The sequence below is a fragment of the Spodoptera frugiperda genome, chromosome 28, assembly GCF_023101765.2.
Source record: "Spodoptera frugiperda isolate SF20-4 chromosome 28, AGI-APGP_CSIRO_Sfru_2.0, whole genome shotgun sequence".
Classification (NCBI taxonomy): Eukaryota; Metazoa; Arthropoda; class Insecta; order Lepidoptera; family Noctuidae; genus Spodoptera; species Spodoptera frugiperda.
The window spans coordinates 7,377,906-7,504,314 of record NC_064239.1 but is presented as its reverse complement, the minus strand read 5'-3'; the positions used below and the strand labels follow the sequence as shown (position 1 = coordinate 7,504,314).

Genomic DNA, 126,409 nt, shown 5'->3' with positions numbered 1-126,409 from the left:
CTCTTCCGTGCAGGATTCAAATCTGTAGCACATTGAGTGTGACTGACATTGACTGACTGAATAGTCATCAGTTACTAGTTCACAAAGCCAACCATATAAACAACGTACAGTCACTAGGCAATAAAAAGAATAGCTAAAGAGAGTCAAAATCACAATGATGACCATCTCTCTACAAACATTGGCTTTTTAATATTAGTTTAGAATACTAAAGTCTAAATATTATACTAAATTCGTTTACAATCAAAATACTAGTCTTCAGAAATTTTCATGAATCTTCGATAACTCGTTAACTAGTAGTAATTAGTAAATTTCATTTCCAAATCCCTACCAGAACTTTCCAATGTTATTTTTGGGATTGACGTCAAAAGATACTACGCTTCATTTCTGACTAGAACTGGAAAATATTTTACTTAAAATTAATTGTTATTTACTATTTGTTGTTATCGCTCAAATTGTAAAGGATTTCTTCAATGTAAGTGAAACAAAATTCGGGTGTATTGAAATTAAAAACCGCCTGAAAAAGGCAAAGACATTAATGCGTAGTCTAATCAGGGGTGATATAGATAGGTATAGGTATTATTATAACTTCATCGTAGGAGTTCCACGTATTCTTAGCCAAGGCTTCTTGTTTGTCACTCTGCTAATTAATAAACAGACAAAGGAAGATTACCAAGAAATACGATACAGGAATGTATACATATATTTTATAAACATCGACTACGAAATCTCCGTACCGATGTTAGTTCCACATTTTGTACTAACCACATACGAGAACTTCATTCATATTATTGAAATATAAATAATTCATAGATAAACGAGATCATTCATCTATATTCTAGAATGAATTGCGAAATACGGTGAATAAAAACAAAGCCTTTAACAGAGTAATCGTATAATCGTTTCCATTAAAGTACGCACTGGTCACGCGTAACAAGGACTTGTATGTCAAACAGCCCGGCTATGTGTCTTCGTCATTATGTTCATTCGACTAAAAGCACTCGATCTCGCAATGCGATAGGTACTCGTATTTGTTCACATTTCTTACACTTAATTTAGTTTAAGTAGAACGATCCTTTTACTTATACAAGCGTAAAAGATTAAAGTTTTTAGGACATTGAAATATTTTCGCAAATACTAGTGTTTGTTTTTGAATTAGTTAAATTGAATCGTTCTGCGAGGAAAATATGTTTGTTATTTCAATGCGTAGTTTAAAGTGGGTGTATTAATGTTACGCCCACGTTATGCTAAACTAGTTAAACTAATAATTCTATCAGAATAACAGGATACCTAGAGATATATATCTACAATTTACATAATGAAACATCCTTGTTGCGAAGAGCAAATAAGTTTACAAGATGGATGTGAAATTGGTAGAGTTTATATTTGACTGATTTACAAATTGCAAGTGAGTTTATTAACCAGAAGAAAATTAGAATATACAGAGCGGTGGCACCAGAAAGAGATCTAAAGCGATTGCACGAATCTTCTCGATCATACTCGATGATGACCGGGGTTTGCAACGCCCGCAGCCCGCTCGTCGCACCACCTGTCAGGGTTTGATTGCCGAAATCCTTGAACATCGATCTTAAGAATTAATCCTTACTATTGTTATACTACCATGTAACCATTGTTAACAATAAAAGAAAAACAAAATACTAAAGTTTAATCTCGCGTTCAGGTCTCCAATAAAAGCGATAGGAAAGACTAATCTCCTGCGACCAATCAAAACAATTTTAATAAAACTAAATAAATTAGCACCTTCAACAGACCAGGTTTCATAACTGAAGACCTTGAAGACTTATGATCGTAAGTAACTCACAAATTGCTCATCGTTAAGTTTTGTTCGAGTTCTCATCAATTTTTCTTGAAATTGGACACTTCATTGAATTTGTTCGTTGAATAAATAATAGATATTGAGAATGTTAGCAGTTTAATACAGTAATTTGATTTTTAAATCAAGTTACTGGTTGCTCAGAAAAAAATGGTAAAACAGTATTTATCGTTTGTTATGTTTTTCATGCGGCATGGTGAACAATATAAAATTGTGAATGTGACAAATAACTATAAATTACTTATTTATCATAATTACTACATTGATTTCTAGGCTATTTATATTAAGTAATAACGCAATTCAAGTATGATATATAATATGTTCAGTTTTTGTATTTTTCACCATTCATTAGTCTACATCGATATGAAAAAAAAGGATCTGTCTCCTGTTACCTTTATTTTAAGGTAGGTATTTGATTACAGCGACACGTGTATTGTACGTGGTCATTACGCAGCAATTTTCAATATACAGCGCGTTCCATGGCATCCATTCATACAACACAATGTGTTCTATTTCATCCCTTCTAGAGACGTCAGCTATTGTTCTGTGTAAGGCTCGTTACACAGTTTACAATGATATTTGCGCAAATTATCCGTTTCTAAACACAATAAAACATTATCTTGATATTTTAGAAAGAGGTGTAGTGAGCGAGTAACTCGTTCTATAAAGAAAAAAATATATAAGGTGAGGTAAGAAAATGAGAGGTATATTTCTGTAGTACAGTTATTTTAGTTTTATATGTATTTAAAACAATTTTATGACCACCATAAGTACATAAACAACTTCTACCTACCTAGTAGGAAATTAGAAACGCAAATTGTGTGTACAAAGCCCCTAGTTTTGTGTGATTTACGATGTTTACTCAAGCGACGGCGTGTTTAATAACCCACTGAAAGGTATGTACGTATGTAAATGCGGGGAAAGTACCCAATTTACATAGGCAGGTAGGTACATGGTTATGTTTTACTTTCAATTCGGCAGTTGGCAATATCGATGCTAAATTAACACCGCATCTCTCATATTACCGTCCCAATTCCAACTCTTTTCCCTAGGTGTGCCAATTCTTCGACGTTTTCCCCTTTTATCGAATAAATATTTGTTTTTCAGGCCATTGAGGGCCTCTTGTATTTGAGCCATTATTAAAAAACGAGTTCATAAAACGAGCGCACGAGTAACTTTCAAAAGTGAACGGCGTCAAATAAAACTGCCTAGTAACTAATATTCGATTTATGATAAAAAAAACCGAACCGAACACGACGTTATCGTCCGTAAAAAATGACCAAAGTGATATTTGCAGTGACCTCCGAACTTTGGCTCTTGTAAGTTCATAGTAAAATATAATATGCTGAAAAAACTATCCGAAATCTGATGTGGGGCCCATCCATCATGTGAGGCGACAGGGACGAAGGCTTGTCGACCCTAATCGAACCCCATACACATAATATAACCGAGTATACTCTTGTATCTCGCCATATTTAGATGGTTTCATTTGTATCCCTACGATACAACCCGGACTAATACATAATATATGAACGTAGCTTGCTTACCCAAGTGGAAATGTGGGAATCGGTTTATTACGAAACTATTGTCCTTTATGAGTTATTAAAAGCAATTACGAGCAACGAGCAGTCTTGATTCTAATAATTTCAAATTACCAGCACATAATATTACAAGTTCTCTGTAGTTTTACAACCAAATAAACAAAGAAAAGGCTGATAATCTTGCACTAAAATTTCGTGTTATTTATATATCTAATCTGTATCAAGTTAATGTCCGTAAATAACTACAGAGGTGTTATTTACTGACAATAAAAACAGATTTATAACGACGCTGGCTGTTAATCAAGCATAATTGTGGCAGGTAAAATAAAATGGTCATAAAATCACTGTTTATGAATATTAATATCCAGCATCATTCTCGATCATTCTCGAACTAATTCCAACAGCCTATTCATTTGAGGGACTGTTTAAGTTTGACTATCAACAGTTGAACTGAATCCTCATCGCGGTTTGAAACTCCTGTTAAAACACCGTAATATGGACGTATGCAGAACAAACACGCCACGAACTAATCTTTGATGAAACAAATCTGCTTCGTTTGTATGCAGCAGCAATTTATCTGTGGGTTTGCCGTATGTTTTATCAATCTTCCGATTGCTTTGCTTCAAGCGACTTGAGAGCCCCGCCCGAGTACACGCGATTCCTCGACAAATAAACAAGGTAAATACACTGTATTGGAATTAAAATCCCGTGCAATGCTTTCCGAGTGATTCATCTTCTAGATAACGTTGCTTGTTTTCATTTCATTTTACAAGGTTCTATTATGATGGTTGTTAGTTAGTAATGCAACAGTGGAGTGCAATCTACTAGTGAGATCGATTCCCTTGAGCGGGTGACATCAGATGTGATTTATTTTTCTACTACGGTAAATGGAGATAAGCTTTCTAGTAAACATGTATTCGTATTTGAATGGAATATAATGAGAGAAATTTATTTATCAAATTTATTTAACAACGGGATATTTAATAATAATTCCAAATCTAATGTTAGTGACCATGTCAGTTTAAAAACTTATTAACATTTTGCATGTCTTATTTTCAGAACACTATACAATGTACACCTACTTTTTGCAATCAAAGCAATGTTCTATGTTCCATGTGTTAGGTGGTGACCCTATTGGCATATACCGGGTACAATTCCAGACTCCGTGCTACTACTGACGAAATTTTGAAAATCCGAAAAAAGCCCAGCAATACTTCGCCCGACCCAGGACTCAAACCCGAGACCCGTTGCCTAGCTACCCTTTCGGGAATAACAGGCGTAACGATATTTTCAGGAATAGAACAGAATAGAATATTATTTATTTGCAAATATGGGTAATACATAGAAGGTGGTAAGTTTACAATCATCATAGTTCTGGCATATTTCATTATTCGGCATGCAAACATTTACATTATAAATATAACAAGCAAGGACAAGCTAAATTATGCCTACTTACCTACTAAATGTTCTACACTACACAGAAAGCTAATCAAGTAATAATTTAAATGTTAAAAGACTGCCCTGTCCTATTAAACCGTGACCTCATCCCGGCGAACAAAAATTCATAGAGTAACTGTAGTTAGTAGTTTATTCATGTTTCATACAAGTGTCGGCTATTAGTTCTAGCGGTGGGTACCTCTGCACTTCGTTTGCCCCACATTTGGCATTCTTCCCACGACAAAAAAAGGACGACAGACGTATTTTTTAAATTAAAATTTATGCTTGGGGCATGCAAGCTATAATTAACAGTGTAGAGGCCGGAATGTATGTATGTATGTATGTCAAGCTTATCTCTTTTATTTAGTAAAAGTAATTTGGATATCTTTAAAGTTGTAACTGAAGTCGTATTTGATAGAGATGTTGGCAGTAGCACGACTGTTGAGCAGGTTTGGTTCGTTCAGTGTACTGAAAAATTAAATTATATTTCTTATTTCGCATCCCAGTAATACATTACTGGGTATATAAGCGGAATAAGAGGTATAATTTTGATATCTGTGAAAGTAAGTTCATGTGTACTACTTCTACACATATAATTAATGCTGATACTATAATAACAAACACGTTCCATTTTTCTCCTTACTTAATTCTAGCTCACTCTGTATTTTTTCATCTTACAAAAAGGCTGTGTTCTTCCCTAATTAGTTTATTTAGCCATGTGCTCTTTAGTAAATGACGGTCACCATGCCTATTTCTAACTTCATCACAAATTGTTTCCTAAATGAATGATAATATAATAAGTAGATACAGATGCTCATGTTGAGTACAACATCTGAGACTGGAGAAATCAGTCAATTAATTAATAAGACATCACGCTACTATCAGTAGGAACCGAGAAGCAATTTAAAGCGGGAGCTACTCCCGCTAGTTATTATATAAATTTATTAAAGGTTTGTTTCACAATTCCTGACCGAATTGACGGTTTTATTGCGTATTTCGAAACAACAAATGACAGTTAAGCTAACATAAACTTAACCAGACATTGTGGAAAAGGCCTTTAATAGCATTTCAGTTTTAATATAAAAATCCAAAGACGTTTTTCAATTAAAACTTTTTATCATGATGTTTCAGCACTGAGCACCTAGCTGCACGCCCAACTGTGTACTAAATGTGTTAACTGTTTAAATTCTCACGGACGTTAAGTGCGGTAGAGCCGTGCTTCGGCACGAATGGGCCGGCTCGACCGGAGTGATACCACGGCCTCACAGAATACCGACGTGAAAAAACACTTGCGTTGTGCGATAGAGATTACCGGAGGCCCTATTACCCTTCCAATCAATGTTCCCAATCCCCGATTCACCAACAACGCTTTAATTTCTAACCCGTAAAAGACCAGCAATGCACTAACAACACTCTGGGTGTCCATGGGTGATGGCGATTGCTTACCATCAGGTGATGTGTCGGTTTGTTTACTGCCTTATACCAAAGAAAAAGTAATAACAAGAATCGAAAACAGATTCTTCAATCCATTCTGCTTACAATCACAAGCTCAACAAGGCGGTCATCTATCAGTCGCCCCAAAATATATTGTGTACTGTTGAACAAAGTTTGAAAAGCGAATAAGTGCTATTTAAATACAACGATTATTCGGCCACAAAGGCCTTGGTTGTTATACTTGGCAGTGGTGCGCTACTGGGCTGGACATTAACAATCGGGTTGAATGGAAGGGCACGCCCCCTGGCACCACTACAATCGTAAATAAACGTTTTACTTCGAATCCCGGCTGAAGTATGTATGCGCAGTGTTTTTAATGGTGATTGAGCATATCTAGCCTAGTTTAAATATGACTTTGACTTTTAATTTCGATAATGAAATCTTAAATCTCATGAGTAACTCTAACCTACAGTTCTATTATACTTGTGAGTTATCACCAATTGTATAGTTTCAATTGTAATATGTAACCAAACATTAGCCTCGATTCAATCAATCAACCAATGAGCTGTCTACTCTAAGTATACCCATTCCACAGTAACACGTAACGACCATGTATGTGTAATACAATGTAGCCCTTTAAAAGGTCTAACAAAAGTTCAATCCACACGTAGATTAAATTTGTTACTGTCTATTACACTAAGTAATGAATTACATTAGCCGGGCTATTTTCTAAAGTACAATGGCACTTAGTACCTACCTAAAGCCTAGAAATAAATTAATTCTTACGATTCACTTATTGTGATTGGATTTTTATCAAACTTCTTTACACAAGGGTGATTTATTACCATACGTCTGTCTCTTTCTTCGGTCCTTTTATTCTGCTCACATGTAAGAAGAAAAAATAAACATTCTTTATAGCCTTTGTGAAATAAAAAATACAGCAGTATAAAATGGTATTTTAGTTTTAAAATAATGGGTCTCCACTCTAACAATGTGACTAGAATTTTAATGTAAAAGCTTGTAAAATAGTATAATCTGAAATGATATTGTTAATGTATATTTGTTTGTTTGTTTGATAGTTATAAATCCTTAAAGTGGCATTTACTTTCAGGCGCAGTTCTTCATTTTCATGATTTAGTTTGTAATTAATCATCATCATTAATGGACAATATTATGTCCACTACGTAATAAAAAGATTCCTCTTAAGGTACCAACGTCCCTCATGTTGTTGTAATAGAAACAGTTACGTGTTTCCTTGTCAACAGCACACAGATAGCACTACAGTGTTATTAAAACGTTATCATTTAATTTCTTATTGTTCATCCCTTATTTTAACCTACAAGCAAAGCCACGAGTTTAGCACTATATAATCGAACTATAACTCTGTACTTAGCTTAAGATATCACAAGATAATCCTCGGAATATCTTCAGATATGACTTGTGACGTCTAACAATGAGTGAAGAAGGTTCTCGATGCAGCAACCCTCATTACTAAGCTCCTCTATATAAATTACAAAGGGTTTATCAACTCAGCTCCAACAAAACGTAAGTAGGTACATAGATGGTTAACAAACTGGCCCAAAACAGCCCCCATTCCAACTTTAGCTATTATAATTCTATAACAATGGCCATCTCCAATCTAAATGGCGGTCAATACCTTTAATAAATATTAAGGCTTTGGGAATGGAGCCTTTCTGTTCAAACAATGACTGTTCTATCTAGAGTATTTAAAAGTACTTGTAAGCTCACCGCAGACTTCTACTAGTTTGTCTTTCTGACGTCACAATGAGTTGAAGTACGTATGTAGGTATAGATGTCCAATGTTTGGATAGCCAGTTATTTTCTTTGTCCTTATTTTTATGTAGCATGTTGTTATATTCTCTATCAAAACCTTTAACAAATATTTAAAAAAATTATACAATTTTTCATAACTGTATTGATCTATAAAAGCAAAAAGGATTTGTTTGCGAACAGTAAAACAAACAGAATCACATCAACAAAGATCACAAAGGAAACTAAAACAAATCAACACAGCAAATAATCTCTGCGTAATGGGTAATATCGTTGGCAGACACACTAGAAATTGGGATGCATCGAGGCGAGGGGATGTGCGCACACTGTCATGTGTCAAACTGACTGTCCAATTGTTAAATGGATAGCCAACGTCCGCTGAGTGAGACGACCTACCCGGCGGGACGCTAAATCTACCCGCCAATAATACCATTTAATTGAGAGATTAAACCAGCACATACATATACCTATAGTTTAATACACGTACATTACAATAGGAACTAACAATAGTGCGCCACGCTTACAAGAAAATTATCTACAAAGAGGTTCACGCATGAAACCACTTCATAATTACCAAACTACGTACAACTATCAATTTAATTGCGGTTGGAAGTAACATCGAAACGAGTTTCAGCGTAATTACCACAAACATTTGTATCATAATGGCTTACAGGGGAAAATATTTACACAACACGTATTTCATATTATATCTTGCTATCAAATCAGTCGTTATCACTCTCCAAAATCGCGAGCGTGTTCCAAAAATGAGTTCAGTTTATTACCCTACGTATCCGTATAATTTAGGGTTCCAATTAAGGGGGAAAGAAAAAAAAAGATTTTCTTAATTAGATGCCAAGGTGAAGATAACTCGCTCGGAGCCAAATCGTCAGCTCGTTGCGTGACTAACCGACGATTTATGACTTAATAGCCAAGTCCGCGCGTTAAGTAGGCCTTAGATAAGGCGCTTCTAAGTGATTGTCGGCGCTCACAACAATCGTAATTACTCCGAACTATTATCTTCCCTCAGCCACACGCGATCTCTTTCATCGCCTAACTTGAATTGTGCTAATTGCTTCCCAACACTATTTCACAAATCATTGCCATTCGATTTCAAGTTATTTATAGTTTGTTAGCGCGTGCTTTCAAAAGATCGTATTTGTGTTATTGTAGGTAGCCATTTTCACCTAAATATAATGTTGATGTATTTTTAGGCTGTTATCTTAGTCATGCAAAATTGATTCAAATACAGAGAATGAATTCCAAGTATAATTTTATGGACGTTTTGTAATTTCATTTCAGCATTGTCGAGTGGATGTTCGAAGTTAGCAATAATAAAAGAAGGCCTATTAAAACAAAGTTGTTAGTAAAGATGAATGAATTTAGGGTCAGAAAAATAAGAATCAAATGAATTTCAATTAAAAAATAACAAAAATTGCTTTAATTTAATTATGCCAGTGTTGAAAAATGTTATTAAAGAACCGTAAATCTATAAAATTTACTTAAATTTCAGCAGAATTTAATAGTTATAAATAAGTAAAGCTACGTAAAATACAACTACATTTATTACATCGAAACATTCCTCAATCTATAGTATCTTCGGTACTTATTTGTACAACATTATTTATACAGAATCGTAACGAAGTCCGTTTGACGATTCGCGATTAACAAAGTCACTGGAAAGTATCTGCATTTACATTTCCATTCGACATGAAGTTTTAACGAACATCCATCGTTACGGCTGCTAGGAATACAATTTTGTGGGTCCAATTAGTGAGTTACATTGAGTCTCGACTACATTTCTCCTCTCATTTCTATACTTTCAGTCCGGGATGAACAATTGTGTGCAAATTAGCAGTGACAACCCGCGGCGAGGGACCGCGCCCCGCTGTGGACACACGGTCCACTACGATCGCCGACACTCTAGCTCACTCTATTTCTAGGTAAAAGTTTAAACTATACTAGGCCTTCATTTGATTCTAAGTTTATTTATCTTGTGCTAATTTTAATGAATGTGGTTTTAAATTAACTAATGTTGTAGTGGCATAATGTTACAGATGTTCAAGTACATACTGCTAGAAGTCATTCGTGACACCCGTAGTTCTTAGTCTGATTTTTTACGGACAATGCCATCAGTCCCTCACATCAAACCATATTAGTCAGTCGGTCAACACTTGTATTGTAATGCGCGTTATTACACATACTTATTACATTCGTTAACTATTACTACGCAACTAATTTGTCTTATCTTCACCACACAATTCCCTAGGTTCACAAAAAGTTGTCTAGTATTTGTTTGTCTGTGTGTTAAAAGGAATATTAATCGTCCTTGCAAATAGTTGAGACCTTTATAATGAAGTTCCATTTCACCCACCGCGGCTTTTCAATTTTAATTTTCTATACTTAATATTAATAGTTTGCGACGTCCCGGCATTGTTGCGCAAAATGGTGATAAATATTCATAATAATGTCTTGTAGTTTACAGCACAGTGTGAAGAGTTGTTTTAATTATAACTTGTACAACTTTTTAGTACAAAAACATGTACCATGCCATTTTGGTTCTTAAGTAATTGTAGTGGGTATTTATCACAACTTAGTAGTGTTATGAAACCTCTTTTGGTTGGTATGGAATACTGTAATTATGACCACTGTTTGACAAATGTATCGGCCCCATAATTTATGCTTCTCCTTATGTCTCTTACGGTTTTATTATTTATTCTCGAATTTATTTTAATATATGAAATGTATAACGCTTTAGTTTCATGACTGTAATGTTATACTATTTTACTTTAAATAAATTAATAAATTACGTAAGTAATGCTAAAATTGATAATTGCTATGCCAATAACATTTCGGTCAACATTGAGACAAAAGCGATGTCTACTAGACAACACAAATATTTTTAAAGACGAAGTTCAACGTTTTAGTAAGTAAGATCAATTTCTCAAAAAGAAAGACTTAAAACTTTATAAAATTAATCAAGAAGAGTAGCTAAAAGCAAAAAAGCATGTCCAATAGATCCACTTTGACGATAAAAACGTCGCAAAATCGCGCTGCATTAATGTTAGTGGAGAAGTTTACGAGCATTCATAGTGATGAATTTAATCATCTACAAAAGAAACTTCTATACTGAAACGGTTCACGAGATTACTGCGATTAACTACGGCTGCGCGCCATAAAATTGAAAATTTTAATTCAAACACATAAAACTTCAAAAACTTAACAGACAGAAAGAACTCAAAAACTAATTTACTTTAGCACCGAAATAAAACCTGAGCCTAAATCATCTTTGAATGTGACAATTTATTTTATACCGAAATTTAAATTGGAACAATATCACTCCGTATAAGTTATTCAATTTCCTTTTAGGGTCACCCCTTCTAGGCAATCTATCCTAAAATAACATAATACGTAAAGATAGCGGCTTATGGTAATGGAAAGGAATGAATTTTACATTGTCAATCAATATAGGCGAGCGATTGACTTCTGAATAACGATTGGGAAAGGGAGCTCTAATATAAAATACAAAGCTGTTATTCAATATTAAAAGATATTAATGGATATTTTTTTTAGGAAATAAGGAAGCTTAAATATCCATGAGAAAATTATGGTAATGCTTACAATATCCAAAAATAGGTCAGCCCTCTGGCCACCTCCGCTGACCAATCGTTCGACAATTTCCCAAAAACGATTAATATTTTAAGGCGGCTTTCTTTTTAATTACAATTTCATTAATATTAATGGTACACTACAGTATTCTATCAAAAGTGAGTAATAATTCTGATGATAGCTTTATAAAGGGAGCGGTGATACAAAATTAACAGTTGGTACCTAGTAGTCTTCCGTTACCTACCAATTAGCACTAATTACATAAAATTGGATCTTTGTTCATAATTAATGACAAAGGTAATAAAAGTAGCTATTCGATAATAGAGTCGAATAAGTAGTCATCTGATAATAGTGTCGAATTAGTTTCAACCACAATTAAGTTTGGTAATAGGTTTCCTCGTAATTATCCGTTATTGTTAGACAAAAGTTTGGTACTATAAGATATTCATAGAGGCCTAAAAACTGTCGGTCACATTTATTTGTTATATGTTTGTAAGTACAAGATTATTTTGTGGCAAATAGAATGTAAATATGTCGTGGTAGTCCAGTGGTATAAGACGCCCGCGTCTCATGCATGAGGGTGCAGGGTCGTAACCTACCAAAGGCAAGTACCAATGTGACTTTTCCTAGTTATATGTACTTTTTAAGATTATTTAGACACCTCTGAGCTGAACGTCGTCGTCTGAACGCCGTGAGGAAACCTGGGCTTATAATATATATTTATTAGATTTAAAAGCACCAAACCTCATTGAGCAAGCATGATAATTAATGTTCAAACCTTCTTCGTGCGAGAAGAGGCCTATGGTCAGCAGTGACCAATTTATAGGTTGTTGATGTACATATGTATGTAAATAGAATGATCCTTTTTTATGCTTTTTGTACCTATTCATTTTCTTTTTCGTATAATTTTATAGTGAAATAAGAAGCTGTTTCAGCTTATTACATAGTTAGTATAATTTATTATGCCGAGGTATAATATTGTATGTTTATGTTCAGTATCAAAATTATTTATTGCAATTCAACGAAATGTGAGTGTACTTTCGTACCTCTTCAGCTATTATACTTAGTTCTTCAATAAAGTACCTATCAATTATTTTACCCTTATAAAATTCATTTTACATTTAGGTATGAAACAGGGTATGCTTCTAAAAGCATTTACTTACATAAAAACGAAGTGGTATCTAATTATTTGAAGTATTGAGTTTACTTTGTAAAAAGTTCCTTTAATAGCATGTGTGAGTGCACTTCATACCTTCTATTGCTGCGTTTATTTTTTATTACCTCTTTGGTGTTGAGTTCTTGAATACCTAGTACCTACTATGTATTTGAAGTTTAGAAGATAAACAAAATAAACACTTTGTTTAAAATTTTCTTATTTTGAAAGAAAATGTTAGGGATTTATGTTCAAAATCATTTTTTACTAAAACATTAATGAAATTATGCATGTCTGTTTGATGAGCTAACTCAACTAGTTTCAAGTCATGCCAGGGACCCATAATCATGAGCGACAACAGCAGTCAAGTGAGCTATTAACTTAATTATTTTAATATGTCTAGTTATAACATGGTATAGCCAAAATCAAATTGAAATATAGGTATAGTATAGGCATATCCAACAAAATCACTAAGCCTATCCAACAAAATCACTTTGATATTCATAATTTTAGTTAGCTGTGTACACATATAAATAAAATATGAGGATGTAAAGCCATCCATCAACATATTAAACATCAATCACTTCCAATCATGCATAACGTCGACTATGTTTATCAAGTTCAAAGTTGCGTCTTACTGCGCATCAGAGTAAAGTTTTAGCGAATTGCATAACTGATCTAGGATTAAATATTCCATATTGCAAAGGTTTCCGCGAAGTTGGACGAAGCGAACACCAAGTTTGTTCATGAAAAAATATACAGGAGTAATGAAATGTAGTGAAAATGTTTCGGTATACTGAAGGTTAAATAAAATCCATCAAAAATGATAATGGATCAGATACGTTTTTTTAACTATTTGCTTTGTGTGTTAAGTAGTTGGGGACATTAATGTTTGGATTAAAACTGGGTAAAGCAATATAGAACCTTTCTTAAATAAGAAGTTAAGAATTATTTTTACTCTCTTGTTCTTTATGATTTAGTACAAAACGAAATCAAACCAATTCAACAGTAAAAAATGTAGCTATCTCGAATCCACACAGTGACATCACCGCCAATCGTGCACGGCAAAACCAAACGTCCGACCGACGGCTTTTTAAATACTCATTTCATTAAATAAATTAAAAACTTTAAATAAACGGTTTACTGTGACAGGAGAGTCTGCTCTTGAATATTAATCTTACCAAAATAGCCATGCCAGGGGTTGAGGCTCAAATTAACTTGGCTCTTTGTAATGTGGCCTGTCCCTTAGTCGAGTCCACTTCAGACAACCAAAACGTAATCTGAACAAGTAAACTAATAACATTATTTTTGTAACAAGCCCGAAGAGGAATTCTCATTAAAATTTCTCGTTTAAGTCGCTAACATGACGCCAAGAGATAGTAGCCGCATTCTTTAGATCTTCCCACAAATATGAAAATGAGATTTAAGAAAAATAAAACCAAACTTTGTTTGATACGGGCTGCCTCGCCTCATAACTTTACGAGTATAAAGGAAAAACTTTAATTATTCTTTACGCACAACATGAAGTGTTTGAAGTATGCAAACATATTTACTTTGAATTAGTTCGCAGTGTCTGAAGCATACATACACTTATACGTATTTTTCATGCGTTCACATACAAAGTAAAAAATCCATTTAAACTAATTTGTTCTATAATCGCCGCATTAGTTGAATACAATATTTATTTTTAATTATGACAATCTGAAACCACGTTTTCAGCAAGGTAACCTATTTTGAAAATTTCCGCTTCCCGATGTCAAATGGTCGCCAAAGTTTGTAGAAGTGTGCATGCACATTACTTAACTAATTTGAGCACAGCAAGCAACCCGTGCCGCGATTATGTTGGAACCTACAGACGAAAACAATCACGACGTGGAGCGCACTTTAGTTTTTATAAAATTCGAGTAGCGTAAACTGTTAGTATTTTTATATTTATCAGTATACGACGTGCCGTGTTTTATCTGTATGACAATTATACATTTAGCCATCTCCTCACATTAGTGAAATAGCTATAATATCGGTGTATTTCATATAATCGTTGTTTTGTTTACCTTATATAATAATACCTACCTTATATAATTCTTCATAGTATCTATTCACCCTTCGAATTTTATACACCCTGTTTTACCCGGTAGGCTGCTGCAGCCAGATATAACATCCAAAGAAGTACGCATCATCTAAAGAGTGGTTTCCACTACACGAAAGCTAGGTCGGTCGCTAAATTGGCTACAGAACAAGAAGTTATTCTCATTCGTTTGACTGATGCTGGGGTGCCGATGACTTCAAAGATGTTACTTGGGTATTACATGATGAGAAACTCGTTTAGCCTGATGTATAGTGACAAAAATTAATTAATAAGATCTCATTACATTTATTTTAAGCATTGACAAAGTTTTGTTATAATTAAGAAGTTGAATACTTACTAGTTTTTATTGAGGCCTTATTAAGACATAGGGTTCCCAATAAGGCCAAAGTGACACTTTAGTTATTTGTGTTTATAAAATTGTAAATTTTGTTTCTAAAGCCATTTTGATTCCATTATTACAAAGTTTAATAAATAAATATAAGATTTTGAAATTATCAGCCCATTGTCATTTTAAACCTACGAGCTAGGCGGTAATAAAAATAAGGTAGGCCTTATTTGGTTAGGTTACCTTATAATAAAAGTAAAAATTCAACAAATGACACTTTAGTCTTAAAACATTGTATAATACACAGAAACCTCAAAAAGATTTCGAAAGGAACCGAATAAAAAGGAAAAAGAGACCCGAACATCACCAGCCTCCAAAAGTGAAGTTAATTAGACAAAGCCTAGACGTTAATAAGCTATGGTGTTTGCAAACGACGGCTTATTGAGCTGCCACTTGACAATCAGATTATTGCGGATTATGCTTAGCTATTTACAGTTCCTGTGATATGGTCGACGTCTGATTGTTTACGAACAGAAATGGAATTTACGTGTAAACAAGTATACAAGCTGACTCTCCGTTTTCTTAGCAATGGGGTAGTTCCAGATAGACGATAATGATAAAGGAAGTGGTACCATTTATTTCAATTGAAATGAAATGAGACTTGTGGGAGAAGAAAATGATCTTATAGCTGAAAATTCTAGACAGAATAGAAGTAACTCTACGGATAAAAATCCTAATTAGCTCTCATTTTCTCAGTTAAATCTCCTTAAGAAAACACATGCATAGACTCCCACTATCTGTTACAAATCAGATCAAATGATTTCCTCGAACGCTATCCATGTAGATACAGTAAACGGCAACAAAGCCCGCAAGTCGTTCGAAGCTTCATTACTTCGACCGTAAGATCACAAAGCTGAGACAATCCCTACTTAAATGCCTTCCACATAGGCCTGGGTATTAAGGAGATTCTTATAAAAACCAGCAATCAACCGTTTAGTAGAAATGAATTAGTTTTAGTACTATTTTGAACATTTTAACGAATAATGTTACAAAAGAGCCGTAGATTTTACCTAGTTCTAGTTTTATTATTTTTGTGACAAAGCAGGTTTTGTGTAATACTTCTAAATAAATTCCGTCGATGCCAATTAATAAACAAATGACACATCAATAACGTACAGCAAATAACAAAGAAAAACTTATCGCATTCTCTTTCTAAAGCACCCTTTCTTTCTTTTGCTACTTTTGAATCTGAAATACTAAACTGATTTATAAAAAATTGGTTCTCAATACTTGGTTCACAATCTCAGAAATTGGGTACAAAATGGGTAATAGGCGCTAAGTAATAATATGAAATAATGCGCGTGTATGATAGGTTGGTTACCAATAGTTCTTGTCACCCTTTTATCGTTTGTAAAGAAATTGGGATTGATAACTTAAAACATATTACAGAAAACCCTAGGACTATACTGAAGGCGGAAAGCTAGATTACTAGCTAGATACTAGCAAAAAATCTTATATATCAAAACCCATATTTCACAGTTTTTGTTACTTTCATTTATGGGTGTGAAAGAAGAGTTAGGGAAACGGCGAACACGGCCCCGATGGAACAAGAATGAGAAAAAAATCCTTCTCGGGCACGAACTTTGTTAACGATATTTATTGAAATCGGATATTCGGTTGGTGTCGCGAGCTTTTGACCCGCCAAAAGTATTGTATTACAAAACACTCACTGACCCGTATTGTTGTTTATTCCTTTCTTTAAGATTAAAATTATGGGATGAAGGAATATTTTTACTTTCAAAATATTCCTAAAACTCTCTTCGAAGCAAAGACACTGTTAAAATACTGCCGACTCGCTGCAAAGAGGATTTCCGACATATTTTCTTTTTATAAAAAAACGTGGTTGTTTAAAACTGCTCGTTTGTAATTTGAAAACTCACTCTTGCAAATGAAAATCTTCTGAGGCCGATATGAAACTTTACAACTACTTTGGTAATTGCTCCAAAAGTTGGGAAATGAAAAGACCCCGGGGCCGCGGAGTTGAAATGAGGTATTCAATATAGAGCAAGAAGAGGAATGTATTCAAAACCTTAGCAGCTACTTACCTACACTGTGTATTATGTGTACAAAATGGAAACAATGAAGTGGTAACACACAGTTCCTTATAGTACAAGTAAAACTCACTTTTGCACAATAATATGAACACCTTCCAAATGTATTAACCGTCTCATTAATCTACTTTAGTTATATCACAAGTTGTATAACATGTTCTACATTATACTTACCTACCTAACTGTAAATGTCCATACCGTTATAATTGATTTACTCCAATCAAAACGGCATTGAAACTGAGCTCTAATATAGAACATATCACAGTTACACAGGACAATTCCACGAGAAACTGATAGGTAACCACTACGATTGGCAATCGGATCAATTTACTAGATCCTTCATTCGAAGTTTGCATCGCTGGAATTGTTAACCAACTTCATCGAACTTTGTGGAATAGAAAACATATCTTTTCATAACATAAGACAGTTCTATATTCCTTATTGCCTTGTGAAAGAGTTTAAATTTGTAGTTCGCAACTGTAAGAGGGAAATATGATTTGAAAGGTTTCTATAGTTCATTGCGAACTGCTGTTCGATTTATTTACCTGTAAGTATTATTTATGGCTTTCTGCAGTTCCACCAAATATTGTAACGGTACTGCATTATACATCTATTTTATATTGACACCTTATAGAAGTGTTGCATAGATATTTTAATTAGGCTTTTATAATGATGGTTCTAAATGTCAGACCGTAAACACCAATTTATTATGGATCACACAAAGATTTTTTCTGTATGAGAATCAAACTCACGACCAGCCGGCACGTTGACCATGCATAAACTGCAGTAATCAAGCCCTTCGTTACAAAACGGCGTCGTATATCAAACGAAACAATGTTGATTATTGTAATTTTTATTCAGATGTGACATTTATTGTTCGAAATTAACCACAGTTGTCATTCACACATTAAATATCGCATGCATATTCATTACATGTTGTGAATTCATTTTATGCTGTTCTTTAATATAAATGAGTACAAATGTAAATGTTTTTAATGGTTCCCGGGCTTTGCTTTCAAAGCATCTTCGTGAGATGTGGCGAAAACTTTTACCTAAACCGAAGTTACTTACTCGAAAGTCTTTGGAAACTTTTTAAAGGGGAACTCTATTGTAGCAGAAGATTAAAATTAATCCCGGTGAGGCGCTAAGACCAACTGCAATACGGCAAGACAAAGCGCTACGGCACAGATTCTCAAGATACCGCAGTTCCTAGCAATTTAAATGCACATATAATTTTGCTTCAGAATAATTTAATTGTGTAGCCTTGCTTGGAAATTGTTGTTTATGATTGTTGTTGATAATATAACGTTAATAAAGTCTGCGCGGCCATGATTGCATTGAAGTATGAATTTATGGCAAATATATAACGACGTGTAAAGCAATAAGTGCGTATATAAAACAAGAATCAATCCCTAACCAACTAAACCACATTCCGAACTCGATATTATTATAGATTAGATTGGTTACACTCATGAGGGAGTTCTCAGGGATGCAGCCAGCTTTTTGTGACAGCTTTTAATAAGCTCTGGGCTTTTGCGTCCCGCGGCAGCCTCCGCAAACACGTACCTACCAATATAACTTATTTGATCTCCCATAAATTTACCTAAGCGTTCCCTAATTATGTCGTGTGTCGAACTTTTGGGGTTTACATTATTTATACGTATACGCCGCGGTACACAAACTCGTTCAAAATAATATTTGATGTAAGTAATGCGCTTACTACGAGAATTACGCGCTACCTACCTCACTCCCTGCCCTTGACAAGAGTTTACCACTCGTAATGATGGGAATCTTCAAAATGGTGAGTACTTGTCATACTCGTAATTGTTACTAAGCAAACTTGTCACATTTTCCTCTGGAAATAATATTTCATGGAGCAAAACTTGTTAATGATATTTAAACTATAACAAACTAATATGCTTGAACATAAAGTAAAGCTGTTTTCATGTTCGCCTTTATTACTTCGCGTATATTGACTTTCACTAAATTAAAAAAGTTCACAATAAATTCTCAACTAAAACAAATTAAAATACGTCGCGAAGCTTATAACGGCGCGGTGTGCGCTGGTAAAGTTTAGTGGAACGTAACCAAACTGAAGCGTACTCGGCGCTCTGTACGCAGCGCAAACATTTTTTGTGCATTCGCGAAACAACAAATGGGGTGGTATATTCGTCACTGTAACTTTGGATAAAGTTGCAATGTAGCAACTCGAGCAATTAAAATTTGCTGGGACGTACAAGTGAAATTATGCATGAAGCGAGAGCAGTAGCCGTGGGTTCTACCCTCGACTATTAATATTAATGATCTGTGACACGCCGTTCAACCGAGCTCGTCACGAGCTACCGTGTTTCTTTTGATTGTAAATTCAGTTTTGTTGATGTACTTGTTGCATACTGAAGTTGTAGCTTTGTGCTTAAAACCGTCGGCTTCCATATAACTTTGTGACGTAAATTAGAGCAGACGTTAGATCTCGCTGCTGATAATTACGTTTCAGAGGGTTGTGCTGCACAAATTATTCTGTTCTATCTTAGTATTTATCAGCACCTCTTCGTAGCAGTGTTACCGCAACAGCCAGTCTGAGTTCACTATCAGCTGTGGTCGACGGTCGACCGTACGTTATATTAAGTGCTGCGATGAGAACTATGCGACCCATGTGTACTGGAGCGTATGTGACGTTAATTTACTAAATTGCCAAAACTAAACTTTTGCAGTTACACATAAAAGTTTAACTCAAAAGTTTTGTAATTAAAATTTACTGGCGGCTTACATATCATTGCGTATTATACTCGTATGTGAATAATGGAGGACATGTAGGCTCAAGCAAGGTTGTCAGTCTAATATGAGATTTAATAATTATTTTAATCTACATGATATATAGTTATTTTGTCAGATGTACTAAATCGACACCAGCAATTTATACTGCGCTAACTCAAAAAGCGTACTTTACAGTAGAGGCGTTTAAAGGGAAAAACGTGATAACTTTTACATTAATTAAGATACTTTTTTGAAATTTGGTATGCTTAATATTTAATTTATTCATTGTAATATCTCATATTTCTTAATTATTTCTATTTTTTGATTTAGTAGTTAGCCGTATATAAACGTAATTCATCAAAAAAATTTACATCTTATACACGTCTAACTTATGTTAGCGTAGTGTAGTACGGGACGTCGTAGTGCATGATCAATCATCTGATGCATATTTCAATATTTTATAAAGAACATGTACTTACTCACAAAAAGAATAGTCAACGTACCATTAATAAACTAATTAATACGTTAACACATAAGTATTTACTATGTAAAAGTCGCTAAGTCATTCATTTTACAAACGAACAAGTATACACACGAACGCACTAAACTACGCTAACTATGAGTTAGTGCAGTGTTGCACGGACTTTGACCAAAGTGATCCTCGCGCACACTCCGCTAATAATAGTTGGCGTAATATAAATCGAGTGATTTCAAAAAGTACCTTTACTTAGCGTTTTATAAGATTTGTAACTTTCTTATTTTTGCATATTTCTTCTCAATTTTTTATGACGTATGTAAACACACATTTTAAGCAACTTGGCATAAAAAAAGTTTTTTCCAAATTTCGAGTTAGCGTAGTATAAATTGCTGGTGTCGAAATATAAGACAAAAATTACATTGCCATTACGTCAAAATAGATAGGTGAGATAGCGGCCAAACGTCGAACGTTGTAAAAAAAATGACTAAATTAAAAGAATATTATGATTACAACATGATTTTCTCACAAAAACGTTATTCAATGCCACAGGGACAGGCAGTACTATTTTACAGCAATTCTAATAATTTGACATCGTTCACATTCTTACATCTAGTCACATACGCGACGGTTACACGTACCACATGACCTTTCTTGAGATAAATATGTCCTTCTTGTGGTCCCTAACGGTATTACCACTAACATCCATCTTATTTAAACATTTCTTTTGATGTCTGTCTTTCGATCTCACAATAATATGGCCGAAAAACGTATTACTAATAATACAATCACTTACTAATTACTATTTTGTAGTACCCTGTTATAGTAATGGGCGAATTACGTATGATTTTGGCTTTCATTCATTTGGGTATGTAATTTAATGCATACGTACACTGCACCGGCGTACGCCGCGTAAGAATTTTCTGCCAACCTTTAGATTACAAAAGTACAGAGACAGGGCAAGGTGCGGCTTTGATATACATAATACATTTACATGTCATAGTCTTTTCTCCATTTATTTTGGAAATTAAGTAGTTCATAATTAACTTATATAATACAGAGAGAGTTATAAGTTTTCGACTAGAAACTGTATTCTAATTAAATGTAAAATCCTAATATTCGTTTTACATTACTTGAACTGAGAATTGAATCCGGAACATTGTAGAAAATAGTCACTGTACAATTTTTTAACTGTCTATGTAGAACTGTATATGTAAGTACGTCTGAACAAGACAGGAATCCGATAATATGTAAACGGAAAGGCGACTATACTTAGATATGTCTTGTCATAGTGACCAAAGGGGAGACGAATATGACATGCCGTGATACCACGTGGTCACGTCATCATTATCATATCAAGGAGAATACATCCGCCGACGGCTTCTTATTAATTACCATAAAAACCGGTTTCTAACTGACATTTACTTCTTACGGATAGGACACAGTCACTAACATTTGTTATTCAAAATTATCCTTTACTGCTTTCATAATGAAGACGATTTTAGGTTGATATCCTAAAAATATAATATGTCAAGCACAGATAAACCTAAATTAAAGTACTACGTAAAACATGTTAGATACAGGTACAACGCAAAACCCTAAAATACTGGACATGATCGATTAAACATGCGTTGAACCCATTATTTTTGGCTAAAGGGCAAAGGTAACTTATAAGCCAAATTCGGTTTATTAAGGATTCAACACAATCGGCTTAAAACATAGACATAAAACCTTATATCGGATCCTACTGGATTATGTATGTAAGTCACAAAGGGCCTAATTAGGCATACATGATCTAACAAACCACCGAAATAATACAAACAAGTATCTTCTACTTATTGATAAAACCGGTTCAAACAGAATTTATTAATCTAATTATATTTTCCAAGTATTTTGGTTCAAGTCGAAGCAGGTCTTTTATTAGAAACGTCGCTTGTTAAAAAGGATTTTACCTTTAAAGCCCCTTTTTAATGTTAAAATTATAATTATGTAGTCTATCTGCATTCTTTTATTAAAACATTTTCCATGTTAATAAAAGACGTGAAATTATTTAATACCAATGTATAGGTCTCGATTTTTTTTTATGTTAAATGGGCCGACGTTTGGCCGCTATCTCGCCTGATGGTAAGTGATGATGCGGCCTACGATGGAGCACGTCTGCCCATAAGCAACCAAGCGATCTTCCCAATCTCCAATTCCCTAACAACCTTTAAGTTCCTAACCCCCAAAAGACCGGCAACGCACTTGTAACGCCTCTGGTTTTTCGGGTGTCCATGGACGACGGCGATCGCTCACCATCAGGTGATCCGTTTGCTCGTTTACCGGCTTGTACCATCAAAAATAAGTTCTTAAGGAAAAGGTCGGAAAAGTAACTCGCCTAACTTGTTTTTATATTGTACGCCTGTTATATCTAATCATAGTCAAGAATAAACTAAGTAAGATTGTCTGTTGATGAAGAAGAAATTGTGTAGGTTTTTAATTAAAGGAAATTAATAAAAACATCCATCCATGGGCTTTAATTTTCATCCGTCTGTAATAATAGTTCAGTATTTTTCTTTTAAAAATTGCGAGATTTTCATTCTCATTAAAATATTCTCCTGACAAGTTGGAATTCTTAATTAAAAGCAACACCGCAATAATATAAGACCAAAAAATAAATATGGCCGCCGACTCGGTTCGTTTCTGTTCATTTAGCAGTAATAGGTAGCAACTTTAGAAAAAATATTAAAGACGTTCAGACGTCGCCGTTCTCGTAATAAGGTATTTAATTCTGATGTACTAATTATTTTAGCTAATTGAATTAGGTACAGTATGATAATTCTCTATTATACCACACTAGTCTAATTAGTATTTCGTCTAAGTATAAAGCATTTTCGGTATGAAGTTAAAAGGATCTGTACCCTTAGTATGAGTTTCCTTTACGTTTAAAGTAATCGAAACGAGAGCGCGTTCGGCGCTCTGATTGGCCGGCTCGAATAAACCAACCAATCATAAGGGTATTGTAACTGTATCCACAAATACTGTGTTCTATCCACGTACAAAAAATCTGTCATTCTAAAAAAATGTAAACTGCTCGCACAAAAAAAAAGTATCAGAACGAATTTTATGTATGTGAAAAAGTAAGTAAATAAATGTCATGTATTTTTTATAGCTGAAAAACAAAGCGAAAAATCTATTGCGTATATTTTTATGTTAGTACCTACGTAAGTTTATGAAACAACAGTGTTCCTTTTTTAAATGTAATGGCATTTCGTGTACCAAAATTATTTTTTTATCAGGTATCTCTCCCTATTTGTATACTTACCTTTCCCTGGTTTCTTTCTTTCTTCCGATTGGTATAAAAATTTGGATGTTTCTTTAGCAATGAGTAATAATCACTATTTTAAGAATATTTGCCATAGTTCCCATATTAGTGTTTTGTAAGGATCTATTTATCAGTTAGGTCACAAAATTAAGGAGTACCTAAATTTACTTTCAATTTTAGGTAAATTGTTGTTACCGTGAATGAAAACAAAACTGTAATTTATTTTGTTTCCTGTGCTATAAGCTTAGCAAGTAAGATAATGCACAGTGGGCAGTCTTCCAAATTCACGTGAGCATTTATGATGGCATAATGCAAGAATAACGGGTATATAAGATACCTACTTTGTCAGATAGTCTACCTTACATACATACATAACTTCACGCCTGTTTCCCATAGGAGTAGGCAGATACAATGGATCCAATTGCTACGTCTCCAATTGCTATGCATCTTACATACCTCTTTCGCTTCATCAACATTCACTGGTCTTTTAATGCATACTCGTCGGTTAAGAGTACTTTTAATTTGGCCCTTCTTTAATATATCGCCAACCTGGTCGCTATATGTCCGTTTAGGGTGACATAGTCTACCTTTTATTACATTGTTAACTTATAAGTCAATTAATAATCTAAACTTAAATAGATTGCAGCCTTATCATTAGTTTTTAGTATAAATCTCACTAACTATCTTTTGCCTTTACGGGAAACGTGTAGGTAAAGAACATCGGGCATTTTTGTATGGGACACTTACCTACGGCGAACAAAAATAAAATTAGGTACGGTGGATAGGCAATTAAATCTAGTTCACAATGGTATAGTTCCCATATCTGTGGGTCGTGGCAATAAGGAGAAAATGGACATTTAAAAAATATTTATAAATGTTTTTGGGCAATAATTGAAGAGGAAAAAGGGAATCAAAAATAATTAAAAGAACATATTTTTCTCTTAACTTTTGGCGAAGGACTGCGATGATGATGACGAAGGACTGCGATGTAGTAAGATAAGCTAGCTACCTGCGCGAGCGCAACATAATACCAGTTTTAAGACTATGGGCGAGAGTGAGAACGAAACATGCACATCAACTTGACGGATTTAGTCTGATTGGGTTTACAAAAATACCACGGAGTGATATTTTAACTTACTGAGCGGTCGTTTAGTAATTAGGAAAAATAGTCAACTTAAAGTATCATTTTAATTTTACTAATTATTTCCATTTTCCCATTTTTGTGAATCAAAATAACTACACAATATTAAATATGATTGCAAACACTATCATTTAAAAATGTTTTGGTTTATGTTCGCGACTTTTAAAAAATCGGGTAAAAAACGCCCGATGTCCTTTGAAAAAAGTATGTAATTTAATATTACATATTTTATTTTATCAAAAAGAGCACCCAATAATGTAGCCCTTCAAAATTACAGAGAGATACGTTGTCTACTAAAACATCCGTAATAATATAAAAGAAAATATATCTCAATATCGAATCGAAATACAAAGTGTCAAAGCAAAATACAAAAGGAAACTGAAGATGAAGCGAATGGTAATGGCGGTAGGGTGAGCGCGAAGCATGGAAAATAATGTCTTCGAGGGAAATTACTGCGAAGCTTAGGGGATGCTATCTCCACACAGGAAAGGCGTGAGTGTGAGGGCTAAGTGTCTTTTTTCCAAGTTATTTGACGCACCATTCTTTCAGTCATGAGCTCGCAACGAAAGTCGCAAAAAATTGCCAAACGCGAACAATGTCGACAAGAAACGTAATCACTTCCCACATTATCAGCCGTAAAACGTTTATATCGTGTTTTTATTTTCGTATTTTTAACAAATGGTCTGTAACTGCAATGTATCAGTTTTTATCGAGCGAGGCAAATTGAGTTAGAACGAGTGCAATGTACGATTGGCTGCGTTTAAACACGTACAGTGCTGGATTTAAAATAGACTCCAATACGTTGCTCTGGCAGTGACAAGTTACTAAGGAGCTGTCTTCGAGTTCGTAGATAACTGATCACTATTAATTGACTTTCGGTTCTAGTACGGGTAGTTACGGCGTCTATTTATTTTAATTTGTTTCTATTGAGTAGAAATATTCCGTAGCAACAGAGTATTAAATGGATCTTAATTAATAACTTTGAACCTTTGGTACATGAGTAAATCTTTGTATTTAATTAAAACTAGTTCGTTTTTCACTTACCCTCCAGAGGTCGTAAGTGCGATTTCTGGACAAGGGATCTCGGGTTCGATTCCCTGGTCGGGCAAAGCAATGCTGGGCTTTTTTCGGTTTTTCGAAAAATTCTCAGTATATGGCAATAGGCTCACCCCCATTACATGGGACTTATAACACAAATGGTGAAAAATGGTTATACATTGTACAGTGACATTAAGTGCCGTAATGTGCAAGTGTACCTCGCGGTGCATAGAGACTATGCAACGCCAATTGCTACGATGTTTACATACGCTCCATTAACAGCCAATCTTTCATGTCAGTATTTTCATGCATAAATGAAACATTAGATAAAATATTGAAGCTTTTATTTACAAAATTACCAACATATAATATCACTTTGGGAATTTGCAGGTTTACTTGCATAACGCCATAAATATACATAACTATTTATTACTATTTTAATAAAAACAATAGTGATTACAATTCCTCAATTGTTACTTACAGTATGGCCTACTATTATAGTAGGTGTAATCTTACGAAATGTTCATGTATCGATTATTGGAAGTACAATAATTGTAATAATATCTAATTACTATCATGGAAATTATATTAATAATGTAAAAAATGTTTTCCAGTACTTTTATAATCAGATTGTTGCGCCCACACTCATCGAACAACAATTTTAATTATACTAATCAATTTTATTATTTTTATTCAAAGAAGGTACAAGGTAGCTTTCAAAGATAGTTTTTTTTAAACTTAATACAAGTCTAAAATTATAGTAAAGCAAATTATTAACTTAGTTCAGATTTGATTACTTTTCAAATACCTAAGTGGTTTGTAGGTAAACACAGCAATTGGAATTTATTTTCCTTACTTGAAGTTAAAAATAAATTTTCTTAGAAATACTTGATAAGAAAATAGTGAACAAGAAGCTCGTTAGAGAACAGTGTAAAGAGTTTCCTATTTATAAAAATGAAATAACATATTTTTTTAAAGATCACAGTGGGCGCATACATAGAGAAAGAAGGAAAAGTTTCCATATTATTGCAAAATGCTATAAATTGTCAAGAAGCGTACACAATTCTGCAATAGGTAATTAATAGTTAATTCACAATAATTTATGTATTATTCATCTTCAATATAACAATGAATTATATTTAAATTAAAAATAATTAAATTATTTAACACATTTTTAACGTGATTGTATTTATAAAGACGAGGCGAGCTTTGGGGTTTACTAAGAGTATTTTTACAATAACCTTCATTAAAAAATTCTAATATTTATCACTTTTAAGTTATTTTAGGCCTGGTCTATACACACAATCACGTAACTCGTGAAAGATATTTAAATCCCAATGAAATTAAAATACTTTAGTGGATGTATCTTTTAAAGTCTGTATTGGTGTATTCGCGAAAGCTTCTACCAAAATTCTAATATATACAAGAAACTTTTTACGTTAATACCAATGTAATCAGATTAAAAAATGTCCTCTAAAGTATTTAATTTCATTGGAATCAATATTTAATTAAAATATTTGCCCAAGTAACTGAAATCATTTGATTTGGCATTTATCTATGACTACAAAGCGTAATTTACATTTATTGTCACAGGTGTGAGAAATAGATCGACAAAAAATAATAATTAGAAATGTAAAAACCATTTTTATCGTTATACGGCTATCAATTATGCGACTTAAATATTTTTTTATTTACATTTTTTTTTAATTATCATTTTTATACGTAATAACAATTATGTCTGGTTGTATATCTATACAAACACGACATAGATATGTTTCAGACTTCGTAACACAATTAATTGATCAAAAATTTACCATTTAATCACGATAAATTATTGAAATAAACACGTGACTAACCAAAGTGCTTCTCACAAATGTTAATCGAATATTTGGTTTTCGTTTAATCAGTTTACCTATAACATGTATAGACAGATTAACAGTTGTTTCTTCAGTAAACTTTGAGAATAGAAATAATATTTATTTTTGTGCAGCATGTGTATTTTCAGAATAGTCCACAATATATTTTGTCCAGGATATTTCGTCAGCGGCGTACTGATTTATAACGTAACACGATTATCCAATTCCTATCACGTTCTAAATGCAAGCCGTCAGTAACTTATGAATGTTACATGACAATTCAACCGAGAATTCGCGACGCGAATAATCTTTGGAAGCGAGGCTGCAAGTAATGTGGCTCATATACAATTTGAATCAAGCAACATATTTTGTAGCCATTTTCTGAATCCAAGCTCTTTCAACGTACACCAGCAATATTACGAATCCCTTATCAAATATTCCGTATTAACAAAATGGAATTATAATCCTGAAAAGGACATTAATAAATTTTGAAATATAAATCCTTTCATTAAACCCTAAAATTTTCCTATCTACAAAGATTCAATAAAACAATTCCTTTCTCGTTCCTACATTATAAATCAGTACACGGTTTAAAGGGAAAATGCTACTTAACATGTCCATAATTGGTTGGACTATGGCCGGGCGCCTATAATTTATACGTTATAGATAATAGAAGGGATTAAGGGGTAGGCAGGCCGTCCGAAGGCGATCGGTCCCTGTCGATGAATTGAAGCCGCAACACAATTAGAAGGCAATACCGAGGGCTTCCAGTAACGTATTGGCTTTCGGTCCGGTTTGAACAATTAATATCTCATAGGCTCAGTTCTGCAACATGCACCCTGTTTTTTTCTTTGAACCTAGCAATCAACCATCAAAAAAATATTTTATATTATATGATACATAGTTACACACTAGCCTTTCACTTCGCATCCATTGTTTAGGTCCGGCATTCCACAAGGTACAGTACATTTAAAATATAATGGAAGACGAAAATAATAACAATAGAATACCATTATTTTCCATTGAAATAATGGGAATTAACTTTTCATAGATTTATATTTGCACACGTATAAAATTGTTTATTTCAAAAGTCTATTTACAATCATTTCTAACTACTCTTATAACGTTGTCTTAAGACCCTTCAGTGTATTCGTTTGCAACCACAGGTTATTAGAAAACTATAAATTAAGAATTAATCATGTTTGAAACGCACAACAATATATCGTACAGGCAGACAAAACATGATCATTTATTTAAAATAAAATTATTTTCTTTGTATTTATTATCACGACGTGTCGCTTCACTATTTAGTATCACTTTAAACAAAATAGTTAATTGAAGTTTTTCACTTTAGAATTCACCGTTGTGCTTGGAAACCTATAATTACAGATATAATTGAATAATTCAAGGTACATACGTTCCTTTTACGATAATGATATACTCGTACGATTTAAATTTTAATACTTAATGACTATCATGTCTGAAGGAAACTGTCATCAGTTGGTACGTCGACGAAGTGTGAAAATTCGATTTAATCAATTTACACTGTTTTGTGATGAGAATTCGAACTTACCTGCTATGATGATTGTTTGCTGTGGGGTAGGCAGTTACACTACCAGGGTTTGGTCTTCATAACTTTACAAGCACAGGCAAAAGCCTAGTAGGTAGGAATAAATAAACATTTATGGCTTATGTACAAACGCATAAACAAAATGTACTGAGTATCTAACAATACTTTTGGCAATTGACATCCTATTTCGTCTATATGATGTGTCGAAGTACTAGAGGCCTGTTTCGATTATTTTCTGCGTTGTTTGCTCATTAATGCTCTGACTCTTTTGAGGTTAGTGATGGTAATGTCATCGTTGGGTTGTAGTTGCAGCGCTCGCCGGTAAGAGGTCGCTGCTGCCGCGTACTTCCCGTTGAGGTGGAGAATGGCACCAAGATTCGAATGATACTCAGCGTCCTGTAAACAAAGTGATATTCTATTCCCGGTATTTATACATGCTGACATGTCAACATTTCAAAAACCATAATCAACAAATCAGTAAATTCTATACAGCTTTATACCCCAATACATTTTATAACATCTATGTATATTTTCCATAAGAGTGGGGTGGAGATTTTTGAAGCAACTTTAATCCCTCAACCGATCATAAAAATCTAACACAGAACGAACCGAAACGCCTCATATTTTACTAATATTCTTGTACAAAATACAACCTTTAACATTGCACGCACAACTGTTGAAATCAGTGAAAATATAATTCTTACTAACAAAGAATATTACTCATAGAGTGTTTCTGTGCAAACCTTTCACAATTTAGAAATATAAAGGTGGCCAAATCCACGGTTGCGGTGCAGTGGTCACACAGAAACGAACAAAAACGAATAACACGTTCACCATTCGCTCTGTTGATTCATTTTTGTTTATACACCTGGCTTGCTTGTATTCTTTTATTTATTTCGTGCATGTTTTAAGAGATTAACGTGTTTGTGACCACCGGTTATAATAAAGGGTGTAGTTTAATTTCAACGTATCTTGTTTCTCTGAAGAAAATATGGTAGTAGTGAAGATAGTTATAATTTAACACTTTGTCTGTGCACATCTTATTAATATTATAAATGCGAATGTTTGTAGGTTTGTGTGTATGTTTGTTAATCAATCACGTCAAAATGACTGAAGGGATCGGGATGAAATTTGGAACAGGGGTAAATTATGGTCTGGAATATGACTTAGGATATACTTTTTATCTCACAGACAGAGGCTAGTTTTAAATAATATTTGCAAAGGGTATCTTGCACTGCGTTAATTCAACTCTCACCTGAATATACATACAAAAGATTTCAAATCAAAAACTACATTTGACCAAAAGTTTACGTAACCTTTCATAATAGATAACGACATCCAATATGAAATCAATTTGGGAAATTCACGTGGATCATGACTATTCGCACAAACACAACAACGGCCAAAACAAACACACTGGAAACGAATTCAACAAACAACAAAACGTGTCGTATTTCGAAAACCATAATTGGTAGCTCAAAGGTCAGACGAACGGGGAACAAAGAAAACAGCCACCGGCAAGACCTTGATCTGACCATGTTTAACAAACAAACAAGAATGTTCTCTTGCCAACCCATTCCCCTTTGAGCGATACGTTTAAAACCATTTATTTACGAATATAACCCGCCGTAATAAATCAATTCAACAGACAGAGGTCGAACGCGTGATTTTTACATGAATCTGTGAGATATTATTGGTGCAGTAAAAAATGCAACGCCGAAAACGTTTCACAATTTAGACGTAACGTGACTTTTTTGGTCCCATCAAACACGTTTTGAGAGGGATTTCGAATTGTACGTGTTGTATTTTTTGGAATTCAAGTACCGATGGTTTGATTTATAATTTTGATTGCTTGTTGTGGGTAACGATGTTTGTGGAACTGACATGTCACAGGAGATGATAAAAAATAGTTCAGAGGCACCTTTGTTACAAAGAATGATTAATTTTGCCTTAAAATGTAATCCTGTTTATGTTGTCCTACTGTAATTTTGTGAAAATGTTTTACTACTTACATCAGGATTTAACTGTACAGCGCGCGCATACCACCTCTCGGCAGAGCGGCAACGTCGCGCATCCCTCAGCGCCCGCGCAGCCGACGCCGCGCGCGCACTGTCTGTTGGTGACAACTGAGCTGCTGCTACTAACTGCTCTGCTGATTCCCGGAGACGACGTTGTGATCTCAGGAACATACCTATTATAGAACAGGTATACGGCCCATTAAAATAACAAGAATATTACACACACATTCTTATCTGTTTTAAGAATAAACTTTTAAAGAGGCGTAATACTCGTAGCGTTGCATTCGTAGCAATTTTGTAGCCCTTGCTACGAAATAGCTACGACTGCTACGACAGGTCCACATTATGTTTTTTTTGTTCATATAAGAAGCCATGAACCACATTCTGTTAATTAACTAAATAAACACATAAGCCACATTCCTGCAAGAGTCAGTGATTAATGCGCTGCCCAACAAAGCTAAAACTAGTCAAAACTTTTTATTAAATTACAACTTACCGAACTGATCTCTTACTGACGGATCGTTAGGTGCTAAAGTGAGTGCTTTTTTAAACCACATTTCAGCTTCAATACTTCTACTTGCCTGTAACAAAATATATTATTAATGATACTTGGACAAGTAACTTTTGGCGCTGCGATTAGTTCGGCGAGGTACTTAAGCAGTGTTGTAATTCTTGTAAGAGAATAATTGATCAATGCGGCGTCATAACAGGAGCCCCTTAAGGAGTAATAATCTTAAAATACCGCAATCTTGCCGCAGTAGAGAGTAATTTTAGCAGTTATCTTGTTATATGGTTTAATATCTAAGGCGCATGACGAGAAAGAATTAGTTCACGTAATAAATCATATACCACGTAATAATAAAAAATATTTAAGTCTATAAAGTTGTCAAAATACAACAAAGTTTCGAGTTTATATTTTAGGTAAAATTCGAACGCTCGTAGCAGTTGCCGTAGCAGGTCTACGAAAGTGCTACGAGTTTACTACGAGTGCCGCGCGACATGACACGACGGTAGCTTAATTTATTCAAATAAATTTTATTAATTTTGCATTATATAATGACCCAACTGGTTAGTTCATTCAAAAATGGTTCCTTAACGTTAAATACTTAAGCTTATAATAGCTATTAACGAAATAGTTTTATGAAGTAGGATTTTCAGTAAACTAATTAGTACATTTAGAATGGGATATTAACACTTTTAATTTAATTAAAGGATTAAAAAGTATACTAACATTTCTGGCGAGTATTTGAGCTAACGTGACGTGAGTACCAGCGTGATGCGGCGCTGCGGCCAGTGCCGATACTAAACTGTGCTCGGCCATCGGCCATTGTTGTAGCTGCACATAAATCTCGCCCACCATTGAAAGGACACTCTGCAAACAACAAAACCGTAATTAGTCTAACGATATATCACGCTGCTTGTATTGTGGGAGGGAGGAAGGGTGCCAACATCTATTCTCATACATGACGCACCTCAATTCCATTGATAGCTATATTTCAAGCAGATTTACCCTAACCTTTTTCAACATGAATTATGTACTAACTGGAACATTTAACTGAAAATGAACCTTATGGAAATGCATAATGTACTATACTTACATGCCGTGTCCAGCCAACGATCGGTGTATTTGTATCTGGCAGTATTTGCAGCGCTTCTTTATATGCTGACAGCGCTTTATGCCAGTGCCCTCGTTGTGAGTGTAACGCTGCAAGCTGTACTAGGGCTGACACTCGTGCAGCGTCGTGTTCTCTCCGGTCGCGGACACGCACCCCTTCGGCCCGGGATCCAGCACGGAGCGCACTCGCTGCTTCAGCTAAACGCCCGTCCGCCATTAGCGATGTCCCAAGATTCACGTACGCAACTAAAACAAAATTTATTTTTATTCGCGGAACAAAAGTAGCATAATATATCCTAACAATCATTGAACTTTCAACTCAAAAATCAGCCCTAAAATAGACTAAAAGTTGTTGGTTGCTTAGTAATACTAATACCAGCCTAACCGTAGAACTGTTTTTTAGACGCAATCTCCGAACAAAAATAACTCCAACCAAAGTTTGAGTTAAGTATAAAACATTTTAAATATTTATTTCCATCTGTCCATAGCTTACTTCATTAAAAACACTCCATTAAAACTTGTTCTTGTATTTACCTAACAATGAAAATATTATAAACCCCTTTATTTCCAAGACAATAACAAAATTAGAAGAGAATAAAGACTCGGCCGGCCCTCATCTAAAATAATTTGAAAGGACAATCAAATTATTAGTAAGGGCTATGAAGAAATACCAAAGAGGCTTTGTTTTTAATAATTAATTTATCTCAAGTACTTACGAGCCATTGAAGGTCTAAAGTAAATTGCTCTCTCGAAACTTTTGATAGCATCGCTGTAACGTCTTTGGTTTTGTAGCAATATTCCCCTGAAACAAAGATAAACACTCGATTTATTGACGTTTCTACCTTAGAAATATGTTTAGTTCGTCTTTAATAGAATAGACTCATAAAATAAAAACTACCATATTCCTTTAAACGATACAACTTAATTTATTACTCTAACATGGAACTATGAAGTTAGTTTTCAAACGAACCTCATTCATAACATGTGTAAAATAGTCCAAAATTATTTCATTTATAAACAATTTTAGTATCAATATAAATTAACAGGTCGTTCTTGTTTCGGTCTGACACTCATAACTAACTAACCTGTGGTTTTACAACAAATTAAACGACCGCTATATTGATCCCGCTTGTAAAACTATGTATGCAATCGTTTTAAAGTACCTATCGGCGGTCAAGTTAAATGTCACGGTATATACAAAAACAGATAACTACCTATATATAAGTCGGTTAAAAACTGAACATTGCTATGGGATACCTAAATAACAATGCATTTAGAATATATTTATAGTAACAAAACTATGTAGTACTAGGCTAAGCTATTTTAAAATGATTTGCAACTCCTACAGGGGGATTTTATATCAACAAGGGTGTGAAATCTCAAATGCGGCTCCAAGCACGATATCTCGAATTCTCTGAGCCGTTTATAGTCGTAAACCCGCCCACGATCTGATACCAAATGGGTACACTATAGGTACGCATCTGCTTACCCCGGTAAAGAAAAACAAATGTTATGTGATGCGATGTATCAGAAAACAAAATACAAACAAAAGTATAAGATCAATCAAGATACAAATATAAGATCTCCATAGTTGAACAATAATCGTAGACGATTGCCTAAGGCGAGGGCAAAAATAAACATTCCTTTTATAACTACGCCGACCATTATTGTTTACTGTGAAAAGTTTAACAAAGTTTTGTACACAGAGGTTTCACGTGAAGCCTTATATAATTGCAATACAATTTTTAACCGTTTATATAGAAGTACAACGCAATAATTGTTTGGTAGAAACACAAAGAATTGTGATAAAACGTTTGGTTTCAGTACGCAAAATTAGGTGAAACAAATGTAACGAGAACACGGAGGCTGGGCGTGGAGATGACAATCGGTGAATTGTATGCGACGGAGCTTATAAAGAAGAGTATTTGAACAGTGCCTATTTGTCGTACATCCGTTCCATTCACACTATTCATCTTTCACAGCCACATCAGAGTCACCTTTTGTGACGTATTCATATGACGTATGAAATATTGAACCAGCCTTCGTGCAGAACTGAAGCTGCGGAGCCTGACGCTTTCATATTCCACATTAATATTGCGATTCTAGTTTCACATTTGGCGCTAATTAGTGATGAGCACTTGCTGCTCGCAAATTCATAGCTCATCAAACGTTGGTTCCCGCTACACCATCAAATCCCATCATTATTTAGCTTTTGTATACATACCAAAGCTGGATTCGGAATAAAGGTGGATGAACGTTTGTTTTGCGAAAGCATAATAATACATGGTTTCGAGGTATTCACAGAAAAAGTAATTAAGTGTCAAAGAGATCATGAATAAACATTTTCTTTGTAGGTACTAAAACAAGGAAATATATTTAGAATGCGGGAATTCGTGTAATTATGTGAAAACAAAACGTTAAACATAAACACGGCTCATTTTATTGATCAACCATATCTGGAACTATGGAAACAAGGATTAAAATCTTGTTATTTTTGGTATCGTGATATTTATGTCGTAGACCAAAATCATCTTACAAACAACAGAAGCAGAAGTCAACAACATTTGGTTGCCATTATTACAAGCGAACAATGCAAAACGTCAGCCTTAATGAAACATCACCTGATGTAACTGTACAACGTTATAAAAGCTGTATAGATAGATGCGGCAGTGCAATATTGTCCGCATGAATAATGCAGGGCCACAACAAGGCTGCTTCTACGTGGGACCAACGTACACTAATGAGAACCATCCAGCTCGGTCGGGCTATTATACCCTACTCTTCGCGAGCAATAATTTGTTACTAATTCCCTTCTAATTATTGTAACGTTGGCATTGTGAGTGAAATTGCTTTTGTGCGGTTGGTGCAGCCTTACCAAAACTCGTGTTGACGTTCGTCTCGCTGTTGGGCGATATTTAAATGGATGCATGTAACTAATTGCACGAAATGCGCTGAATACGTGTCATCGAGTTGATGGAGGTTTGTTGGATATTTAAATAAACTTGCTAACGGTAGAATTACAGAAATAGGCACAATATAAATTATCGAATTTCTTTGTTCTATGCAGATAAATATGATGATGCCAAATTATGTAAATTTAAAATATAAAGCAACCGGTTTCCCTTTCAACAACAAAATCTTGTAAATATACAAACCGTACAAAATTACGAACTGAATTCCTTCCACGTGCTAAAACAATATTGTTAATAATTCTTCGCCACAATAACTGAGAAAATGCTCGTTTTCCTTTCTATTAAATTGGCTCTTTAATACTAACCACTAACGAGCGAAATACTTAACTATCTTCGGAGCCGTATCTATAAATTAGGAGCGTATCGTCGGCTGTATACTATCGCGATTTTTATTTCTTTCAACGGTTTCCGCAGCCCGTACTTTTTGTCTTTTACTATTTTGTTCTTATCTCTTTGCTCGTATGTGGAAACACAATACGCAAACACGTTGCCTTTTAAACATTTATGGTATTTTTATTGTCTTCTGCTAATTGTGTAAATTTTTAAAACCAAATTATATTAAAAAGTTATAAGTAAAGTATCACTTAAAACATTATTTAATCAGGCTGTAAAACATTTAACAAAAAGGCTACATAAAGAATTTCACTCAAATTGTTACACAACGAGTTGGTTCCCACTGAATGTCAATGTTCCGTTGGAAAATATTGTGCACCAGCAAAATAGGCATTCACACATTTTAGCGACACTCGCAACCAGTCAGCTTTTAACACTACGTGTGATGAAAAGGTTTTTTCCCTCCACTTCGTAAAGGCGCCATCCCCCAACGGCCCAACTGCACAACTTTCGATTAATACGCCTTTTTACTCTGTCATAAGGGTTGAAACACTACGACAAGGGATTTTAAATTTTCTGCGTAACATTTTTAAAGTCGTGTTTCAACTGAAAGTGGGTTACAAGGATCATTCGTACGAAAACAGGTATGGTAATAAGTTTGTGATAGTTTTGAATTAAACACAGTATTGAAACCGAAGTCAATTTGATGTTGGTGTCAGAATATAAAGTGTCCATTATCAGAACTATTTGTCTAACCGAGGTATTTGAATAATGACATTTATCTATTTAAATATAGCCACAATAATAGTTTAAATATCATGATCTGTATCTATAAATTCTGTATCTATTATATAATTATTTTAGGGGTTGAACTCTCGTCTATTTACTTTTAAATTCGAATCCCAACGGTAAGTTGCAAACTTCCATCATAATAGCTAAGTTCCATTCATTTTCATTATGAGAATCGACAAAAATGCAGTGCATAATTTGATCAATTGTGTCTAAAAGCATTTCTGATCAGGAAAACTTTTACGGGCAAACTTTTCCCCCTTCCCCCAGGGAGTGAAACTACAAAAAAGTTGAAACTGAAGCAAAACGTTTTACTGTTGCGTAATATGTTGTGATTGCATTTTCAGTTCGGAATACACACATGTCCAATACATTGAAAAAATATTTTATTTCGTAAAAAGGTCCTCAGAGTTGCACATATGTAGTACGAAGTTACGTTAACTAACGATTACGTGTTTTAGACAACTTTAATTCCTAAAACCTAATAATAATTGGTCTAATCTAGAAATCAAAACATCTTGTTTAATAACCATGCTAGGGACCTTTCTACCAAATCGAAATGCATTCATTTTAACACTTCGTTGTTAAAAAACTTATATTTTGAAAATAAATCTACCGTAGTAAGAAACCTACTCATACTAGATACAAGAATTTTATATGCAAATAGGGGGAGCAAGATTTTTATAACCTAGATCTTCATAGAAAAGAAAGTATGATAATGTTATAATTACTTACTTGTATATTTCCACTAGTTGTATATTAATTTCTTCGAATCCCATTAGACCAATAAAACAATTTAATAACGAAACCGCGATTACAATTCACTGCAAACCATTTTACAGATCGATTCGATAAAATCATGGTAATAGGCAGTTTGCCATCGCCGTTAATACTTTGATTATCGCCTGCATTTTGATACTAGGAACAAAATTAAAAGTTTCACGAAAAATATAGGTAATCAATTTTTATTTTTAGTCCGTTAAAAGCAATTCCATGTCCATTCTCTTTGTAATTTGATGTTATTAACGTTACGGGTCACAATACCAATAATTACTTGTTTAAATTATTGTCTGTATACGATATTCATCAAATTAGAATCCATTACTGCGACAACGAAGTCCCCTTGGCACGTAACGTAAATTAAACTGTGTGTGGAATTTCATTAGCTGGTCGGACACAAAAGTTTTTACTGTTATTATTTCAATGGCACGTTCATTTCATTACGCACTTACGTGTAGCTCACACTGTAATTATGATAAAAAAGATAATTTACTTTTGATTAATGTATAATTCGATCCAAATTGTTTTATTTTGTGTTTATGTAACCTGAATTTAACTATTGAATTGCAACCACCAGTATAAATGAATGGAAATTGTTCATTAGAATAATGCATCCTATTTCCATCTAGCAATTTGTAAATGTATTTCAATTGGGATGATGACGGGGTAAAAAAATTGAAAATCTAATTAGCCCGTCAGTTAGAAAACAAAAAGATATCAGATAATAACATTTGTATATTTTTATTTTGCATGTTTTTTTAACAGTCCTTAGATAAAACGAATCAAATTTAAGGAGTGGGAGCAAATACGTCATTTGTATAAAATATACCTAGAAGTGACGTTATTTGGAAATAATATTTATATCTTCGAAAGTATTTGTTTCTGTAAGAAAATTAAAAAGTCGTATGTATGTTTTAAAACAATCTACAAGACGGACATTAAAATAAAATTTAGTCATCTATTGTATCTAGATTTATTACGTAGCTAGATTTAATAGTATTTTAATTCAAAATGATTCGTTGAAGACCCAAACTAACGGAGGTTTTAAAAGTTTTGTAAGAAAAAGAGATTTATTTACAGTCTAGTGAATTCAAACAAATCGGTTTGATTTAAAACTAAAGACTTTGTTTAAGTAACAGAATATTCAAGCGTGTTTTGTCTTGAGATGGCTAGCCATAATTGAATAGCTGACGTGAATAAAATTGACAATAAACTGATGCAATTCAATTGTTAGTTTTAAATTGTCTTGTGTCAAGAAATATAGAGACAAATGAAAAATGTATTATTGTATTTTTCTTATGAATTCTACGTAATTGCATGCGATTGTAATTTTATATGTAAACTTGACAATATTGGTGTCATTACTGGAAGTCAAAAAAGTAATTAAATCTTGGCTTTATCTTCTCTTTTAATATAACCGCAAGTCTATATACAAATCTGTATGTATTTGATACTAGGTATATGTCTCCACTGTTATCACAGTGTCCTGTAAGGTCGATAGTTATTTGTTTAAATAAAGATATTCTAAACCTAAACCTATTTTCAACAGCATGAAATTCAACAATTTCTACAGCTTCGAAGACTAAGATATATTTTATCAAGATTATGACCGTCAGACCGCCATCTTGGCTAATAAGATCATACTACAATCACTTGCTAAGTGCGGTAATTAGCACAATACTCCCTCGGGTCGGCCGCTGCGTCGGGTTACGCGAGAAAAGCAATTATGAGCTGATTTGAAGAGGCAATGACCTTTATATTAGAAAGATATACGTAGTAGCTACGTACTGTGTTTAAATTATTTTGAAAAGTCTTTTCTGACTTCTTGTGTAGTATTAGTATTAGTGTTGAACCTGGTTGAAGTACACGGGACTAAGGATATAAATAAAACGTTGGATATTGAATCTAAAGGTTCAAACCCGTCGCATTCGAGGTCGCTGGACCAAAAAGGCAGATAGGTCAATGAAATGACAAAAATACCTAAATATACAATCAAGCACGTATTCGGTGCTCGTTATTCCATACTCTGTTTAATTTCGAAAGCGAAACACGACCTATTTGGAATTGAAAACACCTCGAAAGTGACAGCCCGCACATGAGCTTAGTGTACACACCTATACCCTGTAGCTACTACATAGACCTACGTACTTTATGTGTGTGTAAGCTCAGAACAAACGATTTATAAGCGCTGGCCGTGACGGGTGTAACAGTCACACGCGTTTGTAGGTGCGATAAATTAAATACAGATACGGTTTGTTAATGTTAACGTTGCATAAATTATGATGACGGAATGTTTGTTTAATTTGGCACGTTTGAGCGGCGACGCAAACGTTGCTTGGATAAATTGTAGGTAATTTATGCAGTGAATGCTCACGATTCTCACGACACCGGCCCTGCGTCCCCGCCCTGGCGCGGGCGGCCGGGTGCTTCGCACGCGATACCAACATTCCGCGATTTAACCGAGGTGACAAATTGTGAATTGAATTAATGCCTACCACCCCGCGCTTAAATTATAACTTACGCATTATAACACTATCTTTATTGTTGCCATAATTCACAGCTGAATTATCAACTCGTTACACAAAGGGAACGATATTTTACTCCAGATTTATTTGAATAAGCAATTTGTCTGTTTCCATTAACTCGCTTTCCGAAATTTCAGTTTACCGAACCGTTGACCGTGCTTGTATAAATACGACAAGCCCAATTTCATTTTATTGTAATTTTAAGTTTTATCAATGAATAACATTATCCTTTAATATTTTAGTAAGACTAGCTCGTTATTTATTTTCTAGAATAAATTGAATATTTTAGTGCTCATAGCTCGTGTGGGTCTACCTACGCCATTTTCATTCTCTGTTACAAATAACTTACCTAAACGTGTGAGTTACATAGACTGTATGAAGTTTTTAAAAAATAAAACCTGTAACATAACAACTTAACGGTACATCTATTCCTACCCGATATACAGATCACCAGTCACAATTATCAGAATTAATTTAATCGCTGACATGTACCTAATGTACACTAAACACTACATTATTAGGATAATCAATTTCCCAAAATCGGAATCAATTATCAAAAACACAGACTGCACATACAACCCGTACCTATTGACTGGCAGCGTTCAGAACACAAACATTGAGTAAGCGAAGTGTTGCTGATCCCTGCACACAGAGATTGCCAAATTGACCACTTATCTGCGTAACAGAATTATGTTCGCTATGGCATCGCTAGTCGATAGGGACTTGGACCAGCATCCGTCGAGAGTACATACAATATTTTATCACAAATAGATAGGTGTGAATTTGATGCCAGTAGACAAATTTCCAAGTTTTACCAAAAGAAATGCGCGATTTTTTCGGTATTCTTCGATATTTTGATCCATATTTTATTGACATGAAACCAGCATAAACGTATGTCTTCTATGAATTGATCAACTTGTAATAGACAAATAGGATATAAGATTCGGAAATAAAAGGGATATTTTTTGAAAATTTAAGAAAAAATTGAGTGGTACAATGTTTGATAGGTTAAAATCAAAAGGACACTGCAACTATTGGTTCTGATTTGCACTATTTAACAATAATTGTAAACTGTTGATATAACTTTACTTTTTAAATTATAGTGACTGGAATTGAAGTGTCGTAGTTATAGTGCATAGTGTTTAGATTATTACCCATAATCATAGTCAAATATAACATTCCATCGACCAATCAAGGGTATAGAAAATTGTCTATCATACACATTTATCGAGTATATCTATTCTGTCAACGAAATCAATATAATCACTCGCTGCCATCTGAATATATTGAAGCTCCCATACAAAGGGATTACTGATAACTCAAAGCAATTTGGTCCTTTAAGTGCTTATAGAATTAATATTAATAGAATGTGTGGGTTTTTTTCCCAAATGTTCACTATACAAATTCTACTTATTGTTAGCATGTACTCATATTTTGTATTATTATTAAATATTCTTTGGTATCATCACCCCCAATCCCAGTTCTAAGATCTCCAAATTTCGAATCTAACATCTAAAAAAAGAAGTTTGTAGAAAAAAGGATTAAACCGTACGTAAACTGGAAAATAACCGCCATTCTAATAACAGACAAAATGGAAGCAAGCATCCGTGTTTGAAATCTGTTTTATAAATAGGTACCTAATATAATATAATTCCTCTTAATAGGATGCGAGTGAAGGCTAAAGGCTCTTTCTAGTAATTTGCTTTATATCGCCAGACGTCTTTGTACTGTTTTATTACAGCGGATGAATCAAATAAGATTCTGATTTTTATTTCCTCATTCTTTTAATCCCTGTTGTATTGTAGTGTCAGCTAGCTTTAATTTAAAGAATATAAGAATATTTCATTATAAAGAATTATGAATTATGTCTGCAAAGAGAATGTTCATACTTTCATGATTCATTCATAATCAGGAATGAAATTAGGTAATGTTTTCCTCGTAATTAAATTGTAAAGCATAATTCCGCCTTGCTGAGCGTATGACATACTCGTATTTGATTCTCGTACGAAGCAAATATTTGTTTGATAAAAGTTACGGGAATGTGGTACATTTGTAGAATTGTAGGCCAGAACAATTTACCAATCAGAAAGTCATTGGGAGGTACGAATGTCCACGTGAACATACGACTACTGGCGAATGGAATAAATAAAGTCCTGTTTGTTAACGTCTTTATATGAATAAAACTAAGACTAGCAAACAAATAAAACATACTAATATAAGTATAATATTCAGTCAGTCTTTTAGTAACATGAAAATACGGTTAGGTACAATATCGTTTTCCCGAAAATAAAAGATATTGTTATTATAGGTAATCTGATATTACAGCAGTTATATGGATGAATCTGTTGCCGTTTACGTCACACGATAATCCAGATTTGGTGCCAATACTGAGGATTTAGACATTGAAAACCCCAATAATGTCACTGTTTTGCCAATCAAACGCTATATTAGGTAAATCTGCTTCACAATAAATGTGTATTTGTATGAATCAGCTTCTGGTAGATGAAAACTTTCATTTGAATAGAAGGCGATCACGCTATATTGTTGTCTTTGTCTTTTTAAGTGTGACGTCACTATTAAGTCACTTGTTTTTACTTTTTAAATAATAATAGCAATTAAATGCGATGTGAAGAAAAAGCTATGTAGCCGTCTTTATCATTTTGAGCATGACGTAATTGATGTGTCATTTGTTTTGCCTTTTGTATAGATACTGAAATTCTGAAAGAATAATATTTTTATTTCTATTGGAACAAATTTGACTCAATTATCGTCTTTATAATATTATTATTTTATTATCGAAATGAAAATCTTGTAAATCTAATCAGTCTCTCACGACCTACATAAGATGTTAAATGAAATATTTTTTTATACAACGATTGTAAACATACCATTGATACTTATGAATAAAATGTACCAACTGATCCTTAAAATACTTTTGCAACTGAAACCTAACTTACTTATCAGAATTATTAAACGTCACTTCACAGATTCCTGTTAAAACTCGCAGAAAAGAGGGAAGAGCCAAGTTTTCCTCAAGAGTTACCCGCCTTTCTTTTGTTTCAATTTAACTGTTTGATTTATTCTCCAAATGCATTGTGAAATAAAAAAGTTTTTAATGAAACATCGCTGTTCTGACGTAGATAATTAGGTTTGTAATGCATTGCAGAATACGCGCTGTAAATAAACTAATTAACAAGTTCTAGTAGAACTATTAAGTTTGTGTGCAGAAAGGTGTGATTCAATTATCAAAAGCTGGGTGGAATACAAATTATTTTATAATTGAATTGTGCAGATATTATAATTATATTCTTAGCTATTAAGTGATCCTCTTGTATACATAAAAACACTTGCAATAAATTCAAAGACAGTTAAAAAGTAAACGATATAATCATAATGGTACCCATAACAAATACTAGACACAAAACTCACCGTAGGTAATCTAAAAAAAAAACAGAATACACATGCAAACAAAACACACGCTTAACTCGGTTGTGTCGAACACTAAAGGTTAGTGTTGTTCACTAAACCCGTGCCTTCACTTAACATTAATTACATGTCCACCAGGAAAAAAGAGCCAGAAAAATCCCAGTGAATTTACAATTACTCGTAGCAAGTGTTATACGGTCCCGTATAAATTGCATTTGCATGTAGACGCGTCCAGATGTAGACCAAATCGTTTCGCAAACAAGTATGCAAATACCAAGCAAGCGTTGTCGCGAGTCTAGATGGGGAATGTTAAATATGTGTGTGAGCAAACACCAGTTTAATCTACGCCTTATCGCCATTGGGACGTTGTAGTCTCGCCTCGCCTTGCCTCGCTTTCTGTGTATTGCCGATATTACACAGGGTTGATGCGCGTTTTTTATTTTCTTGGCAATTGCTCCGGAATTGAGTTTGTATTGCATTTTTAGAGTAACGATATCTTTGCTTTAAATATTTAAAGAAACCTTGTAATACGAGTACTTTGAATGTTGTGTTAGTCTAGACATACGGGTTAAACCTAATCAACTAAAGTGACATGTAAAGTTAGCGCTTTTAATGAAATTAAACCTGGGGTGACCTGTCAGCTGGTAGACGCGACGCTACATATATACAAATCAATTTATGCTATTTAGGTAATAACCTTAATAAACTAACTTCAATATTTTACTTACAAAAACTAAATCATTCATGAGACCATCGTCAAATCTCATTAGTCGAAGTTCCTCGGTAATAGCCATGTACATGACCTGCTTTCTACATAGAGCATGTTATTTGATAATTGGTTAACGTAGTAACATTGATTTACTTAGACAGGTCTCCGAGAGGCTAAGAGGTCATGCCTGGCTTAAGGAGATTTGGTTAGCTGAAGAGGAGCAACAATGTTATTAACAATTTGTGCATAGAATTACAGCACTATTATTACTGACGTAAATTGGATATTATTACGTGGTGAATTAACATGTTATATTGACCATATTCCTTCATAAAGTGAAAGATAATATTATCTTCTTCATTATCTTAACAAGTGTAATCGTTGTTATACATCATAAATAGAATTAAACTGTAAAGTCCACGCATTTTCAAGACCTATAGCAACGACTGTATGTAGATTTTTAGTTTACAAGTGACAAAAAGTTTTATATATTGATTTACCGTCTCATTTCCACTTTAACAACAATAAAACACATTCTATCTTCTACGATTCTACTACAAACAGACATACAAACGTTATATACGATACTTTATACTTGAACAAGTTCTCTTTCTTTAACCGAGAGCCCTGTAAATACAACGCGACTCGTGCGCCGTCACTACTGCAAATAGCGTCAATTGATTCGGGATTTGTTGGTACAAATCCTTGTCCTGGTTTTATAATACTTCTAGACATAGATCATTCTTTTAAATATGATTTGTAGGTTCATAGCTTAGACTAAAACTTGGCGTTGATGATTTGTAAGAGCACAGTTTATTGATGATTGCAAGATTAGGCCAAAGTATTATTTATATGTTTATTATTATGTTTTGTATCCTAAGGTAGAATAGTCTGGATATAGTCGTGCAACTGGTTAGTAGAGCATCATCTCTACAACCTACATTAAAGTACGTAACGTAGCTACAGAAAACCCATTCAAGGGATAAAGTAAAGTCATTACCAAAAACCATTAACATCTATCAGAAAGCCTAGTTCAATTTCTCGTTAGACTTTAACGACTTACAACCCTAGCCTAGATTGAACAGATTCTATGCCCCGTTTAGCCATTCAACATATGCAAGTAAACACTAGCCTCGCAAATTCCCAAGCGACAAGCAATGCGTTCAAGTGATTTCTTGCCACCACAATTGGAATAATCTAATCTTTGCGAGAAATCCCAGCTCAAGGGCCATTATGTCTGCCTCCAAGTAATAATTCACTCCAATAAGATGACGCTTACGTTTTTACGTCGTCCCTACTTCGTTTCTACTTGAAATAATTATTTTATAAAGAACAATCGTGAATTTCAATTTCATTGTTTCTACGGTAATGAGGGGACTATTCTTATCTCTGAGTACAGCCGACTAAGGGTGACTAACGAGTTACTTGATGGAGGGGTTGATTCTTGTTATCTCAGCACTATGGGGTTTTTAAACCTCCGACAATTATAATTATGTTAACTAAACGCTGTATTAAGACCTTTTAATACCTACTTATATTAGAAAACATGCAATCGTTACTCCATAATTCGATTTATTCGAAAGGTTTAAACAATTCTATAAAAATAAAACTTAACAAATGTTAAATAAACATTACTGTTTTTGAAATCGTTACAAAAGTGAGACAAGATGTTTGTACCGTTCATAAGGGGAAATAAACGAGAAACATTAGTTTATAGACAATTAAATAAAGCATTACGACGTCATCCCAATAACAATCCCATTTGTTAGATCCGTATGTTGGCCATCAGAGGCACATTTTGCAACGACTAACAAGGCATTGTGACCTTTTTATTGTGCCTCGTACGGAACGGATATTCATTCAATCAAAGAAGCCAACCGATCGTAAGAACGTTTCCCCAACTTTATTCCACAACTGTATGACGCTTTATATATATTTATTTATCTAAACCTTCTAGTACCGCCTTTTGTGCGGCAGTACTTTCGATTACAACGCGTGGTATTAGAGATTATATCGAGCACGTGCCTAATATCGTATGACCTTAATAGAATAAGGAGATGCGATGCTCGCCCATTCAGCTTACGTCTGAACGCATGCTCGACTATCATCACGTACGAATAGCTACTTAAACATAGCGACTCACTGCCACTGGGGTTGTCATACAGGGCGAGGAAGTAATAATGAAAAATAATGAACCACTTAGATAAGTATGTGTGGAAAATACAAATGTTCTGCGGGGACTGAACCCCGTACATTTAGTGTATAATGAATGTGCAGAAATAATCCTTTGCTTCTATATATGGTTGGTTGCATTAAGCGAACAAGCAAACAATGGAAGATATAACCGGCAAATACAAGTAATTCACACACGAGCGCCTACCATGACTAGCACAACAATTTTACGACGTTCTATTAGCTCGCTGCCGAGCTAACCCGGACGTCCCACGCCTTTTACATGAACATATTAACAAGGTTTTATTCAAACAAGCTAAGAAGCTGACGTACCAAAATGGAAGGTTAAACAATACCTATTATCTTCATAGGGGCCGAGATTGAAACGATCTTCCTCGTAAACAGGCCGGTTTATGGCGAACATGTTTAGTGCAAAATGGGGATCAGCTAAACCGCCTATCACTACGTACGCATGCTTACTTTGATTAACATTCTTAATTCTTCCAAGTGTTCTACACACTTAGAAGGGAGTAAGTAGATTAAAACAAAACAAAGTTCGGCGTTTACTTATCAAAATGCTGATGATAAGCTACAAAATCTTCCTTAAGATTTATCTCAAAATTATGAAAACAATCCAAAATAAGTTGAGAAGTTAACGAGAAGTTGGTGGATTGATGTAAGAGCGTGTATTGAAGCACACTCACCACACAGATCTTATCAAACCGAGTACATAGTGGCTGTCAGTCCTTTTGACCTCTTCGCGTAATTATATTATGATCGTGTGGCTTGACGTTAATTTGTGAAACTGCTCGGAAACCCAACGCTTAGGTGGCCGAGCAGAGAGCTTCGTACCCGATTAATTCAAAAAGTGGAATCCTCCGTGAATTAATGGGATGGCCCGTCGTTCTGTGCCTATTGATCGAGCGTCTCCTGGGGTAAACGGGACCAGGGAGACGTATTGTTTTCGGGTAAAAGTTTTTAAACGTCAGAGTCTTCATATTTGTGTTTATTCGGTATTTTGATCTTACTAACTGCTTTAATTTGAAGGTATAATCAATTACGCGATTTAATAGCATCATCATTTATGATAGAAGATGGTTTGAGAGGCTTTTCTGACGAAGCACTCCATTTTAGAAGTTAAAATAGCAACCTCATTAAGAATTCGCATCCATTATTTTATGTAATCCTCTTACCCCAAGGGAAAATAATAATAATACAAACAATATAAATACCCACTACGTTACGGAGACATGGCATATTATCTGAAAGAAGTTTCATTACTGATTTTTGTGAAGAATCTTCAAACAAGAGAGATTTAAGAACGACGACGAAGCGAATGCTGTGTGGCTGCCATTTATTATGTTTTATAATATTTTCTTTTCCCGATGTCCTTAATAGGGATCGGACCTTTTGCCTTTTTAGTCCCTTGGGGAAGACATGGCGAATATTATTTCACCCTCCGCTAAGAGCAGTCTCGAACCCTTTGAATGTATTATTAAACTTTTGTTGTCGGTATAATAGTACCCAGTATGTGCTTGTCGGTAATGTCTTTTGTTTTAGGTTACATTTTAGTGTCAATCAAATTAAACTTTTCATTGAATATCGTGGAAATGTTAGTGTTGAGATTTTTTGAACTGAATGTTTTTAGGTACCACTTATTTAACTGTGCGCCTTTTTGGTCATTATGCTTAGAAGATAGCAATTATAAATGTATCTATGAACTTATTGTTCAAGTTGTACTATTTCAATTGTACAACTTGAGCAATAGTACTTTCAAGAGACATGAAGAGTTTTAGTAAACTACAAGAACTTTTAAGAACCTTGATCCATTCATCACTACATAGTATAAAACAAAGTCGCTTTTTCTGTCATGTGTCATGTTGTCCCTATGAACGCTTAAATCTTTAAAACTACGCAACGGATTTTGATGCGGTTTTTTTAATAGATAGAGTAACTCATGAGGAAGGTTTTTATGTATAATACAGGTATAATATATCACCATTGCACCCATGCGAAGCTGGGGCGGGTCGCTAGTAACAAATAAAACTCATACCTACCAAAACAAATAGCATTACAGAACATTTATTACAACATATATATGAAAAGTTACTCACAAATTATAATGCACGTCTGCCATATTCGGGCGGTACTTGAGCGCCCTCTCAAAGGCAACTTCCGCTTCCGCGGTCCGGCCCTGTGTGGTCAGCACACTGCCCAAGTTGCCGTATGCTGTGAAAAACAAAGTTTTATTAGTACTGTGCCAAATTCTTCTTATATTTCTGTATAAATAGAAATATATGTAATAACATTTTGTGTCTGCTTCTTTGGCTGAGCTCTCTTTAGTATATGCAATGAAAAGTAGTATTTTTTTAAGGAGGAGAAAACATCTAATGACTTCTCCCGCCTTGGGCGAGGCGAGAGGGAGTGTCAGACTCTTACTGACTAAAAATATTCCCATACCCCATTCCTACTACTAATTTTCGAGCCGGAGTTCCGGTAAACCCACTAGGTAGTCCGCAGTTCCGGATAATGAAAAGTAGTCTGGATCTTTTGATTTTAGAGGTACCGCGAAGTCCATATTATTAGATGTATTATATAGTTTTTATAGTACATGATACAAACGAGCAGACAGATAAGTAATTAGTGCCATCTATCGACACACAAAGGAGTTACAACTGCGTTGCCAGCCTTTAACAAAGAGTTTGTCATTCGTGCTTGATGATCGGCAATAGATCCATGGACTTATAACATATATTGTTAAATTCTACATAATTATTATAGGTAGATCCAGTTACTGACCAAAGGAAACGTATTTTACAAGTTCTAACCTCGAAGCAGAAAAAATATTACTGGATATTACAATAATATCATTAGAACTTGAAACGGGACATTGACCATGTTTATTAATTTCCATGAGTTTCCGAGATTTCGGCACTGTTGCAAGCGTCATGATCCCATATCCCGTTTCAAGTTTTAATGATATTGTTAGGGACCATTTCAGTTTAAAAACTTATGCAGATATTTCAATTTCGAAATGCTCAGTACAAAGCACATACTTTGGCCTTGCGTTCGCTGTTCGGTAAACCTCTGTTACAAAAGGATTATTAACAAAGCTGGCAAAAGTTGAGTGCACCATTCTGCCTAACACTTCAGAAAATCACAAGCTTACTTTAAATTCAACTTTGTGTGTATTGTACATTGAAACTAAAATACAATGTTTTAAAATCTAGCAACTGCACGGTTTGTGCGGTGGCTGGGCGACCGGCTGCCGCGCAAAGTATAGCGTGTTCGTTTCCCGCACGAAGCAACTCTTTGTGTGATCCAAAAATTGTTGTTTTGGGTCTAGGTGTATGTGAAAATGTATGTTTGTGAACGCACCCTTCTCTTTTTATAAAAAAAAATAATCTACTTCGACAGCCTCGCTCTTAATTACGTCATACTTAGATAAGATAACAAAGTGGAGATATGGTTGTAATTCCTTTGATTACTTCTACAAGTAATAAATACCGTGATGGTATGATGGATGGCTTGTTCTACAATATCGTTTGGAAAGTCCCCAACGTGATGGATTACAAACAATCAAGTTATAGCCTACTTCCCGTTTAAACACTAACTTAATTAAATATAAGAAGCTATGGCAACCCACATGATCCATCATTTTAATCTACTAACGAAGCAGACGACAAAATTTCATTAATTATTCATACTTATGAGCAAGAGTAAGCCGATTTATTATATTATTTTAACACAAAACTGCTTTGAAGTTTATTACTTGACTTACTTAGCGAAATAAAGGAAGAAAATTGAGATGGAATATTTGTTTAAAAAGTACAACTGATGCCCTTGGCTTTGTCCGGAATGGAATGATTTTAATTTGTATAATTGCGTTTTCATAATTAGAATTTAATAACAATGGCGGCCTTTGTTCCGCTTCCTTAGTTATAAGTTATAAGGGGGCTTATTACAGAACTGACAAAAATTAGGAGTAATAAATAATGACATTCATTTACAGAAAAGTAATATTATGTTTCGCACCATTTATGCAACCTCACGCTTTTTTATCCTCGAAGGGGTAGGCAGAGGTGCACATTACAGCACGTAATGTCATTGTACAATGTACACCCATTTTTCACCATTTGTGTTATAAGTCCCATGTAATATTGCCTATTGCCATATAAGTAGCGGGCACAATTCTAGACTTCGTGCTACTACGAAGAAATTTTTGTAAAACCGAAAAAAACCCCAGCAATACTTTGCCCGACACGGAAATCGAACCTAAGGCCCCTTGACTGGTAGTCGCAATTGCGACCACTATCGAATGGTTTAACGAGGCAATAATTTATGTAAATGAATAATTAAAACTACGAATATATAAATATGTAAATTTGAATAGTTTTATTACAATTGTCAACTGTCCAAAACTACGACATGTTACTTGGAAATATACAGACAAAATCACGTAATGGAACTCGATATCAACTAGTGTATCATAATTCTGTCAATGACGAGATGACCTAACATGACTAATATTAGCTTCCCGCAACAGTTGTAGCGGTCTGTGGTGTTGGCTCATGTACACCGAGACGTTTATGTTGTGTCCTATAGTATATTAATAACAAATACTTCAATTAATTATTATGTCGACCTCAAGCAGACCAATATTCTAGGCAATATTAGAGAAAAAGTTAGAGAAACTTTTAACTTAAGCACTTCAAAACTAAACACTTTAAACTTTGAAACTGACCAACTAAATAGCAAAATCCAAGTTCATAAAATGTTCGTTCGCCTCGCAATCTCAACTCGTGGCCAAACAAGCCGCGTCATTTCCTCGTCATATAACGTAGAGTACACACTAAGTCTAAAATAGCGCAAACCAATACATGTTTTAGATTTTAGAAGTTGTTTACGCTTCTATATCTCAGTGTATTAGACGGGTGTCATGTTCGAGTATGATTGGCTGCGCTATCGTCTCGCCGACCCCATCTCCGGTGCACTGCGATCTGCTTTCACCGAATAAACATTAGGCAGCTCTGCGGTCATATGAGCTCCTGGTACCACCCGACGGTTATCAGGCTTTATTATCTTTTGATAGAACCCTTTTCAAATGTACGGTAATGAGTATTTGGACCTTTTATCGTACTCACTTTATGTAAAATGTTGTAAGCTTTATTGGTCTAGGGAATATACGACAAAATACTCGGTCTGAATGGCTGCGAAAGAAAAATACTATTGCGTTCTACTGGCTAAGTCTGGATTTAGTTCAGTGTACGGTAATAGCGTCGCTCCTACCTTAGGTACTACAAATCTATACTGGAAAGAGTTATGTACCTATTCACATCTGTGTAGTCTAACTATGTATAATGTCCTTAAGATACAAACAAAACCGCTTTAAACAGTAGGAGGATATTGAACAGTTTAACTTTGAAATAATAAACAAATAATCATCTCCTAAAACTCTACGTAACTCTTACATTATTATATAATCCAAAAAACGTTTAAATCAAGAGCTACACATGCAGGAATGCTAACATTATGGCCGGGTACTTAACTACACTGAATGCGAAAGCTTAGTCGATTAAATTCGATTCAAGGACCACTCTACGCGTCCGTAGCGATGCCGGTAATATACCCGTAAAATATTTCACTGAAATACTCCATGAATTTTATAAGCGACTTTAAAGTATGAATATGGAATTAGCTTGGTTATATTTTTCTATCAAAATCGGGAAAATATAAAATCATTCACCGCATAAACTGACAAATTTGTTTCGTTTAATAAAAAAGTGTTATGATGAATGACTTACAATAATGAACTGTGCTACCAACAACACATAATACAGTTTCGCTTGACTGGTTTGCGCATTGTACGTTTGTTGAAATAGCTAGGTTTATTTCTTGACTGAAGATAAACGTGTAAAAAGCAGCTTAATCACACTGTTTGTAGGTTTTCGAGACTCACCGACAACTTGTTGATGCTCGTCAACATACATTTATTATGTAATGTAGGTACGTGAATATTTTGATAGTTGTGTAAAAATTCAAGTACCTAATGGTTATGTTTCGAACAATCTTGGGTTGCTTTTGCACCAGAGATGTGCTATGTTACATGCGGTAGATGCGTTTGGCGTCTTATTTATACACATAGCTTAGCACTGGTGGAAACGGACTCAGCTAAGCTATGTTTTTATATGGAAAGATGCGTGCTATGGATGTGTGCTATGAATGGCTTCACTACTATCAATACAGCGCATACTCGAGCTGCTCATCTTCCTCGCAAAGCTACATAGATTAGTATCAATGAAACCGATCACATAATTTTACAGCTTAGCTATTACATCTGCGTAGCTACACAGCACAATACATATTTAGTGGAAAACCTTATTCGAGCTGTTCTTTCTGTAACAATAAACTTATGTACGACCTACAAATCTTTTAATAGAAAATCTCAGCTTTTACCAGGCATCTAATATTCACTAACCATCTAACCATCATCACAAACTTTCACATTTATGGTACTAATAGGATTAAGCCAGTTTTGTTAATAAAATAGAATATAGTCTGTCTGAACTATATAGTTTAATACTTATAAGAACATATTACTTCGGCAAATGAAGAATATAATCTATAATATAAAAATAAGTCGGGTTTTCCTTCCTGACGCTATAACTCCAGAACGCACGAACCTATTTCCACGGTTTTGCATTCGTTGGAAAGGTCTCGGGCTCCGTGAGGTTTATAGCAAAGAAACTTCAGGAAAAATCAAGAGAAAAGCAGAAATACAAGGAGAATCGTTGGCGAAACGGAGTTCGCCGGGTTTGCTAGTTAGTAATAAAATACACAAATGTGGTTAACATGAGAATCAAATCTGCATTATTCGTTTGGAAAATAATTATTTTTAAACATTTTTTAATCGCACAATTTTGCACTATCATACAACAATAGACTCCTATTCAAATCTTTAGTAAACAAAAATTACTCTCGCATTTATAAACATTCGTTCGAGTAAAACCCCTACTATTATTGCTAATTTAATAGGTTCAGACAACAATAGATATCGGAGGGCGCCTTTATTTTTGGGGTTGATCCGGTTAAGAACCGACATAAAATGACCCAACACTGGAGATTCGGTTTATTGAAAAGTAGAATAAGAAATGGAATCCCGCGGCCTATGAGGTCTTATGCTAACAAAAGACATTATCAAACAGAGGCAATGGATTTCCGAGGGATTCCTTTATATTTATGACCGCATGCGTAGCTCTTCGGCAAAAATCAACGCACTTTTACAGAGAAATGTTAACCTAAAATAATTTCCTCTGTTTCAAATGCTCGTTCCCGAAATCCTCAGCAAATTTAGGTTGTTTGAAAAGCGTGATTCAATAACAATAATCCCCGGTAATCTTAGGAGTCCTAAATCGTACTTTTAACAATTTCACGTGTGTTTATCGTGAGTGTTCATCCGTAAAGAGGCGATTACATAAAAGTGTAACTGGGTGCTTCCCTTAAATAGGGCACATCAAAAAGAAAATAAAAATCTTATCCCATTTACGATCGGCACCATTAGCTGTAAGAAAAACATAGAGCGAAAAAATATAAAAGAGACACGGCGTTACTTAGTCGTTCCGCTGATTGGAATATCGGTCTGAAAGCTTTTTTATGTACCCACTTACACGGGAAATACACGAAACATTGACGTTATACCCGTAGGTGTTTATGTATGCCTGCTTGTTTATTGCTTCATATTTTTTCTTTTTAAAGTACAGTACCTGCCGTCCAAGCCATATTTATTTACTCGACATTCGTGCACAATACAGTTGCTTTCAGCAAGGTTTATAGCTGCGTTAATAACGTTCAGGGAATCAAGGAACGAACATTTTTAGAACATAACGCGCGGTCTTTAAGCTATGGCACAATACTAGCGACGATGGTTTAATTACACGGCTAACGAGTTCATATAACTAGAAACGGTTCTTCTATTTCTGTGTAAACGGCGGCTTAGAAACAGAAAAATAGAACGTTTCATGTGGTTTCGCGCAGGTGTCGGCTTATCAGGGATTACGGGGCTATTAAAATCTTGTTCGCTCTCTTATTTTACTACACCTAAACGATGAAAACGACCAAATACGACACAAATATTGGATTTATTTTATAACAAAAGTGTTTCCTATATCCCGGTTATTTTTCGTGTCGTAGGTGTGTTTAATTCAGATTTGATAACATAATATTTATATGTTCTTTACAGATTCCAACTAAAAGACATAGTAACTAGTTGATGTTTCAACCAGTATGGCAAAGTTAACTTACCAACATTTTAGTTTATTAGACATTTATCCTGAGGCTATTTCCAATATTTAAGTTTCATTGAAAACACGACTATCAAGTAAACAAGAAATACAAAGTTTTTATGGGCAATAAGCAGACTAGCGTTTTAATATAGTTGTCTGTAAGAAATATTCAATGAGTCGAGAGTTAAAGCAACTATAACAATCGGTAAATATCAAGTAACTAGTTCCAGTGCCTAATATCTAGTCTTTTGTAATAAAACTTAGTGAATGATTTGTTTCTTGTACCGCAAATACTCAGTCAGTTTTGTTTCAAGACTTCTCAATACGGGCGATGTGCTAGCAAAGAATTCTGAACGTTTTTGCAAAAACATTATATTGTCATTTTTATTACCGTTAGCAGTTACCAACACAACCCTGTGTGGGTAATAAAGGCCTTTGCCGAAATGTTTCATTTAGCCTCAATACCATACACAACGTTCCAGTTTCGCTTTTATTATGTTGAGGTCATCTTTTGTTCGTTTTCAAATCAAAACTCAATAAAACTGAGCCCCTGAGCCGTGTCTTTGTGTAACAAATTGAAAAACATATTGTTGTGCCGTTGATTAAATTACGCCTTCCCTGTAACGGACATCACTCACGCACGCATTATTCTTTATTAAAGTTTTAAGACTGTTAGTTAGCCTTTAAAATATATTTAATTAAAAGAACCGTCGACGTCGTGACTTAAAAGTAGTAAGTAATAAGCATTATTATTAAATTCAAGTTGGACACGAGCATTTTATTGCAAGCGAACTGGCAGTCAGCTAATATTTAGTCATTGTAGTTCTCGACTGACATTAAATACTATTCCTTTGCAAGAAGCTAATGTACTACTACTTATTACTCCCTGGTATTAAATTACTGAATTGTTAGTCAAATGGCTATAACTAAGAATGAGACTACAGACTTTTTGTAAATGAAACGTCTTAATTCCTTCCTGACTACTTAACCTTCACAAGTTTCGTTACAAAATCGTGTCCGAAACATCCTATCCTTGTTCTTATTAAACAAATTAGTATAATGATATCAGATCTCCGGGAAGTAACTGCGTAAGTAAGTTTGTGACACCTAAGTAGCCGTAAGACAAGTTCGGAAGAGATAATGGTGTTAATCTTTGAGAGTCGCCACTCAAAGCCAGTTCTATCGGGGCAAAGATGGTGGCGATAAACCGTGGGCTTAACCGATAACATCGCAGGGGACAGCCAAGTGCTGGTAGAAATAGTCTCGTAATGAAACGACCCATAATCACTTGCGACATGATCATGTCCAGATACCAGTGACGTCACGGTGGGACCGTTGACATACTCGACTGTAATTTAAATTAAGTAACCAATCATTATAACCAATGGTGGCTCTGTTTCGTGCTGTCGAAAGTGCACATTGATATTTATAAAGAAGATCTTTGGGATAGGTAGTTGAAAAGGGTCTTTTCGCAATAAAGTTAATTAGTTAATAATTGCAGCTTTTGTAGCATGTAGAAAATACATAAATCTAAACATTCGCAGATTAACAAAACAAAACATTTAGTTTAGTTAGTAATTACAATTATATTAAACCATAATAGCCAGTAACAGGGACCAAAAACATATAAACGAAATAACAAAACAGAAACAATGATAAAGCTACTAATTATAGCATGTTTGCGATTTCTTTAAATCCTTCTAAATGACCTCGTACGGTTCAAAGTGAACAAATAACATTATAATGTTCAAACGAATGGGAACATTTATTAAAGAGGCTTATTTATGGGTAGTTCTTCAGAGACAAAATTTTCGATGTCTATGAGAATATTTTTGAAACCAACGAACAAAAAGGCATGTAATATTTTTTTTAGTATAGTTTAGCTATATCAGTTACTAGGACAAATAATATTTTTTAAATAATTGCAGTCTAGGTACAAAATATATTTTTTTAAAGCTTGTTCTTCTGATTCATATGGCGTGTCCGTTTGCCATTTTCCGGAACAAAGTAGTCGAATTTTCCCTTTGATATTTCAATATAAATTATAATTACATCGAAAGGAGATGAGTTGTCCTCTTCAAAAAAAATATGCAATAACATTTAGTATGATTATAAATAAATAAATAAGAAGTGTCCGGCGTATAATACTGTTAATATGGCGTAAGCTGCAATGACCATACTTGGTCGGGTATTAATAATGAGAGTCTGGCTTCCTGTGCGGAGGGAAACCAGGCGTGCAACGGACAAGCTAGGAGGCGAACGTGCGGCTGGTTGGCTTAGATCCAGGTCATCTGTGTTTGGTTTACATGGCATCCTGATTACAATGCCTATTTTATAAAATTTACTTTACAGTTTTAAAACTTTATTCTATGTTTCGTGTGAAGCTTTTTGGTTATACATTCGTGTAGAAAAATGTCAAGAATGAAGTCTGTATATACGATGAGTTATGCATGATTGTAAGCAAAATCCTGATTCATCTGTGCCTGATTCGTATGGTCAAAACCGCAAATGAATCATAAAAGTTGCGTTGTCCATTTTTTTACTAGTCTTATTTTTAAATTAACTTAGCTATAAAGGTTATAGCTATAATTTAAAAACTTTTTTTTGAGGAATTTAATTAATATGAGTCTGAAATTGCTAATCCGCCCTGAGCAAGCGTGATGATGAATGCTCGTGATTTCTCTGTGCGAAAGTACTCGAAAATGGTATTCTAAAAAGAAATTAAAAGAATGTGAAATTAAAATAAATACAGAGCTCATTTACATACAATTTTCAATTGTTCAACAGATTCATCTGTAACAATTTCTGATTCATCTGGGCAGAAAATATTCGAACGTCGATATCTCGAAAACTATTTTTTAAAAACGAGTCCCTCATTCGAATATACGTTATTTGGTATATCTATTTTCACATGAACACGTGTTACAGATCTTAAAGTGGAATTAAATTTTGGCCATATGAATCAGTCGAAGAATCAAATTTCGAAGAACTACCCTTATATTATTTTTCCTTAACCATCAAATTAGATTAAATTCATCCCGGTTTATTATACACATCATTAAAAAACTCAGCTTATTTGTACATACATAGTACGTACTTATTTCAACAAAATACACAATAAAAAGTATTTCACAAAAAACGACCTCATTAGGAGTTTTATTCTTTTCATATCAGTACAGTAAAAATAATAAATAAGATGTGACAAAGGCTTTGGAAGTAGGAAGGCGTATTATGTATGAATAATCGGCCATGACTGTACTCTTCGTGTTTCGAGACGGGAACAAAATGTTTTAGTAATATTTTTTTGTGTTACAAGTGTCTTCTTACTGGAAACCGTAGATGGGTACTTATGGTTACCTAATTCTGATGTTGAAGTATAAGTATAAATAGATTACAACGTTTGTTCATTGTTACAGTCTTGGTAATAACCACTGGTTATTCAGTAGAAGAAGATCGAGCTCAGTGAAGTGCCATTGGAGACAGACAAGGACAGAAACACGCTGATGATGCTGATGATGATACGATATGCAACGCAATAGTTCATGCAGTAAGTGAATAAGCTTATAATATGTAAACTAAGCCGTTTAGTTGAATGAACATGTTTTCACGCGTGTGAGAGCCATGCTCCGGCAAGAATGGGTCGGCTCGACCGGAGTGATGCCATGGCCTCACAAAAAACTGATGTGAAACAACGCTTGCGTTGTGTTTCGTCATGCGAGTGAGGTTACCGGAGGCCCAATAACCCACCTTCCCAATTCCCAATTTTCTAACAACCCTTAAATTCCTAACCCCAAAAGGCCAGCAACGCACTTGTAACCTCTGGTGTTTCGGGTGTCCATGGACGGCGCTGATTGCTTACGATCTGGTGATTCGTCTGCTCGTTTACCGGCTTATAAAAAAATGTTTGTAGAATTTAGTCTTGGCAGTCAATACTACTAATGATATTACTGAAAATAAAATAACATGTCAAGTCCTTTTAAGCTTATTGTAACTAATTGACCTTATGAATAACATCAACAGTATACGTGTATTTATTGCATTATCTCCCAAGCGTCATTATAAACACATGAGTACAAATAATAAGCATCAGATCAAGGTAATTGGATATTATGCGCGATAATGATCACGTTAAATGTTAATCTACTATAATGATAGTTCAATAGATCAGATCTGTTATCACGGCAAAAGGTGTATTGGATAAAGCCAGCTTTAGACCGATTACCTCGCCTCACCGTCCCCTGTCCCGGCAAATTCGTGTAATAGGAGGCGCCTTGTGATTGGCCAGTTTCGAATACCCGCCTGCGACAAATTGGATCCAGTTAGCCTGTAGGTCATGTTACTAAAAGATAAAAGGAGGAATAAAGGCCACTTCAAATTGAGGAAGATTCAACTATCGCCTCAATATAACAACGTAAATTGTTGTTATTATTTAAAATTATAGTCTAACGTTGTACCTGAACGTTAATTAAGTAAAGGGGCTGTTTGATCAGGATCCTGCTTTGTGAGCGACGACGAAATTAGTACTTGAGTAAGTAGAGCAATTTATAATTATCCTTTAAAATATTATGAGCTATTTAAAACTAATTATTTGTATAAAGTTACCAAACTATAGAGTAGTTAATTTTATAATAAAGATTCGTCTAGCTAACAAAATGTTTAGAACAAAAAACTGAATTAAAATTGTGGTCAGGACCTGGATCACATCATGTGTAAGCAAATTCAAGCATGTTGCAGTATATTTTATGCAAAAATATCGTCTTTGTCGTGGCGTGGGTTGGTAATATTATATTGTATACTCTTAAGGTTTACATAATATAACTTTGTACCTGATATTTTTAAACGGGTTGGCAAAAATTTATACGCAAGAAACCCATTATGTGATCAAATCATTGTAAGACAGTGTCACAATCACAATAAATTATAACTAAACGACATTGGTACTAATTGATGAATAATAGTAGCTCCCATTAAAAAGGTAAAAAGCACGGACTGTCTCAATCAGACAGTACGTTTGAAAGTAAATATAAAAATAAATTGGCGTTTTTAAACGACGACTTGTTAAAAAGTTATAAAAATACGAGAAAGTATAGTCTAGAAAAGAAGCAAATATAAGCGGTTTATGGGTAAAGTCATAAGTTGTGGAAAATCGGTACTAGATAGAATTATGTACACAATAGAGGTCTACAATATTGTGTTTTCATCATCATATCAGCCAAAAAACATCCACTGTTGAACAAGGGCCTTTCGCAAGTAATATATTAGGTTTACTCATTATAAAATAAATCTGTTTATTTAGTAAAAACCAGTTTTAAACTTGACATGACCGTATTTCAAGTCAGAAATTTTGCCGTTTATTGGAGTTAGTAATTAGAATCTATATAGTAATAAACTGTATTTTTTTCTATATACATATTCTAAAACATGTATTTACGTATTTCAATTAAGTAAAAGTATAATTGATTCGATACGTGTTTGTCGACACGACGAGGTTCGGTGGCCTTGACTCAATCTTTTGTTTGAATAAATAAAGAGAATGTTCTTTAACTTTCTTCGAAATTACCTTGGTTTGTTTTCCATATTGACATTACTTTATTTGTACATTTCTTTGATTTGATTAGTTCAAGGCACCGTATAGAGGACTACCTAATAATTATTTTAATTTACTCAAATATACTTAACCCCAACCCGTGTGTGTTAAGCAAACATTCGATTTAATTCCTTGACAAAATTGTGTTGGTTTACCAAAACGTTTTCGACCTACAAAATATATATTTCATTTATAACATTTTTCTATCGTCTTCTCATAGTCGGCATCAAAAGTGATTGCTTAGAATCATATTATTTTGTATCGTATTCAATTTCTAAGAAGAACAACATTGATATTTAGATTCCGAATATTCTAGATAAAAGACTTCTATTGCGTAAATTAATACCGTAACAATTCCCAAGTAGACAGGTTTGTATTTCTCATGAAGCCTGGCGTTAATATTATTCATTTTACAAATAAATGTATAAGAAAATAATGTCCAATTCTTTCGTGTTGAAGTGAAATGCTATTAATTCCGGAGCAACCCCAAACGAGCATCAGGCATCCTCGCTGCAATCTCAAAGTTAGCGGCGAGCGTCAAGCGTCCCGCGAGGTATGAGTGCTCGGTTGAGTCCGACGTGCCTCGCAGAACGTCGCCGAGCTTTTGAATTTGCGTGCTGAGCGCATCATAAACAAAGCCTCGTTGCTGACATTTGTGGACATTGTACTGACTGTACCGACTGATATAATAAATTTTCAGTAAACTGTGTTTACTGTAAACAATGTGCTCGTTGAGGATTTTTAGTTACATGTTTGTGAATGAGAGGCGTAGTGACACAGTTTGGAAGCACATTTGGTGTTTTTGTAAACATCGTACCTATATAGCACTTTTATATATTCAAATCTACTCATATGAAGAAGTTATGGTATCAGCTATCATAATAGAGATCGAACCTATTTCAAAACATTATATAAGTATCCACTTATTACTGAATGTTGGTTCTGGGTAAGAAGGGAATCCCGAAACCTCATACTAGTCATTTTGTACTTGTACGATAGTACCTAATACCTTCATAAACAAACCAGTAAAACAAATATAACTAATTCCATATCGTGTTTATTATTACCTACAGCTTAACGTAAGATTAAGTACGTAAATAAATCCATTAAAGTACATGCCAACACGCATCGATTCTTAATGTTTAAGTTTAACGCATTTATGACCTAATTAGTAAATGAAGTTCCTTAGTTACAAAGGTCATTGGCATTCGCGTACGCGACGAACTTTTTCATCTAAAGAAATAGGTTATTGTACTAACTTAAATCAATATTCTACGTCAAGTGTTTGTCCCTTGTAATATTATCTATTTATTTTCGACTGTCTAAATATGTTTCGTTCCCAGAATTAGATAATATGTTTTTAGATGTTAGGATTACTATTTTTCAACCAAACAAAATGGGAAACAGTACTGCACATCTACACTTCTCTCATATAAAACTCTCAGTAATTTTGAAACAGTTAACAGTTCTTAATTACAGTTCTACATTGTAATTAAGAAATCACTAAAATTAACCATGTAGCATTAGAATCCATTGCATTGTACTGCAATAGTAGTTACTTACCGTTGTGCCCACTACTACACCAACGGCACAAACACTCAATACGTCCTAACTAATTACTATTGCCTGGCAAATGTCAAACGGCAGTTCGGTTGCCCTAATGGCAAAGTGATTGAGTTCCACGCTGTTAGCACCAGGTCAAATACATACGACACTATTTACCCAGTCCTTTCTATGTTTGTATTAACTAGCTTTACAGCATAGGTAAAAAGTACCTAAGATTTTATTTTTATTCAGACACATCAAAAGGTAGAATATTAAAATATATTGTGTGTGTAAAGATAGCTAAGGTTACATTTCAAAGCTACGCAAAAATGAGTACCAATTCGATTTCTGCAAAAGTGGGGCTTGCGTTAGTATTCTACTAGTCTAGAGACCCTTGAAAGAAATACTGCCTTACATATACACCTGATTTAAAATGTGTACTTATTAATACATATTCTAATGTAAACTACTAAACAAATAACTTAATTCATCGTATCACAGCGCGAAAACTCAGCTTTTTCCGAGTATGATTCTAAAAATATAATGAACTTTGTTTGACCCCATATTGTGGACGTGACTCAGCGAACTAAGAGTATACCTATTTAAGTATTTCATATATCTACAGAAACCTTAGGAGTTGGTGTGTAGCGTGATTCATGTGACTTGATTGAGATCTCGGACGAGATACGTGGGAGCTTCCATTGACATGCTGTTGGACACCGTACGTGACTGAACCAAGAGGAGAGTACCTATGTACGTATTGGAGTACATGGAACGAAATTTTTCCTTCGATGGAATTTTTTAGCTTTGCTGTCTATTCCCTGTTGACTACTGCTATGTTAAATCTATAACAGTTTCTAAATAAACCTAAGTAATTCATGTTATCAATATTATTATGTCTTCCTCTGTAAAAAAAAGTTTACTATATGGTGTACCTACATAAAAATATAAATAATAAACTCATAATCAAATAGTTTTTTTTTTTTATTCGACAAAAACTAATGCATACAGTTGTTATACATAAAGGTTGATACATAAAGCATTTAGCTTATTTAAGCATCTTTCATCGAATATAAGTAATAAAATATATTTAAAACTATTCTTTAAGCGAACTGCTGTGGTAAACAAAATACCCAAAAAGTAACAACAAATCATCAAAATTAAAAACGTGGGGCGCATAAACAAACGTTTGAAAATAGAACAAGTCATGGTTACTTATTAACGAGAAGGTTCTTTAAATAGCTCGGCTAATTTGTACCCACTAGACACTGTCATTAAACTCATGCAATTAAGGTACATTACTGCCGAAAATAGGGGACTTGTTAACGGTAGTTATAATAAATTCATTGATTGGTTTATCCAACATAAGAAAATTCGTTCATCACTATCACATTTATATGAAATAATTGGTAGGAATTAAACAAATTCTAATGCCTTTTGATTTTTAACCCCCGACGCAAAAAGAGGGGTGTTATAAGTTTGACGTGTCTGTCTGTCTGTCTGTCTGTCTGTCTGTGTGTCTGTGGCATCATAACTCCCGAACGGATGCAGTGATTTCAATTTAGTTTTTTTCGTATGAAAGGGGACTTATGTGCGAGTGTTCTTAGACATGTTTGATGAAAATCGGTTGAGCCGTTTTAAAGTTATGGGCGGTGAAAGTGGGGAGATTAGCCGAAGGTCTGCAAATATACTGGGATGGAGTCTCAAATTAAACCGCACTGAAAGAAGATATTGAAAGATATTATTTTTTCGTATTAACAAAAATAAAAAAATAAATAAATAATTAAAAAATAAATTAAAATTAAATTAAAAATTTAATAACAAAAACATATTTCTTTTTATTTAACGTTTTATTATAAACAAAAAATCTTGCACCAATGTAATCTTTAGTCTACTTATAGAAACAAAAACTAGTAATTAATAAGTCAAAAAAAAATAAAAGCGAACGAGCTTGACCTTAGATGTAAATATGTAATATACTAAGCCTAACTTAACCTAACCTACCTATAAAAAGTATAAAATAAAAAATTAAATTAAAAATTAAAAAAACCTCCGACATAAAAACTTAATTTCCCTTTAAAAAGTAAAAAATAATAAAAGAAACTTAATCTTAAACTACCTAAAAATGTACTAATAATTCTAAAAAAAATACGTCACATTGGGGGACCGCATTCTTACGGACTGCACACCGCTTAAACATCAATTTACTTTAATGTTAACACCAAGCATGTGATACTTATGAACAAATCGTAGATAAGTAAGAAATAATTAGGAGCGGTACCCCAACGCGGTACAACAACGGTTTTTTAATTTTTTAATTTTAGTATTATAATGTCTGATAATACGTTTTTGTAATAAATATAAATACTACATTTAAGTATACTTATTACCAAAAAACTAATTAATTGAAAATACATCGATCAACTAAAAATCACGGTTTAGGTACTCACGTATGAACAAAAACTCTACTAGTTTCGAGTCACAGGGGAACTCTTCATCATGACAGCGTGCGCAGACGCGGCGACGTCGCGCAACCTACGTTTAGTAGTAGTAGTTAATATGTCTCACGATATTTTTTATAAAAATATATCGATCGTTATAATATCAGAAAAGTCTCGTTGTATAAATGGATTCGTGTGTATATTCCGAGAATCAAATCAAAAATATAAATTATATGCTAAGCTATGAGCCTAATTACCAAGTAATCGTGAAAGAAAATATATAAATAAAGAGCTATTTTTGTGTGGTACCATTATTATCCTAGCATCGGTTGAAACGCTAACAATATAACTCGTATGACTTGTACATAAAATCGTACGTTGAAGGAATTTTAAATGAGGGAATCGTACTCTTGTATGGGAATGCACGAGTCAAATTGCATTTTATTTATAACAAGAAATACGAAAATTATGCTCACAATCACAGAGCACTGATATTTATTTATTATTAGTAAGGAAATAATAAAATTGTTAGCATTGTAATGTAGATATAATGTTTGTTTGCAGTGCTTTCTATGTACGGTATTTTATTTTACCTTTATAATGAACTCTATTCAATATAGATTAAAGAATTTTGTTTTTGAATTATTTATTTAACCAAGTATGTTTTAGTTCCTAACTTCTATATAAATAATTGTAACTTTAAAGACCGTTGTTGTACCAATTAGGTAAGGAATCTATTTCATAGAATCTACATAATGTGTATTTTGATGAGAATAATCACAGGCCTTTGTTTATGGTTCATGATTTACTTATTTAACTACAACAATATGTTTGGCATTAAATATTTTACCGTCCATTTATATCAAATTACTTTGCAACTAAAACGGATCCTTTCGATACAGAAAGCTAGGAAGCGAAAAATCTGTGCGCCTAGACAACATTACGATCCATAAAATACATGATTCGTCGTAAAAATACGAAATCCAACGTCTTTGTGAGTAAAGCGTATCTAATGCAAAATGGCGACATAAACACAATCTAAATTCATATCTGTAAATATGTTACCGCTAGTTTGCCGTGAGTCTGTCTCTTCCAGTATTTAATTCCCATGAGAAAAAATAAGTTAACCCGCAGCTGGCAGGCGTCCTCAATATTTTGCAAGTGATTTTGGATCTCGTAAAAATACAAGAAGTTAGATAGAAACTTTTAAAAAGCAAGTCGGCCTCTTATTTTTTCCTTACAAACCCATCGCGAACAAGTTGGATAGTTTTACATCGGAGACCCTTCGATAAAGTGTCATAATTTAGGTGAAATATTGTTTTCTGGCGAGGGGAGCATATTTCGTTATCTTATTTGTGGTTTCTGAATAAGTTAGTTTCTTTCCTTTCAATAATATATATTTACCAAACTGGCTTCGAAGACCTGTTGATAATATTATTTATGAAGTTAACCAAAATGTATGAATATTTGCTATTGTGAATGGTTATTTTATTTGTCAGGTAAATAATGTCGCTTCCAACTATTTGTTAACATTATTTTCCCTATTGAATACTTTTTATTAGCTTAACATACTTAAATAATGAAGTTTGTTCTGAAAAACCTTTGTCCATAGTCGACACTTAAGTTTTACTATATGACCTGACTGAACAACAAACGAGTTGTAAATAGGGACCTATTAGGTTATGTTACTAGTATATAGTATGATAACCGTCACTAATTGCAATAAATTCTTATCTTAAAACATTAATGTAACCAATAAACAATATTCTTATTCGACCTACTTAACATAACTAGTACAATATTTGAGATTGAGTCGAACATTCGTCGTATGAAGGGAAGCAAAATGAGAGCCATCAGACGAAACTTTTCTCTTTGCGCGAAAGTTTGTGATGTGAACAGAAACCCGGGGCGGCGGCAGAGTCCCTCGGGACGCACATGCATGTTTAATGGCGTCCTAGAAAGGTCAAGAGTCTGAATGTGAGTGGAAGTAGTGAATACATTACCAGGTCCCGAGTGGGCAGGTACTGGGAGGCAAGCAGCCGCGCCGTGACAACCTCTTTTCTAACTTACACGAAGTAACACGCCGCGGACAGGTAGTTTGTAGCTGTCTCTCAAACAAATTAATTGTGTCTTAGTTTTGAGCTGTAACGAGGGAGCAACTCAAACAAACTTTTGAGAAAGGTACGAGATGGAAGTGTTGGTTCCCCTGCGCTAACATTATGCCGTGAACTCGCAAAATTTCGCCGCGACGTTGACTAACGGTTAGTACAACTGGCCTGCTCGGAATTGAAACTTAGTTTAACTTCAAATTATGTAACCAACTGTGCAATAAATGTACAAATATACAACTTTCCAAGTATATGCAACATCTATAGGTAATCAGTTTGTTTATGCTTAAATAATGGTAGGATTATAACTTTTGTTGTTCATCATACACAATGTTTACTGCTAACAAAACATGAATTAGCGAACTTTCCTAGTTCCTTAGTTAAATTAGAATAAAAATCGTATTTGTATTTCAGTACAAAACTCAAAAATGCATAATGTACAATACACACATCCCATTGCGACACAAGAAAAGAAAATAGGTCAGTATGACGCTCGTAAACAAGGGTTAGCAAGTAGTCACGACCTACGCACTGTTGCAATACATTGCGAACGCAGTCTCAAGTGGTGCTCACACCTCGCTCCCCTTTCATGGAACGCGGACAAAAACATTTTAAATATGTACATGCATAGCTATGGAGGTTGTAACGTTACTCACCTTTGGGAGGGTTGATATGCAACGCGCTTCTGAAGAGACTTTCTTCATCGCGCCAGTCGAGATTTCTCCGCATGGTGTAGCCGCACATGGCGGACAAGGTCACTAGCAGGGCCAACATGAACAGCCTGCTCCGCGTCTCGCCGCGATGCCAGTTCCGTGTCAACACACCAGCCCCCAGGCCCAGTAATAAACAGAAACCAACACTTGGTATGTACAAAACACGCTCCGCCACAACGAAGCCGACGTAGAAAAGTAAATTAGTCGCAGGCACGAATGGCAGTACCATAAACGCCATGAACATCAGCAACGCAACTTGGGGACTGCGATAAACCGTCCTCTGCACAGGGCTTGCCTTAGACTTCGTTAACGATATCGGGCAAATGCAACTCGAGTTGTGCATCGTTATATTATTGTTGTTGCTTGCGCGACACACACTCGTGTGCTCATCAGTGAGTGAATGTTTGCAGCCAGTGCACGGGCACAATAGCTTTTTAGATGATACATTCTCTTTGTGCGGCGCATGATAGCTTTTTCTTTCATAACAGTCTTGTCCTCTATTATACGGCTTGCTACTATAATTCCATTTGTGCTTAATTTTACAATTTTGTTTTTTGTAATATTTTGCATCTCGCAATATGTTGTCTTGATGCTTTTTGAATTCATTCGTAAGCGTTCGCCAAGTCACTTTTGAAATGACAGCGTAGAATACGGCAGTTGTGATATTCCGGGCATCAAACAACGTCGTTATCCTCGGTATCGAATCCATCGACCAATCGAAGCTCAGATGAAAAGGGTATAAAAGTAGGAAGAAGTTGAAGACGGGGAGATAAGCAAAAGTATAGAGGCGCGTAAGAATTGAGGGGTCTCGCGACGCGGGGTTATCAGCCGCTGCGAAGGCGGTGGGCGCTCCGGCGAGTCGTAAGCGCCAGTACAACAGAGCGAAGCCTCCAGTCCCCAACGCGCAAACGCTCCGCCATCGATGCTGAAACAATAAAAATACAATTTAATAAAATATCGATAAACACAACCGAAACGTTCAAGTGAGAAGTGAACAGTTGACTACGTCAAACTTTTAAGAAAGGATCTAAAAGTATCAAGTTATTCCCAATTCATAAAATAAAGTTTATTCATAAACGCAAAGAGGAAAGTTAGGTAAGTATTTGAAGTTTTATTTTTCTAAATATTGTTGGGAACTCCATGGTGATTGATTACCTCGCAGCAATATTTCATTAATATCTGTCGAAAAATTTGCCGCAATGTAATAGAATTATATTATTTTTTATAACCAGACGGATGCGTCGTTTGAAGTATGTCAACCTCGAAAAATGATGTTTACATGATCAATAGAACTATAAATAAAATAGGTTTAGATAAAATCAATACAAAGTCTCGAATTAATCCAGTATATGCTTATAAACAAACAATCCCCTTCACAACAATAAAATCGATCTCTCAGAGTCGAGAGATTAATGACCATTTTACCAAGTCGTCAACCGAGCAGGTTTTCCGCACAGATTTATTTGTTCACGTTTGTTCGAGATTCAACCCTATGACAGGCGCATTTACGGCTCACGTCTTAACTAGCACGAGGACGATGGTATTAAGAACTAATCCTCACCGCACCAGAACGTGTCGTAAGGTGACTAAAACTAGTGGGAAACTGCGGTACGGTGGCTCTACGACTGCTAGCTACGATATATTCGCGTGAAGTGAGACATCCAGATCAGCCACTACTGTTTTACTATGTAGGTCACTAATTTAAAGTTATTGTTTATGAAACTCTGACAATTGGTCTAACAAAAACAATAACAGCATTTCCCTTATTGAAATAATTAAGTTGATGATCAGAACCACAAAAATTTAGAAACCAGTGTACTCGTAACTCGTAAGTCATTGTCCTTGTTACATACAAAATCAATGATCTGTATGATTTTCCGTGATCATAGTTGTAGAAGCAGTGTATAGTCAAAGTGCCACACCCGTCCGCAGAACTAATAATTTTAAGCCACAGCGAAGGCACCCCGATAAAACTGATTTATAAAGGAGCGAATCGCGGCGAGACGTCCCTTAGATTATTAAATTACTACTAGCACGTACATAACGCCGACCCTCTTTCAGGCACTATATGATTAATATGAATATACGATCAGTTAGGTATTTTAATCTACTTAAAGTGGTGTTATTATGAAAGTTTTCACGGTTATTTAGTGGCGGTGGGGTTCGATCCGCGTCGGCCGGGAGTGTGCTGCCGGCTTGTTAGTTGCGGGAAGCTCGAGGAAAAGATTTATGAAGGTTACCGCGTCCCCTGCCCGACCTGGCCCAGGGGAAACCCCCCGCAGAACTAACGACGCCGTTTCGGATTTCTAGCACAATTTACACCACCGAGGGAGCAAATCGGAAATCTCGGCGAAACTTAGATGAAGTACAAATTAATCAATCCGAATGAGGGGAGCGACCCTGAATAATACAACACAGTTTTTGTACCTTTACGATTTTCTTCACCTATTAAGAGAGTTTGAGGTCTTTAAGAACAAGGAAAATGGCGATGAATTACGCATTATTATATTTTCTACGTTCGTGGTTAGTCAACAATAAGGTTTTATTTTCCTTTAATAAAACATAAAACATCAAAAATAAAGTTGTAACTTTTCAGATTGATTTGATTTGTGGTTATTCGAAAGGTCATTAATAATAGTGATTTATTTATAAAGAAGAACACACATAAAATATTTAACCAAATGTGTTGATAAAATACAAAACTACTACTACCCATTACATTTTACACTATCTTGCTTTTATAGGCAGTGAAAAGAGGTGCCTAGTTGGCCTTGTCATGTAATTTACATAAGTGTAACAGATAAACATGAATACCTTAATAAAGTTCGTTGTATTGCCAGTAAATTGTCGACTTGTATTTCATCAGCCAAGTTGAAGTCAAAGCAAATAACTTAATGAAATAAGCGAGCGAGCTTGGCCTAGACGTCAGAGCTGCGCTTATCTGGAAAATTTACTGGCTGGCTGACATTGCCATCGTCGCCTCGCAAATGCCGACTCATTTGCCAGTCCGTTTGAAAAACCCCTCAGCATTAAGTAGTAACGAATCTTCGTTCGAAATACCCGCATTTATTTAAATCTCGAATATTTAGTAAGCTGGACTCTATGATTTAAAATTCGCCAGCAAAATATAAAAATATGATCTTACATAATGAAAGGATTTGACGAGCGATGGTCAGTTCGAATATTTTTATTTAAAAATCTGTGTGTTGGATATCTTTTTATGACTTTTACTGAACGTCCCTCCATGTTTTGACATATTCTGATGTAAACTATATTATGTGCTTGGCACCATATGTAAATAAAACATTCCATAACACCATGGAATCTTATCAACTATCCAAGTTATAAACGTGTCAAAAAAGTACTGGCAGGAAAACCTCTTACATTTTTTTCTGAAAAATAATCTTCTAAGAGGCTTCCAAAATGGAAATTATTTCTTACAAATAAAACGTTGCCACAGAGATACCCTGCCTATGAACTCATAAACTCAGCGAGGTAGGCGACGGTGCCGAGGGCTCCATTAACTTTAATACCCTCATAACTACATGACAAAATTTCTACAACAGGAAAAAGCTCTTTTAATTCCGACCGCCAAGGTCTTCGACAGGGAATGACAATATTTTTATACCGCTAATATAATGTGTATAAAGATAGGTGCACACCACACCCTAGTGATGACTTGAATAATATTATTACATTGTACCTAAGTCGTTCATGTACATACCTCTTTGTAATCTCCTAACAAAACACCTAAGGAAGTTATAAACAAAAATTTATTGCTTACAGAATACAAAGACGTGTTTCGCTATGTTTTGAACAATAAACATTAAAACATAATTAGTATCCAACATTCACTTGAAACTCGAAAAGCAGAGTTATTTAAGTATTGTGAGCAAACCATAACTTTGCCTAATTTCTGACTTGCGTTATTCAAACGTGTGCTCATAGTTTTTGTTTCTCGCTTTGTCTAAGTCTCGACAACAGACTACACATGCATTTTGTATTGAAAGTTCCTCTACCTCGAGAACTCGGGCTCCCGTTTGCAGATACAAGCAGTGTGCCGGATTAAATATGGCAACATCTACGCAAGCATGCCGAGAATATAGCTCTATTTTATTGTGGAAAGTTAAATCTTTGAAATATGAATACGAGTTTCTTATAAAATATTCATAAGAATTTCGTTTTCAAGGAAATATAGTGTTAATTGAAAGTATGATTTTTAATTAGAATGCACTTCGGTGATCTGAAGATTCGTCTTAAGTCCAAAAAACACATATGTGTAGTCTTGTCAGAATTAATAATAATATCTCTACTCTGTATTAAACTGCAAAAGTTAATACATAATATGTTAAATAAAACAATCGAAACAACAGCACGGCCCTAACCCTTTCACAGACGGTACTCAAGACAAACAACAAATAAAACAATGTTGACGAAACACAGAGTACAATAATCTCATATTTCATAACTTGCATTGCAATTTCTAAGGTAAATAAGCAAGTTTCCTGTGGCGAACAAATTTCATATCGTCATAAGCAGGTAACTGGTGAAATTCGAGTCACGTACTCACAGCAGCAAATAATATTATGAGAGAAATCGTGTCTGGTGGGAGTATAACTTTACCGGTATTTCGTCTCCGACGTGGGTGCCTGTCCTTATTATTAAGGCTGGGGATACACGTCAGATTTTCCTTCCGATTGTCTGATCAGACTATCGGATCGCATTCACTCGATAGACGAGACGTTCGATTCGTATTTTAGACTTTTTGTGAACAGTCTTGCCTGAACAGGAATAAATGTCAGACTTCTATTCCGATGTACGATCCATCTATGGATTCGAACGTGTTCAGTCGGTAGCTCCATATCTTTTATTTTATATTTTTACCCGTATTGTTGACAGAAAGGCTAAACATAAACTGTCATTCGTTCCCGGTAAAATTCCACGCATATCTGCGTGTACGAAATAAGGTTTAATGAGTGGTTTAACACAGAAATTCTGTGCATTTGTTTTGAAAATTACATGCGAGTTTCAAATATAAACCTGACTTGTATTCGTCAATGAACACCCACACAGTACTACTGTTTTCAAATATTAATTTTACTACAAAATCTAAATCCTTAACATATTAACATGAATACTGTATCAATATTAGAAAATATTTGAAGAGTTAGGTATAAAAACGATAGGCAAGTATTTTATACCATCTTTGCAGTCCTTAAGTGTGAAACAAAATATGTTTTACAGCCTGTAAAACCTAAAATGTAAGTTCACATTACTTGCTTATATACTGGAAAAACCAATAATAATCCAACACATAAAACAACTTTTGTTTCACAGTATATATGTTTTGGCTAAAACATTGTTTTGACTAAACGCTGCCTGACCTTCGGACTGAAGAACAAAAAATAAAACTAATTTAGCACGTGCCAAGTTGTTTTTAGGCAAGAGAAAAGTTTTCTGTGTTGAGCTACGGCGTAGCCCGACATGACAGCTGCTACGTGTGCTACGGCTACGAGTGCTACGACAATATGCTATTTTATTATTAGTGGCGTTAAACGTACCAAAAGTTCGTGACGACTAAAATACTACCTACAGTAAACGGCTAAGTTTTCCAAACCTAGAGAATGTTGAGAATGTTTAATATTTTAAGTTTAAAATGGGAACAAAGCCCGCATTACTTCAATTCCAGCCTGTCTGTTTCATGAAACGGACACATACTGCTGTAGTAGGTAACGTAAAACCAACATAGGGTTATACATTGATAGTGGGAACATGAACAGAATTTAAATTGGACGTTAGTCTTATTCCATTACTATCGATTTTAACTTCAGCTGTTATCTATAGTTCCATTCTTTTCGACGGTGCGTATTTACTCAGTAGTAGGTATTACGTCCGCTCGGTAAATAATGGTAAACCGAGTATTTACCGTGACAGTAAATGTCAACAGACTGTTCGCTTTGTACCGACTGTTAGAGCAAACAAACGTAATCCTCACCGCTCGGAGGATGAGATAGTCTTCGAATGGGGGGAAGGGTGAATGATGAAAGATTGTTCGTTCTCAAATCGGCGAATTGATTCCAGTTTATTTTCCAATCTGTCATTCATATACATAGCGTCCTATGTTGGACGCATGGAGTATTGAAGCATTGGTCCTTATTACGTTGGAGTTCTGCGTTTACTTTTAAATGGGGTGATACCGACATGTTTATTTAATAATTTATACTTTCTAAGAACACAAAATGAAATATAATGATGCATAATGCCGTGTGGCATTCTATACCAGGCAACCTAAGGGTCAATTGTTACCTAACCTTAGTCAGATCCACTGTTAGTATTTCTATTTATTTTTAATTACAGCTGAAAAATGTAACAACTCGTACTATAACTGAAACATTAATTTGTTTTGAAGACTTTGAAAACTAGATGTAGTACGCCAAGGGTTGTACATTAGTTTAATTCTTCGAAAGGAACTTCTGCTCACATAGGATAAATTGTACTGAAACTAAGCTTTTGCAGCTTATACAGTTTTAGACTAAAGAGAACCTCAAACACTAGAGTAACAGTTAAATGGTGAAGTAAGTATTTAAACTTAGACGCTCCTGCTACTGCCGATAGTGAAACTTTTCAAACTATTATAATCCTTAATGACTAACCCACACAACTGCCTACGTTTATTAAAAAAAGTTAACAAATATTAAGTAATTTAGACGTTTTATATTTATATTGGTTTAGGACGAGACTGGGGGCTAATAAAATTCAAAGTGGGTCAAAGCTAATAAAAATATTATGGCGGTATATAATACAGGAATGTTCTACGTTAGTTGTAGTTAACTACATACAGTAACCACTTGAACTTTCGTGTATAACGCTCATAAAATTATCACGAAGTTACGGCGAAACTTAAAACAAGCTGTTAGTAAATTGATCCGAAAACAGGGGCGGGTATTTAACAGTACATAGTTTAAAATAATGTTACTGAAGCGTTTTGTGGCTGGTCATACGTACGTCATAAAAATGTAGTTAAACACTTAACTGAGCATGCTGAAAGACAGTTAATTTCAAACTTAAATGTTTCTACTTATACTACATATTTTAGCTAGTGTATACGGTGTTTATATCGTATTACAATGTTGTATAGAGGTGCACAATTGAGTGGTAGGTACGATTAATCAATTTTCTATCTTATTTGATGTCATTAAAACCTAATTTTAAATAAACAATCGTTATACGAGTAGTTTCGTAAACAGTTTAATACATGTTTCCCTCCATATCCATAATATTCTTAACTATCGACCGACATAACGATAACTAATAAATACGTTCGTATACCTGTTCTCTTACTTTTACACCATTTTGTTTCCCAAAGGGGCATCCTTAGGGAACTGGTCCGACCTTTATCATAATGAGAATATAAACATTTCCAGTAAACATTTATTTTAACACGAAACTAGTGTAGCGAAACTATCATGTAACTTCACGTTTTATGTTTTAAACTTAATTACAATTTATTCAAACAATTACAAAATATGACGACCTCGTTAGTACAGCGATAGCAGACCCTTATTCCAAGAAGAGATTAGTATTTTTTTGAAGATTTTATGTATAGAAAAGCAATCCAAAGTTTGTGGAACATTAAATTTAATAGAACAGATTTTTTTAAATTTAGTATGAATTTAACCCCCGATGATGATAGATTCATCTGATTCTGTATACACTCTTAATTTTATATTATAAGTTAACTACCTCTATTATGGATAACAAACAAAGGGCTTGATTAGACTAGAATTGAGCTCAATAAAACCGTTAATATTTTTAATGCATTACTTTTTTACATGAGATAAGAGTATTTAAACAGTGTTTATTTTTAATTATTTTAAAAATTACACGTTGGAAAAGCATGGAATTGTGTTATAAGACATTTATTCGCTTGTATGTCTCTCTCAGGTAAATGTTTGGTTAATATTACCACCATTGTACAGAAACGTGACACAGAAACGTAATTAAAGAAAAACATAATGTCATCTGAGTTAATTCCCAGTACTCATTTGTCGTTTGAAGGTGTACACTACGTAATTACTTCGTAGTTGTTATTTTTGATCCATATCCCACTCGACCACAAGCTCGTCTGCCGAACACAGGGTTTCAAATTCAAACCAAAAGTCAAGTACAGTATTATCAAGTATTTAAGAAATATGTCTGGCATTTAGCAATAAACCCAAATAACTATCGAAAAGTCAGTACAAATATTTCTACCGAACCTTATAAACAGTAGCAGATGAAACCAAGAACCTTGTTTCTAGCACTCGAACAAATAATTAGGAGATCCTGACAACTTGTTTCGTGTTACAAGTGTCTGGGTTTTATCTGTTTCTTTGTGTTAGTTGGATATTAATTTTGCCTTTTGTTTTATGTTTCCATTCTTGGTATTTTTCATTTGTGCACGAAAGATATAAATGTACTCGTATGCTTCAATAGACCAGACAAAAGGACTAGAATAGTGGTACTGTATCTTGCCAGGAATTTTCTTAATACAATGAGAAATAACATACAAACAGATAACATACATATTGGAAGTAAATATAATTAAGTTCTGTCCATTGTGTGTTTCTATAAGATGGTGAATAATAAGTTATATGAACACATGATTATGATGGGTTAAACATTTTTAATAAATTCATGAAACTTAAGGAGTCAAAACACGGGCATGGAAAGAACACTTTATTTGGAAACCAACATTTATAGAATTAACTATTCATAAAACATAGGCAGTCTGAAGTGATTTGATACCAAAGTAAAATGTAAATAGGTACTAATTATACTTCGTCAAATACTTAATGATTGAGTCAATCTAGTTCATTGGACGACAACACAGGAACAACAATTAACATCAATATTTAAACAAGCCTTATTCATCAAGTTATTAAAGTAGTTTTAAGTCATGCCATTTTAGTACAGGTTGGTCGAATAACTAATTATTATTAGTATGTTAATAGCGGTCACGGCTTACGGTCACAGTTGATACCGTTTCAGTTACCTGATTATACAGCCTGTATTATGTGGCAGGCCTGAATGAGGTGAAGAAAGTATATCTAGTACACAATCTTGCCACTACGTAGGTTGTATATTTTATTAAACCTTTCTAGGTTACTAGATTACTATTACTATATATTTCTGTTAACCAAGAAATGGTTTGCGAAACTACTTTTTAACGTGTTCAGAAACTGTATTTTTAAACGTACGAGCATATAAAGGGTGATTGTAGAATTTAAATTGAGACTTCTCTTTCGACTCTACAATATTCATTGAAACATTTTCATAAAATGGAACGAATGGTTAATTGATTTGAATCGATATAGCTACTTAATTCGTTTCACTCGAAATCATTTAGATATTGGTACAGTATGGTTTATATTTTAGTATTTTTTGTCACAAAAGCTCATTAGGTACCAAAGTAAAAATTCTGCTTAATCCTTTTTGCAAAAGTAGGATGATATACATGACAACAATTAAAATAAAGTAAAATAAGTAGTTTCAAAATACGAGTACTATATAGTTACTAGTCTTGCGATAACGCGGACGCGGGCGCGTGCACCTCGCTGCTAACAACTGATCATGCGAAAGAAAAAATTGTTTTGTTACTATGACAAAAATAAAACTAATGAGTATACAACAAAGTTTAGTACAATCACGTGTTTAAATATCCTTGACTAATTACCAGTCACCCTATATAGGTAACGACGTAGGTAAATGAGAATGCTAAATAGCTTTTAATTTATACCGACAAAGAAATGTATAAAAATGTAAGCGAACCTCCTTCTCAATATCAACCTGTTGCTTTCTCAAAAGAAATACAAAATCTTTGAATTTCAAATATCCAGACGGCAGAGGCAGCTTACGGCAGTAGCCTACGTCATCTGTCACGTGACTCCCCATTCTCCAAGCTTGGAGACCAACCACCAGGATTGACATTCGATTAAGTATCGCCGTGTAACTCTGTTCACTGGGGAAATAAGCGTAATGATACGTTTTAGCTGTCCCCCTCCGTGATTTTCCTACAGAAGGGACCAAAATGTATAATTTCTTGTGTAGAACATGTTTGTGTTATGTCGCTAAACTCTTTAATTTAATATTTCATTCATGTATTTTTACGATTTTGGAAAGTCAATAATGGTATTAGAGTCTTAAGAAGAGCTTGATTAATGGCAATCATATTAATTTCATGTCATATGAGATTCATAACAAACATCATACATAACATTTATCCATACATTCAGAGAAAGAACAACTTTTTGTTTTAGACATTTGCATATACATAATATTGTTGCATGTGTATTATGATTAAACTAAATGTAAGAAATAGAGGAATCTTTTTGTCCAAACAGTGGACTCGATAAACACACATGGCGATTTTAAATTCTACTCTAAAGGCTATCGGAGCGACAAACGTGACTGGCGCCACGCCACGCAGCGAATTTTTCGAACAAATATTTTTAAAGCGTTCGATATTGATATTCGAAAAACATACTGGTTTTGGGACAAAATCGCCTTACCCCTTTTGGATATAATTATTTAAAAACAAAATACACTCTAACAATGTGATTGGATGACTATGCATTTTTGGTCAAAAGTCAATGTTTTCCATTTATATTTTGCATGGCATTGTTGTTCCCTGTGTAAATGTTTTTCATTGCTGACCGTAAACAGATTTAAATGTGATTTTAATTAAATATTTTAAATATTGGATGGACGATGAATTAAAATTAAAATATTTGTACTTATATTTACATTACATTATATACCTATATACGAGTATCTCCAAATTCAAATACTAACGATATTTACGGATCTTAAACCAGTACAATGTAGAGAAACATTTTCAAATTTCCATGAGACCAATTATAATCATTTTTGACCTTTAAATTCTGTCTAAATGATCACCTTTTCAAGTAATTAGAGCTGTAAAATATTTTATTGGAAAGTAAATATACCTACTTCTGCTTAAACTGTCATTACACTCATTACTGTATATTTTAACCTTAAAATATTTACCTTCATTTTGGTATTAGTGCCAGTCTTGTTTACTCCTACCACTTTTTACTTAGATAAGCATATAAATTAATAGGATACAGTGCTCATCTCAACCTATAGTACCTACAAGGAATATGTTACAGCCAGGTGCCAAATGCTAGAAGATACATTGCTACAGCGGCTTATGCAAAAGAAATAAACGACCAGTCAATATAAAAATAACAAACCCAGTAGACGAGAGATATCGAGAACAAAACCTAATTTAGTATCCGAAGGCTCGCAGCTTATGCAAATGGTAATCACACAGCGAAAAATTAAACAGTCTCGCCGTCGCCGCACTCATGTGTCAACTCCCATCTGACAACTTCATTATGTCACCGACTTCGTTAAGATGTTAATTAGTTTTAGCCCCTATGTATGCATAGGCTTGAAACCATAGGCACTAATACGAGCAGAACGTAATTTCCTGTGGTTTTAAAAGGACCAGGAAGATAACAAGGGATCAATTTGCTTCAACATAACTTTATCTCCTGTAATAAAGGAATATTCCTATTACTGAAACAAGAAATCGCGACCACATGCCAACAAAATGTTATGGACTAAGTAATTCGGTATATTACTCAGCCTCTGCGATGGCGGCAAGAAGCGGCCGAATGGAAGTGGCAGCGGAGCGCGGTAACAAATGATCAACTAATCGTATGGAGATGAGCGGTACAGCGATACGCTCCCGACATTTGCATTTCGCTTGTGAACCTACCCACTTTGCAGTCCTAGCATTTCTTTACCACCTAACTCTACTTAGACGACGAATGTCCTTTGCGTTCCCCTCTTTATTTCATTTTACCCCATAACGAGCGTACTGCGTGGCAAAATAGAAACCACAAAAGGTTATGTTTCCCTGTCATGACAACCACAACGAGCAATCGGTGTCACAATTATGACGCAGGTTCCCAATTAGCTAAACAAAGGAAATGGTCAATGGTTTGTGCTAAATATAGAGAAGATAGAACATTACAACATTTATTAGTCGTTTAATACTACACATGCTAACGTAGCACGTCAATTAAAATGAATTTCGCTTACATTGAACTACGTTGATCGGGTGCGACGCACACCAATTAGTGATATAATTGTGTATACAATTTTGTGCCTACGTTCATAAAATCGATCATGTAATTAATTTTAGTAAATTATTCAGAAAACAGATTTCATGATTTGGAATATTAAATTATATTTCTAATAGTAGCTGTTGCCCGCAACTTCGTACGCATGAAATAATGATATGGATGGATGAGTAAAGTTAATGTATAGTATTAACACTTCTACAGTCTTATTATGTGTATATAGATTAGAGTATAGCTTAAATTATATACACAGAGAGAGACTTCCACAGGTTTTAATCGTACCTATACGTTTTAATATTTATGTTTTAAATTACTTTTAACCTTTTAAACAAATTCATCGACCTCTGATATCTACGAAGTATAGAATAGCATGGACTACCAATACGGGAGGTGTGCGCTTCTGAACGCATGTACCAATCGACGGTGCCCCGGGCAGTACAGGCTCGACGTGACAGGCTTACATATCCTCCTAGTGAGAACAATACACCGGCATCAGAGCATACATGTACTAATATAAGTACGTACCGGTCATGATTTTTATATTTAAATACATATTTTAACGTTATATAACGCTTAAAACAATTAAAAGGGTCTGCCTAAGGTTTTGCGAAAGCCTATAGTGTCCAAAAATGTTTTGTTTTTCTTTTCGTTGCCTTACGTGTATTGTGCAATGGTATATATTATTGATTGTTTTTGTTTTACCAATTTTATAGTGATGTCTTTTTTTGTGTTTTTCCTCATTTTATTTCAATTTTATTTTTATAATTCTATATTTTGTGTGTGTTAATGTAATTGGTTTCTTAAACCGTGTTAACATATTAAATACATAAATAAATAAATGAAAGGGTGCCTAGGAGTGCCTTTTTTTTTCTTTTTTTCAGGGGGGAAAATCATCCAATGACTTCTCTCGCCAGGGCAAAGCGAGAGGGAGTGTCAGACTCTTACTGACTAAAAACCACCCCGTTCCTACTCCTGCTTGTCGAGCCGGAGCCCCGGTAAACCCGCTAGGTTGTCCGCAGCTCCGGATTAAGCATCAGCCCTACTGGGCCCCATCTGTGGTGGTCTGATGGCGCTTTGAGGCGCGCGCGGAACGCAACGCGCCGCACGCACGGGTCTGGTTCTGGTCGGGCGGCGAGCTACCCTTGCTCGCCGTCCGCAGACCCGCACTTACGGTGGCCGGAGATCGTCACGCGATCCCCGACGCCCGGAGTGTCTTTCGCGTCGGCTGGGGCGTGAGGAAGTTCGTTCCCTCACGCGTCCCGCCTCCTCCTTAACTAGCATAACTGCTTCGCAGAAGGAGGAGACGGCATCCCAGTCCCCCTCGCTCCGCACCATGGCCTGAACCAAAGCCGGACGCGAGAGGTCGCCGTCGCCGATCACTTCCCTGAGGGCACGGCGGTGTTCAGCCCACGCAGGGCAGACCGCAACCGTGTGTTCCACCGTGTGCAAATGCAACACATACTTTAACAAATCATAAATCCCATGCAATAGAGGTTAGCCTTTTTTTATGTTAAATGGGTCGACGTTTGGCCGCTATCTCGCCTGATGGTAAGTGATGCCTATAGCCTATTGCCAGACTTGGTTTCCAGTCATGCTTACGACCATTCATGTCATATTTTTTAAACATATACAAGAAAAACATTGTATTAATTCCTATACACAGAAACAACATACCCATGCAAAAGCCCACTAAACAAACAGCAAACCGTGTCAATTACTTTGACAAACAGTCATTAATTGCTTGGTAATCATAAAGAAAGAGTATTTTTTGTAAAACACATTGGCTTAGTAGTTAATACTCGAGTGATTAGTGACACCGGACAGTGGTAATTAGTGAAGGGCGTGTTCGAATGTTTTCCAACGTGAACGCGGCACACAGAACTAATGACTATCGCTCGTATAAGGAAGATGTCAATTACGTGCAATTTTTATTAGCTTAGGCTTAGACCATTCGTGCCTATTAATTGGCGAATATGATGGAATGGAGCGATGAGAAGACACTTATGTATTTTGATATTTATGTATTTACTTACATTTAATTTCGGTAATGATACAAAAAATTATACGGTAGATATTTTCCGAGTAAAGTGGCGTATATAAGATTAATTTAAACATGAGTTCACATCTAAAAAATAATGGCATAAACAATGCAAACATGCTGCTTATTGTGATGTTGAAAACAAATGTGTTTTAAGATTAAGCAAAAATCTAACACCAGATATCTTTTGTAAATTTTATTACCTGTTGTATAAAATTACTGAAATTATACTTTTGTATGGTGCCCTTTGTATACTATTATATATTCATATAGTACTGTCGCCCAAGTGCGGTTTGATTTGACTCGATAGTACCACGGCGTTCTGTGGAGAGGCCGCGGGCGCCTATACTGCGGTTTAGTTCATATCAAACAAACAAAACACTGAGCGTTTCCATACTTCACTTGCTTTCATTTAGTATTACAAAAAGTAGTTTAAAAATAATTCATTTCAATACTTTTAAAATACTATGATTTAAAAACATAATTAAAACCAAACGAAACAATATATTAATCTCCTATTTACCTTTAGTTAATCGATATTATTTATTAATTTGGGTGAAAATACTGCTCGACGTACATCAATGGTTTTGAAACCCTTTACACAGTCCCCCTTAACGTAAATAGAGCCTTGGATGTTGAAATGCTGCCAATGCCAAGGCTTATTGTTTGCGGAAGCCATACAGAGCCACCTGTTACTTTAAAACAGTCTAGTGAAAGGTTTAAATACTACAAACGTCAAATATTCATTTATTATTTACTATAAAACATTTGTGTTAACTGAAGCTCATAGCTTAACAATAAAGCATTCTTATATGTCATGCAAAACATAGATAAAAATCGTTTCGGTTTTAAAAATAATTCTAATACAACTTTTTTGTCCCTATAACTGCAGTTTCAGAAGCAAGTACATATCATAAAGGAGTCAATCAAAATTTCAACACAAAATGCAAGTGTACAAAAGCATGAGCTCTCCAAATAATCCCTGGCTCCGGTGTAAATTCAAAACCACAGAAGATTTAACTCTAAACATGAATTCTCGGCTCACACAGCGCATCTCGCACGTTTCAAAATTCAGTATCATCATTCAATTTAACAGTACACAATTTGTTCTATGCGTTATTGGAGCTCCCCATTTATAATGCAAATCATTACCACGGGTTCGTTTGAACATAAAACGAACATCATGTTTAATGTTAAGTGTGTTAGCTGGGTGTGTGACAATCAATCAATTAGCTTCGGATAAATCAATGAACATCAATTATTGTGAGCCGAAGTGTCCTTTTAAATCAGATCATACGCTTAATGTCATTATTTCAATGCACACAAACGTTTGATATGCTTTTAGTGTGATTAATTAATCACAAATGATTATGTCTTTGAAAATAGTATCCTAGTTTAATCGAAGGTCGAAATAATTATCGGGTCATTGAACTTTTCCTAGTTAAAACCGGTCCCAACTTTGGCGTGAAAACCACGTCAAAGAAAATACATTACGTTAAAGCCTAGTAAGGTAATAGCAGTTTGTTATCTGTGTCGCAAGCGATTTACAATGTTTTGTTGGAAACCAATTACAGCTTTATGTCAACGTATTACAAGTCATAGTTGAGTGATAAATAAATATTGGCACACCATTTTTAAGCTGCGTTGGTTTCAAGCACGAAAGGAGAAAAGCTGTCATCAACTCATTTATCAGTACAACTCAAGACATAAAACCTACGTAATATACTACAGTTTCTTGATTTAATATTGAGAACCAAGGTGAACATTCATACAATCGTTACAGCTTTCTAATTAAAATCAAATCGCTCTCAAAACAACAACAACAACTCAATTTTGACTTTTCTATTAACGCAAACAATTCCGTGTGACGTTTACAAGAGCACAATTCTGCATCTGACATTTAAGTGGGATTCCTTGCTTGACGCAGAGCGACTGCTGTCTGTTCCCGCATCCTACTGGGAAATCTAAACCATGTTAAAATTCTACATCCCTTACGAAATATAATCCCTTAATCTTTTAATATCCAGACCACTAAAAGGGGTGAAGTTTCGTTTAATTCGAATTTTCTATAGAATTATAACCTTTTTACTGTTGGGTGATTCTCTAATTAGTTGATGTTTAAGACAGTTCGAAATGTTGTTGTATTTTACTTACCGACAAAAAACGGAACGACAAGACGGTTGACAGTCTAAAGTCATTGAACTTGTTAGCGTGTTTACTTTTGTGATACTTAATTTAATCTTGATTCGAACATTTTAACTAAGTTTAGCAAATACTTTTACTCGTACCATTCATTTAATTTGCCTTGATGATCGTCGTAGTGTTGTTTATTTTCTTAATCCTGATCAATAATTAACAATGTCTTTGCAGGTTAATATTACATTAATATTAATAAATTTATATTCCTCCGCGAATTTGGAAAGGAGATATATACTGAGTGGTGAAAAGCAACCAGGGTGGGCCTGTCGACCTCAAGTTATTTGAATCTAAAGTTGGATTCAAAGGCGTAGAGTAAGTCAGCAATACTTTGTACAAGTATACCTATTTCCGGCACACAATTTACATTTGAAGACAGCTCCTTTACAATGTTGCGTAGTTAAGAAGTATTAAACAAAACTGGCTGAGAGATTCCTAAATACTTCTTGGCATGAATTTTGTTTTTCTGCGATTAAAATCCTATTTCCATAAAACACGTATGGAATTGAAAGAATGGAGAGTTCCAGTGCCCGTGGAAAATTGATATGAAAAGAAACACAATAAAATAAGAAAATGAATGTGCTTAGAATATAAAATACAGAGGTTTTCTCTACCGTTTACCAAGATCAAATTGATAATCAAAATTTTTTAAATTAATTTTGAAACCATGATGAAGCCCCAGAGGACCGATCGCACAGTTATAAAAGTTTCAATAATATCTTTAAAATATCAAAGTACTATTCTCAGTTTTCTCTGTTCCGTGTTTGAGCAATTCCGTCTGAAATACGAGGTCATTGTTGGTGGCACCGACGGCGTTGGAAACTGAGGGTTGGGGAGGGGTGGGGGGCGGTACCAGCAACACCACTAGTGGGGGGAGGGGAGCACCAAACCCATTACTGTAGTAGGCGAGAAAGAAATAGGACGCTTGTGTCGAGTTCTGTTTAAGTAATTGTGTTTCATCCATTCTTTCCTATTTCAAAATGAAACGGTATTATTGATGAAATTTTGCACTCGTACATAATAATGTTGCGGTTCACCCCACGCCAATGTCATAATTTATAGCGGTGCTTTCATTCACACGGTGTCCCTGTTCTTTGATCGCCATTCGTTATTATCGACTTCTGAATAATATTTTCCAACATCAAAGTGGATTGTTTTTATTTTGTATCACCTAACAAGGTTTTATGAATGCGTTTAATTAACTTTGCAAATCAATGTTTATGAATATTTTTTAATAAAGATTCTAATTAGATGTTCAGTGTACGTTTTTTAGAATACTCGTATACTTATTTAACAATTTATAATTTAAGATATTAAAATCCAATCTATAGAATCATTTTAAAGTAAAATAAAAACTTATTTCTAAAATTAATAAAAACACCCCTTAAACATTAGACATAAAAACAAAACAGTACAACATCAATATACGTATTATTTACAAATAAAGACACGTGAGAGTAAGTCGCAGCAACATAGTAATAGTGACACCTTTGACATACAGAAACATAACTCTATCAAACAATCAAACGTACAATAATAATTTAGTGGCAAGTCCACGTGAAATCGACCAAATGAGGACCGGCCCTAACTGTCATAGATACAAACCGACCTACTTTACTTTTCATTAAACTGACAACGTCATTCTTCAGAAAATTATTATACGTTCAAAATTTTTGGAACAACGTTTTTTTTTTATTAATATTCGTAATGTGTATTCCATTTTTAATTTCAAAACGCAATCTTGAAATTTAATTTTCGCTAATTAAAGATAATAAAGTACTAAATTAGGTTTTATTAATTTTATTTTTTATAGTTAAAATCTAAGTAAAATACTATACTTCTCATTTTGGCAACAAAATGTCACTGTTGAAATCTCTTTGAAATTCTACAAAGGTTTTATATTAATCGTATCAGAAATCGGTAAAGTGCTCTTGTGGTGACTACCACTAATGACCAATGACCACCAACCTATCTGCCACCGGTCTGGTTGATAATTAACCATTCATTGTTACGTTAATTAAGTACCAGGTCAAGTATCGAATTCCACATCCTAGCGAATGTGAAATACAATATTCAATTATTGTATTTTCAATTGAAGAAAATTTTATTTCATTTTATTGTGTGTTTTAAAATAATTTTATAAAGGAATGTATTTGTTTTTAATTTAAAGATTTTTTAGTTGAATTTGATTATTATTTCTCTATGTGAACACTGCACATGTACAATGGCCAATTGCTTGAAAAATCTGAACAAAATTATCTGGACCTTATTTAAACCACCTATATTATAAAGAACCTACAAAAAGCCACAGATAGGTTTTGTCCCAATTTAACATAAATATGGTATTAACTGGCACGGTGGCCTAATCATGGCTAAATGACATTCACGGCTGAACGTAGTCCCATGGCAGGAAATTACCATAATCACTGAGCTGAGCTTCGCTAGAGGGTGGTCGGCTACAGGCCATTCCTTAGTTTGTCTAATCCTTTATACGCCTCTTTGCTCGATGTGCACACGGCTCTGCATTCGAATGCTCTGATTGTCACTTGTTTTATCTATCCGAAATATTCATATGCAGTCATTAAGTATATTTCGATTTTTAAAGGATTTATTATTTGGTCTTATAAAAAAAGTTAAGAGTATTCTCAACTTGAATGGGTTTATTTTGTTTGATGTACCACTACGTCTAAAATATTTATATAGTCGATACATTTTTTATATTTAAGAAAACAACTCGTTACTACTGTCAATATTTAAATAATATCCAAAACTAGAAACACCATAATAAAGGAACAATAGAACATTTTTCGCAATACACATACATTTGAAGAGGTATGTGCAGTAGAAGCCACAAGCTGAAGGCGGCCGGTATGCCTATTCGTTACCGAGACCACAAGAACAGTGGGCCGTGCGGTCACTGCCGGTAAATACCATAGTTAGTTATTTCCTTCATTTGCTTTCTAGACTAATGGCCATGGCACAACGGCAAACGGCCCAATAGCCTGTAAGACATTCAATTGTTTTAACTGCCACGTATAATTGGACCAATAATTTGATTTTCTAGCTCACTGATTCGTAAGGAGGTAGCTCGAATTAGCTGATACAGTTTCGGAATCGATATCACGATTATATTTCTACTTGGTGTAGTTAGAGAAGTATTTATAGTTTATACTTTTTCTTTAAAAAAAAGCTTTAAACAGAGAGGAGTGAAAGGAGGGTAGGGAGGCCTTTGCCCTGCAGTGGGACGATCATGGCAGAAATCTTAAATCTTATACTTTTTCTAAAATCATCTCAAAGAAGAGTTGCATCATAAATCACTGAATCCTCTTTTGAAAAATATTGTTTTATGAATTGCAAAACAATTTATGTAAACAATTTTCTTCTTGATGAAATCTTGTATAGAACAAAGCTGTTTTTAATATAATTACAGTGTTCTTCAAAGAAAAATAGTAAGATTTTAACTAAGCATCTTGTTGAATTGAAGGTTATAAGCACAAAACTAATGAGTAGAATTACTATTCATATTATCATATTCAGTTAGTTGCCATATTATCATATTTTCAATATTAAAGATGTTGAATTCTTAATTAAATAGCACAAGGTTATTTTATCATAATATTTTACGTAAAAAGGTAGTTAAATGAAGTAATAACTACTTAGATACGAAATTTAGGAAACTAGGTACATACAATTTGTATTATTCAATTATAATTCCATTTATCATCGAGTTATTTATATGCAACAAGTCTATTTTATTAATAAAATCGTTATATTAGTATTGGAAACATTTTCATTAATATTTTCATCGCCACTAATGTATTGATATTTCGTAAAACGAAACGTTTTACTCCCATTATTTTGTAGACTTAGGTTCTTTTCAAGGTCAATCTAACCATTTATTAATGAGCTCATCGACAAGTAAAATATTGTATAACTGTTACTCGTTGCTTTGCTCGCTTGAATAATAAAAAGTAACCAATGTCATTATGCCTAATCTCCCAACACAAAAGTGATTCCATAAAATCGCCCTTTGCGCGGTGCAATGTGAAAAAGAAAAAAACTGATTTTCGCATTGATCATTGCAATAAGGACTTCGTATCCTTCTATCTATTAGAGAATATTTAGAAGATTTTTTAAAATGTTACTACCTAATGACTAAAAGGGACTGTTAATACTAAAGCCTAATAATAAACTTCGTATTGCTAATCAGATAGAACTTTAGGTGACCCTAAACTTAGACTAAGCTCTAACTCGACAGTGGCGCCATTCGATATAAAGCTGTAGTTAACTTATAAACTCTCAGCTGACGAATTTCTATAGTAGATTCTCTGCCTTATTATTTTGTAACAAAGTTGAAAATCTATTGACAAGATAAATCTGTAATTTTATTGTAACTTTCGTGAGACATACTAAATTAATTATTATGTTATCGGCTCACTTACGCAACTGTTTGACGAGGAACTCGACTAGTTTCAAGCCATGCTAGAGGCTCACATTCATACATGCAGCACTCCGCGACAATTGCTGCGTCGTGTGTTAATTAAGATAAATCTGTTTGAAATAACTTGAAGTACTGGTGTCTCTGTGAAGATACGATAGTATTAGCATGCACTGTTTTCAAAGCCCCATTAAAAATCTCTTGATGACCTATAAGCTTATTTATAACATTAGGTACATTATTTACTGAAGCCAGTAAAGGTCTGTTCAGTTTTTTCCTTATCATCCATCATCCCTATCAGGAGGAAGCGGTGCCACAACAAACGGTCCTCGGGGACGCTGGTTTAGACACCACGGGTGACAGATGGCCTAGTGATCATACCACGATGACGTAAGGTTATCGGCTGATAAAGAAGCTGAGTAAACTATGGCAATGGATCGGTGACAGACTTTAAAATTTTAAGGAATTGAAGCAATCAAGTTGTTTGTCGTCAGCTATTGTATTTATAGTATAAAGTCAAAGTCAAATATAATAATATTAATAACATCTGTCTGCCGATCAGTCCTCTAGTGAAGCTATTTGCCCGTTCCAAAGTGTAGATTCCTATGGAGAAGAACGAGCAAGAAACTCCATAAAGACGATTTGATTAAGATACAGTGGGTGCATAATAATACGAAAAAATGCAAGTGCTACTAATTTTGGATATAATTACGATATAATTATCCTTAACCATAACGGTAGAACATTGTAAAATTTTAGCGCTAAGAACCTTCCCGTTCTTTCCCCGTCACCCTTTGGGCAATTAGTGACCTATTTTTATGAGTTTTATGTTCTTATTTAAGGGTTCAGCCCCTAGTACGAAAATTAGTCCAAGAAATGAAAATAAATAAATGAAGAATAAAACATGAATTAGGTACATATTCGGACTCAATAATTGCTTTGGTTTGTCTGTTTCCAAAAACACAAATCATAATACTATCTTCATTGTATTTTGTCCGATATAGTATATATAAATTCAATAACACACATGTATAAATAATAAAGGCTAAAATAAACCTTTCAAGGCGTTTAAAAGTTAACTCAAACAAGCTGTGAACGTTAAAAGGCAACCATCAGAGAATGTTCAAAAGTTTGTATGAATTAATTCAGCTCAAATTTTGTATGCAGAATCTTTAAGACGAGGCAAATGAAACAACATTGGCTTATTATGAAACATTAAAGTAGTACTACTACATATACCATATACATAAAGAAAATATACATAAACGACTTTTGCAGCTATTTTTGTAGAGTATAAAGATGCTTTCTAATTAGTGTCATGATCTGAGAGGCTAGGGTATCAATATCAAATGTTTCGTAAACACACATACGTAAATATAGGTTTGTCCGCACATATTATATGTATAAAACTTGTCATGCCATACCAATATTACTTCTACACATCCGTACAACAGAAAGCCAATTAAAAAAACCCAATAGCATTCGTGTTCATAAAATTGGAAACTAACAAAAAACATAGACAAAAACATATCCAATTTCAATAAAATATAAAAAAAGAAATGTTTTCAAAGGAAATTGCGCAAACGTGCAATATAAAGCGTTCAATTTTCAGTACCGTACGTCTAGTAATATCATAGTATTATTCTTGAGTTCTACTAAAATATGTGTTTACAAAGACTCTGTAGTCCATTTGCATTGGTAAGACTACTAGCAAGGCTTAAGTTACTCGTACTTGCTCTCTTTACTAGCTTTGTATTATTTAAAACAAAAGACGGGCTGTTGACAGAAATATGATTCTAGCAGCGAGTAGCATTGTGAACCTTACGTAAGCTTCGAGGCGAGTTGTAAATCTACGTCTTCAGATATTGGAATAGAATTTCGAGAATTTTGTTCGGTTTTGTAAATACCTATGCTTTAGGTATAAATGTACTATGTTTGTATGTAATGCTCTATGTATTTATCCTATCCACATACGAGTCTAAAAATACACTTATGGTAGGTTGAAAAAGTAAAATGTTTACACAAGCCTCATTAAACTTTGGTGTGTTTGCATATGTCACGAAAAAAGTGTTGTGGCCTTCATACTAAAAAAATACCTATACCTAACTATACTACATAACTCATGATAATTATATTGGATATCAGTCTAACGATTAGTCTAGGAAATACTCGGAACATCATCATCGTCAGATTTTTTTTTTTCATGGGCGTAGGAACTTACAGATATGTGGAGAAATGTGAGTGCTAATACGTAGAGAAAAGTGGGTACTACATTTTCTATAAAGATACGTTTACCTGCCTTTTAAGTAATAATATATTTGATAAAAGTACATAATTATCTACAGTTTATGTATTTTAATACAGTTCACCCAGCAAGGTCACTGCCTTGATTAAAGCCTCATTTGTAACTTAGTAATTTTGTTTTATTATTAACAAATTACGCTACAAATCCAAGTTGTAAACTTTGTTAAGATCTCGCAACATTTTCTCGTGTTAATTATATTAAGTTAATTAAAAATTATTAAAGTGGAAACTAGTTTTTCAAACTATTTTCTGCTGTACATAATTTGATTTGGTACCGAGACGACGCGGTATTAAGATTTAATATATGCAAGCATCTTATTGTAACTTCATAATTTTCTTAATAAAATAAATAATTAATCGTTATCTAATAAGTCTAAGCAAAAAATAATACGATTTTCCTATACTTTCAAAATAATTGTATTTGTTTTTCAACATCGTTGCTCAGCGACAAACCCGTTTATATAAAAAAGTTAAACAAAGCCTTCCCTTACACAAATGAAGATCAATGTCTTATTCAAATAATAAATCACGACTCAACTTAATTAAAACATCTTAAATACAATAGAAAACAAGAAAATAAAGGACAAGAATGAAGGAAAAAAATTGGGATCCGTCAAAAGTTTCGGCGTTCGGCCGAATAACAACGTGCCATCTACAACAAATTATTCGCAAATTAGTCCTTGTTAATATTGTTTGAATATTCAACACGATACGGTACAGAAATAAAGGAATTTCGAACTGTAATCCTTCCGCTTGAATGAAAAACGCAGAATGGAACGTAACCGTTCGCTCTTTGTGCTCGACCAGATAGAGAAATCTATTGATGTTCACTTTGTTTAGGATTTGATAGTGAGCGGTTAACTTTGCATGTGGGCGCCAGTGAAATAGTTAAACCAAGTTAAATTGTACACAGTTTAAACATGTTCCGATGTCAAAGGCAGCACAATAGTGTTAGGAGTTTATCAGAAATGTGATTTCATTCATTTTCATTTAGGTATTATTCACCAAAGACACATATCATCAGCAAATGTTGTATATCTTCTATTGATACCAAAGTCCTATTTGAAAAGATAATCTCAAGATCTAACAATCAAATTGGAAACCTTTTACTTCATCAAGCTTTCATAAAACAAATGGTTAGAAAGCAACCATTAGTTGAATTTATCATAAAAAATATTTGTATTCATATAAAACAAATAGAACAGTACTATTACACGTGCAGCTGTTAGACACAATAAAGATAAAGATAAAGATAAAGATAAAGATATTTTTATTTGCATTAACATGAGTGATATTACACATAGGAAATACATGCAATGGTGGTACAATAGGTATGAGCTACATGTTATGCCGTCTAGGCGTGCAAATATTTGTAATTTTAATTCTTAATCATACAAAGAATTATATAAAATTATTAAACTTAAATAAACAAAACAATGGAAGATAATCTAACAATAAGTTATCACAATATATGGCAATGTAATCATAAACAACAAAGTTAGAAATTAATAAGAATTATTATATTATTAAATTATATTACAAAACTATTAAAAAAATATCAATAATTAAAAATCTAGGTTATCATTTAAAAAATCTTCTAAGCTATAATAACATTTCTTGAATAACATTTTTTTAAGTTTAGTTTTAAACAAATTTAAATTTAGCACTTGTATGGATTTAGGTATTTTATTATAAACTTTAGGACCCAAACATATTATGCTTTTGTGCAACAATGCAGTTCTAGAGGGATGAATGCAAATGTTATTTTTACGACGATTTCTGACATGATATTCAGACAGACGCGGAAACAAATGCAGGTTGTTTCTGACAAACAACGCAACTTCAAGAATATATAAAGATGGAAGGGTTAAAATTTTGTGTTTGGTAAATAGCGGCTTACAACTATCCATACTTTTTATTCCGAACATAGCTCTAATGCAACGTTTTTGTTGTTTGAAGATTATATCTTTATGAGTCGAATTTCCCCAGAAGATTATTCCAAACCTAAGTACAGACTCGACAAGTCCGTAATATGCTGTGAGTAAAGTTTCCGTGCTAACAACTGTAGGGGCTAGCTTATATAGGGCATATGCTGACTTACTAACTCTTTTACTTATTCCGTCAATATGATTTTTCCAATTGAGTTGCCTATCAATAGTTAAACCCAAGAATCGAGTTGTATCTACTTCTTGAATAGTATACTCGTTATACCTTAGGTTTACCGGTAATGAATTTGATATGTTTTCCCGCTGTTTAAAGTGCATTATATTAGTTTTTTTAAGATTAATTTTTAAATTATTATTATTAAGCCAATCAATTATATTTGATAATGAATTATTTATTTCGAGATTGTAATTATTTGGATCTTTACATTTTACAGTTATTGTGCTATCGTCAGCAAAAAGGACCATAGGTTCTGTAGTTGCTGACGGTAGGTCATTTATGTATAATAAGAACAGGAGGGGACCTAATACACTACCTTGAGGAACGCCATAAAATACACTACGCTTATGAGATGTAAATATTTGTTCGCTTTTAGTTTTTGGATTAAACTTTGTTACTTCCGTTATTTGTTGACGACCTGTTAAATACGACCTTATTAACTCCAATACATTACCTCGTATACCGTATGCCGAGAGTTTGTCTACTAAAATATTATGATCTACGCAGTCAAACGCTTGTGACATATCGCAATATATAGAACAGACGGGCAGGGATCTGTCTACATGTGTGTATACATTGTATAAGAAGTCGTATACTGCCATGTTTATATTTTTTCTTTGCCTAAAACCCTTTTGATTATCACATAAAATCTTATGTTTTTCTAAATATCTATTGATTTCAATATAAAAGTATTTTTCAAATATTTTAGAGAATATAGGTCGTACATGTACAATAGCATCGTACATGTTCATAGTAGGTAATACCGTGTGTTTTTACATAAAAATGTTGTTTTTATAAATGCAGTGCCATTTTTTCAATCGATCACTCGCATCTGTTATTGACAGTTTGACACTTTTGTGTTAATTCTGCCACTGTTGCTGTAATACCTATTGTTTTCTCTGTGTTTATGTCACCTTGTTTTTTTATTTAACTAATTTTGTTATTGTTTTTGAATGTGTATTTGTTAGGGATTAGGAGCGAGCTGATGGTTCTGACGTAATATACTTATAGGTAGATACGTACTTCATAACATTGTATAGGCTCTTAGCAGTATGTATATGTATCTTTTTTATTTGTAACAAGTCAATTGCTCTAATTACCCAAAGCAATTCTTACGTCTTGTTTTACACCGAAAACAACATCATTTAAGATGAACACTTTTCTTCACTTGTTTTGAGGAAAATCATTTTCCGTGTATCTTACATGCGTCACGTGTTACCGTCGAGTAAAATTTTATAAGAAAAGTTTTAAATTGAAATCCATTGAAATTAACTATTGTTGGTTTGTGGAACCATAAGCTATCTATCTAGTATAATAAAGTTGATGAAAACCATTCCGTTCTGCATGGTAGTCAATAACATATGTTATTTTGATTTATGCATAGAATTCAGTTTATTACATAGCAAAATGGAAAATAGCAACTAGAACTACTAGGCACCCAGACTTTGATAGAGATGCGGAATTCTAGCTCTAACTAATATGATTGATTTGCTGCACTAAATTGAATATTCCGTTGCAAATTACCGTTCTATATAGGATAAATCTAATTGTATGTCTATTGAAAGCAAACACTTTGTGACAAACACTTTGTAACAAAATCATTCTCCGTATATCATGTTGTAAAGTGGCGTCACGTGCTACCAGGCGCCCAGTTCTATAGAGTGATGTAATTTGCTCGCTCCATTCGACCGCCGTACGAGACGCACCCGACCATATCTATTCGGTTTGTATCCCTCTCTAAACATTCACGTACGGCTCTTCCTCTAGATCTCTTCAATTTAAGTGGGGTCTGACTAAACGTTTAAATAACCGTTAAAATTAAATAAGCCTGCGGTTGAAGTGTGAGTGAACTTGTCACGTAATTATTTTTTAATTAATTGATTGCTTAAAATTGATTGTAGCGTAAATAAATGCTTTAATTGTCATAATATAGACAAAGAAATAATAATTTGATAAAAACTAAATTGGTCAATATGCATTTTTAACTGCTTAACGCTTATTCAACATTGATTACTCACTACTGACATAAACATAGAATAAATTTACAGTTCACCAATACTAAAAAGTATCCCAAAGGAAACTTACAAGTTACAAGATTATCTTATACCAGTACATAGAGATATGAAGTTTTAGTGTTGGCCGTCTATCCCATTTCGGTGCAGCGGTCGGCGGCGGCGGCCAGTCGGCGCTCGGAACTAGCGACTTTATTAACGGAGCGTATCTTTTACGCAGGTGTTGAACGAAAGGTCCGACTTCCTTCGATTTCCAACTTAAGGTACCATTCACAACTTTGTTCGGCGTCGTTTCCATCGATTTTAGATTAAGGAACTTCGAAAACCAGTAAAAACATTCTGTAATAAATTTCCGTACTTAACGTAGGTAGCAAGTTACTAGAGCAGGGTGTTTCGAAGTTGTTGTAAAAGTTTTCAATAATGATTATGATGTCGACGCCTATACTGTGTAGTACTGTACTCTGACCAGCCCCGGCTTACCGGTGACCTTTCCTTTGAACTGTCCGCATTTACGTAGACGGTAGGACCATTAATTATACTATCTTTAGACTAGATATTTCATAATTAAGCGTTTTAATACCTACTTATACTACGATTAGTTAATATTTACCTGCTTCATTAGAATTTAATTAAGAACAGGGTTTAAAAATCACAGAAACAAATATAAATACTTCAAAAATAAAATACAATTTCACACGTGAGGCGAGGCCATAGAAAGAAAAAAGTTTTGATGTAATTTATTCAGTATTTGATCTAGCATTAAATAAAAGAGGCAGGTGCTAAACATGTAGTACAAAATATTTTTTTAAATAAAAAGCTGAATTCTAGTCCATTGTTAAGTTTAAAGCGTGAAGCTGAGACGTGAGAAATTTATGCATAGACTTTACTAATAAACTCAACTCCCACGTAAACACAGCAGCAACAGAATTCTGCGCCTAGTTTATTCTTAAAAAGAACAATACGAAAGCAGTTATGAAAGCAGAACGTGAGCGGCGAGAAATCAATGACGATCAAAGTTTTGAGAGGAAAAAACTTCAGCTATGTTTAAGATGAAATCGGAAATTTTCTTGATTTAAATATGGAAGCAAAGCACTCCACTCTTGCGATACTCGATCGCTTACTTCTTTTGTTCACTTCGCACCATTTACGTCGAAGTTTGCATAACAGTCATAATAAACTTAAATTCCGTGCTCTGAATAAAAACAAGTACAGAGTAGCGGGAGCAGCGGCAGTAGCGGCGTGCTACAACATCGTACAACGTATATTAATGACAGTGTTTCTTCGCTCCTCGTTTCCGTTCTTTTGTGATTGCTCACGCCGGTTTCTCTCCGCTTTTTGAATGGGCACATACGTGAGCGAGCGATTGTCCCGCGTATTAAGGTGTTTTTGTGGTAGTTGGATTTATAAACAGACGTGTTACTTTGATTAGAATTCAATTTAAATAATCCACGGCACGCAACCCAAGCGCACAGTACACATGCTACAGACTAATAAACATATTATTAAGTACGTAATATTAGCAAAATGGCCCGAACATACTGTTCACAGGCTCAATCTAATTTATCAAACCGATCGGCATGTAATTCTGTTCCTGAATACGCCATTTAGTCGCTATATACCAAATCTTCCGCTGATATCAATAACTTCTATTATTTATGTGCGAGACAAAGATCAAAATAATTTATTGTGTCGTAGAACACGGAGACTTTTTCCCACATATGTTATGTGAGGCCAATTCCAGGCTTCCAGCTCCGCATAAAGATGAGAATATGACATGAAAGTCGATAAATTTGGTCAATAGCCATTATACGACGTTGTCGGGGTGCGAAAATATGGAAGTGTGGGGGGGACTTCACGGCTCTTTGATTTAGGGCCGGCGGGCCGCACACAGTTACTCCGCAATGGAAGAGGCTCCAACAACACGCATCACACTTAATTGTTTGGAATGTCGGTAGAGCGGTGCGCGGCGTGTGCTGCGTCCTGTCGTTACACGCCAATTTGAATGCGAAACGACGTCACGGCCAAACAAACGCAACGAGATTCATGATGCGTAAATTACGAAAATGGCAAGCTATTCATTGCTTAAATCATTTGTGGTATCTGTCACAACAATATATTATTCTAAATCTACACATCATTCAGTATTTATTGTTATAATACACATAAAAGCACATTTACTCTCTAGTAGGTTTTTTTTTTTTTTATATTGAATGGGCCGACGTTTGGCCGCTATCTCGCCTGATGGTAAGTGATGATGCGGCCTACGGTGGAGCACGTCTGCCCATAAGCAACCTATTCACTCGGGCTTTGAAGACACCCAGGTTGTACCCATCAGGAAACACAGACTCCGGCAAGGAGTTCCACTCCCTAGCAGTTCGCACAAAGAAGCTTGAAGCCAAGCGTTTCGTGCGAGTGGGTGGGATATCCACCATGAAACGGTGACGCCTCGCCGATTGTCTTGTGGTTCGTTGATGGAAAGGACTAGGGGAATCAAGTTGTGCAGTTCCCCTGCACACTCTCCGAAGGTAAGGTACGCTACAATAACGCCATTAAAACATAAAAATAAAATATTTCTTTATATCTAGAAAGTGCACGTGAATGTCAGTTTAGAATTTATTACTTTGGCAGTTCTGCTTTCTCCCTAGAGGCCAAAATGTAGTGGCTGAGGTCTCCTCCAGTGACGTAGTAAGTTTACATCTTTGGAATGGGAGGGACACTAGAACTGGATGCGGAGCGCCGCAGCTGGCAGCCATCCGAGCGGACATAAGTATATCTAGTACAAGCTAACGAAATAGAAAATACCATTATTCTTCTCTCAAGACAAGGAGGCGTTCAACCAATGTTATTTACAACCAGGTTTGTTTATTGCTTTACGTAGATATAGTGATGTATCGCATTGAAGTCGCAATTTACACGACAAAGAACTTGGCTCGGCTTGTGCCAGCTGTCATTAGGGAAACCCCATTATTCGGAACTTATTGGAAATATTGTGACACAAAAACACGAAATGCACGTTCGTGCCACCACGCCACAAATTTCTCCTCGCTAATTTTATTGCGACCTATTGTATTACAAAGGCATTAATAGCGCCACGAATCCGTTATTTTATATAAAAATGAGAATTAGAATCGCATTTGCAGTCACATTTATAGGTGAAATAAACGTAATTTTTACTCACGAAAGAAATGTTTATCACTGTTCACTTCACGACGGAATGGTCATTATTTACTCATTATCGTTACCAAAGCTGGACTCACGTAATCCACTAGAAATATACAACCAAATAATAATAAATAAACACGAATAAACGGTAAATGTCGACGCCTTCTTAACTATCGATTAATTTAAAATTCACAAACGGAAATTTAACAATTTAGTTTGTCCCTTCGTTATAATATTCCATTTTAAACTTTCCAAATAATAATACGGCAAAGAATACAAACAATAATTACAGCCCAAGTGAACTTTCCGAACTTGTAAACTCCTTGAACGCTCGAGGTCCTTTCAATTACGGGGTAAGCAGATTTCCAAGTAGCAACAAAAGTTATTTAGAACATTAATTTGGGGTGATGTTTTACGTGTACACAAACATGTGACAATCATTTTGGAAAAAGGCCAACGAACTATCTTTCACCTGTGACCCCTGAAACAATCAATTTTCATCGATAAAGTCGCTAAGCGTTGGATATGCTCAAGAAAATAAAACGTTATACCGTGCCGGCGAACACGTGTTTCCCAAACCAAAAACACATTCTGCAACGCTAGCCAACTAGACGTAACGTCCCTTTCAATCTTCTATCTGTCAGGCGTCCAATATTCTACAAGTATCTACGCTCTATAATAAAATGAGGCAATCATCGGGTATCCAATTTATTGAAAGCACAAAATGAATAAGAATTTATAAGTGAGATATTTCATGTGCAGGCTCATTTTACAGGGCCGCAGCAATCTTGGGGCATTGGCATTCAAATTGATGGTGAGGGTACGTTTCACCATTAGAGGGGACTTATTAATTCCCCTTTCGACAGGCCGACCGAGGAGGCAATAAATTCACCTCAACCAAAGGGATGACCAATTTCAGAACATTTACGAGCCACAAATTACGCGACCGCTGAAATATACTGAGCTAGGGACGGCGAGGACCGGCCACGCGGCCGAAGAAAAAGCCCAAATGTTAATTTAATGTTGAGAGCTACACAAAATTGCTTCAATCCTCAACATCAGAGAAATATTGGACCCGCTCGCGAAAAGGTCCAAATACTAATTTTATGCAGGGCAAATGAGCCGAGGGCAGGGCGTTGAATCGATATTCATTTGGCTAAGCGTACCGTTAATTTTTCCTGGCGAACGATATCATGAATATTACGTATCTACTTAGTTTTATAAGCGCCCTTTCATTATTACTGAATTTATACTTTGTTCGCCACAATGTACCTTTTTTTTTTTTTTTTTGAGGGGGAAAATCATCCAATGACTTCTCCCGCCTTGGGCGAGGCGAGAGGGAGTGTCAGACTCTTACTGACTAAAAACCACCCCGTTCCTTCTCCTGCTTTTCGAGCCGGAGCCCCGGTAAACCCGCTAGGTAGTCCGCAGCTCCGGGCCACAATGTACCTGGTGTAGAATTAACAGTCGCTTTCAGTTTACCCTTTTATAGGTAGGAACTGATTTACATACGGTGCCACCGCTGGCGTTAAGTGCGCGGTTATTGAAACATTTTATTTAACCCATGATACCACGCAGTTGTTAGATATACATAAATTTTCAAATGAGATTATAATTATTCAAATACATATTAAGTACTTTTTCTCCGAACAATCTTATCCAAATTACATTTATATTATTGCAAAGAGAAAACAATTTATCACGAAAAAGCAAAACACATACGTGGCACGTAATGTAGACAGTAGAAATGTTTTAAAAAGGCGAACGCAAAATAAGTACGTACAAAACGTAACTCCGAATATTATTCTAACATTAGCGTACATGATGAGAAAATATTATCGCCATATACATAATGCGAAGGTTCGCAGGAGTTATAACGAAAAAAACAAAACAAAACATTCGGCAAGTTTGCGCTTTTAATGTCAGTTTTATTTGTTCGTCGATATATCTGAGCCAGTTCGGGGCGCTGTGCTAGCTAACTGTTTTATCACTTTATTGCATGAGATGGCATAAACTTGTATAGGAGATACTAATAAAACATTTCTGTAAGGAAAATAGACGTTTGTTTTGCTCATATCTCGATACATACACATAATAGTAAATCGAAAATCAGGAGAGGTCATGAGACCACGCGTAGAATGTCGGGTCGTGAATGCCAACAACGGCACAGATATGCAAGCAAATATCAAACCCCTTGCTTTAACGTTTATTATTTCTGGAAAGTATTTAAGTTTTTACCTATTCATAAAATCTACATACAAATGAATCATGTCAGCAATTTCTTTCGTGAACCTTACCTATAAAGTCGTCTAATTACTTCGCTTGAATTTGTATGCCAGTCTAACAATGGAAGTGAGACCGTCTATCTTTTTATGTGACTTTTAACGAACATTGAGTTTATAAGCAGTAATCAAAAAGATATTTTTATTGCACCGTTATATAATGCAACAACTGCAACTGTTCAGGAGATACAGTTGGTAACTAAAACATAACTTGCTTTTAAAGTACACATTTGCGTATCGCTCACAACGAGTTATGTTATGTAGGTTACCCTCCAAGGTATATTCTTGTTTTATATTTCTGCCAGAGAATAAAATAAGACATAATTTCACGTGAATAACTATTATCACTCTCCCAGGTCCAGAGCTTTTTGAAATTAGACACTAGAATAAATGTTATCTTGAAAAACAGCAACCTGTTTATTTGGTAAAGCTGTTATTTATAGTGATAATTACGACAGCTTAGTGCTGCGCCCCCTATCTGGGATCGTACGTCGACAATGAAAAGTAATGTTCTGCCTATCGGCATACTAATTCCAATTTGAATAATTTTCCTCTCAAATTAGATTTAATTGCAATTGTTAGCTCCAAATTACTTGCGAAATCTGCGAAATAATTATGTGGTACCCGATATTTATCATTAATATTCCTCTAACAATAATATTGTTTGCAAGTAGGCTTAATAATTTGAAATAATTTAACCGAAACATCCTACTAATTAAACAAATTGTAAAGTTCCAATTACATGGGTACCAGGACAACAATAACTGGAAAAACTTTATAATAACAAACAAAACTTTTGAACATTGACAGGCGTTCAATGTAAAATAATCAGTGAAAAGGATCAAATTATTCAGAACAAACAATCACTGACAATCAATAACAATGAAAACGCAATCCGATAGGAGACATCCGTCAAAAGATATCTCACAGATTATAAACTGAGTTAAAACGTAATAGGATGATAACAATAGTCTTGTCCGTAGTATTTGTACATAAAATGGTTCTGGGAGTCGGTCCGGCCCCGCAATATCTCTGTCATGGCTGCCCGCATTCGAAAATTGGATTTAATTAGCCCGCAGTATAAAACCGACCGCCTCCGGCACGCGTGTGTTAAACGGTTACCCTCTACGCCTGCACGGATCTAATCCAACCCTATACGTACATACTTAAATATATGTAGCGTTATATCTGTCTATCTGCGGCTCAGAGTATTTGTTTACTCGTGGAGTTGTTTAAGGAGGGATTATTACATCATTTTTGGGAAGTTCGTGGTTTTAGCTAATTAATGTATACCTAATTTAAGGTAGATAATAAATCTCCGATTTAACTCTACCTTTGAAAAAAAAATGTGTACTTTGTATCCTCACCCCTAATTCCAATGAGTGAAACTAGAGGCACCGTACTCCTTTTACCAGTTCCGGCTAGACTTGCCAGAACCGAACTCAGTTGATCCACAAAGACATTACTGATGAACCCCTGACGCAATTCTGGATTTGTACTGTTACCAAGAATTCTGAAAATTGATCATCCAATAACAGTTAACCTGACTTACGAACAGAGTATTCGAATGTTGCACAAAGGATTGTAAAACGGCAGTGACGTATTCAGATCTGTACTGGCGTAACACCAAATTCGGAGTTCCTACGCATTCTCAAAGATATCAACCAATAAATAATCTGAATACTAAAAGTGTCGACAAGAAGTAGATAGTTTTAGTTAGTCATAAACATAGTTTGTCTTTGTTTGATATGAAAGTATTTTATGTCGCAAATATGAGGTTCTAGAAATAGCTGTTCCCTAGTGTTTTAATATCATAGTTGTTACTAAGTCTATTTTGATCGCCTATTTCCAACTTTTATTAAAAAGTTTGTAATAGAAATTTTTTGACGTACTTTTCATTTTTGATCGAATCTGTTTAAGTCACTTGCTTCTCAGCTATCTATACTCAGATTACTAGGACACTGAAAGAATTACTGAATGAAGATATGAAAGATTTCATTTAATCATAACATATAAAAATTAAATAGACCAATATCAGCGTGACGGTCGCCGCGTCATGTGTCGCGGAATACTGCTCATGAATATGAGCCTCTAGCAATGGCTTGAAACTAGTCGAGATCGTCGTTAAACAGTTAAATGAATAAGCCGATAACATAATAATTAATTAAGTAGGTACTTATAGCGGTACTTTTGTGTAATTTAAGTATTAAAACACATTTACCTACGTTAATCGATGCTTAGTTATAACTAGAAAACATTTCTTCAATACAAATCTTGTTCAGTCTGTTTGTTAGTTACAACATTTCTATGAAACACAATACACTACATCTAAGATGTTCACGAAGTTAGCTGCAACATCCGCCAGCTCATTAACTGTGGGCAATCACTGTGAGCTACGTTTCCGACCTCTCCCACATAAATAACGATACTAATGCTACAATGGAAATTGGTATTATTAAACATTGTTACTAAGAACTATTTTCCTATAGTTATTGACGATGACGATGTATCTAGGTACGTATTATTTAATTTTATTATGACAATCCTGTTTTAATAAAATATAAGTTAATTTAAATATAGTGCTTACCTACGTAAACTATACGAGAAAAGCTCGACTAGTTTCAAGTCACACCGGGACTCATAATTATGAGGTGAGTTGTTTACGTAAGTTAGCCATAGGTTAAATAACATAGTCATTTTATTACAGTTATTGTATTATCTATCAGCTTTAACAATCTGCAAAGATACAAAAACTCTAAATCAACACTCTATAAATGGACAGTCTTCATTATAAAACTTGTTTACATGTCAGTCAGTTCGTAATAAATCTTTCAAACAACCTATATTATCTTAAGATACTGCACAAAATTCTCTTTGAAGTTTCAAAGTATCTTTTAAACTTCCGTAGTGAAATAAAAAAGCAATAGAGCTCCTAGATTAGTTCCATTAATCTCTGGAACCGCTTTAAAACTCGGTGTGCAGTATAATTTTCCCATGCTCAACAGCGCGTGTATATTAACTCTAAGCAAAGACTACCTGGGAGTGAAGACATACAGCTCCTCTTTACATAGACTCATATTTTATTTTATTTAGAATCATATTAATTAATATATCATAAGCTGATAAATTAATGTGTAAATATCTGTATTTGCTTCCTTCTATAAATGTTAAAGCTTGTACAAACCTCCTCCTATTTTATTTGCATTTTATGTATAAAGTAAGTAGTTGTTTTAGTTACCCACCCTTATTTATAACATAAACAGCTGTATTGATTATCATAATTTTCACTTTGTTGAGCTTTCTGTACCTACCTAAACCTAAAGTAGGAAATCAGAAACGAAAATTATTTTGGCCAAATATTTTGTAATAATAATATGTTAATTTTACCTATCTATTGCTTGATAGATTTTATGATTATGCGATCCGAACTAAACACTACAAGCACACCTTTTTTATCGTCAACAGCTTTCATAGTTCGATTTATAGTTTCTCTCCGTCTAGTTCGAAACTCAATTGGAGCTGTTCATATTCATTCGATTTGAATCAGTTTACGATTTCCAGGTTTAGTGACTGACGCTTATTTATATTGCTACAACATAAAGACGACGCATTGACCTCTTTAAATGTGACTATACTCCTCTCTCATACTTGTAAACATCGTCATGAATGAAATGAAATTAATAAATCATACAAAGTTTGAAACAGAAAGCATAGTATCAAAATCTCTCACCAATTAAAACATTATTGCGAACGCAGACTACGTAGTACGTAATACAGTTAACACGTATCGTGGAAATTTTAAAGTTATTACCATTTCCAGAGTGAAAAGCACCGTAGTAACATCACTATCACTCGCGAGATACAATTATCTCTGGTTGGTTATATTTCCCAGGTGTGTGAATGCATTCAGTGGAAAATTAAAAAGCAAGCTTTTCCGAAACACCGGGCCGCGTATGCCCAGCCTCGTAAATCTAAATTCTTTCACATGTTCCGCGAGAATCACGGACGATTGTTCAATGAGATAAGTTTTGCAACCATCCGTATCTTGTTACATAGAATACTGGCTTATTATTTCGATAGAACGTGTTTATAAAACAGAAATCGAATTCTATTTTGGTATCGAAAAATACTTAGAACATTCTTTAACTATACTTCAAAAATGACTTGGAAATTCTCCGAAAAACACTTAAATGTGGCTTATACGCTGTTTAGGCTTTTTCGCATCGACGGTTTCGATATTTGCTCTCGAAGTTCGGTGCGCCCCGACGTCGTTTGGTATAAATAAGGTACTATTTGGGCTCCGACAAAGTTATTTAGTTAGGACAGAACTATAACTTGGGTCCTAGATTGAACAAACCAATTTATCAGCAGCGTGATGCTATAGTAAACAGATTTTACCTTAAATCATTCTGGATATATATTCTAGTATGTTTTAAAAGCAATGTGAATTGATGTTGTATATAGCAATTGTGACTGTTAATCCAAGATAAAGTCTTAACTCTTAAGTCCTAAGTCTTGGCGACGTTGATAAGATTAATCTTAACTAAGTACCTTTCTATTTTATTTGTAGCAACCATTTTGTAGAACGAACGAAAAGTGTATTGTATACATAAGCTATTGTTGCGAGGGAAATAGAGAAGACAGTGGTTATACATATAAGTATTGAGGTACTCCTAATGTCTAAGTAAACAAAGCCAAAATACTCCCTATTCATTATTACCTAGAATATAATTATAGCAAGCCTACTCATACTAAGTACTTGAGTAACATGATCCGTAGACACGGCTACTCATAGCGACACTAATTAATCAATTGCTAATCCTATTTACATACCATTATGTTCTAAGTACACAGAAAGTCAAGCAAAGGAGAATGCCTATACATATTTTATCAGACAATTAACGTTGCAAACGTTTCAATGTACATCTGTATGTACAACGGCTTTGATTCCCCGTTCATTAGTAATCATGTGTCATCATTTGAATGTAAATGTCAAACATTATCAATAGAGATATGTATGTTATGTATTCATTACAAACAGAGGCAATTAATATCTAATTGAAATAATTAGGATTTAGGATTATATCGTGTGTGTAGGTATGTTTACTCTGGCATAATTCATTTTGTCGAACGATTTACTAATTACATGCTAACATTAGTGATTGCTAGGCTTATAGATTTGTAATAAATGCGTTTGCTGAACAAGAGGTCGAGTTTGTCTTCTGAATTGGGCAAAGTATCATTAGGATGTTTTTAATTGTTAGTGTGGAGTAAAAGGGGACGAGAAAATAGTAAGTAGTTAGTTATGTTACACAACTGTGCACCTCTACCGCCATCGGTGAAGCATAAAGGTTTTTGGTACGTATATTATATAGAAAAATATTACAAGAATATTTTTATTGAGTTCAACGCTCTTCGTACAGCATTGTTGAGTCGTTCGCTCCAGAATTTTTCGATAAATCTACGTTTGTTCCTGGTCTGGAAACAAACGAGCTACTTTATATTTTTAACGAAAATATATATATTTAACGTGTATCGTTATTATGTTGACGGATCACGGATTCATATATTTACATTTTTATTTCTGATTCCGTCATTTTTATTTCCTCGTTACGCTTGGGGGTATTTTAAATTGGGTATATTTTTACTTTTAATGAGCAACATATGATAGGTACAACTACAAATCGTTCATATTTATAACTAGCTGATGCTGCGGTTTCGTTCGCGTGGATTATGGCAATTTTTTGACCATCGTTTTCTACCAGTTTTCTAAAATGAAAGTAGCTTAGGTTACTCCTTAAACCAGATAGACAAAATAAAAAAAAATGATTTGGATGTATATATCGTATGTGTATTCATATACAGACACTCTAATTTTATTTATTAAACGTGTAGTAGATGTTATTGGATAATTCATTTTGTGTATTCTCGGAAATACCTAGTTTTGTATTTGGGGTGGTTTTTACCAATATACTCGCCCACTCTCTCATACCCTTCTAAGAAGGCAACATGTTGTGATATAAGGTTTCTACTAAAACCAATATTTTGTATTCCTTCCGGAAACCAGAACGGTGTATGACAAAGACAGTTTTTATCTTAGCTTTGAGGTATTGTATCTAAGCCTTTTATATGTTTTATCTAGCTAAATATTGTACGGCTGAGTTCTCATGGCAACATAGTTTGTTCAAACATTATTTATATCTCATTATTTATCAAAGATAACACTGACTCATAAAAAGTAGCACTAAATATGCTTACAAATTGATACAATTGAATTAAAACTAAAAAAAAAAACATTCAATTCGTACAGACGAAGCCATTGAAGTGCATCCAGTAATCGATCCAATAGACTTGAATAAATTGAAGTCAACATTCGCCGTTATTTCCTAGAAATTTGAACAAGAACATTATACCCACCCTCACTTTACCAAGTAACTCCATTACTACCTACACTTTCGAATATCGAACACATTATTTCCATTTTCAAATCGTTTAAACCATTTAAACGTTGAACCATAAACAATTTACATATTCGAAAATAGAAACGTCTAACCAATCAAATGGTTTTAGAAGTTCGAACAAAAACGCGAATATTATACAGTAATGAGGTTTTAACATTCCTAAGTAGCGTAAGTACTTATATTTTGTATATACATTAATCAATAATAACAGTCTGAGGACTAGGTACTTTTATAATAAACTTTACAGTTTATTTAAGTCTTTGAGCATTGTTGATAAAGTACCTTTATTTTTCAGGTTCGACTAGACTAAACAAAATTATGTAAGGTTACACAAACAACGTTTACAAAATATTTCATAATAAATATTTACATAAAGTACTTTAACCATGCTTTGTGATAAAAGAAGACTCGTTAAGTTAGTAATTAACCACACGGAATAAGTTTTCGGAATGATATAAAAATAGAGGCGTCGCTGTAGTCACCTACGAGTTTCAGTGAAGTTACTTAGTAAAAAAATGCTCGTAAGTTATTTAGACAACTGGAACTGTTGTGTATAACTTGTCTATTACTAATTACAGTAGTGCGTCGAAAACTTTCGCTCCACTCCATCGAACATTCAGATCACGAGTTGGAAACAATCAAGATGTTCACAGGATACCAATCGGATTAGTACCGAGTTTTAGTTGGACAGACACATCCGTGGAGTGACTTATTTCTGCATTAATTGTGTTTTCGATGTGGGTCAGGAAGTTTGTAAAATTGTATTGTTATGTAACGATACACAGTAATCAAATGTAAGCTAATGTAACCTACGTAAGTTCTGATTATGTATGTACGTCATGCATGAGATTGTAAGAAAATAAAGAGTGCAAAAAAAAATTACAACGTTTATCATGAATCTTGTTAATGTGACACGATTATGAAAAGTAATTATATTTGGGTTTTAAATAAACGTGAACCTACACTAGGACTTTCTCCTGTTTCGTAGGTACGTTTACAAACATACCAAGTTCATATACACATCACACTTATACCCAGGGGCAACGATTTATGTCTGACTCTGCGTAGTAGAGTTGGCACCATAAAGTTCTAGGTCAATCCAAAGGCCTACGGTGTACAAGGCTAGTCTAATACTATTGGCAGAATTGAATGTTAAGGCGTATACTCGTACATATCTGCAAACAATAACAATGACCTGACTACCATCTTACATCGCATGCCCTGTGACCTAAACACGAGACTACGTCAATAAACGCAGTCCGCCTTCCTGAATTTTGGGTCGCTCACTATATTATATTTATATAAGTATTCTTCTTCAGTATACGCTACAGTTTATTTACCAGATTTGAGCGTTGCTTAATGTATCTAGAGATAGAAAATAGTACCTAATTTGGTCTACTATGAAATTTCCTGTATGAAACAAAAAAAGATAATATATCTGACATTACTTAATCATATTGTTATAGATTAAAACAAAAATGCCTGCTGCCTGCAAGGTATCACAATCACCTGGCATCCGTTAAATAAAAGGACTTTGTCTAATAAAATCTTTCGTAAACAATAGTTAACTTTCCGACAGTTAACCTTTTAAAAGAAATCCAAACGTTATTGCAAGCTAAGCGAATTTATATCAAAAATGCCTTACCTTATAGTACGGTTCCTCGTAGCGAGTGCCCTTAAGAAAGTCATAGAATATGCAAAGAGGCAGGACCATTATGGCCGGCTCTTTGCACAGAGTGGCGGCCGCGGCGAACGTGAGTGTCCCCGCCAGCGTCAGCCACTGCAACAGTTCACCTGAGTCCTCACTGACACCACCACTGAACTGACACTTAAGTCGCACTGCGCCGTTAACCTCACAAGCGTCCAACATCTTCATAGGCCCCGCTTTACTCGCCTTTAGCAGCTTACGAACATTCATCATTATGTGCTGCACCAAACTATGACAACTCAGTCTGAACGGCGGGTCGTTAGACGTGATTTGTCGTCGCATCAGATTGTCTTTTACTATGTGCCGACATTGTTTCTTGTGTCGTTGCTCACGCAGTCGTATGTGCTCGCTGTATAGAAGAAAACTCAATAGAAACAAATTGCACGCTGCCAGATCTGCTCGGCCCACTACTCCGGCTACTGCCTCGGTGTGTATTGGATGTGCAGCGAATGCGATGCCAGTGACGGCGGTTCCCACTCTCATACAGTATGCTGGCAGGAGGCGACGAGCCGTCACGACCACCAGCGCTGTCGCTGTGCAGTGGAATATTACGTTGAGGAAGTGATAACTCCACGGTTTGAATCCACTGAAAGCATAGTTGAGTCGATATGTAGCGACGCACAGCGGCCTGTACGAGCCGTGAGAGCCAGGGTCTGTGAGCGGTGTTCCCCAGAAATCGTTTTCAAATAACGCGTTTATAGGTGTGTGCCCGATGACGTCTGGGTTGGAGAGAATCGCCCGCCTGTGAAATAAAAAAAGCGCGTTAGTCTTTTAAGAAATTCACTTCAAATGATATTAATATGTTCTATATTTAAAAGGTACGTTAACATCAAAAATAGCAGAAATGACTGTATGTGTAATATTTAGTAGTATTAATGACTGAGTTTAACTAGACCGCAGGTCATCAATGACTATGACATTATTATTTTGCAAGCTTTTCAAACGGATTATTGTGGTTTTCATACAGGTTGCAAATTTCAAAAACAATGTTTATATAATTTGCTTCATTTTGTTTTATAGTTGAAAATATACAATGTAAACAGATAAAAACAAACAAAATCTTAGTTTTAATAAATTCCTCTCAAGTCCAATGAAATTCCTTAAGAGTAATTTGTAGATTGTCAAGGAACCAAGTAATAAGTAGGTATCTTGACGACCAGTGCCTCTGTATCGTATATTTTTCATCAGCTTTGATTAAAAAACTTTGCTAAAGCAACTTTTTCCAGCGCAGCTACCTTTTGATGAAATATAAAAGATCAATACCGGACATATTTTTTACATCCAGTGCCAATCTGCGAACATTTTTGTCGGTGTTATGACGGTGGCTTTTTATACTGTTTATAATAGTGAATTCTACGAAAACCAGTTTTTAAAACTCATAGCACAAAAAATAGTATCTGCATTTTAAATCGTTAATTAAATTTTTATAAAAAATTTGATTCTACCGATTTTTGATAACCATGAAAAGACACCTAAAATGATATCTATGAATAACAATGCTGCAACAGGTAACTTAACAACTCGCGACGACCAATCCTCAAAGACGACGCCGTTTGAAAGGTATTATCGCAAGGCAATAAAGATAACATTAGAAAAGATAACATGTTTACATTAAAACTCGTAATTCAACATCCCCAATCTGTAAGTGCCTGCTATTAATTTATACAAAGTAGACGCAATAAGGCCCTCCAACTCCAACTTTTATTTACGCTACACATCAAAATTTAATACCGAAGAACAAATTCAAACAGCCGTCCCTAACTGCTTAATTTAAATAAAATATTACCATCTTACCTGGTCGGGCACTCGCTCATCGGCGCCGAATCCGTTCGATGTTTTCCCGAACGATTGGCCCTCTGCCCTCGACCGTTCCCTCTGTAGGGCGCCTCAATACCGACTTAATAATGGACATGTTTTAACGTACCGATTTCTCCTCCCAAATTGATTTTGCCAACCGTGTTTTGATGTTTTCCGGTTGATGTGTGAAGCAACCCGGTCGAATGCGGATGGGTGACGGAACGTACTGACCTAAATTACGAGCTAAAATCTTGCCAATATTTTTGTTTAGTTTCATAATTTATATTTTATTTTACTTAATCCCAGCAAAGGAAATTATTAACAAAGTGTACGTCGGAAACCCTATCGGATGGTATTGGCAAGCGGGGATCTTTACCGGGCACATTTTCAGAGTAGAGGAAATTAAAAAGTCAGTGAGCGCGTTTAGGCCGGGGACCTAAACCAACCACGTGATTTTGTCGTTGCTCTTACTTTTTTAATCCGATGTTATCCTTTGCAATACTTTCAGATCTTCGTTGTTTGACATAAATATCGCATTTTAAATGTAAACATGATCAGTTTATATGTACACTTTTTACATGTTCTGACAGTCTTTCATTTTGCACCATAATATTGTAATGTAGAACAGTCAAGTGGGCAATTCAAAAAGAGATAACTCATGTAAGGACAGCGGCTACCTGCACATACACAAAGCACTCATCCCTTTATCTATTGATCCCTCATGCATTTTATTCGTTCGTTCTAGATTTGGTAGGGAAAGCCGGTGAAATAGCCGATTGAATAATATATTTTTATGGGACCAAAACCGTGCTTACTATGCGAAGAAGGAAAAATCATCTCTAACAGTCGCCCATTGTATTGCAAATTGTGAGTAAGACGCCTTTTCCTTCACTTATTTACATAAAAAGTTCCCAGAGTATTTTGTTCGTAAATGACTTTCGTTTTGCACTTCCTCATTTCTGTTCTAAAAATATATTTCTGGCAAATGTGAGATGTGGGCGTCTAGAAACTAACGGGGATGTGAATACTTAAAATAAGTTAGACAAAAGACAAAATCGAATGAAGTTTTCGATTTGAACTATTTGGCGGTGTGTTCTGGTAAACCTGATAATATTGATCTCATTATCTAATTTTAGATTATAGAATTACAAAATTTAACACATTATTTAAACCAAAACAAAGAATATTATGATCCTGTTTATGTTATAAAAGCGGACACAGGTCATAAAAATATATCGCTGATACTATTACAGAATATTTTAAACCTTATCGAAAAAAGATCGACACATATGGTCATGCAAAAAATTCTCAGCTGAAAGTACATATTTCTCGCATTTTGTGCAAGTCACACAAAGGACGTGGGTCCATAGTTATTCTCAACATGTTACGACGCGGTGAACAGCCAACATTCCGAATACTTTCTTACAAGCTTACGTTTTTACGTTCGACGCCAACGCCGGTACCACGCCTCATAATAAAAATGAAAATAGAAATATTGAATACCTTAGTTGGCTCCGGTTATGGGCGTTTTCACTTTATGACGCCAGCGATTCCGTGATCGGTACTGCCTCGTTTTCACATCAACACGAAAATGATACCTACATAATAATATATAGGTACTAAACTATATAATGTAATGTTACATAAAAAAGTTTTTCCTCAATTACTTCCAAAGTATATATTTTCCTACAAAATATCGACTTATTTTCTATCAAAAACGCCCAATATTGACAGTCTACAGTTTCTTCATTTATCAAAGTCTTAGCCACGTTCTATAAATTGTCGAATGGAGACAATAATGTCTATAATCACAACATTTAATAACGTCAAACGTTCCGTTTGTCAAAGTTAATCTTATTCCAATATCAAAGCTGAACATTTTACGTCTTTTCAATATCACATATAAAATGAGTGTATCAATCTATGTACACGCATCAAATAAGGCTGAAATAGCAAAATACGTAATCCCTTACATTTTATATCAAAGCCTATCCTGTAAAAATATTGGCCTATATTGGTTTTCATAACCATATCGATAAAAAGTACTCGCGTCCCTAGTAGAATCGAAACTAAGATTGAGATAAAGTTGGGGATAGTAGGGAACTTTTTGTTGGGAGAGTTGCGGGCAGCTGTGCACAGTCGTCACGTAAGCCCTCAATTACGAAACACTGGAGCGGTTTTCGACGAGCTCTGATCCAGAACAAAGTTTATCGATTCTATCACGATTATCGGTTTGGAACGTTTCCACAGAGAAAATTAGCGGTGTCCTCGAAATACTTATGCTGTTCCAACTTTTGTATTATTGTGTTTGTTTACACCGCACTTGACACATGACAAAGTATTTAAGTGCTCTTCGACAGGTGACTTATACGTCCTCGATACTGTTATTACGGACTCAAGTATATAGAGTATCATTCGGTTCCTGAAAGTAAGAAAGTAACCCATTAACGAGTTTAATTTTGCCTTTCTTAAAGTAAATGTTTCACTGGGAAGTTTTTAATAAAGTTTTGATCGCACTAATATTGTTTTAGGCCACTCGGTTCAAAGAAGTTGAAAGAAGTATAAAGTATAAATCAAACACAATAATGTGGCTGCCCTTATACCCTCAGGGACAATGGGATCAAAGGAGAATCTAAATTATTCAACATGGCCAGGCCTGGGCGTTCGCCAAATAGCGGGTTACCTTTTTACAGCTCCTTCAATCCTCTGGGGAGCCTTATTTAGGTGTTAATTGGTGGCATTCCTCAAGAGGATTGGATCGTAGTTCTTTTTATGTAAGAAGTTGAATGATACGATACGAATTTTATATAAAAGGTTTATGGACTCCTTCAAAAAAATTCCGTTGAAGCTCGTGTGAAAAGACTTTCTAAGAATAATTTCTGTTTCTAAGAAAAGCTTTAGCGACGTCTTCCTATAATATTTTTAACTTAGTAAAAATGCCAAAAGAAATTAGTATTTTATGAGCTTTAAGTAAAAAGTATAAAATGTAATAAAATTGTAAGCGACAAATTTCTTATTATTTTTTTGTAGTACATACTCGTACAAGCCGGTAAACGAACAGGCGGATCACCTGATGGTAAGCAATCACCAGTGGCGTTACAAGTGCATTGCCGGCCTTATTTAGCAATTTAAGAGTTGTTGGAGAATCGGGGATTGCAAAGATTGAGAAGGAGGGTAATTGGGCCTCCAGTAACCTCACTCACACAACGAAACACAACGCAAGCGTTGTTTCGCGTCTGTTTCCTGTGAGGCCGTGGTATCACTCCGGTCGAGCCGGCCCACTGGTCCCGAAGCATGGCTCTCCCACGCATAGCACACTTATTCAATTGGGATATCTCCACCTAAACGTTATGTTAAGTTTGACAACGTATTACATTGATATTATATATACACATTGCCATGTTTTAATTCAGAAATATTTTTAGTACAGGTGACTAAAAGAAAGAGCATACAGGTAACTAGAAAATAACCAACGAAATACTCATGCTAAAAGAAACCTAAAAAATCATGTTTCAATGAAATTACTTGACATAAAAACCACAAAAACGTTTTCCTTATTGATTTCAATCAAAGTTAATGTACCACTCAACTAAACGTTGAACAAAATAAATAAAAATAGCAATAATTGACGAGATCTATCGATAATATTTGTAAGGTTGTGCGACTCAAAGCATCTAAAACGTACGTAGGCAGACCTTACGCACCTTAAAGGCTTCCGTTCTCCATTTATGAAGGAACCTTTCAACCAAAATCTGAACTGAAGTAAAATAAATTGAATTAAAATATTTTCGTTGCGACTATCGTTGACCTTTTAGACCAGACTGTTCTCAATGACGATCTATAAAATAATCTATATTATTGGTAATATTGAATAACAACTCGAGTACAATTATTGAGAAATTGTAAATGAAAACGGACAAGTGCTTCTAAGCTTGATGAGTTCCAAGACCTAGGAATTTCACTGAACAGGGTTGCAGTTAAACGATAACCTTCATCCAATAAGTGGTGAATGCAAATCATTTATTTTCTGTTCATAATTCGCATGGGTTCAAATCGACCTTATAACAGCGATTATGCCTACAGTTGACCAACCCTACTCTCCCCGCGGGTGTCATAATCATTTTGAAAACCTGCTAGCCAAATGTGTATATTATGGCAAGGTCAATCTGGCAATTGACTGTTGATATTTTATCTATGGCTAATCAAGGTAGCAGAAGTACTACGAAAATAACTTCTGTCCCGAAATGAAATAGCATACTTTGTTATATTATGTGGGATAGGTAGATGTTTTTTTAAGCGAAAACGAGCAGACAGATCTCCCGATGGTAAGCAATCGCCACCACCTATGGACATTTGAAACACCAAAGGCGTTACAAGTGCGTCGTCGACTTTTTGGGGTTATGAATTTAGGAATGTTGAGAAACCAGGGATTGGGAAGATTGGCAAGGGGGGTAATTGAGCCTCCGGTAACCTCACACAACGAAACATAACGCAAGCGTTGTTTCACGTCGGTTTTCTGTGAGGTCTTTACTATCGCTAACATTCGTCCAATTAAATCTAACATTTAAAAGATTATTTAACCTCGACCTTTTTATTAAACGCCAGTTAATATACAAACACCACAAGAAAGTTTGCTTAAGAAACCGACCTTTTGAATTTTTCTCTTTCTCTTTACTCATCTAAATTGCTGATTAGATCTGACGAAACCATTAAATTATTCCTTGGACATTTGTTATATTCAGTTTATTTTACATTTATCGGACTACTTTTACCAGGATGACTGTAGAAGCACCTAACTAAAGAACAATAAAGTGAAAACAAAGTAGGTATTTTTGTTTGTATATTTTTTACAATAATATTTACGATTTCTTCAGATTGGTTAAGATCTCATTTGACATATAATGTAAATAAGTTTTTCTCAGTTGCTATTTAACCCCGTTTAATGTATAACATCCGAAAAAATACACAATTTTGTTTACTGAAAAGTCACAGACACTACCGTTCAAACTCAAAAATATTTGCATTTGATTTTCCTATATAACGACACTGTTACAACTGACCCGATTACAAAACTTGTAGTAAACTTACTACCATATAAACCACTTAAATATACCCGGTACTAAAAGTACCATTGTCTCAAATTACCTGTCATCATAAACGAATCCTGCATCCAAGGTGTTGTAGTAGAGCAGGAAGCCTAGCAGCGAGCTAGCTGCCGTCACCACGAGCTCCATTCTCGCCAAGATGTCTACATCAGGGTCACCCCCACCCCTCTGCAACAAACATGCACTTATATTAGATACGTTTTCAAACCGAAGCCCCGCCCTCTTTGGCAATGCACTACTAATAGGTATTTAACTAGTTGCAATATAACCTCTCCCATTCGAGCCTATCACATTCAACGTACAATTGGCAAAGTGAATGTACTATCCATTCAGTCATATAAAAATTACATAAAACCTCTACTACTTTCTAAACATTGAAACTTTCTCCAGTTTAGATGTACTAATTCTGCTATTTGGTATATTTCGCTGATAATTAATAGATGCAACCTAAGAACAAGACACATTTCAGATATATCTATAGTCGTAAAAAATCACACTAATATGTATTATACATGTGAAAGTTCGTTTGGATGTTTTCCCGTTAATCACGCTGAAACTACTCAACGGATTTTGGTGAAATTTGGTATACAGACAGAGTATGAACTGACTGGGGTGATAGGATTTTTTATTACACGGGAACTCGAACGAGTCCGGTAGCAGAAGCTAGTATAGTTTACGTATTTAAAAAGCGCAAAAATTGTAATATTTATCATGCCACTCTACTTCTACAGCACTTTTAAGTGTAGATATACTATAATTTAATCACGCACATAAACAGAGAAATTAACTTCAAACTCATTCCGCACCTGTCATTCAGTCCAGTTTATTTCTACGCGAAACAATTCCAACATTACAGCTGCATTCAAACGTTTGTTTAAAACTTATTTGACTCGTATCCTGAATTAAAACTCAACACATTAAACGTGTTCTCTATTTAGCGGGAAACGTATTCTCGTCACGTCATCGCATTAACCTACCTACACTAACTAGATGCTTAACAGACTTTTTAATTATTAAATGGATATTTAAAACGTTTGGATTTCCACTTACATATATGTGAAATATTATTTCAATTAAGCTGAATACACGGTGTGAATAACGAATACGTATTTGATACAAACAAACATGACACGAATATGCTGTGTGTATGTGAGTATGGGAGTATGGGAGTAACACGGACTTGTGCGAGTATAATAAATTCACGAGGTTTGCTTCCCTATTGTGTTTTGTGCGATATTTAGGTATAACGCAACCAAGTTAAATAGTCATACTTTTATTGAATACATTTACATTAAATGTACCTAATTTTGTTGAATTTCCACACTAGAATTTTCTCCAGTGTCGTGGGTGCGTTTACATACAAACTAGTTTACATATATACATGACACACAGACCCAAAACAACAATTTGTGGATCACATAAAGCGTTGCACCATGTAGAAATCGAATCTGTTACCCGTTGCACGGTAGCCGGTTTGCTTTAATTATTTTTAAGTATCGAAGAGCTTATGATTAGAAAATTAATTGTGAACATTAATCTTATATCAATATTCGTTTTTAATATTGAAAGGTGTCATTACCATTTTGTTACATATCTTAGGTAATATAAATTGGAATAAAATTATGAAACTTATATTGGTAAAGGTGCTGAAAATTTTATAACAGAGTATTGTATAATGGTCAATATGAAGGTACGACCTTCAGGTGAAATTACAATTATCAACTATTTTACTTGTAATTTACTTTGCTTGCATAAATTAATAGAGAAAAGCTCTACTAGTTCAGCTCTAATAGAAAAGAGTTACTTTTACTTTAAACGAATTTTCCGTGATCAGAATTTATATTCATTTTTCATAACATTTCAAATAATAATTTCCCTCAAAACTACAAAACACACAAACAAGATAATCTAGTTTTGAAACAATCCTATTATGTCTATCGTAATAATTGGATTGTGTATCTATTTCATGTCCCAATTAAGGTGAAGTAAAATAAAATATCTATCCGAACAGTTGTTCGTGTCTAATCCGAAACAATTTAGTTTGGAAATGAGTGCACGGCGCGAACGTTTTCATTGGGCACAGTTCGTGTCACCACGGCTGTCGGCCGGTCCGGATGTTGCCGTGCCGGCGACGCCCGGCAAAAGTTACTATTTAGTTTCACCAGATGTGTATTCCAACTAATTACTTTTTCATTTCCAAACTCAAAATAGATAAATACAGCTGGAGCTAAAATGTACTTCCTCGACAGGATGTAATTTAATTCATGGATGATTTTCTATTTATAGCAGATGTAATATTGCTATTACAGCAGATAACTTACAGTAAAATATTATCTGTTATTGCATTTTCCTAATAGGTACGACAGAAATCATTTGATAGAACTTGTGCTGTGTTGTAATACTCTATTAAATCGATTTTAAAATTCATAGGGAAGTACCATTCAAGTTTAACTTCTTCGAAACAAGGACGAACATTGACAGTTCCGGATTGTACCCGTCATAACTTAGAAAAACAAATATATTTGCTTTGTCTTTATTTGTTACATGTGTAAAGGGATACATCTGTAGTAGAATAACGGCGCAATGCTAATATTCCGTCCGTATCTGCCCTTTATGTATCCCAAAAGCGCTGTCGCACGCAAACGCAGGGGCTTTACGCGTAGAAGACGTCTCGTAGGCCTATCCGACGGCTCACAGACGACCGCCGACCGTTCGTAAACAATGCGTCAGTGGGTTGCTTTATTACAGTTGTCAAGCACTACAACGTTGTTCATTTTATCTCTGGGACATGTCGACGAGCTGTTTAGCTGTTCGTAGTGTTTGTACTTCTGCTAATTGAGCTACAGCGCCTTTCCTGTTTGCCATAGTTTTGTGTGGAGAGGACTGTTCCAATTCATGACTTAGCACTTTTGAATTATACACTTGAACAAATCTTGGTATCTTGCCGAACACAAAAATACGTCATTTGAAACGATACGAATAGCAATTTTGTTTACATAGCACAATGATAACGTAAAAGTAATTTTTCATCGGAACCGTACACGTATTTTACACAACGATTATCTTTTCAATTTCCCAACCATTCAAATAACGTTTTCCACAAAGACGCATTCCGTGTATAGGTAGCGTGAAATTAAATCGTAAAAAGAGGGAAATTTTCCTCACCGTGGGATGTCCTTGAATAGCTCTTTAAAGTAGAACAAACATATCGTGGTATACGTTTCTTTGTATTGATGCTTTGATTGCGAATAATAACCCCCTAAAGAAATGTATAATGCAAACGCATTGTATGAAAATGAGTACAAACTAATTGGGATGTTATTTTGGTGAGGAACAATGAGATATTTATACAATAGGATGATTTAGCTCATAATGCTAATATATTAACTTTCAGATATCAATATCTATTTCCAAAACACACTGACTTACCAACGCAAAAGATTTGTTTTGTGAAGAAAGTAATCCGGAAAACTAGTAATAACTTTGTTTCATTTGTTATGTCGGAATGAAGCAGCCAATCGTGCAGAGCAAATAAAGCGAACTTTGTGGAGCGAAAATAGACAAAGGATCAGATACAGGTAAATAACTACGCATGACTTGGGCAGAGAAAGCAGTTCCAACGTTTCGTTCAGGGCTGCCACGTACAAATTAACCCTCAACGTGTTCGCAATAATTTACTTATTGCCAAATAAATATGCAAATTGCCAAGCGCTCCCATTTTAAATATATCCATCGGAAAGTGATAAATTACTTTCTTAAACAAATTTTCCGCCCCGCTTTCCCGACGCGATACGTCGACACTTGCGGTTTGCTTGAAAAAATGTGTAATCGATTAAAAATCAAGGCTCGAGTATCATAATTTATCGTCTATTTCGGAACATTTTACTTGGTTAAACAATGAGTGAGTACAGGGAGTGATCGGTAGTATTCACGTTTTGCCGTTACATCGCGTCTTTCACACAAGATTAACGCTCAATTCAAAGGTGAACACCGTTTCAAAAGCTATAAATTTCTCCCCGTGGCTCGTTTCACCCGCGAGAACGCACAAATTTATCGGAAATTAGTATCTACTAGAAACTCCACCGGGATGAATAGACACAACGTTTACGAAAGCTCAGCTCAATTTATTGTTACCTACTGACTCGAGGTTGGGAGTAAACGAAAAACAAATTCGGAGCCCGCCTCACTGACTCAGCAATCCAAAATACAACATACATTATTTAAGTATGATATTTTGATACTTTTGCGGTTACCCGCTCCCTGGTACCGCGGACCGGTTCGTTTGGTTTACTCGCTACAGACTCGGATACTAATGAAACTTACCTACTTTTCTGTGGAGCTCATTGAAATGTGGCATATGTCTTGCGTGGTAGGTGGACTCATTGAAATGGAGAAGCGCATGTGAAGTCTTTCTAGCGATTTGTCTTAGAAAACGGTCCTCCAAGGGATATGAAGTGATCAATAACATTCAGCGTTACTGTAATATAATCTCAATACGCACCGTCTTAAGGGTGCCCGAAGCAAAGTAATGACGACACTAATTACCTTTGGTAAGTAGTTACCTTTACTAATGCCTTTTACTATTAGTAGAATCACAAATCTTACGCTGATACAATCAGCCAGGAAACCACTTTTCCTTGATTTCATAATGATGAATGTTTGTTGTTTCTTTCTGGATTTTCTACCGCAGGAGTATTTATAATGGAAATGAAATTTTTTTTTACCATAAAGTCCTCTTATACCGGCTGTGATTTACGGATAAAATAAATGATTTTATTTTAAAAAAGAATAACTATCGCGTTGTATGTTATGTTATATCTTATGCGCTATCAATACTCTTCAAAAATTCATTACATTAACATAAATGTAATTTAAAGGTCAGCAAATATTTACTTTTAAAAAAGGAGACTTATGTTAACATCATCCATTTATAATAAGTTGTATTACGTCAGCTTCTTAACTGTCATCAAAGAACTTTGTGACTTTGAAAGTATAATAAAAGTATGTTCACAATCGCTGGTACTTCGGATTTTTTTTAATTTAAAACTTATTTACGCAGGCGCTTGAAATGAAACTCATACAGAGTAGCGAAATTTTTCGACAAGAATGTGATTGACGGGGGTGAAATACAAAAAAAAATGTAATACTTTTGATGTTTTCAGAAACAAAGTCTATTACTTCCTGATACGGTTGCATATAATTATGTTAATCTTTTTATTAACATGCTTTTATTAAGAGTTATATGCCTTTTTGTGGGAGAAAAGTCATCCAATGATTTTTCCTGCCTAGGTGCGAGGTGAAAGGGAGTGTCAGACTCTTACTGACTCGTAACCACCTCGTTCCTACTCCTGCTTTTCGAGCCGAACCGAGCCGAGCCCCGGTAACCCGCTAGGTAGTCCGCAGCACCGGGAAGTACATATATACCTATCGAACCATACAATAAAATCTAAGAAACTGAATCATAGATACTTTTAATTATTGTACCAACATGAAACTTGGCAATTATGTATGTAGATTGGATGACCATACAATATTATAGTGCAACTGACATGGTTTCTTTATGAAATTTAAAGGCGGCTGACGGTACTATGGACTGCCTACTAATAAATATATTGAGTTTGGGCTCATTAGATATCTCAATTTCTCTTGTAGGTTTACTTTTTTAACCATGAAATTATTCATATCAAAAATTTTGTTTATGCGAAAAGTGTTAGCTTTTATTTGGCAAGAGACACGCCGTTTCATAGTTTGTAATTAAAGCGGGCCAAATTTGAATATAGAAAAGCGTGACGTCATTGACTGTTATTTGTTTTTATTTCTGCATTGTTCTAATGGCGGCAATAATTTGTATTTAGAAAGAGAACAAGATGTATTTCTGCTCTTGTCATTTTGTGTCGGACGTCATTGACGTGTCATTTGTTTTTATTTTGCCCGGCGAACAATTCAAAAATGATATTTTGTTCCATTAGATTACCTACTATATCCATGTGCCATAAATAGCAGCTTCTATGGGAAATGAATGAAATGAAAAATACATCAATTTTAGTAATTTCGTAGCAGTATTTTCATACTTTCCCTCTTTTTAAACGTTCCTTGAACTTTCACTAATATTTCAATGCCAATTACCAATTAACAAGTTGGTCCAGAAGTTTTCGAATTTTTAAGACTAATGAACAGGAATTGATTTTTAAAAGCGTATTTTTTGTTTTTTTATGAACTTATTCAATTACTGAGTTGACTGACTTTATTATTTCAAAAAAATTGACATGGATCAAACCCGGGACATTGTGCTCATCACTGTAAGTCAAGCATAAGGCAAAAAGCCAGTCATCCAAAGTATTTGCTCTGCAAAAATGGCTGTGAAACATTTTTTCTGAACAATAAACTTCGGATCGTAAGCAAGGAGATAGAAACCTGGCGATCACACTTTTTTATACTTTGGACGTGGTCGACGGCGTTTGTCGTCTATTGAACATTCTGTACATAAAATATAAACAGCTTTTCATTCGCCATCGTCTCCTGGTGACCCTATAAGAATTTCCAGCTGTCCACGAGAAATAACATTTTTACGATTCTGTAAAGTAAACCGTCCGAGTTATGTCTTATAAATTTTACCACGCCGCGACGCTCTACCTTCCTTGAAATGGTTGTCCGAGAATATTCCCGTATATAATCAAAATATAGGACCAATATAAAGCCAACAAAGGGTCTTAGAGAATCTTGGTGTATTCATCAACTTTTGATGACGGTTATTAATAATACTGATTATATACCTAAATAATGCTGCGTCGTGCTGTTCCTACAATGCCAACTGGTATTTACGATTGTATCCCGAATCACGAAATGAGAATTATGTTGCTTTAATAAAATAAAATACTAATAAAGTACGTTTTATGTCATCTCTTTTAGCAATTATGACCTAAAACATATAGGAAAAACACTATAATTCTTATGTTAGTATGAGATCTCATAAAAGATACATATTGATACAATTTTCCAGTCCCTCTACCTTGGTCATATATCCGTTTACGTATCCACGGCCTCGTGACATTAATATAATATTTTCATTCATTTAAGATAAAAAGCTAACGTCGCAAGATAAGGAAAATGAAACAAAGGGAACATATGGAATATTATGGACGGAGTATATTGCAATAGTGACGTGTCTGCTGGTACTGCCGTTACACAATCTCGTTGGATCGGGAATGTAATGAATGTGCGAGGTCGTTGACAGTGGAAAGTCGTCGAAATTTCGCCAATATGACGGGCGGAGGCAGGCTGTAAATTTTATTTCCGTGAATAATAAAAATAAAGCGAGTCTAACAGTCCGTGCAAAGTGGTGCGAGCATATTAATTACATTAGCCGCCAGTGCTGTACCGTTTAATTGAAAAATGACAAAAGTGTAGCTCCATTCACATGCTCGTATATTTAATGTTGAGAACAAAATTGTTTTGTAAAACGAAAACAAATAAGTGTGATTGGAAAAACAAATTGGCGTGAACTAATTTAACTTGCGATTATTCTATAGAAGTATTATTACAAGGACCATTTTTTAGTACGGTTGTTGAAATTATTCCTGGACCATTTCCGTCCTTCCAAGAAAATCAAGGTAGATCTGATTTATCTTCTATACAATTTTGATTCTTTGGTATTATAGGTGTAATATCGATTTCTGTGTTCTCCATATTTTTTCTATTTACGTGGCTGGCAAAAAAACTTTTCTTGAAAGAATTTACACGTGATTTCCTTCAGACAACTTTTAAAACTTTCATAAGAAGGGACAACATGCGTACCGTATCATTTCATTCCAAAATTAGTAATAAGGAAAAAACCGGTAAGTTGTATTTGTCCCGAAATAAAACGAGTACTACATACTGGTCGTATTACCGGTCATAAGGTGGGGTGGTTCTTATCTAATTTAGCTCGGCAGGCCAGATAATCCAAGAAGCAATAGCTGGCATAAAGACGAGAGGAATGGAATACCGGCCGGGCGGAAGGTATGCAGGTACCTATTGTAATTTCTCTCCCGGCTCGCCCGACCCTCGCGTAGGAATGTCCGTTGTTTATACAACGTACATAACCTGCTATTGATAAAAACCTGATGAATTATGGAAAGAAGTATGCTTTTATTTATTGCTTATTAAATTCATCTTGTTTCTTGTGTTCGGTTCTTATACCTGTGTGGAAAGTAGGTGTATATTTCACTTTGAATACCGAACCTATATTTTATACTGTCTTCAAATGTTTTTGTTCGATGTAAAATACGATTAGTAAAAAATAAGAGGTCATGAGTCATGAAGTTGTTCGTGTATTCTTATCCACATGAATCTATAATTTAACTCGAATTGAAACAGAAATGTTAATTAATTTTTACATACGTAAACGAATAATTTTTGAGATGTGTGACTTTTGATAAGTTAAATCAAAAGACATTTCTATAATAATGCATTTTAATAATTTTGCGTGCTCAGTCTAAAATAAGTACTGTATGGAAATCATGAAATAAAGATTTATTTCTTATTTAAACAGAAAAATTCAGTCCAAAGACTTTTCTGTCTTGCAATTTTCAAATAAATCATGCTTGTTGTCTCCACACTCTATAAGCATGCCAATTCTCGAGAAACAGGAATTCCTTCCTTAACGCTCATATTTGTTTAATAAAACGTTTTTATAAAATTAAACAATTCATGTCCATTTGTATTTCAACATAACATAAACGGACATGAAAATAAAACGGAAAAAAATCAGCACCGAAAAATAATACCATTTACAAAAAAATATTTCAAATGAATTAAAAAATGTTTTTTTATTCGGACCACACGTTATTTTGTAAACATATTATATAAAATAAAAGAAAAAAATCATTTTTATTCTTGGAAAGTCTTTATTTTCATATTGAAACATTTTTATCCTATTTTCCTGAATTACCTTCAAATTCTTCCATCAATATTTTCCTTTATAAACTTTCATTTTAGGAAAACCATGTCACAATATTTTTGCCTTCTTTAGAATAAAATTTCATTACAAATACACATTTTTAGTTGAAACCTCAAAAATGCGAGCTCTCAAACATGTAATATTACGAAAATAATATTTCACAAATATATTTCTTATAATCAAAAAAATATACGCCAATAAGTAACTTATTACTAAGCAATAAAACAAAAACAATCTGCGAAATCGGAGACCAAAAATATCTTCAGACGTATAAGTTATTTATATCAAAATTCTTTCTCGTAAAATACATAATGTAATAATAAGCCTCACAACGCGAAATTACTTGGCTTACGGATTCTATTAATTCCGTGAAGCGGCAAAATCAAAACATAAACAACGAAATTCCACTCTATGCAAATGACAACAAACATTTAAATCGATTGTCGATAGTCATTCGGCTCGGTGACGCTCTAATCCCAGTCCACGTGGAACGTTAAAATAAAGTTCCATATCATTCGAGGTTATGAGATACCAGATGGGGTGACGACCGTCCCTGAAACCCATCGAAAAGGTGCCAATACGACAGGTATGCCAAATCTATATCTTAAACGTTTATGTTATCATCCGCTACGAACGTCTACGAAAGTGCTACGAATTGGCTACGAATGTGTTCGTAATTTACACTTGCGATATTCGCTTTCCAACTTTGTGCTACGAATTTCATAAATGATTTTAAAATGTAAACATGGTATGTTTTGTTTGAATGTGTTACATTTAAGTGAATTTGAATATGAAAACAAGTATTTAATTAATATATTTGATTTTTGTTCGTCTACACACCCGGAACAAACTGATTACATCCGGCCCCTTATTTATTTAGTTTCAAGAGAATATATTATCGAATGGTAACTATTTGAAATTATATATTTAAAATAAAATGAGATTTAGTAATATTCTTGACCTTATCAATAAAGAAATGGCCAGGAAGGCGTGCCGCATTTACGCCTTCCTTAAATGAGAACAGCCCAAAATGCTAAAATGTATATGGAAGCGTTCTTGGTATTCGCCCAACAAATTAGAATGAATGAAGCCAATAAATCAAAACAGAAATGATAAAACTACCAATCATTAGTAGCTCAGGCGGTGTTTGTTTCTATTATCATCGGCAAAATTTCTCGACCATGCAACAAACCCGTGATAACATAAATAAATCGAGAAAACATTATATTCGTTACCTTTCCGGATACAATCCTTTCTTTGTTCACTTCATAATTAAATTTGAGCACTAATCGAGTGTCCGCTCCTATACGAAACTTAACGTTTTAGGCCGTTTTCGTAAGTTGGAAGTAGTTTTTAAAAAGTTTATCTAATGAATACGTCCGCCAATAATTAACGTTACATCTCACTGGCCAGGGAATGTGAGATCACATTCAACCGCGAACCGTTTATACCGGCCGAACGTTACACTCACTACAAAGGAGAGCGTGCGTGTAAGACCGGCTCACAGGAGCCATGTTCGAGGGCTCCGGCCGCCTGCCGCTAGCCGACTGACGTTGGTATACACGACACATCTGCATTTAAGAAGCCGCTATCGTTATGCGACTAATCGATTGGTCGAAGCGAGTGCCACTGTCACCCGTCCCTTTCCCACAATTCTCTCACTCCGATCTCGCGCATGCGCTCGCAACTATCATTCTCTTTTAAAAGTAGCGAAAAGTAAATAAACTCATACGAACTGTTTACTAAGAGAACTGAAGACGCGGTTGAAGTCAAACATTTGAATTGAGATCATGGACCACTGCTAGTGAAGGTTATAATGTACAGGAAGATAAGTTTTTCTTAGTTTGACTGAATTTATTGGGTAATACTTTATTATAAGGAAAAGCTATTTCGCCTTAGGTGGTGGCTAGGGACGAAACGTCACTTGTTGCACGGCGACTTTGTTCCGGCGATGAAAGCCACGCACGCTACTGCACGCCATACCTTTCGCTCTTGTTGTTCTACTGGTAATTAATTGGAACGTATTATGCTTTACGAATACACTAATCAAGTTATTGTTGTGATTCATTTTAGTGGCAGCAAGTAAGTGTTTTTATTACTCCTTAGAACAAGAATTAAGCTTCTGAGGACAATGTAAGTGAATGGAAGCTCATTTACTCACGCCATGATGTATAATAACAACACG

At 34.7% G+C, this 126,409-nt stretch overlaps 1 protein-coding gene across 1 annotated transcript; it reads right to left on the bottom strand.

Annotated features, from left to right (window-relative positions):
* Positions 1 to 26,354: 26,354 nt before the first annotated feature.
* Positions 26,355 to 125,798, bottom strand: LOC118265341 (protein O-mannosyl-transferase TMTC1). The gene is made up of 11 exons (XM_035578169.2): positions 125,460 to 125,798; positions 115,327 to 115,454; positions 108,322 to 109,126; positions 67,412 to 68,393; positions 48,907 to 49,021; positions 33,803 to 33,888; positions 33,070 to 33,332; positions 32,703 to 32,843; positions 31,968 to 32,052; positions 31,466 to 31,644; positions 26,355 to 29,849 (listed from the first exon to the last, which is right to left on the bottom strand). Exons 2-11 carry the CDS (start codon positions 115,413 to 115,415, stop codon positions 29,682 to 29,684), a joined length of 2,913 nt encoding a protein of 970 aa, XP_035434062.1. The 5' UTR covers positions 115,416 to 115,454; positions 125,460 to 125,798; the 3' UTR covers positions 26,355 to 29,681.
* Between the last annotated feature and the right edge of the window lie 611 nt (positions 125,799 to 126,409).

Excerpts from the sequence above, each read along its gene's own strand:
- LOC118265341 (XM_035578169.2), bottom strand. The coding sequence starts at position 115,415 with ATGGAGCTCGTGGTGACGGCAGCTAGCTCGCTGCTAGGCTTCCTGCTC. Across the intron at positions 68,394-108,321 it reads ACGAGGAACCGTACTATAAG|CATCGATGGCGGAGCGTTTG; the intron begins GTAAGGCATTTT and ends TTATTGTTTCAG. Across the intron at positions 33,889-48,906 it reads GCAGACGTGCATTATAATTT|GGGAATATTGCTACAAAACC; the intron begins GTGAGTAACTTT and ends TCTTTGTTTCAG.